This window comes from Sphaerodactylus townsendi, linkage group LG02 (genome assembly GCF_021028975.2).
Source record: "Sphaerodactylus townsendi isolate TG3544 linkage group LG02, MPM_Stown_v2.3, whole genome shotgun sequence".
In the NCBI taxonomy this organism is placed as follows: Eukaryota; Metazoa; Chordata; class Lepidosauria; order Squamata; family Sphaerodactylidae; genus Sphaerodactylus; species Sphaerodactylus townsendi.
In genome coordinates, this window is record NC_059426.1 from 142,069,572 (window position 1) to 142,211,675 (window position 142,104).

The 142,104-nt window shown below is 42.9% G+C and overlaps 6 protein-coding genes, 2 long non-coding RNA genes and 1 other non-coding gene across 14 annotated transcripts in view; 4 read left to right on the forward strand and 5 right to left on the reverse strand.

Moving 5' to 3' along the window:
* The first annotated feature begins 5,526 nt into the window (after positions 1-5,526).
* LOC125427589 lies at positions 5,527-5,690 on the forward strand. The gene has a single exon (XR_007243715.1). It is a non-coding gene; the product is annotated as a U1 spliceosomal RNA (small nuclear RNA).
* A 3,586-nt stretch (positions 5,691-9,276) lies between these two features.
* On the reverse strand, positions 9,277-19,058 carry PROX2 (prospero homeobox 2). The gene is made up of 5 exons (XM_048484621.1): positions 18,928-19,058; positions 14,835-16,272; positions 12,110-12,217; positions 10,635-10,829; positions 9,277-10,460 (listed from the first exon to the last, which is right to left on the reverse strand). The coding sequence occupies exons 1-5, from the start codon at positions 19,056-19,058 to the stop codon at positions 10,275-10,277; spliced, it is 2,058 nt and encodes a 685-aa protein (XP_048340578.1). The 3' UTR covers positions 9,277-10,274.
* A 3,046-nt stretch (positions 19,059-22,104) lies between these two features.
* On the forward strand, positions 22,105-48,790 carry DLST (dihydrolipoamide S-succinyltransferase). Its single transcript, XM_048485151.1, has 15 exons — positions 22,105-22,289; positions 25,692-25,725; positions 29,122-29,170; positions 31,046-31,101; positions 32,606-32,680; positions 32,982-33,037; positions 37,168-37,279; positions 39,390-39,545; positions 39,790-39,869; positions 40,692-40,789; positions 41,998-42,128; positions 42,645-42,718; positions 43,713-43,796; positions 46,338-46,505; positions 47,523-48,790. Exons 1-15 carry the CDS (start codon positions 22,215-22,217, stop codon positions 47,655-47,657), a joined length of 1,383 nt encoding a protein of 460 aa, XP_048341108.1. The 5' UTR covers positions 22,105-22,214; the 3' UTR covers positions 47,658-48,790.
* Positions 48,791-50,957: 2,167 nt separating this feature from the next.
* RPS6KL1 (ribosomal protein S6 kinase like 1) lies at positions 50,958-66,097 on the reverse strand. 4 transcript variants are annotated; one of them, XM_048485688.1, is made up of 12 exons: positions 65,970-66,097; positions 65,367-65,438; positions 64,216-64,531; positions 61,588-61,712; positions 60,304-60,396; positions 59,995-60,042; positions 55,549-55,681; positions 53,522-54,433; positions 52,675-52,764; positions 52,398-52,480; positions 52,069-52,164; positions 50,958-51,926 (listed from the first exon to the last, which is right to left on the reverse strand). In XM_048485688.1, the coding sequence occupies exons 3-12, from the start codon at positions 64,448-64,450 to the stop codon at positions 51,816-51,818; spliced, it is 1,926 nt and encodes a 641-aa protein (XP_048341645.1). In that variant the 5' UTR covers positions 64,451-64,531; positions 65,367-65,438; positions 65,970-66,097; the 3' UTR covers positions 50,958-51,815. The 4 variants fall into 4 exon arrangements, with proteins under 4 accessions (XP_048341645.1, XP_048341646.1, XP_048341647.1 ...); XM_048485689.1 differs by having other exon boundaries at positions 66,014-66,085; XM_048485690.1 differs by lacking the exon at positions 65,367-65,438 and having other exon boundaries at positions 65,970-66,074.
* Positions 66,098-73,282: 7,185 nt separating this feature from the next.
* On the reverse strand, positions 73,283-81,450 carry PGF (placental growth factor). The gene is made up of 6 exons (XM_048483488.1): positions 81,178-81,450; positions 78,121-78,160; positions 76,640-76,836; positions 76,337-76,413; positions 74,561-74,590; positions 73,283-74,473 (listed from the first exon to the last, which is right to left on the reverse strand). Exons 1-6 carry the CDS (start codon positions 81,232-81,234, stop codon positions 74,404-74,406), a joined length of 471 nt encoding a protein of 156 aa, XP_048339445.1. The 5' UTR covers positions 81,235-81,450; the 3' UTR covers positions 73,283-74,403.
* A 13,192-nt stretch (positions 81,451-94,642) lies between these two features.
* LOC125426893 lies at positions 94,643-97,540 on the forward strand. Its single transcript, XR_007243593.1, has 2 exons — positions 94,643-94,863; positions 97,246-97,540. It is a non-coding gene; the product is annotated as an uncharacterized LOC125426893 (long non-coding RNA).
* Positions 97,541-107,235: 9,695 nt separating this feature from the next.
* LOC125426544 lies at positions 107,236-108,058 on the reverse strand. The gene is made up of 2 exons (XR_007243529.1): positions 107,992-108,058; positions 107,236-107,520 (listed from the first exon to the last, which is right to left on the reverse strand). It is a non-coding gene; the product is annotated as an uncharacterized LOC125426544 (long non-coding RNA).
* A 61-nt stretch (positions 108,059-108,119) lies between these two features.
* On the forward strand, positions 108,120-117,898 carry EIF2B2 (eukaryotic translation initiation factor 2B subunit beta). The gene is made up of 8 exons (XM_048484935.1): positions 108,120-108,347; positions 110,340-110,460; positions 111,514-111,662; positions 112,517-112,680; positions 113,402-113,497; positions 114,254-114,391; positions 114,770-114,836; positions 115,794-117,898. The coding sequence occupies exons 1-8, from the start codon at positions 108,176-108,178 to the stop codon at positions 115,949-115,951; spliced, it is 1,065 nt and encodes a 354-aa protein (XP_048340892.1). The 5' UTR covers positions 108,120-108,175; the 3' UTR covers positions 115,952-117,898.
* Positions 116,087-142,104, reverse strand: part of MLH3 (mutL homolog 3) — a 26,617-nt gene continuing 599 nt past the window's right edge. The window contains exons 1-13 of one of the 3 annotated variants that reach the window (XM_048484932.1): positions 141,854-142,104; positions 136,129-139,395; positions 134,336-134,434; positions 132,133-132,203; positions 129,027-129,131; positions 128,135-128,207; positions 125,867-125,938; positions 124,621-124,729; positions 121,969-122,128; positions 121,495-121,518; positions 120,348-120,426; positions 119,668-119,819; positions 116,087-117,029 (exon numbers count right to left, since the gene is read on the reverse strand). The exon at positions 141,854-142,104 is cut by the window's right edge and continues 599 nt beyond it. In XM_048484932.1, coding sequence (XP_048340889.1) covers positions 116,943-117,029; positions 119,668-119,819; positions 120,348-120,426; positions 121,495-121,518; positions 121,969-122,128; positions 124,621-124,729; positions 125,867-125,938; positions 128,135-128,207; positions 129,027-129,131; positions 132,133-132,203; positions 134,336-134,434; positions 136,129-139,327 — 4,230 coding nt within the window. In that variant the 5' untranslated portion in view covers positions 139,328-139,395; positions 141,854-142,104 and the 3' untranslated portion in view covers positions 116,087-116,942. Of the gene's footprint in view, positions 117,030-119,667; positions 119,820-120,347; positions 120,427-121,494; positions 121,519-121,968; positions 122,129-124,620; positions 124,730-125,866; positions 125,939-128,134; positions 128,208-129,026; positions 129,132-132,132; positions 132,204-134,335; positions 134,435-136,128; positions 139,396-140,809; positions 141,039-141,853 lie in introns of those variants that run through there. The other 2 variants (XM_048484931.1, XM_048484933.1) reach the window with 2 other exon arrangements.

Sequence of the window (142,104 nt, forward strand, 5' to 3'; positions counted from 1 at the left end):
TGCTCTTACCTTCTCCCTTGTGTAACCGTGTTTACTTTTAAATAACAAGAGAAATACAGCTGACTGGTCAACTTGATTGTATTGATACATGTCAATAAGTGCATCGATAACTGGCTGCCTGCATTCTGCTGGTTAAAATTGAAAGGGGATGGTGTCATTTGCTTTTTCTGAACCCTGCTGTAAATGATTGGGCCTGGCCAATTCAAGAGGGCACTGCCTCTTATCTTATGCCCTCCAAACAATTACAAGTAGCACATGAGCAGAGCATCTTCTGAAAACTCTGTCCCGCCTCTATGATTGGACTGGCTTGGGAGAAAGGTGTTTACATCTTTCAACTGGATTTTGCAGGTAATATGGAGATAACAGCTCATACTAGAGAATTCTTCAGATACCAGCACCTGTACTGTGAGTTTACAACCTTAAACAAGCCATGTTTGACTTTCCCAATAGATAAGACAGCCCTGATCATCTGTGACTTGATGCCTTGAGGTGCATCTGTCGCATTGCGACAAACAGTTCAGCCAAAGCCACCATTGCGTAGTTGTCTTTTGAAAATTGATAGAATTTTTAAATGTTTCTGTGATGCTGGTGCAAACCTTTTGACAAGAAAGTGGGGGGGGGGGGAGGACAGATTTGGCTGGTGGAACAGAGAAGTTCCTGGGCCACTTGATGTACACTACTGGTAGGATGAGCCTTCCAAGATGATTGGCTTATGTTTCCTTAACATTACCGCTGTTGTTTTAGTGTGGTCCTTACCCAAATGGAAGAATCGGGACACCCATTTGCTTCTTATAACTCTTTCTCTTACCCAGAACAAATTATACTTTTCCATCCCTTCCCCGTTTTTAAAAAAGTGTGCTGAAAACCACTCCCAGGTACCACAGCTATTCCATTAAGAACAAGCAGTTATTCACAAGCCTTTCCTTGTACTTTTCCCTAGTTTACCTCAACAGCAAATGCTCTGGTGATGTATGCATTGTGTGAAAATTAAAGGGTTGAAAACCAGTATTTGGCTTGTTATTTATTCTTCAGGTGTGTTCAAGAACTCCTTTTCTGGTATGGGTTATAATGCCATCTGTTCCACAACAATATGGGGAGTTAAAATCTGCAGCTATTACCATTTGAAACACAGCAATCACACTATGTCATTAACGTATACAAAGAGGGATGGTACAGGGTGAGAGGAATGACTTCAGGCTCATTTATCTATCCCATGAGGCTTGTGCTTAACTGATGGGTCAGCCATGTTGAATCAGGCCACACCATAATGGAGTATTCATTAGGCCCCTGTAATCCAATTGCATAAATATGTGAGTGCTAAAAGATTATTTGTACAACACCACAGGCAACAATTTGATTTTCATGCAAGCATAAAATTTGGCAGGGACCTAAATTCACTAGTTATTCAACCCAGCTCCTGAGTAGAAAATTGGGAAACAAAATCATATCAATCAGGAGTTCATTCGTATTATGGGCTGCTTTTCAGCATTACCGTGAGGTTGTAGAAATCAGCCTCTTGCTACTGCAAATGTTAAAGCCCCAGTTGTGACAGGTGAAAGTGTTAAGGTTCAGCAATCTCAACTCCCTAAGAAATGAACTCCCTGACAATTGCTACACAGGCAGGCCACCTACTACTACACAACTTAATACTGTGTTTCCCCAAAAATAAGCCCTATCATGATTTTTCAGAATTTTTGGAGGATGCTTAAAATATAAGCCCTACTCCAAAAATAACTCCTGCTGGTAGTTACAGATCAGGATGGTGTGATCCAGCTGGGTGGTCCCTGCCAATGAGGCGGCGGCTTGCATCACACATGATGGGGAAGCAACGGGGTTGCCGAGAGACCGCCTTAATGAATTGTGAAGGTACCGTATTTCCCCGAATATAAGACAACCCCTGAAAATAAGCTCTAATGCATCTTTTGGTGCAAAAATTAATATGACGCTGTCTTATTTTTGGGGAAACACCCCCCCCCAAGTTTGATGCAGTTTGGTTTAGGGGGTCCAATGTTATGGACCCTCAAAAGGGTAGCCCCCCATGTCCTTAGCAAAGAATTTGAGGGTCCATAACTTTCGACCCCCTCTGCCAAACTGCACCAAACTTGGGGGGTTCCATCAGGACAGTTTCCAGATGATACCCTGAAATTTTGGTGCCAATACATCCAAAAATGCACCCCCTGCAGGAACATCCCTGAAATTTGCCCAAGAATCTTTGTTCTACATTGAGTTTTCTGTATTGTTGTCAATGGGGGTTGCAGGCTGGGGGGCACATCTCTGCAGGCACAATCTCAAAACTTTCAGGGTCTCATCAGAAGACTGCCCTGATGATCCCCCCCGCCCATGTTTGGTGCAGTTTGGTTCAGGGGGTCCAATGTTATGGACCCTCAAAACTGTAGCCCCCATTGGAAACAATGGGGGATGGGGCACCCCCTTTGGGAGTCCATAAGTTTGGACTCCTTCAACCAAACCTCACCAAACCTGGGGGGTAGCATAAGGACAGTCTCCTGATGATATGCTGAAATTTTGGTGCTGATATGTCTAAAACTGCACCCCCTGCAGGCACCAATGTCCTGGTGCAAAAAAAATTTGGTCATGGTGGAGTGGCTGCCCATGGGGGGGGGGGGGGCATCCAACTCAGGTTTTGCCCAGGGCTACAGTTTGCCTCGTTATGCCCGATTATCATGCCTTTATATAAAGCAGTGATGCGACTGCACTTGGAGTATTGTGTTCAGTTCTGGTTGCCACATCTCAAAAAGGATATCGAAGAGACAGAAAAAGTGCAGAGAAGGGCAATGAGGATGATTGAGCGATTAGAGCACCTTCCTTATGAGAAGAGGCTGCAGCGTTTGGGACTCTTTAGTTTGGAGAGGAGACGTCTGAGGGGGGATATGATTGAAGTCTATAAAATTATGCATGGAATAGAAAATGTTGACAGAGAGAAATTTCTCTTTCTCACAATACTAGAACCAGGGGTCATACATTGAAAATGCTGGGGGGAAGAATTAGGACTAATAAAAGGAAACATTTCTTCATGCAACGTGTGATTTATGTTTGGAATATGCTGCCACAGGAGGTGGTGATGACCTGGATAGCTTTAAAAGGGGCTTAGACAGATTTATGAAGGAGGAGTCAATCTATGGCTACCAATCTCGATCCTCCTTGATCTAGATTGCAAATGCCTTAGCAGACCAGGTGCTCGGTGGCAGCAGCAGCAGGCCATTGCTTTCACATCCTGCACATGAGCTCCCAAAGGCATCTGGTGAGCCACTGCAAGTGGCAGAGTGCTGGACTAGATGGACTCTGGTCTGATCCAGCAGGCTCTTTCTTATGTTCTTACAATAATGGGCATTTTGTTTTCAATCTCTTTTCTAATCATGCCTAGCATGGTGTATGCCTTTTTCTCTGCTGCTGCACACTACATTTACATTTTCATTGAATTTTCCACAGCAGCCCCAAGATCTCTTTCAGTCTCAATCAAAGCCAGTTCAGACCCCATCAGTATATCCTTAAAATTTGGATTTTTGTTCCCGTATACATTTTCTCCCTTCTGGATACACAGAATGTTACACGTAGTTCTCCAGTATCAGCTGCTGCTTGCATTAGCCATGTTTCCTTTCAAATGATTAGCACATGTATTATGTATAACCATTAATTTGCACAAGAGTTCTGCAGTTAAGTCCATACAGGCCAAAATTAAAAGTTGTCCTATTTTGGAAACAACATTTAAACTGCTCTGAGTACTTTTAAAGGGGCATTTTATTGGGCTGATCTTAAATTCTAGTTGTTGGTGCATTTTTTAAAAATTACGTAGTTTAATTAAAGCGGTGGGTTGGATTCAGCAGTCCCTCACTAAAAGGTACTGACAGTTGCAGATCTTTACTGGTTTTCCTCCCCCACTCCATGAAAGATTATTCCAAAGGCTGCAAAGTCTACAGGTCATAACACTGGCCTTTTCACCTCATTCAGGAGTGCAGCACTGCTGATGAAAGGCAAAGAGTAGTTTTGTCCCCTTTACCACTGCAGCTTCCTGACTTAGTCCACAGAAGACCCACAATCCCAGAAATGAATATTCCAGGGTTGGAAAAGATTACTAACAGGAGGAAAATACAGGGAAGATTCACAGTTCTTAAATCTGCAGGCCACAGGTTTTACCCCAGAGATTTTTAATCTTTACACTTTGGCCAAATCCACTCTCATGGGGAAAGGATCACAAAATATTGTAACATCCTAGTTCCAGTAAGCTCAAGGTGTCCTTCCCTGCACTTTCTGCTGGTGAAATTTTACACAGGTGTGTCCCATGCCACCTGAAAAAGCAGCTATTCTATAGTAATACTTTTGCACAAACAAAACTCAGCCCAGCCAAAAGTGTGCAATCATTTTAAACTTTGTTAGCCACTTTTCCAAATAAAGATGCTGCCCAAAGTAGGGTTTAGGTGTAAAGAAGCAATGCAGCAAGATTCAATATAAAGCAAATCCACAATGGAATGAGAGATTCTGTTTCTGACCAATGGTTTCCCAACATTAAGCAGTGTGTGCAGTTCAAAGTGGGCCACAGTATAACAAACCAGATTTTATAACTATTCCCAAAATAAGAAATTACAGGAGTGACGCAGTGTTTCAAACAGTCAATGGTGATTTGAGGTCGTCTTTGTGTTTCTTGAGGCCGAGAGTCGGGGGGGGGGGGGCAGGCTCGTTTCTCCCTTAAAAAGACGGGGGTGGAGGTGCCTGGGGAATGGTAAAAATAAAACAGACCTCAAGGCCCAGCTAGCTTGTTTCTAGCGTCCAAGCAGAAGTTCGGGAAGGTCCACAATCCCAGCACACAGGCCACTCGCATCTCCCCGCCCTCATCCCCAAGCAAAGTGGCTTCCAGCAACATACTGCCCGCCTCTGCATATTTAGCCATCGCTGCTCAACGACGGAAATGTCGTCATCACCCACAGAGGAGTTTCAATCGCTTGTGAAATCCAACTCAGCGAGCGGCCGTCGATACATTTTGTGGCAGGGAGTTCCACAAACAATTCTGCAGCCGCCGCAAAAAAGGTAGTTCCCCGGCGGGGAGGGTATTCCTTCCGTGGCCCCGGCCCGCCTGCCACGTTTTCTTCCGGATCCGCGCAGCTGGTGGACGAAGAGCGAAAAGGCCACAGCCAAAGGAAATGCCCCGGACCTCTAATTGGCTGCCTTTCCCCGCCTATCTCTTGCGTCAGAGGCGACTGCTCAGACTCCTCCCTGCCTCTCGTCTCCTCGCGCTCTGTACCCAGCAGGCGGTGGCAGCGCAGAGAAGCCAAGAGGCGGAGCTTCTGGAAATATGCTGATGAATATGGCAGGGCATTGTGGGGGGATTGAGACTGGGGGAAACATTCCGATTTGGGGGTAGCCTCGCACCCAGATTACTATTTTTTTGCTGCTGACCTTTGCCTCACTATCCTGAGGCGTGGACGATGTGAACAAAAATAGCGGTCCGTGAGCCGCCGTGCCTTGTAAAGTAGTCGTCCGCGGTGGCTAACGGCGTTCGGGACCGAGGAAAGCATACTTACCTGGCAGGGGAGACACCTTGATCACGAAGGAGGTTTTCCCAGGGTGAGGCTCATCCATTGCACTGCGGGTGTGCTGACCCCTGCGATTTCCCCAAATGCGGGAAACTCGACTGCATAATTTGTGGTAGTGGGGGACTGCGTTCGCGCTTTCCCCTGGCATTTGGTAATGAAAAACAGAATGAATCAGTCTTACCCCTTTTTCTTTTTTAATCTTACGATACGTTGGCTTCTTTGCAAATTAAGCCGTCTTGTTTTCTCGTTTTTGCTTTCATTGCTCCTGTTATCCCTGTTACTTTCTGCACTCTACTGGAAGCTTGTTCTGATTTCTATTTATACTCCTAATTTTCCATTGTGTATATGCACCCACATCGTTTTAAACCAGTTCTCATCAATTTAAATAATTTTCACATTCTGACAAAATAAATACACTCATATTGTCATAGGTTACAGGCAGTGCCCTGGCCTAGATAATTTGCTAGCTTGATCTCAAGACAGTAGGCAGGGTTGTTCCTGGTTAGTATTTGGAGGGACGACCTCCAAGGATTACCAGGGTTGCGATGCAGAGGTAGGTATGGCAAACCTCTCTGAACAGCTCTTGCTTTGAAAACCCTACTGGGTCTGCAATAAGTCAGCTGTGACTTAGTGGCATGCACAAACACACAAAAGACAGCACCACAACAATCAAGCATCTGCTGCATCATGGCGCCACCACAGCGCAAAAACACAAACCTACACAGTTCAGTTTACCTAGTGAATAGTGAACACAAAAACTAGTTTATGAAGGAATACCGAGGACTCATGTTGGGTTCATGACATCTTTTATCTCAGGTCAGATACATTGCTCTCCAACATTATAAGGTGGGGAAAATATTTTTGTACATTGGTTAAGTGGTCTTTCTTTTCAACACAAGGGTATTAATTTTATTTTTAAATTTTACTATGGATTAGACTCACTTTTTCCTCATGAGGATGCATGTATGTAAAGATCACTTTCTAGGTGATATGAGAAACGTTGAAGTCTTAGATTACACATTCATTCTCCTGACTTGTCTCTTGGCCCAGATAGATGTCCTGAAGACATAGCTAACCAGTCAAGAGATTAATAGTACGGCTTTAGAAAATCCACATTCACTCTAAACTTCCACTTGGTCAGGTCATTTGCATCATTAAATACCAGGGTGGGCAAATTCCTATGAGAATCCTTTTGCTTAAGAAGCTTCGAATACACATTATATCTAAAGGGTTCAACATAGTGCTAAAAATTCCAACTGGCCATGCTACACTGGCTAAACTTTTCCAACTACTTTTATGATAAGGGATCCCATAAATTGAAATAGGAAAAGATTATTCAAGACTTCTTTCTGTCTAGTATTTTTGTACACCTACTTGTTTAACATGATATCTATACAATTTGAAGATGCAGAACTGAAGTGAATTCTCTCATTCTAGACCCTGACCTGGATGGCCCAGGCTTGTCTGATCCCGTCAGATCTCAGAAGCTAAGCTGGCTCGGTTCTGGCTAGTACTTGAATGGGAAGCCTCTAAGGAGGCCTCTATGCAGATGAAGGCAATGGCAAACCACCTCTATTAGTCTCTTGCCTTGAAAACCCTACTGAGTTGTCATAGGCTGGCTGTGACTGGGCAGCACTTTATACACACTCGTGGCTTCTCACAGGTAGCTCTATACAGGACCATGTCTCTCCTGTGCTGCGCCATCTGCTCTGGCTTCCAGTGGAACACTGGATCATTTTCAAGGTGGTATTAACCTTCAAGGTACTCCGTGGCCTCATACCTTAGGGACAGTCTGTCCCCCTATGTCCCCACTTGGCCCCTGTGTTCTGCAGAGGCCAATTTGCTGGTGGTCCCAGGCCCCTCAATTATATGGCTAGCTTCCACCCAGGCCAGGGCCTTCAGTGCCTTGGCACCTGCCTGGTGCAGTTCCTTGCCATCATCTGTTAGGGCCCTGAGGGACCTTAAACAGTTTTGCAGGGCCTGCAAAACAGAATTATTCCGTCGGGCTTCTTTGGGGGGTGGGGAGTAGCCATTGAAAGAGATGCCATCCCCTGTACTCCAACTTGTGGGCTGATTTATATTAAATCTGACGCTGTTGTGCCACCATGACCACCCTCAAGACATAAACTAGAATGCCATTCTCACCATCTGATTTTGTATAACTATTTATTAACTTTTATTTGGTTTTACGTTATTTGTAATTGGTTTTATTTAGTAAGTTTTAACATGTATTGTACACCTCCCAAAGCCCTTCGGGAGTGGGCGGTATTGAAATCCAATAAATAAAAAAAATAATTCTGGGGGTTCTGACACCATAATATCAGCAGATCTGAACTTTTTTGGTTGTAAGGTAGAATTGGATGCTGCAAGATATTGCCAGTGGGCTTTACGTTAAGATGGACATTAAAAAATTCTCCATGGCCTGCTGGACATACTTGTATGAGCATACAGGAGATCCAGGTTCAAATAGAAACAACCCATTATAAGGCAATAGCCCTTCAAGTATTTACCTGGGAATAAACTTCATTGAATGCAAACAGACTCATTTTTCACTTGTGTGTGTAAGATGAGGCTGCAAGATTTTTGAAAGACAAGGCTTTGTTTTCTGAATCTATTTTACTCGTGGCATCAAAGAGTTTGCTGGAGCTTTTATATGCCACAGAATTTGGGTTGTGTACTTTGACAAAATGCAGAAATTGATCCAAGCAGCAGATTGGGGGAACACAGATGAACTTGCAGGAAATTTAATTCTGCACGTGGGCCAATACAAGTGTTACCGATGGGAAAATAAACAAAATATTTTCCTGAAGTCAGGTTGCCTAGCTACACTGGCTCCATGCCTGGACACGGAGACTTGTGTGGTTCAGAAGCCTTCATAAGGTTCACAAAGAATGTATATGCATGATTGTGCCAATGCTATATGGTTTCCCTCTTGTTTGTGTCATTCTAGGATGGAATAAAAGCCCCTTTTAGCTGAGTTTATGCCTGCAGTTTAGGATTTTAGTTTAAGAAGGTTCTTCAGTTAGGTTAGGGTTCTATTAGTTTGAAGCGAGCCCTGCCAGTAGGTAGATGTACAGTCCTGCCTATAAGTATAAGTATGTGTGTTTATCCCTTAAGGTTTTCCTAATGTTTAAGTTAGAAATGTTATTTTTGAAATTTGTGTCTGAGAATAGAAGCAATAGCCAGTTAAGGTCTGATATTAAGGGACAAGGAAGTTACTCCTGGAATTTAGTTTGGACCAACACCCAGGTAATCCCATCTTCACCAACAAAAGGGCCTTTTGACTAACAAAGGATGTCACCCTGATTTGCTATTGGACGGTTTGAAGTTTTACTCTCAGGATCCAGAAGCTCATTGGACTGTTCACATCCTTACTTTCAGGATCCAAGAATTCATTGGTTGATTTGAACTTGCCTCTGTCTAACACTCCCAAGGAACCACCTCAGGCAAGAAGGTGCTAGCTTTTCTTCTGGGATTTGATCTCATCAGCATGTGCAAAGGGACTGTTTTCTCCCTTTGGCGTTCTAGGATTTTTCTCTGTATTAGATGGAAGGAGACCGCCCCCTTCCTGGGTTTTGCACTGTGGGGGTGGGACTGCCCTACACCCCTTTTCTGGGTTACTGGGAAATGTATAAAGGGGCTGAGGCACAGCCATGTGGAGTTCCTTTCTGCTGAGCTGTGCCAAGAGATCACTTGCAATAAAATCCTTCCTGCTTTGAAGAAACGCCGGCTTCCTGCGCCTCATTAAGTTGCTGAGCTGAAATCACTTATTGTTACCTGGCAAATCGCGGTAACACAAGGTTGACGCTGAATAATCACAGGGATAAAAGAGGTTGCTTTTTCAGTGGTACCAATTAGGAAGCAAGGACACTGGGTACCATCCAGCAAAAGTTGTGTATGCAACCAGTGGGACAAGCAATCCAATGCAGAGCTGCTCTGAAGAAAGGCCACGAAATGAACTTGCCATTACCTGTACCACAAGCTGGGGTGATGCTGCTCCAACCTGTCCTCTTTATAAACATATGTGGTGTCTGGGAACTAATATTCCTTAGTGTGCTGGGACCTAGTTCAGATACGCACCAAGGGAAGAGGGGTTCCATCCTTCCCTCCCGCACCATTTTCCCAAGCCGAAACCACCCCATGTGCACTGAATGACTCATATTACAAGCTCCATGTAGTTTGGCCCTATTATTCAAGCATTGCAGCCGAAACAATTATGTATTATCTCCATGGGATTAGAGTGTATATAGAACGTATGAGCAGCATTTTAGGGGGGAAATATGGGGTTCAGTGGGAAGGTGAAGGTGAGGAAGTTATGCTTCCCTGATGAAAATCCTTCTGTCAGCAGAAACATTCTCTGGGGTCCAACTATGGGTTTCAGTGATATTTAGATATTTCTGTTTTGTGGGTTTGCAACACTGTTTAGCCACACTATAGCTAAATCCAGCAATTCCAAGAAAAAGATGCATGTTAAATGAGACTGTCAATTGGCACTGTAGCCATTTAAGGATACAGGAGGTTCAGCCTCTGGAATGGGGCCTGCTACTTCACTCTATAAAGCACTAGGTCTTTTGATGTGCTTAGGTCTTCCTCCTAGATTAATTCAGGTCTCATTGACACTGCTTGGAGGTCAGGAAACAAAGCATATGGTTGGGACTGGGCCTTGACACTCATCAGGTCTTTCCCTCAAGGGACAGCAGTTATTTCATGGACACAGGCAACGGTACGTTAACCCTGGACTGTCTCTTGGAGGCAACTAGAGGATTTGAATGTATCTGGGATCTTGCTGTCTAGTTTGGAAATTATTTTGTAAATTGGTTTCTTCCAGGAAGGGTCCAAGTCCTTGCCTCCCCTAATAGCACCAAAGAATTCCTGAAGGGTTAAGCTGGCAACATCCAGAAAGCCATCAGGAACCTGCAGAGAAGGAAGATTCAGTTAGAGTCAGTTAACATTTTTAAAAGGAAAACAGAAGAGGATGAGGAAGCCAGGCTGCTAAACCCCCAAGAGTTTAGGATTCCCTGGAGGGAGAGATTTGGGCTAGGGCAAATGTCGTTATGGCCATCTTTGCTTTAGGGAGTACAGGCTCACCTCAAAATCATTCCCTTTGTTGTAGTGTGTATTGAGAATGCGGAAGAGTTCAGAGTCCCTTGAAATGAGGAGGTCATTGGGATCTGTGATTCCATCTAAAAGGGCTTGCCTGGCAAACTTTTCCATCTGGATGTAGTAAAATTCACGGAAATTGCTGAACCATTTGATGAGCTGGGAAGTGATACAGCGGGTGAACTGTGAAAAGACAAGCACTGTGGAGTCATAACTAGACTATTTCTGGCTTATTGTTTGAAAGATCTCTACCCTACCTCTCCACTTGTGGTCTTCAGGATGACCAGCTTGTAAAAATGCTGCATAAAATGCTGCACAAAATAAAACAGCCTATAAAATAGACAATAGGTTTTTTAATATACAAAATAGTTCTGCAGCTAACAGTTAAAAACAAAGCATTAAAAAGTACATTGTGAAACCAATTAATACCAAGCCGAAATTGAAATAGATCAATGCTTGGGTGGTTTCAACGCTACTATGAAGGCAGTGCAGTGGATAGTACACTGACATAAACAGAATTCTTCTAGATAACCAACAGTAAACCCATTTATGTCTTGTTGAAGGCTTTCATGGCCAGATTCAACTGGTTCTGGTGGGTTTTCCGGGCTGTGTGGCCGTGGTCTGGTGGATTTTGTTCCTAACCTTTTGCCTGCATCTGTGGCTGGCATCTTCAGAGGTGTATCATAGAGAAAAGTCTGTTTCACACTGAGTCAAAGTGATACACCTCTGTGATACACCTGTACACCCAGATTCTCCTTTTAAATCCATCTTAAAGGGAGAATCTGGGCTCCCCAGTTAAAACAACATTGAAAGTGATGATGTTTTGGGGTGGATTTCAGCATCACAGCAGCCACCTATGGGGGGGCGCAAACCTCAGGTTTTGCACCAGGCTCCATTTTCCCTAGCTACCCCTCTGCCTGGAGGGGAGGGAGAAGGAACTGCCAGCTACAGCTGGGAGCCCAGCCAGTGGGGGAGGGGGACAGGGCAGGGGAGTCGGCCATCTCTGGCCTCAGAGAGCTGCTTTTATAAGCACTGAGGTCAGGGGCAGGGCTTGTGGAGGTGTGGCCACGCCCCCAGGGGCAGGTGGGGGCATGGCCTTGCTCCCGAACCCCCCCATAAAAAATCTATACCTACTTCACTGCAACTTCACTAATTGGAAACCACCCTTCTTCTCCATATCCTGTCCTAATAGTAACCTCTTGTTTAGAGGTTATGTTTATTGACCCTATGTTTATTGATGTTAAGTTGATTTTGACCCTATGTTATTGATGCATTTATTGATGGTTGTTCTATGATGTTATGTTTATTTATGTTGTTATTATGTTGTTGTGCACTACCCTGAGCCTTTCGAGGGAGGGCAGTATATAAATTAAATATACCATACAATACCATACCAAAGCTCCAGGATTTTCCAACCCAGAGTTGAAATTGAACTTGGAGTACAAGAAGATGAAGAATTTTACCTGAACATCGAGGAAGTAGGCTTTCAGCAGAGAAGATGAGGGGTAGCGAGTGAAGAAGAACATCAGCTTAGCTTTTCTCAGATGGCCAGGGGTCAGAGCTTCCTGAACGTTACTTGGAGTCAAGGAAAAAGTTTGCTTGTCATTCCAACTTCAATTTGGTCACTGGGTTTCCTTGGGTGTGCTGCAATGTCCTGGTCTAATGCAAAGGAGCTCCCAACATTAATAAATTATGTCATTGGATTTAGAGCAAATGGCAAAAAGGGAAATGATAGTGGGATTGTCAGACTTTATGGGGTACTACCCCCTACTGCACTTGTTGACTGGTTTAGCTTCAGTGGATCATGATGCAGAAGTGAGCCAACCTATCTGACTACCAATGGCTGGATATGAGACTCCACTTCACGCCAGAGTCACAGAAGGGGGAGGGACAGTCAAGCTTTTGCTTTCGCAGCATTATATCCCCGGCCATCAGTGTCACCTTAAGCAGAGTTATAGATGCTCCAGTGGACTTAGAAAGATTTGGCTCTGCTTAGGAGGGTGTTGTGTGTTGCTCCTATCAGTCTTTATACTGAATACAAAGTGCAGTCTTTAAGCTGAATACAAAGCTCCACATCAGGTTGGGAGCTGACAAATCTGTACTAGAGTAACGGTTTAAGTTGATTTCATTGGCAGTAATTTATGGGTTGAGAAAATAGTTTTGATTTTTTTTAAATGCTTGCACTACCAACCATTTGTTCTTTTTAAACTAAACACTATATGTGCTTCAGGGGCACTTAAGTTCTATGCAAAACACTGTTCTGAGCCCCTCGGGGGAGGGCAGTATACAAATTAAATAAACAAACAAAAATAAATAAATAAATAAATAAATAAGAGGTTTATTCACTTTGTTAGGAGAAGGCAAGAGAGCTAGATCCTATAAAAAGGACTCTGGTGGCTCAATCCAAAGGAAGGGGTCGAATCAGCTGCTGAGAGCAGTGCAGGGCTGTGTTCCCTGGAGCACTTGCCCCAGTAGAGGGACAGTGGGCAGTTGGAGCACCTGCCCCAGTAGATCTGCCAGTGGGTGGCTGCTGCAGCTCTCCACAGTGGTGGGATACGGCACTGAATGCCACATCAGTGTACTGCCACAGGGGTGATTCAGGGGCATGGCACTAGTCAACTCTTACCCAGTCATTGTCCGTGTTATGCTGGTGGCAGGGGTTTGGGGGCCTTCTGGCAGCAGGGAGGCAATTTTGTGTTTGCAGTCTCCCCATGCTACCAGAAAGCCTTATTGGGACAGGCGGGTCTGCGCAGCTGCAGCTCCATGTCTGAGCACCTGACCTTTTGGATGGGTTAGGAGTGCTAAATATAAAGTTGTATTGCCATTACTGGCAGCAAAGTTATGGTTCAATCACGGTAAAAATAACTGAATTAGAGGTGGCTGGGGTTTTCAATGATGTTCGTATGATGGACAAAAAGAACTGAAATTTATTTTTTGTAATATTTATTGTTAAAAATGAAAATGAAGGAATCCCATATTCAGTGCCATTTGATTCTTGGTACAATATTTAGAGCATGGGTCAAAATTTGAGAGAGATTAAATCTAGGGATCCCTTCCCAACACCACCGACTTATATTAACAATTCTAACAGGTGATTCCACAGTCATCTTGTGCAAACTAGTGGAGAGGAAACCTTCCCGCTTATTTTTATACAATTGAATGAGGCAGCCCTAAATTGTTTTGAGATTTTGAGATGCTATAGCAGAAGCACCCAGCTCTTCCAGTATTTTTTGATCAGATCCTATAGAATGCAGAGGCTGATGAGCCATCTAGACAATTATCAGAGGGTGAAAAGAGCTTTGTTTTATCAGATAACCAGTTTTTGATAAGGTTTGCAAGAGGTGGGAACAATTTGGAAATTTCTCCTCAGCCTTTCCCAATAATCTCTGCCTGTTGTATTCCAGAAGTTGTTCTAGGCTGATTCCCATGTCCCTCTCCCCCTTCACTGACTCTCAACATTTCTAGTCCATATTCAGTCATCAATTTTTATTTTTTTCTTCTGGTTAATTCACAAAAATATTTTTCTATATATCTGGGAATCTGTACAGTACGTAGAGACCTCTGCTTTGTATGTCCGTAGTCTGATCTTACTGCTTTTATGACTGATGCAGGGGCCAACCGCTTTTACTATTGTAGTACTATTGTACTAATGATGATCTAAATCAAAAGATAATTTTGGTATGATGATGTCAGGGAACTGATACCCCTGGAGAAAATGACTGTCTAGGAGAACAGACTCGATGGCATCACACCCCCGCTGAACTCCCTCCCTCCCCACACTCTGCCCTCAGCAGACTCCATCCCCAAGTCTTCAGGAACTTCCCAACCCAATAACCTCCCCCTGAAGAGCTTCTTCAGACCAAAGCAGTTGTTTTGGTATTTTTGTTGCATGTTATGTCTAACTCTGCCGTGAAGCTACACACTTTATCATGTCTAGTCCACCCCTTGTACTCTGCTTTATTCCTTTTATCGCAGGTGTGTCCAACTCTGGCGCTTTAGATGATCATGGACTACAATTCCCATCACCCCCTGCTTGCATGGCCAATTGGAAGGGGCTGATGGGAATTGTGGTCCATGATCATCTGAAGCGCCAGAGTTGGACACCCCTGTTTTATCGCATAGCACTGTGAAGTCAGTTAGTCTTACAAATGGTAGATACATATGATCCAGAAGGCTCCTAAAGGATATATGAGCTGAGGGGAAAGGAATCTCATCCACTGCAGCACACAATTCAGAAAATTCAGCTTTTGAAGCTACAAGAGAGGCCAAATTTTCCATTTCAGTAGATTGTAAGGACACTGGATATCGTTGTCGCATGACAGAGGACTTCAGTTTGACTGGTTGCCAAGGAACATCTATGGATTCTGGAGAAGAGGGTATCCTTGTGGGAGGGCTACCCCAGCGGCCATTTTGACTACACAGTAGCATTTGGCTAAGAACATCATTTCTTTGAACTTCAGAGGTCATGATCAAGGGACAATTCACTTGTGTTGTTCTCTCAACTTTTGAACTGATGGGATAAGCTGGAAATCCTGGAGGCTTTTCTGTGATTCGTGATGTGGAACCTTTATGAGAAGAAAAGTTAGGAAACCATTTTCTGGGGATTTTTTCTCCAGCACCACTAAATTCTCTTCCTGTAGATGACACTGTCAGTAGGGGAGAATTGCACAGCTGGGATGGAAGGCCAGGTGAATTAGGCAAGACTTTTTTCAAAACAGAGTCCACAGCCTGTGTCACTACCTGGATTAATTCATGTTTTAATATCTCTGAAAGTGTGTTGTCTTCTGAAGTTGGGATACTGGAACCCATCATTGCAGCTTCTTTTTCTGACAGTTTGGATCCTTCCTCCTTTGGGATGAGTCTCCATAAAGGATTTTGGTTTTGGTCACTTAAAATGGCTTGATTACCATCATCCAAACATTGCCCTAACTTCTCCTTCAGCAAGTGCACAGTTTTCTCCATACTTCTTTGGTTTTGACAGGCATCACTGCATGGTTGAAGAAACTTCTTTCCAAGTTGTTTCATCTGATGCTGCAGAACATGGAGCTGTTTTTTCCGTTGTAGATGTTCATCTGCTCGGATGTTGCTTTTACCAGGTCTTACTGGAGGAGTTTCATGTGGACTTTGCTGATGAGGAAGTTTCTGTTTTCTCTTATTCTCTCGGTAGTTCTTTTCCTTCTCTGTGTGATGTTCACCTGATTCCCCAAAGGTACCAGGCACAATGGAGCTTGGCATGATGTTCATGCCCCTGATAATATTTTCTACCCTGGCCCTCTTTGCTTGCAAATGTTCATTACCAAACTGGCTAGAGTTACTCATCCCAAAGAATGGCAACTGGCTAAGAGCAGATGCTTCCTTGGAAAATGTATTGTTCCCGCCACTTTGGAACAGCAGTTCATTTTTCTGTGAGGAAGGGAGAAGAAAGGCTGGATCCAGACCACTGCTAGCTTCTGGCTGACTAAGCAGATGTGAGATTACAGAAGCATAGTATGATACAGGAGGAAAGAAATTGTCTCTTTCAGTACAAGCTTCTCCTTTCTGTCCATCCACATGTCCTGAAACAGGATTGTAATTGTAGAGGTCATAGATATTGTTCCTTTGCATGTCGTTTTCTTCTTTGAAAATCCTAGAACCCAACAAAACAGCAAACACTATTTGGGTTATAAGATTACCCAATTCAGGACTGTGGGAAGTGCTTTATTTTTATTCGTTCAAGGACCATAAATCTGGAGCAATAATAAAACAAATTATCCAGCAGTGCACAGAAAAATATTTGAGAAGGGCAACTATTCATATTCCTCCAAGTCTATCTAGGGAAAATAGGAACGTTAGTATTCAAGAATCAACCTCTGGGTTAGAAAGGTGACTGCTATTCCATCCCTAGATAATATGTATTTTTTTCTTTTAAAAGCATTTCCAGTTAAGGAAGTACATCTGAAGCAGATCTGTCAGCTAACACCTTTAGGTTGAACTGCTTTTAGAATTTTTTTACTTCATTTATACCCAAATGTTCTTCCCAACAGGAACCCCAAGTAGCTTACAACATTCTCCCCTCCTTCATTAAATCCTCATAACAATACTATAAGGCATGTTGGGCTGAGTGTGAATGATAAGGAATGTCCCCAACGTTTAACCAAAATCCACTTTCCTGACAAACCATAGCATTTTGCCCTGCTATCAGTAGATGGGGGGGAGGGGAGTCATTCTTTATCTTCTTTCTTGCATCATGTATTGTTAGCATTGCCTTTTTTATTCCAGAGATGGCCCTGATCATGATGCAAGATGAGGTGGCAGATTTTAGATGCCATTTCAAGAGGCTGAGTAGGAGGTAGCAAGATCGGGCTCATGGAGAACCTGGACATTCTGTTGTGGAAGCCTTGTTGTAATGAATGAGAGTGGCAGAGGAGTGCCGAAGTAATCTTTGTGACTGCTGGTCATGTCAACAGGACTTGCACAATGGATCTTGCCCAGAGGTGGGATCCAACCAGTTCTCACCACTTCTCTAGAAGTGGTTACTAATTTTTTCTGAGTGCCGAGAAGGGGTTACTAAAGCAACCTCCCTGCCCAATAGGGACTGGAGGTGTGTGTGTGCGGCGGCGCCACTGTTTGAATCCCACCACCATCGGAACCTGTTATTAAAATGTTTGGATCCCACCACTGATCTTGCCCAAGGTAATTAGATGGGAAGGCGCCATTTGAATTGTTTACCTCAAGACCACAGTGTCAGTTGTGGAGTGAGCAGCCTACTGGAACTTGTCAGTCCATTTCACCCATCATTTTCCCTGCTTTCGTCACACACACATACAACACCTGATTTTATTCTAAAGTTTTGTTTACTGGACCATTTATCAACCACATTGCTATCTTTTTAGTTCTGTCAACGTACAGGCATCCAAACCTGGAATTTGACCTCATTTAACTTAACTCAAATACATGCTGTATCTGTTGAACTAATGAGTCAGATTAAGATTGGGAGAAGCAGATTTGAGTCCAGTAGCACCTTAGAAATGAAAGTTTCCAGGTATTAGCTTTTAAGAGTCAAAACTCCCTTACAGTTCCATTCCTGGGGGGAGGGGGTGAATCTGCTGTTGGCACCAGCGGATTTGCCCTCCCCAGGCACTTGACCTGGAAGAGGGGCAGATCTGCTGGCGGGTGACCGCTGCAACCCTCTACAGCAGTGAGATGCAGTGCTGAATGCTGCGCCAGTGTCCCGCTTCCCATGTCACCCCCGCCAGCATAGCAGGGGCGGTCAAGGGTTGTGGCCGAGGCAGGAGTTGATGCAAGTTGGCTTCCATCTGGCCAGTCCTCCTGTTGTGCTGGGGCTTGGGATTCATGCCACCTTTTCATTAAGCCCAGTGAGGGCTTTCCAGAGGCAGAGAGGGTTTTTTGTGTTTTTATCCTCCCCATGCCACCAGGAAGCCTCCTTGGTGGGCCAGCGTGGCTGCTGTGTCAAATCCTGGTGCCCAGCCTTTTGGATGGGGTTGTTAGTCAAACTAAGCCAATTGGCCATGCTGGCAGGGGCTGATGGGAGTTATAGTCCATGAACATCTGGAGAGCAACAGGTTGCAGACCCCTGGAGTAAGGAGATTTAACTCTCAAAAACATACATCCTGAATTTTTTTGTGTTCTCTAAGATGCTACTGGACTTCAATCTAACTGTTCCACTACAGATGAACATGGGTTCCCTCTGAAACTTTGAGGTGTAGAGGAATTCAATCCCCAAAGCTGAGCTGTTTAATTGTTCCACTGTTTTATACAGAAACAGTGTGAAAAGGAGCTAAAGGGAAGAATAATAGTTCTGAGCCTGGAAAGAGGTATGTTCAAGCATGAGGAAGAATATGTAGAAGAGACAGAGCAAGGGAATGGAAGCCACATAAAAAAGACAAGGACCCAGACAGTATCCCATCATGTCAATTTACTGACCAGTGAAAGCCCTTGGGTTTCTGAGATTTCAGGAGGCATAGCGTAAGCATTTCCAAGGATTTCTCTACAGTCATAAAGTCAGAAAACTTCAGTATTTTCAATCTGATCAGAAATCTTCCAAAAAAAATCTTCAGGAGCCAGCATGGTGTCATGGTTAACAGCAGCAAACTCTAATCTGGAGAACAAGGTTTAATTCCCCATTCTTCTGTATGAAACCTGCTGGGTAGCCTTGGGCAGCCCTTGAGTTTCTCTCAGAACTCTCTCAGCTTCATCTGCCTCACAAGCTGCCTGTTTGGGGTGGGGGGGGGTGGGAATGGTGAAGCAAATGTAAGCCACTTACAATTGTAAGACTACTTACAATTCAGAAAAGTTGCGCATAAACACCAACTCTTCTTCTTCTTCTTCTAAATAGCATTGAACATATTCTATGTCGTTTGTTCCTGCGCATGTTGGATTCAAGAATGCTTTTGTCTGCATTTCACAGGTCATGTCAAATTGCATTATAGGGGTCGGTTGTTGAACAGAGTATGCTCTATGGAGTCAAGCACCAAATCTGTGCCAATGCCAGGCATACTCACAATAATTGTAAATCTCTTGATACGTCATCATATCGCTTTTAATTTTCTGTCTATATCCTTGTCTATATCCTTGCACAAATAATATAAGGGAACAAATGTAATAAACAAAGCTTGTTTGAATGTACTGTGCAGATATCTTGGAAAGACACCAGAGGCTACCATTAAACAGCCAGACTTTTCCTTAATCTTTGGTGCATCCAACCATAAAACGTTCCCCTCCAAAACAACCTCTCTCAAAAAGTCATGCCAAAAAGGGATTTTCAATCGTTTCCAAGTCACACCTAAACATTCTGTGAAGGGCAGAATAGCTGGCTATTTCATCAACCCTTCCAAAGCAATCTGTAGTTTGTCAGATTGATCTGCCCACCATCCTCTCCAGACATGCCAAACTCCAGACATGCCCTACCAGATTCCACCAAAATGAACAAAAATGTTTTAAGTATTTCCGAAGTATATTGAGAAATGTATTAACAAGAGATTGCTAAAAAGACAATAATATATATTAACAGAGAAATGTACAAGCTGAGCACTCCTATATCTTAGCTAAAACTTACAACGTTAAGCATCAATGTTAAGCTTCTACAACATAAAGAGATTGCCCAGTACTAACCTCAGGAAGCTCTGGTATTAGAAGCCTGAACTTCCATCCCTTGCGTTCCAGGCAAATGGCACTTCCCTTAGTTCACAGGTCTGTGGGATGCTGTCCTGTGGTTCCAGAGAGCAGCTGAATGAAAAAGGGACTCTGAAGAATTGGTGCTGTCATTAAAGGATCCCTCTCATTATAGAACTTCAGTCACAGATAGGGATGTGAGGAAGGCTAGTGGCCACCAATCAGCTTCCTGGATCTTCTGAATATGCAGAAGAGAGGTGCAAAGGTCAGGTTGAGAGTGACGAATCTTTGTGTATGCAGGGCAGCTTCTGTGTGTGAGAGGCAGACTTGAGGCAGAAAATAGTTTCTCGTAAAGCTGAAAGTGGTTTGAGAAAGGCATCACTTCTCCTTTCAAAAGGGATCCAGAAAGAATGTGAGACACTGCAGGCCAGTTGGCCTGATGACCATTCTATGTAAATCAGTAAAAATTATTATTAAAGATTGAATTATTAATCTTTTAGATATATGTAACCAAAGAAGATTCAGCATCCTTCTGCAACAGGAAATCCTTCTCACCAACCATTTGCCAGTCTTCAAGGGTATTAATATGCATGTGGATAAAAATGAGAGGGTAGCAGCAGTAAAAGTAATATATCTTTTTCACTGACCTGGAAACTAATACGGGTCCAAAATGCAGCACCCAGACTCCTTACCAGCATCTGGGTGGAGAGCATGTAACACCTGTACTTTGTCAGCTTCTCTGGTTGCTTGTGGAATTCTGAATCAGGTTCAAAGTGTTGGCTTTAACCTTCAAGGCCCTGAGCAGTCTCGGATCCTCATATCTTCGCAACTGCATCACCCCATATTACCCATGGAGGACTCTTTGGTCCTCTGATAAATATCTCCTGGTGGTCCCTGTCCCCAAGGACATGCGATTGAGTTTGACCAGAGCCAGGGCTTTTTCTGTCCTGGCACCAGCCTGGTGGAACTCTCTGTCAGCTGACACCAGGGCCCTGTGGGACATTAAAGAGTTCCACAGGGCCCAAAAGGTGGAGATGTTCCACCAGGCCTTTGGCTGAGGCCACTCGTATGCCCCAATGCCATCTGCCATCCTCCCTATACCACATGCGCCATCTTAATGCTGTTTACCATTACCCCCTCGATTTATTACCCATGCTTGTCTGATTAAATGGGGGATCTGTGTTCAAGCTGGGCTGCATTGTTTATGGGCTGAAGGTTTTTGCCATTTTGGATTTCAATGTGATTTTAAAAACATTTCGTATGTCGTTTTAATAATGCTTGTGTGCCAACCTTAATGAGGGAGAGTCACGCATCGCAGCACTGGGACTCTCCCTGATTGAGACAAACTACACTTATCAAGCAGGCTACCTCCTAGATTTGATCTTCAGGATGGGGTAGAGTAGACGATACCAAGCTGAGCCAGATGGGCTGGAATGGGCTTATTTATTTGCCATCTTGATTTTAGTGCTTTAGTGCGTTTTAATGATGGATAGGTTTTACTTTCTGGTATTAGTGAATTGTTTTAAAATGTTGTGTGTACCACCCTGAGTCCAACCTTGGTCAGGGAGGGCAGGTGACAGATTAAATTCAGCAATGATCTCAAGGTCCCAGACCCCAGGGATGTCCATCCGGCTTCAACATGGCCCAGGACTTTTTTGGCCCTGACCTGATGGTACACTCTTCCTGCTGACATACCAGCCCTGCGGGATCTGTTTCAATTCTGCAGGGCCTGTAAAACAGAGCTGTTCCACGGGCCTTCCCTGCCAGGCAACCCGCTCTTTAAAAAGATCATCCCGGTCCTCCTCTAGATATGGCTATACATTCATTCTTCTTGTACTCCTTTGTATGGTGACGCCATCTATCTACTAAATTACTGTTAACTTATTGTAAACTGATTTTAATTGTATTTATGATGTTTTAAATGATATATTATTTATTGTATTGTATGGATTATACTGTAAGCCGCCTTGAGTCTTCCTGAAAAAGGCGGGGTATAAATGTAATGTAATAAATAATAAAGTAATTAATTAAACGAATGAATGAATTTATGAAGACTGGGAGCAGATCCAGCCACCAGAGCCTGTGTAAGAGACCCTTGGATCTGGGCAGAATACTAGTATTCAAGTTAATTCATTAAAGTCAGGCGCGTGGTGGGAGGCGACCGCCATAAAAAGGCGGAAGTCCCTTGCTGCAGTCCCTCAGCTTTCCCAGTCCCGCCTCGAAATTAATCGTTCCCCCCTTCTGATACATGGTTTAGTCTTGTTCCTCCCCCTCCTGCCCGTAAGATGGTTCAACCCACCCTTCCCTCTTGCCCGATGTTCGGTTCGACGCCCTTGGAACAGTCCACTTGCCCCTCCCCACCAGCTTCGTTTGGCCGATCTCAAACCCGTTTCCGGTCTCCGCCGCCGGGCCTGCTTCCGGTGCGAGCGCCCTGCTGTCGCCGCTCCCAGTGCCGCGATGCTGTGGCTTTCTCTAGCCCGGGCTCGTTGCCTCAACCGAGCGGTCGGTCGCTCCCTCTGCGCCGTTCAGCAGGTACTGCCCAAGGAAAGGAAGGAAAAGCCGGGGAGAGGGCGTCGAGCTACCCGGGCACGAGGGGCTGTGGTGGGCAGGCGCCAAGGGCAACCGGGAGACGTGGGGGTTTGGAGGCCGGGGCCGCTGGGTGTCTGCGGAGGAAGTCGGCACTCATCCCTAGCCGTCGTTTTCTGTCCTACTCGTGGACGACCGAAGGTCCCGAATGGGGGTGTTAGAGGGGGTTATCGCTCGCTCCTGGGGTGTCTTCTCCTCGTGGCATCTCCATTGAAAGAGCAGCGCCCCTTTTCCTAGCTGTGGGATAAGTCGTGAGGGAAGAAAGTCTGGGGCAACGAACTTAGGATATGGTAGGACCAGGAAGGTGCCTGGCCTGAAGGTGGCTCTGAAGGTGGGAGCCCAGCTGACGGCCTTGCACGTCCTGAAGATGTGTTCGTGTGCAAACACGTGTGTGTTCATGCGGTCAAAGGCTAGTCATCAGTAGCTTTTGTCCAGATTTTGACCCTAATTGCCCTTGTTCAGTGGTTGGTTGCCAACAACTAAGGCCTTTCCCATCGCCAACGGAGTGTGACCTGGGGCAGCACAGAAGTAACCACTGATCTCCGTCCTGTCAAGTATGTGTGACTAATTTCTTGTTAATTAACATGGCCAATATAGTGGCCTTGTACGCTATTGTGTTGTTACCGTATGCGCTTGTATAGAATTGTCAGATTGAGGCTCAGCAACAAAGGTAGGATATAAGTGAAGTGGAATTAAGGGAGAAAAATAGGCACCTCTGATTAGCCAACAGACAATCCCTTATTGGGTAATGGTCTCAATACCAGGACTTCCGTTCTCTCCAGGGGGTGTTAAGATGAAGAAATTAACTGTAACTTTTGTATCTTGAAGGGAGGAATCACATTAAAATAAACATTGGGGCATGTTCAGACAAAAATCAGTGAGCAACTAATGAGTGAGTCAAGGAGATGGTATTTGAGTTTGAAGCATGGTTAACCAAGAAGTTACAAGAAGAACTGGAATAAAAGAGGCAGCATGGTCTAGAGAAGGAACTTTGGTCTCAGTCTGTTAAGTATGTCATAAGGAAGACATTTGAAAGATCAAATAGAGAATTGGGGCATGAAAAAGTTTGGAATTGTTCTGTTAAAAAGAAAGTTGGAACATGAGAAATTCAGAATTGTGGACCTGAATTATTAGGGTAGCTGAAAAGTTTCATTTCCAGCATCAGTAAAACAAAGAAGGAATATATGGGAGGCAACATTTGTGAGATCGGCAGTGTCACCCAGGTGAAGAACTGTGTAATTGTTGCTAAAGTTATCAGCCTCTGGGGAGGAGCGACTGCCTGTAGCTGTCAGCTGACTAGGAAAAACTGGTGAAGGGAATAGCTGAGTAGGTAAATGCTCATGGAAAGAGGTGATTGAAAGTTTTGGGCGGGATGAGTTAAAATAAAGTTTTAACAAATTGAGTATGTATCAGATAATCACTTTCAGCAAGATCCCATATGACTTCCATATGGCCTTAACATTTGTGGAGCTGATGGTCTAGTTTAGTGTATTAAATAGAAAGCCAGGCCTAGTGTTTATACTTGTGTCACTGTGAGGGGGAGCTGCAGGGAGGAGCTGCCCAAAGCTTCCTAGTATGTGTGTGGAAGAGTGTGGAAGACAGCACGGGGCTGCTTTTATTTTGCAGGTAGGAAGGTAGGATGGAATTAAATGGGATGAGGAGGGGGTGGGGCTGTAGGCCAGTCATTAAGCATCTGCTTGGCACGCCAAAGGGTCAGACAGTAGTAGGCAATGTGAAAAGTCTCTGCCTGAGACCCTGGAAAGCTGCTGCCGGTCTAAGTAGACAGTACTGACCTTGATGAGCCAATGTTCTGATTTGGTTTAAGGCAGGTTCATGTGAAATGAAGGTTGTGGCTGTGTAGAGATTGGCTGGATGGAAAGAAGGCATGAGCCGTACAGCTATGATGGGATATTCATCATGGCACTGGGCACCTAAGAGGAAGCAGCAGGTGATTAGAACCTGGGGTGGGCACAGGGTTCAGACAAAATGTGCCTTCTTGAGGAGCCACATAATCTTACTATCCTCCTCTTAAACCCTGCCTTTTGCATCTCTAATACCAATGGAGAGAAACATGTATTTTTGAGCTATGAGTATGTCCATCAGTTGTGTTGCAACATTCCCATTTTTCTCCTTGTTTCAGTATTGTTATTATCAGGTGATTGAACTTTGTTCCATTAAGATCGTAAAATAGATTTTCTCTAATCATGGAATTGAAAAGTAATAAAGGAAGTGTGTATATGTAGAGCACACCTATGGAGTTTATATAGTTTTAAGGCAATATGTGTTTCAAACATGTTCTAAAAAGTCGTTGTTGATGCTAGACTATCGCTTCTATAATCTCAAGAAGTTTGGGATTTGGAGTAAATTTAAATTGTGACCTTTCTTTTTTTTAATCATTGTTGCTTTTACTCACAGTGTCTTTATTATGTCTTTTGTAATAGTTTTATTAATATTGTAAGCCTTGAATTCTGCATGGGAGAAAGGTAGCTAATAAATGATTTCAATAATTAAATAAAGACTATGGTGATGCCAAGATCTGAATTAAATATGTCAACCAGGATTTTGCCACTTAATTCTCTTTACAGTATATCTGACAATTAAGCACTTCAGATGTTTTCATTTTGTCAGGTTGGATATATGTCTTGGAAAGCTATGATGCACATCTTTTTGAACTAGAACATACACTGTACTTCAGATTCTCATGAAAAATAATGCAGTGTGAAGCAGCTGCCCTCTAACTGAGACATCATGTGGTGGCCATTAATGTGAAAGTGTGACTGAGCTGGATAAGGGACCAAGTGGCTCTATATTGGAGCAAGGATGCTAATTTCCATCTTGCACCAGGTCAAAATTGTTGCTTTGCTCCTTATCATGAATGAGAAAGTACTATGAGATGTGCCTAGAATCCTAGCATTTCTAAAATCTTTTCATAGGATGATACTGATTAGCTATGCTATATTGTACCGCATGTTTCTCTTGTTATCTAACATGGTCTGTTTTCTCTGTTGTCAGTTGGGTGGTAGCTGTCTGGGTGCAGGATGATTTGATTGATCTTAAATGATCTATTTGGTTCTGCTGAGTATACAACTTTCATGGATGAGCGAAGATGAGAACCCACCTTTTTGACCGCACCATACTTACATTCTAAAAATATATGCTTATATATGGTCAGTATGTAATTCGTAATTTGATTGCATTGTATCAGAATGCCATATTTTATCATGATATACCCTTGATTGGAAGTTTGAATCTTCAGTCTGTCTTTAGCTATCAGCTACCTTCCTCAGAAAAATGCAAGGTTTTAAGAACGTATTCCTCTTTCCTGTTACATGTTTCTCTTTTTCATAGGGAAGCTGTCCACAGGGGAAATGCTTGCTCTCTGGTGAGTTTTATACTTGATATTAATATCTTACATTTTGTAACCATTGTAATAATGAAAACATGAAAATATCAACTGCAATAAAGTATAAATAATTTACTTAAGGTACTAAGCAGACTTTATGATGATCAACACAACTGGAGAAAAAAGGGAAGATAAGGCCATCGGAAACCTACGAAGTATTGGTTGTAGTTTGTCACAAACAGCCCCATCTAGTAAGGTGGGGCAATCCGCCAGTCGGAGTGGAGCGGTGCGTTGCCACACCAGCTTATTTTCCCTCTACAGGGTGACTGCCTCCCTGCTCCAGCAGTGGGGCATGGTGCAGGATGCCGCCAGACATCCCTGTGCCACTGCAGCAGCAGGGGCAGTTTGGGGGCATGACTGGGGGGAAGAGCCAAGTTTCGTTAGCTCCCTCTTGGCCATTTACCCTGTTTTAAGTCTGTTCAGCCCAATATGGGCTTTCTGGCGGCCGGGAGGGTTTCAGCATTTTAAGCCTCCTGACACTGCCAGGAAGCCTCAGGGAGGGGGACTTAATGGCGCCTCAGCCAGACACCTGGCCCCTTGGATGGAGATGTTAGGCAGTAACTTCTTAATGACAGCCAATGTGGTGTAATGATGAAGAACTGTGGTCTCTAATCTGGAGAACCAGGTTTGATTCCCTACTTCTCCACATGGCCAATAGACTCATCTGGTAAACTGGATTTGTTCCCCCACTCCTGTACATGAAGCGTGCTGAGAACTCTCAGAGAACACAAGGTGTCTGTTGTGGGGAGACCGAGGGAGGGAGTTTGTCAGACACTTTGAGACTCCTTACAGGAGAGAAAGGTGGGATATGAATTCAAGCTCTTCTTCTAAAAGATCATGCTAGCAATTACAGCAATTACATGCCGGAATAGAACCAATATTTTCAAGAGCAGTCCCCAAACAATTCTTCTCACAGACTGTCAAAGGAAAAATAATAGAAACATATATTGAACTGAATTTGTTTCTTGCGTGTATGTGCTTCTATGATCACCTTAACAAGTCATTGTAATAGTGGAAGTATTTCATCAGACGCAGCCCTTAGGATCCCTTTCAAAAAGCCTAGAGGTGGTGGTAGTTTTTAAACTGTAGATTAGATCTGTTTCAAGCAGAATTCCTAGGAGACTTGTCCTGCCCAAGCCCTCTTGAAATATGGGAAATATGCCTTGTTTATCTAGATAAATACTGTACTGATTGACAGTGCTATGTTAAACAGAGCTAAATCCTTCTACTGACTTCAGTGGAATTAGGAAGGTGTAACTGATCAGAATTGCAGTATAAAATACTGTACCCCTCTTGCCCGTTCCTAATTTTTGGACAGGGGAAAAAGCTGTTGAACTGATTGTGCTTTTTATTTACCAGTGGGCATAATGAAGCAGGTCAAAAATGTTTATTATATATTGTTATGATAATGTGTGCAAAGACCACGTTCAAATACTTCAACCTGGAAACTAATCTGTTGGGTTGGTTATTTATTCAACACAAATGTTGTACATGTCTTTGGAAACATGCAATTAGTTTTATATGTGATTGAGCCACTTTCACAAAAACGTTGGGGAATGTTGGAATTTCTCCCCAGAGGTATAAATGGAATGATTCGGAGAGCCAGGCTGCTGAACTAGAATTTGGGACAACTGGGTTCAAATCCTGCTGTGACATGGAAACTCACTGGGTTATCTTGGGCCTGTCTCATTCTCTCAGCCTAACCTCCCTTACAGGGTAGCCCTTATGGGGATAAAGTAGAGGAGGGAAGAACTATAAGACAAACTGTTTCGGGTCCTTGGAAAAGAAAAGCAGGATATAAATAATAGTTTTGTGTGGCACATGGTAGTGGATGTCTAAGTGGATCTTCTCTTGTTTTAGTGTTTTCCTGCAACCTACCTTTCTTATGGCTGTTAACTGTGCCAGTCTGACTTGAGACAGGATTGTTATTTATAAAAATGTATGCTGAGATGTAGAGAAAAAAATTCTGCAAAAAGAACATTTTGCAGAATTTTTCCAGCGCTGTTTTGTGTGTGTGAAAAAGCTTTTAAATATTAATGGTTCCATAAAATAAGTGAATGGGATTGCCTCTACAGTATTAAACAAATTTAGCAGTTATAATATTTTTACATGATTATGTCTAGAAAATGTGTGAGGTGGTACAGGTCAGCTTTACTTATGGCTAAGCTATGCAAGGGAGTGGTATAAAACTACAACTATTTGTTTGTTTATTTTTACTCCTTTGCCACCCATCACGTTTGGGGCTCAGGGTGGTTTCCAATAAGCCAAAATACAAGTATTATAATTCTACGTAAAAACAATAACTTCACTCCCTTTATAAAAGAGATAGAGTAAAATCATAACACAATTATTCAATGGCAATAAAAGCCCAGATATATCAAAGACTGTATTGGTGGATCAAAGATAATAACTGTTGCTGTCTCAACCATATGCCTGGTGGAACAGCTCTATCATACAGGCTCTGTGGAACTGCATCAGATCCTGCAAGGCCCTGCTCTAATTCAACATGGAGTCCTACCAGTTCATGGCCAGGGCCGACCACAAGCGGATTTTCAGCTACTGGTCAAAGCGTCATTTGGAGGGTGTAATGGGACAGGCAATCCCATAAGTACATTGGTCAAATTACTAGTTCTTCTAGTTCGTTATGCAAGTTAACTGCAAGCCAACTCTACATTATGTTTCTTCTTGCATGGTAAAAGAAATATTGCAGTTACCTAATACGATGTTAAGAAGTAATGAAAAGTGATGCAACAGAGAATAATAGTGAAGCAGAGGTGTCACAGGGACTTCCGGGGAAGAGAGTTAAATTTTGTTGAAATAGTTGTGTGGACCACTACATCCACAGCGTATCACGCTAAATTTAGTGTGTCAACAATTTTGTGCACATTCAGCATTTCTCTTAAATTAAACAATGCAAGGCAAGTATGTGCTCTGTTTCTATACATTTTTAAAGTATCTTTTTTAAAAATTCCACATAAAGCTTTGGGTTTGTTTATGTAACCTTTGAATGACACTTGGTTTTTTCCCTGATCAAACTCTTCCGTTGAAATATTTATTGCTGTTGGGCCATAAAATTAACATGCGGTTCTCTTTCAATTGTGTTAATTAAACATGTCAAAATAAACATGCTAGATCAGATCGTGCTTTGTTTAGGACACTGGAAAATTTTCCAGTTCAAATGTTTTCTGGAAACCTACATTACTGGAACCAAGAACATTATTGGAGAGTATCTTAATAGTAAGAAGACTTACAGATTCTACATTTGTGCAGTGATTTTCTGCAACTATCTCATGTCTATTTTGGCAAACCTTGTAATTTTTCTCCCTTGTTACCTGGACCTGTCAAATCTTAACTGAAATGGTTTCTGCTTTACAGGTTTTTCTCGATGCCAGGGACCAGTTTATGCCAACAGCAGGAAGCATTTGTAAGTATGCAACTTATGAAGTCAGTTAACCTACTACACTATATTAAAGTGGAAAGGGATTCCTACAATCTCAATCAATAGTTCATCAAGCATGCTCAACAGAATTACAGTTATCTATGCAAAGAGTTGCTGAATCCTTGAATTGTATAAGTTATAGGAGTTAAGTAAATGTATCCACTTATTTTGCTCCATTTACAGTGCAATCCTAAAAAGAGTTGCTCCTTTCTAAGCCCATTGAAATCGGTGTGCTTAGACGGGAGTAACTCTCCCTAGGATTGCACTGTTAGTCCCTCGTGGAAATGGTACTGAGGGTACTGAAGGCTGCAATCAGTCATGCTTAGTCTTCACCTTCATCTTTTGAGGTCTCCCACTTCCAGTTTCCATAGCTATAAGGAGTAGACACTTGCAGTTTTCTAACAAAGTCTCAGATTCTCAATCTGATAAATTCTGTGCCCATTACAAGTTTCAACATGTGGTATGATCACTGAATGACGTGAATGCTCACAGACCTGACCTCGAAATGAGGACTCTGTCGATATTTTAATAATGCTTATTTTTATCATATAGCAACAAAATTTTCAACAGTAATAGTGTAATAGTACAATCAATATACATTATAGTAATCCTATGTTCAGTTAGAAATGCTTGATAAATACAAATCACACAATATTTTCATGGTCATCTACTTCATTGTACCCCTGTCTTCATTTATTCTTTTAAAAGGCACCCATTTTTTGAAAAATTAGTGGAGCAAGACAGATTATTTATTATTTTAAATTGTGCGGGTACTTATCTAAGATAAAGAGATCCCATACCTTTTTGTATCAGCACCCAGTGGGAAACACATTATATTTTTCCCAATATGAGCCAGTCTGACATTTTGCTACCAGTATCAGAAGTTAAATCTGTTCCCTTTTTACAATAGAGGTAGTTTTTATTTATCAGTCTTTTCTAATAAAACAATTGAGGTGTCATAAGGAACATCATAATTTGTAATTGATTCCACATGTCTCCGAAGTTTGCCTCAAAATCAGCTGATTTGCAGACATGACCACCAGTAGCACAAAATGATTCCACAGCTCGAGAGGGCCCTGCAAGTTAAATGTTAGGGACGTCCTCAGAATGCTTGGTCTCATTGTGATTTCTGGCATAAGAAAATACAAGAACGAGGATACTGAAGAGATGAGAAAGGACTGGATTTTTTAATTTCATCCAGTTTGTGCTCACTCTCTCTGTAGCTGTAGCAGTTAATGGGACCTCCCTACAGAAATTCAGTTTCATTTCTGAATGAGCAACATGTGTTATATGAGTTTCCAGAGATGAAGCAGATTAACACTGAGATAGTACATATGGCTGCTTTTTGTGGGGAAACTTGCCACCCTGTAGGGAATTTGGCATTACAGCTCTTTATGGTACAACTAAAACAGAATAATATTTATTGTACATTTGGAATGCTGCAGCTTGCCCCTTCTACATGTGGGTAGATGAGGAGAGTTTATCTGAGCTGTGGGGCTGTTCTTAAAAATAAACATCCATAAATATAATAACCATGAAGTTTTTGGTTTTTAAGCTGGCTCAGTTACATTCTGATTCTGCCAAACCTTTGATCTTTCAGTCACTTGGGTATCTGGCCAGGATAATTTCAGAAATACATTCTCCTTGGCTTGTTGAGTGCCTGAAATTAGGCTCCTGAATTGGGTGGGGTTTTCTGAAGTAGTGCATAAACCCACGTCCTGTGATAAGCAAGTTAAATAAATGGTTGAGGCAGTTCACTGGTCATCCCGCAAACCAAGACAGGCAAGTGCAAAGTCTCCACTACTTAACAATTTTCCTGCAAGTGGTGAATTAAGCATTTTCTTCTTTCACGCTCCCCAGAGTAAACGGCTCTCGTGGCTTCACTGTCCGGTATTTCAGAACCACCGCAGCATGCAGTAAGTATCTGAGAAGCCCACTTCTAGTAGAGGGAGGCTGCAAATTCAGTTCCTGCTTAAATGTATGTTGTGTGTAGTCTTGTATCTCAAGTAAATTTGCCTCCACATTCTTGGTCTAAACAGTTTTGCAGTGGTAAGCAAATAAATGGGTTCTAGACAAATCAAGCCTGAACTGTCCTTAGAAGCTAAAATGACTAAGCTAAGGCTGTCCTACTTTGGTCACGTAATGAGAAAACAAGACTCTCTGGTAAAGGCAGTAATGCTGGGAAAGGTTGAAGGTAACAGGAAAAAAGGAAGAAGCAACATGAGATGGATTGACTCAATCAAGGAAGCCTCAACCCTCAGTTTGCAAGACCTGATCAAGGCTGTTAATGATGGGACGTTTTTGGAGGACATTGATTCATAACGTCATTGTGAGTTGGACTTGATGACACTTAACATGCACACACAATACATGACTGGGGATTGGATGCAACACTTAGGGGAAGGACAAGTCTTTCCCTCCCACTACCGATCCCACATTGAGCCCAGTGTGTCTCCTAGAGAAGCCCTGACCTCTGCACGCAGTTTTTCAGAGGGCACCGCGGGCTACAATGGCAGAATAAGGAAAGTTCTCTTCCACTTACAGGACTTTGGATTGAACACTTAATGTGTGGGGTTTTTAAAAAAAATCATACTATTCCTTGTTTGCCAGAGTGATGTATTGGTTAGTGTTGGAAAACAAAGGAGATTCAGGTTCACATCTCCATTTAGCCTCAGGGCTTCAGCCAGTTGTAGTTTTCCAATTTAGTTGCTCTGAGGATAAAAGCAAGGAGGCCTGAGTTCCTGGGAAAGAGGCAGAGAAAAACAAAGATGTAACTGAAGGATCCTTGTCTTTCTTTGCTGGGCTTTAGCATTTATGACCTGTCCTGTGTTTCAGATTATTATTATTATTATTATTATTATTATTATTATTATTAGTAGTAGTAGTAGTAGTAGTAGTAGTAGTAGTAGTAGTAGTAGTAGTAGTAGTAGTAGTAGTAGTATGGAAGTTAAGTTACTACTACTACTACTACTACTACTACTACTACTACTACTACTACTACTTATATTTCACCATCAACATGAATGGTACATTGTAGAATAAAAAGCACAAATGAGTTATGATGTTATGAACCTTCACTGTGAACCTTGAGAATGCAGGAGGTATTAGAGGAAATAAAGAAACAGTCTGAATGTGCACAAATACTTATGCATATTTATGCTTTGTTTGAGCTGGGATGAGAACTAAGTTGCCAAAATCTCCGTGGAAGAGGTAGTGTTGAGTCTGGGTGCACTAGAAGGGGATTCTAAAGTATGAGAAGCAGCAAGGCTGGAGTCTTTTAAGGAAGCATCTGCCTTTACTTTGTGCTTCTTATCTGGACATCCCTTTCTCATAATTGCACGTTGCACACATAAGTTCCAGAGCCAGAAATGGCAGAACTTGAAATCCTTTTCTACCACAATACATTTGTTTCTTCTGCAGGGGAAGACGTTGTTACAGTGAACACACCAGCATTTGCAGAATCAGTCACAGAGGGAGATGTCAGGTGGGAGAAAGGTAAAAAGCTGCTTTTTCACTTTTTGTTGTGTAGCCGCTGTGGGAACACTCAAGTCCTGGTTGGGAACAGCTCTGGATGCTTTTATTTTATAAGTTAAAAACTGCCACAAGCATGTTAGTTACAACAAGGGCAGTGGTCTGTAAAGGGCTCAGTCCCCAAGGTATGTCTGTACAAACCCATTGTTAGGATCTTACAAGTTTGCATTGTGAGAACTCAGGTCTGCTTTGAAGCACTGCTGAGGGTGTAAGGAAGTGGTAAAATTCTGCTCCTGTACTTACTGCTGTTTTTTTCACTTTTTAGCTGTGGGAGACACAGTAGCAGAGGATGAAGTGGTGTGTGAGATAGAAACAGACAAGGTAAATGGCCTATTTTTCTATTATGTTTTTCTCCTCAGCATGGTATGGAAGTTAATGGGCACAAAACAAAGGCTAAGGTAGTTAGTAACAAGCCTTTATTGGCATAAAATAAACATACAAAATAAGCATACAAAATTTGCCCATTATTGCTCACAATTATAGACACTGGTACTAAAATACTAAATACTAAAATATATACATGGTCCTTCTGTAACTATAGGACATTCCTTCAGCTAAGTTGACTCACTTAAACGTCCTCGGATGCTGACAGAAGCTAGAAAAATTACTGCTGGCTATATGTGGTCATAATACATAGACGTTGATTGGTATTCATCTAGACTTACGTCTATTCTCGTTAGCAGAAATTTTGCTACATTCTCGCACACTGTGGGATCCATGTTGTTCAAAAGCATAGGTATCTTAAGAGCATTGGTTAGATTGTTATACAGAAATGGGATAAGTGCAGATTGCGACATTCTGATTTTTGCAAACCTTACACAATGAAAGAGGGTATGATCGAGTGTCTCCACCTGACCCATATTGCATGGACATAGCCTCCTCTGTTTATCAATTTGTTGATATCTGTCATAGAGCAGCATAGAAGGCATTAGATTGAATCTGACCAGTGTTAAAGCTCTTCTTAATTTAGGGTTGGTGATCCAATGTAAATAATTGGCCATGTGTCCTTGTTCAATTGGAATAAGCAGGGTCAGGGGGGAACACGTTTTCCTCGCAGCTGTTATCATATCCCGATACTCTTGTTCTAATAGCTTAGTTTTCAAGCAGCTATATGCTTCTGATTGGGAAAGAGGGACTAACGACTCTAATGAAAAGCCAAGAGTGTTGATTTTTCCCTCAACTAGTTTCAGCCACCTAGAATTTGCATAGTCGGAAAGCATGAGGTGTAGCAAACTGGAGTGATCCTGCAAATAGTGGATACGTAGCCTTATCTGACAGTTCTCAGCCAGGCCATTGCGGGCATATGATATTTGCCCGAGTTCTAAACATAGGGCTGCACATGAAGCACAATTTGGTAAGCCCATAATTTTATGGAAGAAACGGGACTGGGCTGTGTTTATATTTTTATTTATAGCTCCGATCCAAATTGGTGCTCCATAGAGGAGCTGAGAGCCGCATTTAGCATTGAACACCTTCAATGCGGATGGTATATACTGGTGGCCCACAGTGAAAAAGAAACGCTGAATTGCTAGGGCACTGTTGTTAGCTGCAGCGAGTGCTAATTTCCTATGTACTGCCCAGTTAAGGTTGCTGGTAAGAGTTATGCCCAAATATTTGAACTGGTTGACTTGTTCTATGGGTCTGTTATTGATGGTCCATGTATGACTAGGGGGTCTTCTAGCGAAGACCATTATTTTGGTTTTTTCATAGTTAATTACCAGTTCGTTCCTCTTACAATATTCAGCACAGCAATTTAAGAGACGAGTGAGACCCACTTTAGTGTGGGAAAGAAGAACGGTGTCGTCAGCATAAAGTAACGCTGGCACGGGTTTAGCGCTTAGTTTTAGAACATGCCCATTGGCCTTCTGGAGTGTTGTCACTAGATCACTAAGGAATATATTGAACAAAGTGGGGCCAATGTACAGCCTTGTTTTGACCCCTCTGGTTGTGATGAAATTTTGTGTGAGCGGGCCTTTTGTTGAGGCTGTTATTCTACAGCTAGTACAAGTGTATAGCTGTTTTATAAGAAACAGTAGTCTGGGCCCGATGTGTAACGGCATCAATTTTCTCCACAGTAGAGCTCTAGATATGGAGTCAAATGCCCCTTTTAAATCCAGGAAAGCTGCAAAAGTTTACGGTTATTATGAATTATACTTTTGTTAGCTAAGTGTGCTAAAACTGTTACATGATCCAGTGTTGATTTATTTTTAGTGAATCCAATTTGCTCCGGTCCTATTACTTCTGCTTGCTTGACCCAATCTTCCACTCTCCTAAGGAGTAGTTTTGCATATAGTTTGCCAATTACAGATAATAGGCTTATAGGGCTGATAGTTTGAAGGATTAGTAATATCACCCTTTTTGTAGATTGGGACAACTATAGACGCCAGCCACATCTTTGGGATGCTGCCCGTGTTATTTACATTGGTAAATAAAGGAAGCCAGAGATGTAGCCCCTCACTCGGGTGAGGATTTAAGCATCTCTGGTATTATTGAATCAGGACCTGGGGCCTTACCGCTTTTCAAACCACTGATTAGTTTACTCACTTCTTGAGGATTAACCTCAGGCCAATCTGGTAGCTCCTCTGGTATTGAAGTGGAATCAGGGTATTCAGTTAGGCTAGCATTGAACAGATTAGAAAAATAACTGAACCATCGGTCTAGTGAAATATGGGGCAACTGGATACTGCAAGTTTGGGCCCTTCTATTTATGATCTGCCAGAATTGCTTAATGTTATTTGTTAAAGTGGCTTGATATAGTTGTTCCCACTGCTGTTCGAATTGATTTTTTCGTTTCCATTGTACCATAATTTGAAAATCCTTTTTCAGTTGGGTTATATTGCTGAGTAGCTTTTCCTCACCTGTGCTGCGGTAACTTCTATATAATGATCGTATTAAGTTGTTAAATTCAATACAGTAGCGATCAAACCATTCTCTATGACCGTTTACAGCCTTAGATTTGGTCGAGGAGACGGCTTGAAGTTCCCCTGCTAAATTTAAAACTAGTTGTTCAAAGTGATGTATTCCACGTTCTGGTGTGTCAGCCTGTAATATATTCTCTTTTAATTTATTAAATGTAGAAGAGCTAAGTAGTGTTTCTGTAGCAGCTGCCACCTGGGGTGACCATGTTATTTTCTGATGCCTAAAGTTGGTGGGGTCCTCTGTATTAGTCTTTACCTCAGATGAAAAAGTTACATTGAGTGGAAGATGATCACTTAGCAATAAGTCCCCAATGCTAAAAGATGTGACACACTGGTGTAGATAGGGGGATATTAAGATGTAATCAATCACGCTAGCACCGAGCGAGTTTACCAAGGTAAAGCAATCTGCATTCCTATAGCACTTGAGGCCGTTTAACCATAATTTGTTAAATTTGATGGCAAATTTGATTAACTGGATTCCTGCCGCATTCACGAGAGAGTCCTTTGAGGAGCGAAGAGCTGGGGTTAGAAGAAGCTGTACAAGATCATCCTCCTGATTCAAATGGGCCAAAGTGGTAGAAAGATCCGTACCCACTCTGGCGTTAAAATCTCCTACCAGGATCACCTCCGTAGATGGTTGTTTATTTTCTAAATTTTCTACAAATGATGATATCCTACTCCATGTGTTGATTAAGGAGTCTCGTGTCAATCCAGCAGGTATATACAAGTTCACTATAATCATGTGTAGAGCTTCCCCCTCTACCAAAACAGCCTGTGCAAGAGGGGGACATGAGTCAAGAGGAGTTGCTTTGATGCTGTTGGCTACAAATAGTGAAAGTCCTCCAGATTAACGACCAAACTTAGATACTCTTGTAGCAGGAAGAGAGTATTGTTGGTAGCCATTTAAGGCAAGCTCTGAATTGGACCAAGTTTCTTGTAAGGCTATAAACGTAAATTTTTGTAGATAGGTGAGGAAATCACGGTTATCGCATTTCTTGATCCATCCGGCTATATTCCACGAGATGAGGGAAATCACATCTCTTCTCTGACTTGGATTTGGAGATACTTCCCCCCATGCTGTGTTGGTCCCAGATTGGCTAAGAGATTTTGATAAGGGTTGGTGTCACAGCTAAGGTAGTTAAATGATCCCAAGCGGCTTAATATTCTTTGATAGCAATAAATACTCTTGCGTTCTTTTGAACTTGCTGGGAGCTGGCATATCCTCCATCATTCATAGATTGACAGTAAATCCATTTTTGTACTGGAAAAAGCTGTTACATGTTGTGTCACTGTGTTTCTTCACAGGTTCTGAACCGATGAATAGCTCTTAACTATTTTTGTGCCCCATTCCTTCATGTGATGAATTAAAGTTGGTTGGAAATAGGTCCTTAAAGGTGTGGTACATGCACAGTGCTTTCCTGCCTTGTCTTTGGCTAAACAGGTTAACATGCCGCAAATTCTCGTTTAGTGTCCCATTTTCATACTATGTCCCTCGCTTGATGAATTGGGAATTAATTTGTCTTCTATCTGCAGACATCCGTGCAGGTTCCAGCTCCAACAGCTGGTGTAATTGAAGCACTTCTGGTCCCTGATGGGGGGAAAGTAGAAGGAGGAACGCCTCTGTTCAAACTCAGGAAAAGTGGAGGTAAATCAGAAACATGCAGCTAAGCAGATTATTTTCTGTGCCATCTGCTGGGACTGCCAGAGACTGAGAAAAATCTGTCGTGATTTGGAGTCTACAACTGGGCTAATTCATACAGACTTGATTAAGCTTTTTGTATGGTTGCCATCCTCTGTAAACAGTGTAGAAAAAATAAAATATGTGAGTGTGTTGAGAGGCAAGGGGCAAAGTCGGGGGTGGGGGTAGGGGTGAGTGTTGTATTTATGTAAATGTACCTTGACTTCCAGAGGTTTGCATTGTAAGGCAGCAGTTGATCTCCATAGTCTCCTAATTAGTGCCTGCTGTTTTGTGACCAAAAGTATTTAATAAGTAGCCAAACGTTAAGATAATAGATTTGATTTCCTGTATTTGCAGCGGTTTCCCTAAGGATGAAGATCTGGGTCAAGGATCTCCAATCTTTTAGAGCCTGTAGAATACTGACGCAGGGAGTTGGGTGCAAGCACAAAGCGGTGGCTGCAGGAGGCAGAGCCCACCACAAAATGCCAGGGAGCACCTGTTGCCAACTCTGGCTTAGTACATTTCTGAAGATTTGGGAGCAGTACCTGGGGCAGGAGCTCAGCTGGGATACAATGCCACAGAGTCTGCCTCCTAGAGCAGCAATTTCTTCCACCAGGACTGATCTGGAGATTAGTTGTAATTCTGGGACACGTCCAGACCCCAACTGGAGGTTAAATAAATGCCACGCTGCACCAAAACATGTAAAAGTCTGTAATACCTGTGAGCCTTTAACTCGTGTAGTAAATAACTCTTACTTTTTCTCTATTTTTACTGATAATAACTCAAGATTATCCAGCTTGTCTCCAACACTTTCACAGGCTGCAGTGGTCCTCAAGACCCCAGTACATACGTACATACATACATACATACATACATAAGCCTTTATTGGCATAATCAGAAGCAGATACATAAATAGATAAGACCCCAGTATAGTCACTTTCCTCCACATTGAAGACCTGAATGAAGCAAGAGGAAAGTGGCTGTAATGAGGTCTCAGGGTGCGCTGTAGCCTATGAAAGTGTCAGAGAGGCATTAGCACTGATTTACCTTTATTGAGCTGCATTACGAAATATCCAGTATATTTCTGGGGAAACCTTTGGAGGTGTTGAATATCCATGCACTTGCAGAAAGCAGATTAGAGAATTGAGCTTGAAGAAGGTGATCCAAAATAATAACCAGAGGTTATATCACCCTAATTTGTATTGTATATACATTGAGAAAACATGTGTTTTGTTGGGTATGTTTACAGTAGAAGCCCAGGGGTTGTAAGAGGCTTCTATGGCATGTGATAATGAGGCAAAATCAGAGTATATCTTGTTAATTTTGTTTATTGAGAAATATCAATAGTCTTCTCAGCTGAATTATCTTGAGTTATTATCTATCAAAATAGAGAAAGTAAGAGTTATTTAAGTGACTGTATGAGGTAAGGAGTTACAGGTGTTAATAGATTATGTGTTTTGGTTCAGCCACTCCAATTGGAAGTTGGCAACCAGGGGCTGAGGTTTCTTCAGCGTTTCAAACTGAAACTGTGCTTAATAGGATGAACCTATTGTTTTTGAACTACTTCCTTGCGTATACAGTTTACCTTCCACCACACAGTGCAGATCTTTGTGTTGTGCTGGCAGCTACTGCCAAAGCAACGTTTTTAAAACTCTGCATGGTTAATCAGAAGCCCTGTTGGGCAAAAGTTCCACCTGGCCCTGCCCACTTTCTGAAAGCACTCGCTGGGCACTAGAAAAGGTGCCAGCTGGTGACAGGGAAAAGTATAATGGCCATGAATTCATAAAACTTTCTCTTTATTTAGATTTAGTGAGTAGCTTAAACGCGTAGCCTAGAGACTCAGATCTAATTAGGGTAAAATGAGCCTAACTCAGGATAGCTGATTGGTAGGTCTGCCTGCAGCCTCTGTGCTCACAGTACCATTTTGTGGTACTTGTCAGTAATCCTCTAGTATTATATTAAAATGGATCATTTTGGGTCCAAAAGAGTGTGTTTTTACAGTCTTCTCTGATGATCTGAAAAAATGTGCCCTTAGTTTCTACCTGTGTTTGTAACTGTCTCGTCTTATGTCATCCAGCTGCACCTGCTAAGGCAAAACCAGTGGCAGCTGCAGCAGCTCCTTCTGCCCCTGAGCCTGCGCCTCCTGCTGCTGCCCCTCCCCCTGCAGCACCGATCCCCACTACGATGCCTCCAGTGCCCCCTGTCTCCACGCTGCCTATTGATGCTAAACCAGGTGAGCCTTAACAGTCCAGCCCTCCTCAGTCACTTGCTCCCATCTGTATTACCAGCTAGAAAATCTGAGCAGAAGTAACCATCTGTGCTGGTTCAGCAGTTTCTCTCTTACATTGTGCACTTCAGGCATCCCAAATAGGTCTTCCAGCTCCTTCTTGAATTGACTTTAGTTTTAATCTGTTGCTTGCTGACACAATCAGCCCTCTTCTTTCAAGCCCTTGACACCTTTTCTCATTTACTTCCAGTGTCTGCAGTGAAGCCATCTGCAGCTCCAGTGGCGGCTGCGGATCCTGGGGCCAGCAAAGGTGCCAGATCGGAACAGAGGGTAATTGGAGGCTTTTCCAAGCTCCCAAGAGATGGGTGTGGGGTGTGGGTGGGGCCATCTCTTGAATATGGTGGTAAGCACAGGCTAGATGGCTGGTTCTCCAGCTTGGGAAGAATAAAACAGAAAGTTTCCTTATAAGATGTGGTGGTTAAGTTGTAGGCCACTAGGCAGCGTCTGAATGCAGGAGGGGTCTTGCTTCATGAACTCTACCTTAATGTCTTCTGCAGTAGTAGTAGTCTCATGTTTATGTGACCAGCCTGGCTGCAGCAGTGTTTCTGTCACTATTGGAACGGTGGTATGCTTTGCATCTCCCGCTGCAAGTTTGATCAGTGTCCCCGCTCATGAACCTCTTTTGAAATCTGTCCATTTGATATGGAATTCCTGTAGCATTATTTGCTTTGATATTCATCTCAACTAAGCATTCTTTAGTTTTGCAAGTAAGAGTTACCAGCTCTGGGTTGGGAAATTCTAGAAATGCAGAGTCTGGAGTAGAGAAAGAACTCCAAATTCCATAGAATTCTCTGAAGTTGCCATTTCATTCAGGAAAACTGAACTCTGTTGTTTGGAAACCACTTGTAACCCTGGGTGAGCTGTAGGCACCATCTGGAGGTTGGAATCCTTACCTGACAACCTGTAGCTGGCCTAAATAGTATGGTAGCTTTCTGGGTTCATTACCCAGAAAAAAGGTTGACATCACTTATTTGCTGTGTCACTTTGTGCTGCCACCTGTCCCACTGTGTTAAGGAAAAAGGTGGTCTCCATTTCTTCCTTTTGTGTTGTTCTAGGCATGATACCGTTTCTGTCTTCTTCTCATTCCTTCAGGTAAAAATGAACAGGATGCGTCAGCGTATTGCTCAGCGCCTGAAAGAGGCTCAAAATACATGTGCCATGCTGACCACTTTTAATGAAATTGACATGAGGTAAAGAACCTTCCGTTGATTTCGCTCCCTGTTGCATTAGCAAACAGCAGGTGAGTTAGGCACACAGCAAGCTCATGGGCTTCATCTCTAGAGTTGTGTCAGTATCCAAGGGCAAAATGTACACTTTTGTCTGTAGGTCTGTGTGGAACATGCTATAGTGGAACTTGTTTCCCAAGTAGTCGAGGTAAAAAACCTGGCTACTGGGTGAAAGACTTTGTATAATCCTTTTTTTGGTGTTTAGTGTACTAAGCAGTAGTGCAGCTTACTAGAAAATGTTCTGAAGTTCTCGTCCAGTCCCTTCATGTCCCTTGTGTCTGTGGTTGACAGTAAGGGAGCCACCATTCTTCAAACCAAGTGTTTGTACGACTAAGTCCCTAATGGGTTTGGGGAGGAGGGAGCTTATGTTTCAGTGCATTAAGGGAAATGGTGCCCAAATCAAATTGCCTCATGAAATCCTATCCTCCTTCTTAAGACAAAACATGTAAATATTTTGTGTCTGAAATAATAAGGTTGGCAAAACAGCCATGATTGGAGGGGAAGTGCTGCAACTTATCTCCTTTTGCAGGCTAATGGAGGTGTCGCTTTACTCTGGCCTTAAGCTCTTGCTGTACCCAGTAATTTGTTTTCAATTGATCGCCCCCAGCCCATATGCTGGATAGCCGCCTTGCAAGGACCTAGGCCGAGGCCCTTTGCCTCCCCACAGGGGGAGGGAGGGCGAATTAGTGTCTGCCACGAACGCTGCCCTTGATGGCTTCCTCTTCTCAAACCACAACTTCATTCCGGCAGCTCCTGTGCCTTGGGAGGCAGTAATGTCTTTGGATGGTAATCCTAGCTCTAAACAAGATTAGTCAAAGGAAAACAAACAGTCTCGGTCCCAAGGCTCTAAAAACTGCCTCTGTGACGCCACAGTGTCTGAGCAGTGGGAGCTGAAAGTTATCATTTCTACCTCTGTCCGGAATGTCAGAAGAAAAATGTTCCGTCTATGTGGCTAGTCTCTGTTGCAGTAAGTGAATAGTGGAAACTGCTGTTATTTGCTCTCAAGAATATTTCAAAGAATCCTTCATAGCCCTAAATCTTATGCTGGGTCCTAGGTTTTAAAATATGGTCAAAGAAATGTGGCATATAGGTACTGGAAGCTGGACCCAGCCTCTCCGTCGCGGTACTTGCAGTGTCCTCGATAGTAAATATTCTTACTGTGGCATTTTCAGTAACATCCAGGAAATGAGAGCTCGGCACAAAGAAACCTTCCTGAAGAAGCACAACCTGAAGCTTGGCTTTATGTCTGCCTTTGTGAAAGCTGCAGCCTTTGCCTTGCAAGATCAGCCCAGTGTCAACGCAGGTGAGAGGAACAGCCACGTCTTCCTGAGATGGAGAAGTTAGCAGGAGTTCTATTGGACTTAAGAGTTTCAGACATCTCAGTTAAGTGGGGTGTGCAACTGAGAGTCTCCGTTCTGTTTCTGGTTGTCTTTAAGTCCCTTGTCACAGCATGGTGGCCTTGACCTGGAAAAGCCCTTTCTGACCAGGTGGAGTTTCAAACGTGGGTGGAGGAATGACGCTTCAGATCCACCCAACTCTTTTGTACTGTAAACTAAAGCACGCTTCTCCATATTGATATAAGTTTGTCATAATGAAGCAGCAACGCAGTCCCAGAGATTCAAGCTCAGAAAATAGGCTAAAATGACAATTATTTGCAGCCATTGAAGAGCTTAATCCACTTTCTAACCATTCATGTTTCTTTGTGCTTGGGGAAATTAAACTTGGTCTTCTGATCAAAAGGGCTTGTTTTGGGCCCTCTTGGGTAGCACCTTGACTCCTGGATCTTTTTGATGTAATAGCCTGTTCTTTCTCAATGTAGTGATTGATGATACAACCAAAGAGATCGTGTACAGGGAATACGTGGATATCAGCGTTGCTGTCGCAACTCCTAGGGTACGTTATGTGGAATTGCCTTTTGGCTCGGCCTTTCAGATTAATGGGGGAAAGTGAGAGTTGGCTTTTGAGGGGAGTAAAAAACCAGTTTTCATACTATACCTGCACTTATCTTGCTCTGCAGTTCTAGCTGACCATATAGAGGGTGGACTGTAGAGAGGATCTTTTTCCTGAGTGAGAGGACATGATGCACCTTGCGGGGCTGGGAAAACTTTTATATGCTTTATATATCATTAAACAAAACACAAGGTCTAGCTGTTGAATTTACTGTTGACTATCAGAAAAAGGATATTGTATGAATAAGAGCTGCTAACAGCTGCAAAATGCACTGAGGAACAAACTTCCACCTAGTGTACTAGATTTCCTTAATACTGGACAGTAGAGCAGAAGAGGCTTTAGCCTGTCAAATTGTATATTTCTTTAAGCAATTGATCGGGGTTCAGTTCCATTCTTTTTGCTGCTCAAGGTGAAGTTGGAGGATTTGTGAGAGGATTTCGCTTTCCATTTATTTATTTATTTATTTATTTATTTATTTATTTATTTATTTATCCATTCATTCCATTTGCTATACTGCCCACCCCCAAAGGGCTCTGGGTGGTATACAATAGTATACTAAAACATCAATATAAAATTCCATGAAAATAACACAAAACTGTTACATTTTAAAAAACAGAACAATATACAAAGTCTCGAGGTGGCGATCAACAGTTCATTCCACGGGGTGGTCCAAATAATACAATCCCCAGAGTAAAATAAGGGTAGAATAGAACAGAATTTCTAAATTTCAAAACATTAAGTCATACCACTTGTGGCCCTGAGTTAGTGTTTCAGCCTCCCACAGTCAAATGTCATAGTATTTTATTGATAACACCAATTCTTTGTGCTCTTCTGTTTCCTAAATAAAGCTCTTTTCTATGTGATGCCAACTTATTTTGCTTGGATTTTGTTATACTGTGATATTTTTTGTATTTAAGAGGTTTTTTGTCCCTTGTAGGGTCTTGTGGTGCCAGTCATCAGGAATGTACAAACAATGAACTTTACTGATATTGAACGAAGCATCAATGAGCTGGGCGAGAAGGTAAACTGGAGGTGTGGGAGATAAAGTCCTGTGAGTGATAATGGAAACTCAATTTCCTTAGGGGGAGGGGGGAGAAGGGGAAATAAGGGTGAAATTAAGAAGATAACAGGTAAAGAGCGGCAGTATGAAGATTTGAGTAAGAAGTCCAGTGCCAAGAAGGGTAATAATGCATCTGTGCAGTCGTAGAAGCATAGAGTTGGAAGGAGCCATCTAGTCCAATCCCCTGCTCAATTCAGAATTAGACTAAGGTATCTAAGGTAATTTTCCTTATTGCATGAAACCAAGCCTGATTCACATTTATCAGTTTAAAGATAAACTTCATAAGGAAACAGCAGCATTCAGGGAAATGGCTGTTCATTGTATTTTGTCTGGGAAGCATTTATGTACTGCCTGAACACACTTGCAGCCTGAACTGGGAAGCATTTATGTACTGCCTGAACACACTTGCAGTAGGCTGCCTGAACACACTTGCAGCACCCCTCTGCCTGTTTATTCTGGCTATATAGAATGTAATAGCTCTCTTAACTATGAGGAAAATGTTTGTATATCCTGAAATTATGATGTGACCATGTGTGTAATTAATACCTCTGCCAATCATTGAAGATTGGCAGATCATTGAATCATAAAGTTGGAAGAGACCACAAGGGCCATCAAGTCCAACCCCCTGCCGTGCAGTAATAAACAGTCAAAGCACCCTTGACAGGTGGCCATCTAGCCACTATTTAAAATACCTCCAAAGAAGTAGACTCCACTGTGCTCTGAGGCAATGTATTCCATTGTCAAACACCTCTTACTGTCAAGAAGTTCTTCCTAATGTTTAGGTGAAATCTCTTTTCCTGTACCTTTAACCCACTACTCTTTGTCCTAGTCTCTGGAGCAGCAGAAAACAAGCTTGCTCCCTCTTCAACATGATACCCCTTCAACTATTTAAACATGGCTATCACATTGCCCCTTAAACTTTTCTTCAGATGAAACATATCTAGCTCCCTAAGCTACTCCTCATAGGGCATGGAATCTAGATGTGTTACCATTTTAGTTGCCCCCCTATTGGACTTGTTCCAGACTGTCAATATCCTTGAATTGTGGCACTGGACACAGTATTCCAGGTGAGGTCTGACCAATGCAGAATAGATTGGTACTCTTACATCCCTCAATCTAGACACTGTACTCCTGTGGATGCAGCCCAGAATCACATTGGCTTTCTTGACCGTCGCATCACACTGCTCTCATGTTCAGTTTGTAGTCTACTAAAACTGCCAGATCCCTTTCAAATGTAGTGTTGTCAAGTCAGGTGTCACCCATCCTATATCTGTTAATTTCATTTTTTCTGCCTTAGTATCTTACTTTTATCTCTGTTGAAATTCATTTTGTTAGTTTTGGCCCATCTCTCTAATCTGTCCAGGCCATTTTGAATTCTGCCCCTATCCTCTGTGGCATTAGCTACCTCTCCTACCCCTTGGTGTCATCTGCAGATTTGATTAGCATGCCCTCTATTCCGTCATACAAGTCATTGATAAAAATACTGAGTAACACTGGGCCCAGGACAGTACCCTGTGGCATCCTATTAGTCACTTCTATCCAGGATGAAGATGAGCCATTGGTTATCACTCTATGGGTTTGGTCAGTCAACCGTCTAACAGCAGCCTTGTCTAGCCCACATTTTACTAGCTTGCTTGCAAGAATGTCATGGGGGACCTTGTCAAAAGCCTTACTGAAATCAAGGTATGCTACATCCACAGCACACCCTTCATCTGCCAAGTTTGTCACTCTGTCAAAAAAAGATAAAGATTAGTCTGGCATGACTTGTTTTTGAGAAACCCATGTTGACTGTTAGTGATCACGGCATTCCCTTCTAAGTGCTTACTGACTGACTGTTTAATGATCTTTCCTGGTATTGGTCAGGCTGACTGGGCCGTAGTTGTTTGGGTCTTTTTTTTCCCTTTTGAAAATGGGGATAACCTGCTCCAGTCTGCTTGGACCTCCCCTCTCTCACCTTTTGCTCTCTGTTCATGATGATTGGGTCAATCCACCTGTGATATTGGGTTCGATACTGCATTGTTTGGTCCTAAAAATCAGTGGTAGATGGCCTAGAATGGATAGGAGTGGAAGTGGTTCTGGAGAGTATTAACACTACCTTTCTATTTCCCTAATGAAAAAAATGGTCTGGGGAAATACTTGGATTGGATTTGGGGGAGGGGGTTTGTTTCTTTTATTAGAACTCATGGGGATGGAGATTTTCAGTTAGAGGCAGAGTTAACCCTGCACCATGGCCCCAGTCTGTATGTTTGTAAGACCCACCAACCCATTCTTCCCCGTCCCTGTTTTTTTTAGAGCCAATAACATAGCTGAGGTTACACAACCCACTCAGATGTAATTTAGCCTTGTTCTCAGCCGTTGTGGGGAGAGCTGTCCATGGTATCAGTTGGTTAGGCATATTGGCAGCTGAGAACCAACATTTTGTTTTCTTTTCTGTTCCGTGATCCCTTTCCCATTGCACGTTACTTTCATGTGTTCCAAGTAATTTTTTTTTTCTAATTTCAGGCTCGCAAAAATGAACTTGCCATTGAGGATATGGATGGTGGCACATTCACTATCAGTAACGGTGGTGTATTTGGATCCCTTTTTGGGACACCAATCATTAACCCCCCTCAGTCAGCTATCCTGGGCATGCATGGCATCTTTGATAGACCTGTTGCTGTTGGAGGCAAAGTGAGTACCATGTTGAAGGCCCAAACAACTTTAGGCATTGCTTTAATGTCGTGGGGACTGTTTTTCCATAAGTGGGTTCCTGTCAACTGAAATAACCTTTAAATGAGCCCATTCATATAGGCAGGAGCCAGGCATGCAGAAGACTCCTCCACAGTCAGCCTCTGCCCATGTGGTTGCGTTCACTTAAATGTAACCCTGACCCTTCTTGAAGACACTCACCAAAATTATTCCCATTTGGTAACATTCATAGGAGTCTTATTCTAGACTAAAAAGTCAGGTTCCTTTAATCTTGAGGAAGGACCACCAGCTGCAGACATTGGCTACTGCAAAGCAATTTCCTGGAGAACACAGAGGGGTTATCCTAAAAGGATTTTGAACTCCGTGTGATTGGCTGGTGTGAAGATATGCTACAGGATAACAAATGTTTAGGTTCTTGGCTGGTGTAGAGAAATTGGAATGTGTGAAGCTTGTTTGAAATGTTAGCTAAAAGGCAAGGTTAAATAAATGAGATCTGAAATACTTATTCAGTACCAAGGCTATTGGGGGGGGTGGGGGGATACCCCAACCAATCCTATAGGAACCCTATAGAGGTTCGTGTTATGTGTGGCAGAGAGACAAGACAGGCTCCTAGTTCTCTCCCCTCTTATTTTAGTAAAAAGTCTCAGCCCTTAAATGCAGAAAAAAGCAGGTACATTGTTAGTGAGTTATGCTCTTCATTTCCATAACTAGATTCTCAGCCATTTTTAAGATCTGTAGCTGCAGTGATGAAACTTACTGCAGCTTTTTAAATAAAAACAAAGGTTTTCTAGATTCTTCAGAAGTTGTTAGCAACGACACAGCAAGGGCAGAATATGCCTTTATTCTGGGAATTCCTAACATCTCTTTTATCTGGGGATCAGCAACTGGCTCTGCATTCAAGGTTGCTTTGCTGTCCAGATCTTCTCAGTCTGTTAAGTTTGTGTCTAAAAACCAACTGCAGACAATATGGCTTACACTGGTGGCATTTCTTTCCCTTAGGTTGAGGTGCGACCAATGATGTATGTGGCACTGACATACGATCACCGGTTGATTGACGGCAGAGAGGCAGTGACTTTCCTGCGCAAGATCAAGGCTGTGGTAGAAGATCCTCGTGTGCTGCTGCTTGACCTGTAGAGGGCAGCAGCCGCACCCTGCCCAGCAGAGCAAGGATGCACCAGCAGACAGAGCACAGGACACCCGGGAATCAGCAGGACACCATTCCAACCTCCTCCTCTTCCTCTCCTGTAGTGGCAAGGGTTGCTTTGAAAGGAGCCACAGGGACAGTGTGCCATCCGCCCTTCCTGTCTTTTCAAGTGATGGGTCATTTTCTTCCCAAGGCAAATAAGTAGCTGTTATAGGCTGTTCTGATATAGCCTACTGTTTTCCCTCGAAGTAGATCTGGCCTCACCTTTCTCCTGACTTTCCTGGGGATCGAAGCTGCTTAGTAAGAGCATCCCTCTTAAAGCTGCTCTTGCACAGAATTTTAGCTTTTAATTCATTATCACCAGGACTAGAGGCCAGGAAAGGAAAGGTGGTTTCTGATTCTGTACTCCGCTTAAAGACTGCAGTTCTCACACACAAGGTTCACCTGTGGTCCACTAAGGTGACTCTGTCACAGTGCCTGATCTTACACACTTCCAACAAGGGAGAGTAAATTTCTCCAGCATCCTGGTGGGTTTTTACCTTAGCAGAGGTGAGGCTGCTGCCCATGGGCTACTGCCTTCCCAACTGTTTTCTACTCCCCATAGTACTAGCCGAGAGGCAGTTCTAGGATTGCTTTCAGGGACTTCCTCACCATCTCCTGCTATTGCATACCTTCAGGAGCAAGAAAGTAGAAGAAACAGGTCTTGCTCTCCTACATTTTTCTTTTGTCTTTTAACCTCTGGGAGGGCAGAATTGGCATCCCTTGTAGTTATTGGACTCGGTTCTCAAGTGGTCTGGAAATTTGGGGAAGGTGGTAACCCTCTGCCACTGTCCTGAGCTCATCTGATCCTCAGTGGATGGCTCCATCAACTTCTTGTCTGCAGTGACTAGACCTGATTGTGTGCTGACATGGGTTGAAACGAGACCACTGTTGTGGCATGTTTTCTCAGCCCAGAGCCTGCTGGTTCGTGGGGTTATAGCCTTAGTACACTAGAATGCACGTGTATTGTTGAGTGAGAGGGTTGCTAGTACTTGCAGGGTTTATTACTCTTGTCTGCCGCACAGAACTTGTAATTAAACTATTTAACGCAACAAATTTTAATTGAAATAAAACAAGGAAATTATGTGTGTGAGTGAATGAGAATAAGAGGGGGAAAGGAGCTTGACTAAGTAAGGCCGTTTCCGCACGGCCCATTAACGACCTGTCGCTTAACAATAAAAACCTCAGTCCGCCATTTATACCGCCGCTGCTGCAAAGCAGCAGCGGCGACCTGACTCTTCTTCCCTCCCCCCAGGGCGGCGTCAAGCCGCCCTAAACAACAACCCTTTAAAGGGTTGTTGTTGGGGAGGGAGCGTCTTCCCTGCGGCGCGGTGCGAACCGCGCCGCCGGGAAGACGCTGTCTCCCGTCTCCGCCCCACTCATGGTGTCCTCCTCGTCGCCTGCGGGGCGTCGCAGCCCCGCCCCGCAGGTGACGACACCGTGAGTGGGGCGGGGGAGGGCGCAGAGGCGGCTCCGTGCGGAGCCGCCTGCCGTCTGCCGGCCTCCCCTTCACCTGCTCGCACGCTTGCGTGCGAGCAGGCTCCCGCCCCCTTGCTGGCAGAACTCCTGCCGGCGTGGGGGCGCCTCCTGGCCGTGCAGAAACGGCCTAAGTTACAGATTTTTTGCCCTTTGTGCTCTTATAAAAGGAAGTGAATTCACTAGGGAGCTGCCAGTCGATCCTAATGAGATGCCTTAAATATCAAGACTCCCATGAAGGAATTTGCAGTTCAGAGAGAGCATTTGGACCGAATAGAGGGAAGGAATTCTGCAGCTTGACGATGTGCGTCAGTATGGTGAGCAGTACTTGGCCATAAGGTGGGGCACTGAGCCTGATGCATCTGTTGCCTGCTATCAAGGAAATCAGCACAGAGCCACATAGGCCCTGAAATGATGATGCTGTAGGAGCATCTTCATACAGCTTGATCTGCCACAAAAGTATTGAGTCCAGACATAACTTTTCCGTAGAGCAAATCAGCAGTTCTTGACAGCCGGCTGCCTGCTTTTTTGGGAATCAGAGGCTGTGTCTTTGCATAAGTCGGTATGCTAGTCTGCCAGCATAGCTGTTTCAGTGTTCCTTCATGAAGAAAGGGTGTGCTGCATCAGTACAGCAATGGTGGTTCTTGTGTATTTAAGGGCTCTGGGTTGGTCTGCTTGTTCTCTGTGGACCATCAAACCCTGGGCGTGCATACTTTAAAGGCTTGCAAATTAAAAACTCCACTGCTATATTTGTCTCCTGTGTCCAAGTTCAACAAGGGTTGTAAGGGATAACTATACATGCAGGTGGTTGTTACTTTTATGGTCTTGTTGGCTGATACAGTCTGTAGTTTGAAATGGATTGCTGCTTTAATCTGGGTTAAAAGGGAAGCATTATCAATTCCCTTGTAGCAGAAACTTAAGCATTACTGGGTTTAAGTTGAAGAACTACTCTGTCACAATATTTCCTAGTTTAGATTATTTCTGAGCCATAGGGGATCTTTAGAAGATCACTTGTATGGTTGGCCTAGTAAAATAAAAGCAGCAGGAGCTGCTTTTTTTATAGCTCTCCAGAACTACAGGCACTGACTTCATTATTGAAAATGGATACTGAAATGGCACAGAAAATCCCTTTCATCTTGACTATGAAGTGAAGGGATGCAGCAGGGCATTCAAACAAGTAGTTCTGTGTAGTCCCACTGCTTTCACACATGTTGGATAATGCACTTTCAACGCACTTGAGCATCTGTTTGCAGAAATGCACTAAAAGTGCATTTTCCAACATGTGTGAAAGCAGCCTTAGAGCCAGGTGTGTGCAGAGATAGAGGGGATGGAAGTAAAGGGTCAGCCTGAGAAAAGGGGTAGTTGGTCCCTAAGGAACATGGTGTCACTAAGTGTTTCTTTTATGTGACAGAAAAAAGGTTCTTGGGTTGTGATGTCCAGGAAGATTAACACGGCTTGAAATCCCTCCCTAATGCTACTTTGGTCTCACTTAAGTTTTGCTGCTTTGGGCAAGTTTGTGGTATCGTGGACCAAAGTATACCCAGACCATATGTGAAGACTGGAGAATCCACATACCAGCTATGTGTAAAATAGCACAAGACCCTAAGTAGACATGCCGCTGGTGGCATAGCAGACAACTCCTTGGATTGGTAACCACCTGTTACGCTTGTAGTGGTGTGCTGGCTTTGCTGGTGCAGGACTCATGGTACAATCTCGCATAGAAACCTGAGCTGAGGCATCTGGTACTGTTTCTAAACATCCACACAAGGACTTGGTAAAGCTGTGAATATTTTATTGGTTTATGAACGTTCACAAGCAGTCATGACAGATCCACAGGGAGAGGTCACAAGAAGAGCTTTTTGCTCATCTTCCCTCTAAGTAATAGTCATTCTATACTCAGTAGTCCTGCAGAAGAGAAAGCTGGGTGCAGGAAGTACATATGCAAGCCACCAGCAGTGAGTTTGATGGAATATGACACAAGGCCTCCACCTAGTGGTACTTAACCTAAAATATGACATGAAACTGCGAGGGCTCAAGTTCGTACTGCAGCTAATTGATGCAAGGTGAAATTAAAACAGACCAGTGGAAGAGATCAGGCAAGTGCTGATGAGTGAAAGGTAAAGCACTGCTTGACAGGTGACCCAAACAAGGGAGAAAGGAAGCAAGGGAGGGACCCTCCCCCCTCTAGCCTCATTTAGGACAGCAATATTTAAAGGAACAAATGCTGAGATTCTGCTTGCATCCTTCAGGCAGCATTAAAACCCTCAGGCAGTAGCCTTGCCTGGCCTGTGCCTTTTTGAATTATTGGGGCTTTTATTAAAACTAGGATTCTTGGAAGGTAACTGCAGGAGCATAAATGCCTTTCCAAGGCCTAACTTCTCCTCGCGGCTGCTATTGCTGTCTGGTTAGGAAGCAGAAGTGGAGCAACTCAAGCCTGGACCCCAGCCCAGCTGTGTCCATTTGCTTTTGAGCAACAGCACTGCTAGCACCACCCAAGTCATTAAGCTTGGGGATCTTTGTACTGAAGCACAGCAGCTTCTGGAAGGACGTGGACCATCTCATGCCACAAACTGAACTGCAGTGCCCTGTACTCGGCGATAATGTGCACACACCCTCCCCTTGTTCAGCTTTCACTATGCAACCAGCTTGTTCCATTGGATATTGCTGAAAAAAGGGTGTGCCTTGATCTTTTTCACGCCATCTTTTCCGGAGCCCAAACGTTGCTTGGGATCATACTTCAGCAGCTGGAAGGGAAAGGGAAGGAGGCTCAGATTTCCTGTTTTTCTAATCACCCCTTTTAAACCCCTCTCCCCTCCATCTCCCCTGCCCCACGGCCGCTACCTTAGGCAAGCTGGCTAAGCTTCTCCTTGAGAAGATTATTCTCACCTCTGATAGTAGACATGAAGCAGAATGGCTGAGTCTTTCTGGAAGATGCAGCTGGGTGTGAGGATAAATCCCTGAGGGGTGATTCTGGGACAATGACTGTCAGAGATTAAAATAAATGCCGCTTAGGTAAGCTTATCACATATGAAGTAATGGTTGTAGATTTCCATGACGTGTTACTATATTAATGTTACCTCTTGACAACCAGGATGTGAAAAATCCAGTCCTGCAATGAGGTATATCAGCTTTTGGGAGTTCCCAGACCCAGCATGACCCTTCACCATCAACTTTAAGGCCTTCCTAATAGTTGGCCCAGATTCTCAGCTACTCACCGTTCCACTCAGTAACTCATAGAGCAATGCTCCAAAACTCCACCAATCACACGCGTCTGTCAGCTCAGAAATTCCACCCACCTCTGCAGGGAAAAAAAGGAATAAGTAATAGATGCTGAAAAACAAGAGCATGCCTACCGGCTTTTGATTTTCTTCTGCCTCTACCTGCCTAGGCCAATCCTCTGAGAGAACTGTATTCCCAACAAATGGTGAACTTCTCAATGTTTCATGGTCAGTATACCTAAGAAGGAAAAGGCAAGTGCTCTCTCCCCCTTACCTGGAGCACAGTACAATTCTTCCAGGGCTTGGCTGCAGTACTGTGGCTCAACTTCCGTCCAGCGGCCAAAGTATGTGAGACGGATGTGACCTATGAGATTAAAAGATGTGATGCAAACCTTAGTTGTATGGCAAGTATGAGAAACCCTTTCGCATTTCACCTACAGAGAAAGGAATGATAGAAAAGGAGGAGATGTTTTTGCCTGACAGAGGCAAAAACCTGAAGCACAACATTTTTTCAAGTTCTGGAAACTTTTCCTGCCTTGGCATAGGCCTGCTATTTAAGAGGGAAATTAGAAGGAACAAGAGGAAGAGGGGCTCCTGCGTACACACTGAGGGGCCAGAGGAAGTTATGGGATGCTGGCAGACACAACCACCAACACTCCCAGCTGATAGACCAACTGACTTCAGTTCTACATATTGGGCATTGCTTCATTAAATGCAAGATGTTGATAGGTTGGAGGAAAGATTGTAAAGGGTTGTATTGTAATGGATACTGAAACATGCCCAGTTCACATATGCAAACAATACTACCATGGAAAATAACTACATCACATTGGCTCCTTCAGATGCTGCTAGAATTATCTTGGAAGCAGCTGTGTCTCAATGGCAACTGTCTCAATACACGAGTTTGCAAAATGGAGCAATGTCTGGACAAATGTGCCTTAAGTAATAATCTGAGCAAAGTGGTATATTGGCAATTGCTGTCTTCCCACAATGCTGCAAAGCATTAAGAAGAAGGAAGAGGACAATTCTCAATTAAGCCAACCCTTCAGGAACAGATCGGACACTTTTGCAAACCTCGATGAAGGCCGAAAACTCCTCTTTCATCTCAATAGGAAGCTTACCAGAGGCATCTAGAAGTAGGTTCCGTGGGTTGAGATCCTGGCAAAAAACACCTTGTTGGTGGAGACCCTCCAAAGCCAAAAGAACTTCTGCTGCCCAGTGCTGAATCTGATCCTCATTTATACCCCAGACTCCAGGGTCATTCTTGTTGGAAGCCTGATGTGCTGGTGGGCCATAATGTCCTGGTGATGGCTGTTTGTGCTGTTCCTTATCAGGAACCAATACTTCCTGGGCAAGGCATCCCCTTTCTTTCACTTCTGCTTCACTCCACTGGTTCTCCAGACTGCAGCAATTCTGTATGACAGTTCCAGGGCAGGCGTGCCTTTGCCTTGATAGAGTTGCTGGGGAACGCATAAGCCTAGGTATGCGGCGGCAAGGAGTTGCTGTCAATGACAAGTTGTTTCCTTTTGCTGCCTTTGGGACAGGAACAGAAGCTCTCTCACAAGTTTCCTGTTTTGGGTTTTGCTGAGAAGTCTCTCTCTCAGGTACAGAGCTGTGAAGTGTGTTGTGTGGCAGAAAAGACAGCCTTTGGTTGGCCAAGAGGCAATGTTCTTGGCCCACTGGCTTGATAGTAGATTCTGCAGCACCAGCTAAACTGGGTGTCACACTTAAATTCTTCCCTCCAACAATATTTCCTCCAATGACAGGGCTGGTGTGCCACCTATGATCATTACTGGGTATGACATGTGTGTGATCATGTGACTGTTCAGCATATCTGGATATGTAGTGATTTACAGAAGTTGAGATCTGGCCAGTGCTGTTGCAGCTCTGCCTTAACCTAGAATCAGCTCTTTGGGGGCTTCCTATAAGCTCTTCTTCATGGGCATGCTCCAAAGCGAAGCTGGACTTCAGATTTGTACTGGAACAATTGGACGAATTGTGCTGTGAGTGAAGATGCGACCAGAGAGTACCCCCTGTGTGAAATGGAAGGAAGAAAAGTGATAGGTCTTGCCAACTATCTCTTAGGTTCTACACCCTATGCTCTATCTCATTCCACCTTCCTCCAAAGAAGCTCACAGGGCCATATTTGATTCTCTCATCAGTCCCACCATTTTGTCATCCCATTTATCCCATGAGGTAGGTTTAACTGAGAAAGAATGTATGTCCAAGAATCTACAATATTAGGTTAAAAATGCAGTTGTTGACCCAGAAATAAAAATATACCTAATGAACTGATATTACCACAATCTTACATAAAATGATCGAGGCAGCACTAGATAAGGAAATACCAACTGTGGCGCTGTAACTTGCAGAGGTTTCTTTGGAAAGATCTTCAAGCTCTGTGCTTTGGTTTAGCATCTAATCTTTGAAAGGCTTTTTAATGGTCCTTACTGGTACTGAGTACCAGCACTTTTGGGAGGGGAGAGCCTACAACTTCCTGACCGAACTTTTTAGAAATCACTACAATCTTATATATGAGTACAGGCACTTGTTTAAAAAACAAAGAATGCAGTAGATCATCGTGACCTGGTTATTTCTAGTTCTGTACTTGCTACAGTAAAGTAGTACATAATATTGGAATTGATCTTCAGGAAGCTAAACAGTTTGTTATAAGAGCAGCAACTACTTCGGACACCTATTTGCTCTAACAGCACGCGTAGGAAAGCTATCCTACAACCTGAGTTTTCTGAAATTAATTTTAAGTTCTATTATGCTCTCAGTTGGTTCTTCTTGGTTTAAGGATCTAATTAATACTAGATACTAGATTTGCTCACATAAGTATTTCTGTGTTCCTCTGCATGCAGTTTCCATCTTTCACTGGTTTTCTCTTGCTGTATGAATGGTCTAGTTCACAGGTGTCAAACTCGTGGCCCTCCAGATGTTATGGACTATAGCTGCCATCATCCCCTGCCAGCATAGTTCCAAAGACCACAGGGCTACCTTAGGGCTAGGCTCCCCAACCCCAGTTGGGTGGGCATAGCATTTTAAATTGAATCTTTTGATAGAAAAATCCAGAGGGGTTCTGAATCCCGAAATGATGTACACCAGTTGAGGCTGGAAAAGGGGAATGGATATAAGGCGCTCTCACCTTTCACATGTTCCAAATGAAGGAAGATGGAGTCTTCACTCACATAGTAGCGCAACAGTTCAGTCATGAAAGGGATTCCATGAGGGATGATTGTTTGTCTTCCACAGGTCTCTACATAGGATTTGGTGAGGCTCTGAAACAGAACATAGAACCAGGGACTATATAGTGGCTGCCTAGCTATCATCTATACAGGCATTTCCTAACATGGTGACACCTATGATTCACCTGCATTGTTCATCCAACTATATAACACAATTGGATGGAGGTCCCACAGCTCCAGAGCAATTTAGCTACTTTTCCACTATACCCTTCAACTTTTTCACATTGCTCTAGAACACCAAGTGATTTTTGAGAACTGTCAGCACATTTTTCCCTAGCTGGATTCTTGTCGAGCATTTGCATCAGGGGTAGGTAGACTCTTATGATTTTACAATTAAAAGATGTTTATAGAGGAGAACTAATGCTATGGAATGTCTCCAAAACTTACCTGTGACATCTGGGTAAGTATTACTATAATCGATGTCTGACCTTGTGTACAGGTGAGGGCATATGGCAACCTTTTCATAAGAGACATCCATAAAGCCAGGACCTTTCTTTTGTCTCCTAGCATGCCTTTGTGCTATTTGTGCTACTGCTGCTCAGAAATAGCCAAGGGAGTAATGACAGCCTAATCCTATAAAGAGGCAAGAAAGGCTAAGCAGCAGTAGTAAGAGGGAGCTGGTAAATAATCCAAAGCACCCGGAGGCAAGACATTGATAGGTAAGCGGCAGCCACTGGGAATCACTGAAAAGGAAGGTGAGAATTGGGAATCACATCGGGTTGTATGGTTATGAGGTAATGTAAACTGCCAGGCACTGTACACAGCCAGGTTCTAAGGAAGGAAAGGGGCAGAAGGGGACAGTTTGTATCTGAGGAGCTCTGATTGCTGAGGGATACTCTTAGCCTGTCAGGTATGGGGGAGAGAGATTTTATGTGTGAGAAAGAATAGGTTGCACCATCTCAGGAAGACTGGACCATCACCAAATTTCTGAGTGAACATCTAACAAACAAATTACCTGAATCAACCCAAATAGGGGGAAAGAAACCCAAAATATGAGTTTCTATTCTCCTGCCCCTCCCCCGCCCCCACACCCAGTAGCAGTTTAAGGGAAAGAGGATGATTTTTATCAGGAAAATAGTGAAGTAAGAAAGGGTTAATACTACTGCACTCTCAATTCAAACTGCCTTGTATTCTTATGACTTCTTTTTAGTGGTAAAAGGACACAGAGAGATCCTACAATAGATCCCCCAATGTAACATGTATCTCAACCCTGGGGGGAAAACCCCCAAATCTCTCTTTACCGCATCATTATTCTTTTGCTAATGTAAAAATGTTCAACGTGCTATTAGATCCAACACAATAGCTCAAATAATGTTAGCAGAGAAGTCCCACAGTCTCCTCTTTGCAAGTGGCATCCAGATTTCATATTTTTCCTAGTGGTAAAACTCCCAAGTTCTGATCTTCTAGGGCACTATCCAAAGTGTGTTAGGCGCAGTGGGATTCCAGAACTATGCAATTTATGAATTCTCACTTGTATGTATCATTTGAAGATATTGAACAGTTAATATACATAACCGTTTGCCATTGTGCCTATTTCCTGAAGCTTATACAGTGGAACCTCGGTTTTCGTTGGTAATCCATCCGAAAAGCCTCGATGAAAACCAAAACTGATGAAAACCGAGGCAAACTTTTCCATAGGAACAGTGGCGCCACTCTTCTGGTCACATGGGGGGGCGCAAAATCTTGTCGTTTTGGCGTGCCTTGACCCTGTCCAAGGCACACAAAAATGAGACACCGGGACTGCAGTCTCTTCTGGCCTGCCCGGAGAGGAGGTCAGAAGAGACTGCTGGCTGGGAGCCCAGCCACCAGGGGGAGTCTGGGGGGAGGTACGCACCCCAGACCTTGCCCATGTCCATGGTGACATGGGCAGGGTCGAGGGCAGTGGGGGGTGGAGTCGGGGTGGTGGTGGGGGACAGAGCCTGGGGGGCTCCTGGAGACAATTTGTCTTTGAGCGCCATTTACCTCTGGTTCGCCTCTGCATAGGAATCAATGTAAATCCAATTAATCTGTTCTAGGCACTCCAAAAAACATACCAAAACCACATTTTTGGTGAATAAACATAGTGTTTAATGCTGAAAACAGCACGCACGTAGGTAAGGGGGGGGTTCTCGGGTTTGAACCCCCCCCATTCATGTCCGAAGCTCCGCCCACCCGTTTGTGGGTTTTTAAAGCATTTTAGTGCTTTTTCGGTTTTTGGCCTGCAGGGGGCGCATTGTTTGGACTAGCAGCACCAAACTTTCAGGGATTGTTTGGGGGACTCTCCTGATGATACTGCCCGGGTTTGGTGAGATTTGGTTCAGGGGGTCCAAAGTTCTGGACTCCCAAAGGGGGTGCCCCCATCCTCCATTGTTTCCAATGGGAGCTAATAGAAGATGGGGGCTACACCTTTGAGGGTCCATAACTTTGGACCCCCTAAACCAAACTTCACCAAGCCTGGGATGTATTATCAGGAGAGTCTCTTACTGATACCACCCAGGTTTTGTGAAGTTTGGTCCAGGGGGTCCAAAGCTATGGACTCCCAAACGGAGTGCCCCATCCTCCATTGTTTTCAATGGGAGCTAATAGAAGATGGGGGCTACACCTTTGAGGGTCCATAACTTTGGACCCCCTGAACCAAACTTCACCAAACCTGGGTGGCATCATTAGGAGAGACTCCTAAAGATACCCTGAAAGTTTGGTGCTTCTAGCTTAACAATTGCACCCCTGACAGCAGGCACCCCCCAAATTTCCCCAGATTCTCGTTTTAAATCCACCCTCTTCTGCATGTATTTAAAGGGAGATTCTGAGGTCCTCAGTTTAGAAGAAGAAGAAGAGTTTGGATTTATATCCTCCCTTTCTCTCCTGTAGGAGACTCAAAGGGGCTTACAATCTCCTTTCCCTTGCTCCCTCACAACAAACACCCTGTGAGGTGGGTGGGGCTGAGAGAGCTCCGAAAAGCTGTGACTAGCCCAAGGTCACCCAGCTGGCATGTGTGGGAGTGCACAGGCTAATCTGAATTCCCCAGATAAGTCTTCACAGTTCAAGTGGCAGAGCAGGGAAACCCGGGGAAATCCTCCAGATTAGAATGCACCTGCTCTTAACCACTACGCCACATTGAAAGTGATGCTGTTTCAGGGTGGGGGATAATCCACCCCAAAACAGCATCACTTTCAATGTTCTTTTACTAGGGGCCCCAGATTCTCCCTTTCAGGTGGATTTAAAAGGAGAATTTGGGCTCTCTAGTTTAAACGCCATTGAAAGTGATGGTGTTTGGGGGTGGATTCCAGCATCACAGCAGCTGCCTGGGGGGGCGCAAAACTCAGATTTTGCACCAGGCTCCATTTTCCCTCTATGCCTCTGCCGAGAGGGGAGGGGCAGGGCAGGGCAGGGCAGGGGAGTCTGCTATCCCCGACCTCACCTCGGAGAGCTGCTTTTATAAGCGCTAGGCCAGGGGCGGGGCTTGGGGAGGCGTGGCCATGCCCTATGGGCGGGTGGGGTGTGGCCCCACCCCCGAACCCCCCCATAAAAAATCTATACCTACGTCCCTGGAAAACAGTAACAAACAATAATACTAAGACCAGCGTCAGAGCCAGTGGACCAATATCGCACCAGAAAGCTGTCCAAAGAGGTCTGTTTCTGACGTTTAAGATTTGTCCGAAATGGGGCAAGACATTGTCATTAAACAAGTTGCAGACACAGCCTGCAACAGCTTTGTCCGGGTGATTTTTCTCTACAAACCCCTGCATCTTACTGCAAATCAATGAAAACTGAGGCAAATTTTTCACTGAAAAAATAGATGAAAACCAAAACCGATGAAAACCAAAGGCAATAAAAACTGAGGTTCCACTGTACTAAACTAGACCATGCGTGCAATTCCTTTGTTATGGATAGATTATGTACTTATGCTCCATGAGTATGACAAACATGCACAACGGGTGATTACTGTGTGCCTTAACTGTCCAGCTCACATATACATATTGTGTATCTGTGGCCACAATCTCTGTGCATTCTCTTGACGTGTGCAGGCAAGGCTAAGGACTCTCAGCCCTTCATAATATGAGATTTCACACGCAAGCCTAGATACACAAATGCTTCAATTTTCATTGTGGATGCACAAGAACACTATAAAAGTGGCTAAATTCTGCATTTGTAAAGATAGTAAAGGATATACAAAAGAAAAGGAATGCCTCTGTAGAAACTGATTTTAGGAAGCTTCCCAAATAGAACATTATAGACTCACCTCTGTTGTTGCTTTACCAAAACCAAAGAAAGCATAACTAAGTCAAAAGGAATTTTGAATTTCACTGATCCTGGAAAACTTCTGTGTCTAGCATTGTCAATGGAAGAGAGAAAGAAGGGGCACATACCTTCAGTATAAAGGTCTTCCCAGTTGCTGGGTCCTGCACTATCTGCACCTGCAAACAGTATAAAAGCACGTATAAACAGTACTATCACGAATGAAGAGTCCTTTAGCAATTTCGAAAACAACTTAATTTCTGTTGTAGGAGTTCTTGTATACCAGTGCCAACTTCCTTAGATGCATGCGGTCATCTAAGCAGCAACAGATGTGTTGGTTGTTAGCATGTCTCAAGATTCTTTGCTGCAACAAACTAATGTGGCTCTTCTGAAACACTACCTGCCAACTCAAGCTAGATATTTCAGATGCAAATAGTTACCTTGTCAATTACTCCTACAACTTTACAGTGCCTCAGGTTTTCCACTGGTGTCCTGAGTGTCCTAATTGGCCGAAAGCGAAGGCTGCTGTAACCCTGTTAATCAACAAGAAACACAGCTGAGAAACCATCAAGGGCAAAGAAGACTGGATGGGACTTTATCCATGCAGAGTGAATCGTAATGAAGCATACACATGGAAATCCAGTGTCTCTCAGTTACATGAAAGGAAATCTACTAGGAATCACTACACTATAACAAGAAAATCCAAATTATAGGCTCAGTAATTCAGAAAATGGACAATGTTTGCATTTTCAGTGTCCTTTAATGTTGATTCCCAGATTCCAGATGTTAAAGTACTATGAATTATACATCAAGGAGAGATTAGGAATATGTGAGCAACAGAGACAAGGGGTTTTACCTGTAGAAGTGGCACAGGGATCTTTGCTTAGCACTGAAGGCTTGCCTAGTGCCCATGAGAGCCCGACAGATCAATTTTTAAAAAATTTCCGAGCTTTTACCAGACACAGTTTATTTTATGGTTGAAGGCTTTTATGACTGGAATCACTGGGGTGTTGTGTGGTTTCCGGGCTGTATGGCTGTATTCTAGTAGCATTTTCTCCTGTTTCACCTGCATCTTCAGATCCTCTGAAGATGCCAGCCACAGATGCAGGTGACACGACAGGAGAAAATGCTACCAGAACACAGCCATACAGCCCAGAAATCACACAACACCCTACTGTTCATTTTGCTTAAATTACAGGCCTCTCTCTATGGTAGCATAGTTGTCAACATGAGCAATTAATATTAAAATAATAAAAATAAACACAATGTTAAAGTACAGGTAGTTAAACAGTACATCTGATAAAATGAGCCCTTTGTGGATGGAGCGGTATAAAAAATTAAATAAATAATAATAATAAAATATCTTAAAATCACACATGAAAACAGCAAACAGCATAAAAATTCATAATGAAAAGGTGATGGATAATTTAAAAGCAACAAAAATAAGCCTCTAGGAGAAGTCAGTTGGGCTTCCTCTACCATATGTACTTTATTTTTGTACAATTTTTGGGGTTTTGAACAAGTTGCAGATTGAAGTTAGTCTCCCCCTTACTCAACTGTGCAAAAATGTTATTGGTATGTCCGTATTCAGGTGATGCAGATTCCATCTGTGCATTTCACATTTACTGCACTCCCATTCCCATTTTGTGCACATGAGGTTTGTTACTAGAAAAAAGTACTGGCCTACATTCCTACAAGGCCCCATTTCCTTCCTCTCTTCTCACCATATTAGTGGAATTTCCATTCCCTGAAGTCCGTTGTAGGTGGCAGATGAATATTTCCTCGGCACGTTTCAAGTACTGGGTGATCTTGCGCTTCACAGCTTCACGGCGCTCCTTGTTAGGATCCACTGTACAAGAATTGTAAGCATTAATCATTTTAGCCCTTAATCCCCAGCTTTCCCCCAAAATCATAATATATGTGCCTGCTAATCAGGGCACTACGGAATTGGTATTAATATTTTACATTCTGCACTTGGACATTTTAAAATCTGTGCCACAAAAAGCTGACCTTATCTAATGAAGCACTTTATCTAATGAAACACAATTTCTCCACTGTTAGTAACATAATATATTAAACTAGAAAAACAGAAATAGAAGCCGATAACGGCTGTAAAACTACATAATGACATAATGCAGATTCTATATGCAACCTAAAAAAGTATCTTAACATACCGTCCAGATACGTTAATGTTTCTGTTACTTGCATTTTACATTTTGTGCTTTGTTTTCTGTTGAATGTTTTTAGTTGACGTCATATTACATGCCATAAAAATAGAGCAATAAGCCTATGAAGGTTTATTATAAGGCAAAGCATTATCCAGAGCTTTGCAAGTCATCTCTTAAATGGGCTAAAGGCATCTCTACTTTGTACAGCAATCCTGCATATTATCTTCTGAAGGACTACATAAACTTTGATATGCTATGCTGAAGCCTTTTCATTTTCTGTTCTGAATACTGATTAAGAGCAATTCATAAGAACTTTTAAGATACTTTTCTAGGTTGCATATAGAATCTGCATTGTGTCATTATTTAGTTTTACAGCCAATATCAGCTTCCATTTCTGTTTTTCTAGTAAGTTCAACATATCATGTTGCTAACACTGGAAAATTCATTTGTGTTTCATTAGATAAAGTATTGTGTTTGTTAGATTGCTTGTTAAGCACTGTTGTACCAGATGCCCTTTTCCCCTTGAAATTGAGCATATTTGCATATTTATCATATATTGCACACGGGCTGCAATTCTTGTTCTATTTGCAAAGCTAGTTACGTGAGGGAGGGCATGGACCTGGTACACACATGCAGCAAAATGAGGTGGTAGAGTCTTCAACAGGAACAATGGACTATACCGTCTTCTGACTGCACAGCACATGCCTTACATTAAATTTAAAAAATCTCCCTCGAAAAAGAAGAAAAGCATCAAAGCTACAGTTTATTGTTGTTTTAAAAAAGGGGGGTATTCAAAAATTATTTCCCCAATCCACAGTTTGAGATAACCCAGTTTAACTCTGCCACTTCAGGATTCCATTATATGTTCCTTGAGTAGGTTACACCAAGTAGCTATTCGGGAGGCATTGGATTGGATCCCATGGAAGACTTCCATGTATGCAATAGACTTTCCTTATGAGGAATTACTAAAATTACTCATCATTGTCTGTTTGTACTAAGCCTCACTGTAAGCCTCACCGTATCCTCGCTATCTTTTCTGTGTGTGCAAGGCCTTTTTTCCTGATACAAAGCAAATTAAATTAAAATCATATGGAACATTGGTTGTACACTCCATTGCTCCATATTATTTAATTAACAATTAAATTGAAGAACTGTGTGTTGCTGCACCCCTCATACTTGCTTGTGCAAGCAGAATTGCTCAAAGAACATTTTCCTTTCTGCTCAATGAAGGCTGGATCTAACCTGGAAGCAACATATGAAATCCTACCCCTATGAAGCCATAGCTAGTAGAGTCTACCACCTCAAGATTTCACCATTCAGTGACCAATGCAGGGCGCCAAATCTCATTCTTCCCTGCAGGCATCAGCTATATACGTTCAAGCATTATATCTGTAACCGTATAAGCTAGGAGCTTGCCTTTTATGATATGAAATGTCAGATTCTTTAAAAAGCTGAATTCTCTGGCAAAGGTTTTGTGCATTTTCTGTACTCCTTCAAGTATATCCTGTCCTGAAAAAACACCCAGCATTATACAGCTCACACTTCAAGATCACTGTCTTGCTTCAGACAAGAGAGTCACACCATCTGTTCTCTCCATGTTTTAAATTCTCAACACCCTAGATTGCCATATCTATTGCTTTGCTTTATGTCATATCAGGAAGATGATCACCATCCACTCACATTATTCTATGCTTCCCATGTGTCAGTTTAGCTCTGCATTGATCCCACCGCTGTCACAGCAATCACTATGACCAACCAATCGCCTATTAGCAGCATCACAAACAATCTTTTTCCCAATGCTGTGCTTTTCAGCACACTTCCTGTGAAATCAGTTGCTTTGAAAGCAAGGAGACTACCAAGCAGATGTGTATACAGTCAGCATGACACCAGTCTTTATGGTCTTGATCTCTTAACATACTCTACTACGGGTAGTCTTCCTATTTATAGTTTGACTTAATGGCCATGCACAGACTTATGAATACAGCCATAAAAGTTGTTAGCCCACCAAAAGAATGTACTATTTAGCAGGTTTACACATTTATGTTAGCTTAAAGTAACAAAATAAATTTCCCCCAAGCAACCAGCCTTTTACATGTTTGGCCAAACACACTGCATGGTTCCAAGATCCACTTATCGAAGGACCTCTCACAAATTCCCCTCCCTTTTTTCCCTCTCCCATCATACCCTGAACCCCATTGAGCAGCACATCTACGCCATTCTTGTAGTGGTTGAATGCCTCTTCGTAGTTCTCGTTCACGTCCCGCTCCAAAGCCAAACGGATCTGCTTCGCTGCATCCAACAAGTAATCACGCTTCCCAGTTCCATGTACATCTGCGCTCCCTGGTGTGACTCGACTCCGAATTTGCTCAAGATATACTCGAGCCTGGGAGAATGCTTGTGTGCAGTATTCCGACTCCATGACCAAACAGGTACCCACAAGCCAGTTGGTTTAAAAAACCACCATTCTCAAGAAACTCTTACCAACCTATTTGCTGCAAAACTTGAAATAAAAAGAATTAGAAGCAGGATACAAACAAGAGGAAGCACTTGCAGGCAAGACATGCAGCTCAACCTTATGTATATTTACTTGTAAGTAAGCTCTCCTGTGCTCAGCGTGATAAATGTGGATAGGAGTGCAAGCTGTCACCCAATTAAAGTACATATTGTAACCAATTAATAATTAGTTGATTAAATACACATGAATTTGTTTATAAATAAAGATACCAGTGCTAAAGAACAGGGTCATTTTCTCTATTTTACAGCAACCACCATCTGAGAAGAAGCATTTCTCATTTGCCTCTTCTAAGACAGTATCTGCTACTTGCCATTTTTTGTAAACACTTGCATTAAAAATAAACTTTTAAAAATGCTGTCTTGGTAATTAGGGGCATATTTTGAATCAGTTAATGGGTTGTTTAAAAATATACTTCCAGTGGAAAGAATTGCTATGGTACATAGAGTTATGCTGTATGAAATAATAATAGATCAGTTATTCAAGTTACAGTTGGAACATTAACTTGAATAGGGTTTTTTTCCCTGCCCTCATATTTATTTATTACATTTACCATGCATCTTTCTCACCAAGACTCAGAGCAGATTGCAGAAATATCTTATTTTCCAATTATTTGAATGAATTATTTCAAAGATCAGTTTAACTTCTGTAATTCAAAATTAAAAACTGCTTAATCCAACCAATTAAGGTTTAACCAAAAAGTTCTTAATTGATTAATCTGAGCAGTGAGGGAAGTAGACATTGTAGCCATGTTGGGCAGAAATGCATCTAGGATGTTCAACCGCAAAGAGGAAAGGGAGAGTGAGATTAAGATTCAAATTACCTTACAGAAGCCACCATTTCTCAGATGCAGAAATGAAACACAGAAGTGGGTATTTTTGGTTCTCCTTACGGTCTGTGGGGAGCAGACAGGAAACAACGCAGCTACAAACTGTTTGTAAGGGCTCCCCCTTCCAGGAACTGTTTCAACCCATCATGTTCAATTAACTTGATCTCACATTATAGTGCTATGGAGATACTGCCAGTCATTGATGCAGTTCCCATTTCCTCCCATGCAAAGGCACATCTCAAGCTTGGCAGGGGCACTATCACGACAGTAGCTCACAGCGCCAGCATCCCAGCAGGTTTCTGCAAGGAACTGTTGCCAAGAAGGCCACTGTGAAGATGCATCCGCTGCTGGCTTTGCAAGACAGAGGAGATGGCTGCATCCCCGGTCTGGAGTCTGCACCAAGAACCTTTGCTCCCTCAAAAGAGCGGGGGAAGATGCACGCAGGCAATGCAAGGAAAGCAAATGAGGAAGCCCAGCAGCCCCACCCGCCAGGAAAGACAGCATTGCGATGGACAGAGATCTTGACGCAGGTGGGCGATGGACGCAGGTGGGATCGGGGCAGGAAAAGGGGCAGATCCTTGCAAGGCAAGGCAGTACCTGTTTGAAACGGTCCCCGGGGAAGGCTCCGGAGTCTTCCTCACCTGCTTCCATCTCCGCGCCGTGCCCGCTCCTGCCTGCCTGAGCATCACTTGGAGGCTGCAGCGTGCCGGGAGAGGGGGGGCGAGCGGTGGTCCACGGCTCTCCTGATTGGCTGCAGATGAGCTCACCGGCCGGACTTCATCAGAAAGCACCAATCCCCGGTGTGCCGCCTCACCTCCGGCTTCTTAAAGGGCGGCCGTGACAGCCGCAGGAATGACGCGTTCGAAGGGGGAAGCCTCCGTTTGATCTCATAGAAGGGGGCGGGGTTTTGGAAGGGACTTTCCTGAGTGAGGGCAAAGTGGCTGTATTAAAGAGGGCAGCAATAGCAGCAGTATCATATAATGGTGTGTGTGAGAGAGGGGGGGGATTTGACTCAGACCGGCCGCCGAAGCTGGCCAGATCTGTCCAAACCTGGAGGCAGCTTTCAAGAAACATCATACCTACCTACACCTGCTCCTTCCTCTAGTTAATTTCTAGATAGAGGTTGATAGGAACTAGACCTTTTTATGGAACTGGCACATGACAGTGTTTTAACTATAGCTTTTCGTGTATGTTATGCCTCCCTACTTTCTTCCAAGCATCTCAGGGCTGCGTGTATGGGTTTTTCCTCCTCCCTTTTATTCTCACAACTACCCTATGAGGTAATTTAGGCCAAGAGAGGATGACTTTTGTGACTAGGTGGTTTGGATTTGAACAGGAGTTTCTAGCGCTACCCTATCCACTACATTGTGCTGGTTCTCTTTTTTGAAGAAGGCAATGTCAGAGGTTGAGTTTGTCACAGTTTGACACTGCTTGTCATTCACCATGAAATATAGCTCCCATTTTTACAGATCTTTCATTCTCCCTTTTTCATGCTATGAACAGCTACCATTCCCGTCACAGCATTGGCTTCTGGGGTGGTGACAGAAGTAATGAATTAAATGTTCTGAAGGGTTCCTGGGTCTCCACTGGAGAGCCCTGCCTAGCTTCATCTGTTCCAAAACAGGTTCCAACAATAAACCCTGGGGTAAGCCATGAAAGCATGCTGATATGTCACAGAGGACCAGTGTGATGCCATAGTTAAACTAAGACTGAGAGAAATCCTGGGTTCAAATATCCATTCCTCTTGTGCTTTTCATTAGGAATTAGAAGATAACACTAAATACCTTGCATTGGGGATTTCCAGACAAAAAGTTCCCTGTGAGGGGTGAGCTTTCCTGCCACTCAGCACAGCCAGTTTTAAAGTAGTACAAAGCAGAGGTGATAATTCTCCTCCATAAAAGTATGTTTTTCATTTTAAAAAATGGTTAGTGGCTGATGATAGTGAAAGCTAAGACAAGCCTATGCACAGAAAGAGCACATTAAGAAAAAACAGATTATTAGTGGGTGGTGGTAGAATAGTACATTCTAGGAAGTGGAAATTCAATTCATGCATCTGGAATTGGGCCAAGGTTTAATCCTATGAGACTACTTGCCCCAAGAGAACATACATGAGATAGAGCTGCATAAATTAAGATGCTGATGAAGGCAGGTAAAGGGGTTTTTTTGTATGATACCTGGTTGCAGTGCTGCGGGACACTAAAATATTGTCACACATGGTTGTAATCCTAAACATGCTTATCAATAAATCCTAGTACAATCTTGATAAATCTGAGACAACATGGTTAGGACTGGACTGAATAAGGTGGTGGTATACAGAGAGCCACCTAAGAGGCCAGATAGGTAAAAAAGGGGAAGTTCCGACTGAAGTGTGACATAGCAACAGCCACTATGTCATTATAATAACCATGAATACCCTATATGGTCAGCATGAGTCAATCGCAACTTGATGGCACTTTCTACCACAAATCTTTCTTCAGACTTCAAGTTTCCTAGCAAGTACTTATGTTTCTCTGGGATGCAACTATCCCATGTTTCTCTGGGATGCAACTGGGATGCGCCACTTCCAGAGGACATCAGGGAAGCAGATAAAACAAAACCAAAAAACACCGGGCTGCCTGGAAGCCCTCCACAAGGCTTAACAGAATCCTGGCCACAGCATTCCTGGCCCTATCGTAGGCATTGCTGGCCCTGGGAATGCTCTGACTGCCCGCCCCCTGCACCAGCATCTAAATGGACCCCAGCATTGATCTGTGGCAGCACCCACTTCTGGGTTATGCCACTACAGAGCTGTGGGGCACCTGGCTGCCAGTGCCTTTGCCCTCTTTGCCAGCGAGGGGGGTGCCCGTATGCTGACAGTGGGGGCAAATGCCCAAGCACAGCACAGTGCCATATCCAAGAGGTGATTCCCCTGCCCCCAACACGACAATTAATGTTATAGCAACCAGCTCTGGCCTCTGGGTTATCCTGACTTGAGAAAAAGTGTTATAAAAAAGCAGTCAAGAACTTTTGTCCCTTCCCAATAGGAATTTTCAGCTATTTTTAATATACTTCTCTGGTTTCAATAGCTATGATACAGCAGCATCCTGACAGTTTTTTGTGTAACCCTAAATAGGTTAGAACACTTCTAAGTCTATTAGCTTATTATTTAACTTTAAATGTCTCATATGATCAATGAAAGGCTTATTTTGTCTACTTTGCAGTTTGGGAATAGGGAATATTATATTAATGGTTCAAGATCACTCAGGAAGCGTGAAAGAGAGACAAACTGATTTCTATTATTTCGGAATGGAACCAAGCATTCTATTTTACTTTGGAAGGTGCTGAAATTCTCTAATATGCGGGCCCGGGGGGGGGGGGGAGTTGGTGTTGGGTTTTTTGTGAGACTTTACACAACGATACTAAAGCAGAGCTAGGAAGATTTCAGTGGGTGTTTGTGTGCAGTTTTTTACCACATTTTCCAGAAGTCTTTTCTAACCCCTGGAAAGTTGTTTTGCTGGATCACAGAACACATGTGACAAAACTGTCATAGGTCAGGGGGCTGCAAAGAGGAGGAGGAAGGGACAAGAATAATCTGTCTGCATTCTCCCTCCTCAGTGTACCAACCCCTCCCCCTCACCTGCATGGCTGTTTGTTGATGATTCCCATAATCTCAGAATCAACTTTTCAGGGATCAGAACAGACCACTCAGGTGAGAAACATGGCAAAAACCTGCATCCACCAGTGTCTCCCGTGGCTTCTTTGTTGGACAGTGGGAGCTGAGATTATACTGACCATTTTGCAAAAAATCAGTACTGAGTTTCAGCTATTACTATATGGAACACTTGGAGTTACTTCTTGTTACATCTTCCCATAATTCTCTTCTTGTTAACCTCACAACAACACTGTGAGCTAGATCACTCGGACAAGTGTGCTTGTGCAATAAAACAGGCGAGTACTAATTAATTGGTCAAAGCCACCCTTGTCAAATGTGACATAATGGGGTACCCACTGAAACAGGTTGGGAGATGAAAATTAGAGGAGAGAACTTTGTTCACACTGCATAATATCAGTTCTGGAAATCAAGCCAACAGTTCTTTCTTCATTAGACTTCCATTATGATCCCCATTCTGCTGATGTCAGGTTGCAATACTGGCAAGGGATATCTATCTATCTATCTATCTATCTATCTATCTATCTATCTATCTATCTATCTATCTATCTATCTATCTATCTATCTATCTATCTATCTATCTACCTACCTACCTACCTACCTACCTACCTACCTACCTACCTACCTACCTACCTACCTACCTACCTACCTACCTACCTCCCTCCCTCCCTACCTCCCTACCTACCTACCTCCCTCCCTCCCTCCCTCCCTCCCTCCCTCCCTACCTACCTTTCTTTCTTTCTTATTGGACTTATATCCCACCCTACCCCCAGAGGGCTCAGTATGGGTTACAACCCAACTTAAAACCATTCAATAAACTTTAAAATATAAATCCCAATTTAAATAATTAAAACCAATTAAACAGATCAAAACAAATCAGAGATGGAGCTGGACTAACAAGGGACTCCTCTTCAACTGCTGCAGAGACCTGGCTGTGCATCAGCTCTGTTATAAAAAAACTAAACAAGGGTCTCCTTCATGTTTGTCCCATATATTCCTGCTATGATGCTGTCTTCACTCATTCCTGTATGCTCGGGAGCAGTAAATTTTTCAGCTGCTAAGAATTTCCACCTAATTTGTCAACAATGCAACTGGCTCATGTGTAAGGGGGGGGGAGGTATTGAGGTGTTGCCTTCTGCTGACAAAGCTGCTAACTTTCTTCAAAAGCCTTCAACAATACGTTTCTTCAAACGGCACTCCTGGCAAGTGAACAGACTAAACACAACAATTTTCACACCTAAAGCAAATGGATAAGGTGTGGCCCTGTCTCAGATGCAGAGCACCTGCTTTGCATACAAAGGTCCGAGCTTCAATCCCTAGCATCTCCAGCTAAAAGAATCGGGTACCAGAAGACATGAAAGATCTGTTCTGAAAACCCTGGATAGTCTTTGCCAGTGGCAATACTGACCAAGAAAGTTCAATGGCAAGAAAGACCATTGGTACACAGTAGCATCTGCAACTGGACTTCTTATGCTGTTACTTGCTTTTTGATTCAGTGCAACGCATCTGGAATAAAGACGACAAGTGAGCTTGTATTTTACAATGTTTCTAAAGTGTTGCAATCTATCCTAAACATAGGATTGGCACAAATGAAAAAATTACATATCACTCTGTACGTTTGAAAGTTTTGTAAATATTGGATGTTGGCTGATCCCTCTTTCCCAGACTATGAGCACTGGCTGACAGTTCCAGTGTTAAAGTGTGGAGATTAACTATATATTCCTCAATAAAAATGTTTAGCCCATTCCAAAAGACAAGTCTGTCAGCTTTAGCATGCAATCAGTTTCAGCTCTCTGAGAACTTAAACTATGTAGTGTCAAAAATGTATTTATTAAAGTTATATGCCCGTTCTTAACAACAATCCAATATGGTTAACAATTGAAGCAATAAATATCAATAACATAAATACAAAAATCACATTATAAAACATTCAGCAAATACAACACTAACACCTGGAGAAAAAAAAATGAAAATCGCACTCCTCATAAACCATCTCCTGGGCACACAATTTGGTTTGCATATCAAAGGGCTTTGGACACTCTGCCAAGTTTTTTCAAAGGATGTGGGACACTTTTCACAGATGGCCTTGCAGCCAAATCCTATGCATGTTTACACAGAAGTAAGTCCAATGAAATTCAAGTAAGTGTACACAGAATTACGGCTTTTGATTGACTAACAAACTATAAATATAACTAGGGCTGGGAAAGGCACTCAGCATTACATGGTAAATAAACCACAGAGCTTCTAAAGATAGATGAATAGTTTGCAGAAAAGGATTTTAAGGTTATCAACCACAAAGGGCAGGAGTTGCTGTTTTGCATTTAATTGGTGCAGTTTGCTTCCACATTAGCTACTGGACATTGTCCATTCACTTAAATTTTATGGAAAATTTAGATAATATGCCAGCCTCTTGCATTTCAATGTCTTCTATGTTGACTTTTTCAGATTTGTTTTGTGACCATTTTTAAAAACTTACAGTGCAGTTGTAGAACTTAGTTCAGGCTAGACTGGCAAATTGTTATTGAGGCTTCCCAGGGCTACTGTCTCTTTAAATGTTTTCCCTCCCCTCTTATCTTACTGTAGCTTTTGTTTTCATGCTTATTTTCTGTTTATTTGCAATGACCAAGGTATTCCTACATCTATTATTAATCAGTTTTTGTTCTCTGTCTCTTTGTAGCCCAAGCAATTGCTCATTAAGTTCTTATGATCATGCATTTATAATATTCCAATTATTTTTTAAAAACCCAGAAAAATTAATGAGCAATCATTGTAGCTGCACAAAAATGAAGTAATTATAAAAACGCACATACAAACTAGTTATGGACTGATTTATAAATGAATCAGCCACTGTGAATGAACAGAAAGTACCTATTTAAACAGAGAAGCAGAAGTAACTATACAATGCAGAGAGAATTGAAATTTGCAGGGAGAAGAACTTTTGCTGAATGGGAGATTTACAAATAAACATATAGAACGCTTGACACAATATGACACTATATTAACAAATATTGGGTCACAGTTTTAATTTCTCTTGCAGCTCACTGCAAGAAAGGAATAACTGAACTTTGCAGATGTGTCTCAGTATGGAAAGAGATTTGAATCTTCATCGGGGAGCGGGGCTTAAGGCTTGGCTGTCATACCCAAGTCCCTTTTGAAACCATAATTTTTCAAAAAGTAGTGTGTAATATGGTTTGAGAGTCTGCTGATAGAAGGTAAAAAGCTAAAAATTCCACTGGCAAATCCAACCTGCGTGCACCTAAAGTAGCCCTTTGTACCTTGACCCTTATGCCAGCCTCTGCTCTTTAGCAAAAAATCATATTACCACAGAATTTACATCAATGTTTCTATCCAGACAGTCTATGGATATCTGGTCTTTCTACCCACAGCAAAACCAGAAAGTTTTGTGGGCCTTTAAAAACATGTATTTGTGGCATGCAGCTTCTAGTCCAGGAAAACTTCTATCACAATAAATCTTCCAGGCTTTATCAGTGCCAGAGGATTATTTCTTGTTTGTCCTCTTATTTAAGAACTTCTCAGTCCATATGATTTAAACAAACAATAATTTTGATTTTTCCTCTTGTAAGATTAAAGTGTACTTTCTGGACAGCAAAAGCAAACAAATCATTCAGCCCTTTGCTATTGATTCTTTTTAAATCTCAAGGCCTTCAATGCTTTATTAAATGGAAATATTTTATGGCAAGCTTTAAAGATAGCAAACAAAATGCATTTTAATCTGAGGCACAACCTTTCAACTGATTAGCCAGTGCAAACTGTCCACAGAAGGCTTAGTTGCAGATTAAAGTTTCACCCTTGCCCTAATTAATTGGTGAGGCCAGAAGCAAGCAAGCAAAATCTCTTGGGTCAAGGGAATCTTGAGGGGCCACAGAAGTGCATCATCATTGCCCTCGTTGCTGCAGATTTAATGAAAAAGAGACCTCAAGATGGCTTTCTTTTCTATACTGCACATACAAAGCTAGCAGATAGCTTGGAATGGTAAATTACTTCTCCCATAATTGAAAGTGCCCTAATCCCCCAGGTTTATGCAAAAGACACCTTCTCATTGAGATTTTGCAATTTAGTTAAACATAATTGATTCATTTCTTTAAAATCCTATAATCAAACCAATAAAAATTATTTCAGCCAGTCAAAAGCAGTGGTGTAGCGCCAAGGGGACAGGGTGTGTGTGCGACACACTGAGCGCGCGCTGGTGTGGGGGCATGGCAGGGGCATTCCTGGGCATGCGGGCAGTGGTGGGATTCAGCAGGTTCGCACCACTTCAGCAGAATCAGTTGTTAAAATGGTGCTGGTAAACAACCAGTTGTTAAATTATTTGAATCTCACCACTGCATGCGAGCCTTGGCAAGGGCGCAGGATGCACGCATGCCCCAGATGCAGTTTTCCCTCGCTCCAGTCCTGGTCAAAAGCCTCTGTTTTTTTTATATGTGAGTAAACATACCTGATAGTTTGCATCTTGATTCTAAGGTCTGTTATATAAAAATGAAAATTGTTGCACACTGAGGCTAGCAAAACTTGTTAGGAAGACAAGCTTCAAAGGGACTATTCCAGCAGTACTTAGAAAAAATCTACAATGCAAAATATCGTTGAGCATTTGGAGACCCAAAGAATTCTATCAGAAGACTGAGATTACTTTCCTTCTTCCAGATATCTGAAGGAGCCTCTGGGGATGTAAACACATTGGATGTTCAAGAACATGTGGTATGGAAGATTCCTCTTTGCAACATTGGCCATAATCCAGCTAGTTAGTCATGCTCAAATCCTATTGAAATAAACGGGATAAAACAGCCACAATTGACTTAAGCCCCATTGATTTCAATGGAATTTAGATGTGACTATCTTTAGCTGGATGAGGACCATTCCTTTTGTGTATCATTTGCTTAGTGCCAGTCAAGAGCTCGTATATCTCAAGCTTGCTTCTGCCACTGAGCTAATAGCTTTTCCACTCCAGGATTGTATTTTATGGTATTAGCCAACTTACTGGAAATTAAAATGAAGAAAAAGTGCACTTTAGAAATTATTCTAGCGACAGAAGTCATATAAATCATGTTTATCTGGTCTGAGAAACTGCTGGTGTACAACCAAACCAAAGCCATAATTCAGAGCTATGAGGATGGTAATGTCTATGCACAGAAGTCATATGGATGCATTATTAATATTTTTTGCAAAAAAAGTTTTCAGCTAGGTAACAGGGTTCTCTTTTTTTCAGTTCTGTGCAATGGAATCCACCAGCTGCCCATAATCCATACAAAGCTTTGCTGGCAACCTGGAATCAGCCATTGCTAGAAGAAGCCATCTTTCTCTACCCACGACTCAGAGTATTACTCCTTCCTCTCACGCTGGTGTCGATATTCACTCACATAGAGTTCAGTCTTTCAGTCTGTGTCTTGCTCGCTTCATCTTGCTTCCTCTTCCTCTTCCCTTGGGCCTCTTCCTCCTTTACAGTGAAAGGGGAAAAAAAGAGTGAGCCAAAGGTCAAACTGCAAGAGTGCTACAGTTCAGAATCTCTATGAATTCTACTTACCTTCCTGGCTTTGGAGCCTCTGGGCGAAGCCTATGGGGAGGAAGGTTATATGGTCACATTACAGGAACACAAAGTTCATGAGTATTAAGGGAACAGGTATTACAGACATAAATAACACAAGAGTTTGCATTTTTACATGTCAGGATCTCATCCTTACGAGGAACACAGTCATTCAAGGCCCTTTTCTCTCTTACACTAGTCCTATCTTTTGTCACTTTTCATTGCTCACAGTTCTCAAGGATCCTCCACCACTTTCAGCAATTGAACCATATTTCTGCTTACAATCATTTCTATCTGGGCCTCAAAATCCAAGTGAGGTCTCGCTTATAGCCTTTGGGCAACATTTATTTATTTGTTTGCTTAATTCATACCACACTTTCTCCCCCAAAACATCTTTTATCATTCTCTCTTCCATTTTATCCAACATGAATCAATCGTTCACATGTCTCAGGAAAACATAGTGATCAGAGTTAAAATGAGTGCCAAGTGACCTTCACACTCTGTGCAAATTAATGGATTTGTTTATTTGGAAGATGTACATTACACCATCCCATAGAAGGTCTCAAGGAAGCTCACAGAAAAAAATACATAACGGCTCTAGAGCCAGATAAGATTAACACTAAAGCCAAATAGCAGTTAAAAGCACACCAATAGACTGACACACAAAACATCAGAACATCTGAAAAAATCATGGACATTAATGAAAAGCCACCCAGAATTAAAACAACTTTGCATCTCTATTGAAAAATCCAAAGAAAAGGGGCCTTCTGGTTGGCCATTCCATGAGGATGACTGAACAACTCAAGGAGGAGGCATTGCCAGCAGTAGTTGATTTGTAGAGCACAGCTGGGATGTAAGCTTATGTAGGAAAAAATGGTCCTTCAGAAACAGAGAACCATCAGGACTACAAGAAAGCACATTTTGAAAAAGAGCGGCTTCCTAATCGATCAAAGCAAAGGTGTACCTTCAACTACAAAGGGTTGCACACTCACATGAATAGATGAGAAAAAATGGAGAGTGCTTTCCAGTGATCACATCACATGACCACAGGAAACCGCCTTATGCTGAATCAGACCATCAAGGTCAGTATTCTCTATTCAGACTGGCGGAGATTCTCCAGGGTCTTAGGCAGAGGTCCTTCCATCACCTACTACCTGATTCTTAGCTGGAGATTCCAGGGATTGAACCTGGGACTCTGTGTATGCCAAGCAGATGCTTTATCACTAAGCCAGGGGTGTTGGGGAAGAAAATGGCACCCACACGCCAACCCCCCTGTGGCCCCACCCCCCACTAACCTTTTTATACTGGCTGGAAACCGTTTTCTGCCAGCTGAAAATGGGCCAGGCTGGTGGGGTGGGGCCAGGCCTGGCAAGGCGGGGCAAGGGCGATTTTCTGCCCCCACCGGCGCACCCCCTGGCCCCCTTATAGCTACACCTCTGCATTGAGCCATGCCCCCTCCCCAGCATTTTTAAACACCAGTCTCCAAATTTTACAAAGCCTCACTTCATTTTTAGAATTGTGGACAGCTGAAATTCTTCTACAGCCAAGATACTGGATAACTCGGAAGCATAGTTGTCACGGAAAGGCGCTGTCTCTGCATGTGACAGTAAGGTTACTAGGTGGAAGGGAAGAATTATAAGATGTCTCTGTGTGTGTCTTGAACAGGCTTATTGTGATACAAGGTTAAGGTCACTTAATCCAACAAGAATTCAAACTCTTAGTAGAAGGATGCCCAAAGTACAGGGCACTCAAGTCTGCCACAGTAAAGATTCATACCTGCACACACATTTCTTGTGTTCAGCAAATGACATCTCCACGTAGGATGCCTGCTCTCCTGATGCCATCCTTAGAAGCTGAAAGGGTAAAACCTGTGTCACTCTAATGAGTTTCTGTTATCTCTTTCTCTGCTGCTATTGTCTTTTCTTCTGTTCCTGCTACAGCCCCAGGCAAAGACATTCTGTTGCATGCCAAATTCCAAGCGGCAGCCACCCTTTCTATCCTATTGCAAGGTGAGACAGGTAACCAAATCTTTTAGATGTCACTTCATGACAACCTACAACATATAGAACAATCTCTTACTTGCATGGTGACATTGGTCATCTCTGTTGGGACACAATGAAGGTTCTCATCTCCACAGCATCCACTGCAGCGAATTAGGGAGACGCAGGAAGGACTGAACATGTGCTCCACCTCACCGGGGTACTCAGATACAATATTAACCAGTCTTTCCATGGGCTGGCAGGAGCTACGATTCCAAACATCATAAAATGACAGAACTGGAAAATATGCCAAAAAGAGACCATGATTTTCAGCAGGGATACTCTAGGCTAGCTGGATCTTAGTAGATCTCGTAAGCTAAGCAGAGTTGGCCCAGGTTAATATTACGATGGGAGACCAACAAGGAATACCAAGGTTACAATGCAGGGAGACCAACAAGGAATACCAAGGTTGCAAAACCACTTTTGAGTGTCTCTTGCCTTGAAAACCCTATGGGGCTACCATAAATTAGCTGTAATGGTGGCAAAAAGAGAGCAATAAGGAATAGCAATTGGCAGAGGTGAGTCATTTGCCACTATACTGCAAAAATGTCTCAAAGGCCAGACGTGCATACCATTATTATTATTATTATTATTATTATTATTATTATTATTATTATTATTATTATTATTATTATTATTATTATTATTATTATTAGATTTAATATACCGCCCTATCCCAGCAGGGCTCATTAAAAGCAGTGGTGGTTCTAATTGATCCAGATTGCATCCATGGTGGGATGCAAGTCTTTTACACAAGAAAGCTCAGGTGAGGGCATAGTTTCATGCATGAGGGAGTCATTTTGCAACATATTTCCAAGGTACACTCCTCCATCTTCAGTTCCGTGTGCATAACTCTTAAAGCCTCAATAAATTTTGCACAATCCTTGTATTGTGTCAGGGTCACAAGACCTTTCTATCAGATATATGTGCATTCCCCATCAAGACTTCTCTTCTTGGGCACACGGGGTCCAACTGGATCAGGGCTGCTGAGAGGGTATTTAAGCCTTCCCCCTTGCACCATTTACCTAACCAGCAACAGCCCCAAAGGGGGCTTTTTGCTACCTTTGGGTCTTAATATGTTACCTTTGCCCAGTGGGGCAAACAAGTCTTTCAAGGCAGGAAAACAGAACATGGTAATCCTCATCCAAATGGAACCTTTCACACACCTTAGAATTGACATGCATCTTAGAACTGAGCTTTCCATCTCAGCAGACATCTGATAGTATGTCCTGATGGAGGATGTGACAGGAGGACTGTGTAATGTGTAGTTAGGCCTTTAGAAATCACAATAACAATGTATAAAAAGGTTCCCTACCTGTCTGAAACAACTAACGCTAAAAGAGACATATGTTAAAAGAAATAAATATGCAGCACTTGGTTTATACAGCATAATTCATTGCAATCAGTAGGATGAAATAGCTAATAAGCAATGCAATAGGACTAGGACTGCAGAAACCTGAAAAAGGAATGGCATCATACAAATAGAAAACATTGCATGAGAGGGATGAGGTTCACACTCACCTCCCGCTTCACGGGTGCTATTTTGGAAAAACAAGTCTTCCTGTTCAAAAGAAAAGAGGAGGGGGGAAAAGAAACCCAAAAATGTAAGAAGTAACCCTGCACATTAATTCATTTTGCTAAAAATTCATATTCTGCCTTTCTACATATCAGGACTATTAAGATGTTTCACAATACACATATAAAATGAATATTATATTAAAACCAGTTCTACAGTGGGGTAAAAAACATCTTTATATTCTCAGATATGGAATATGTGAAGAAAATCCCTTTGAGCATGCCCCAAGTGTTTTTGCTCCACCAATGACTAAATATAAGATATCGGCATATATCAGGGGGGTTCCAAGTAAAAGGATGTTATTTCCAGGCAAGCTTTACTTGCAGAACCTCTTGTTCACTCTTCCAGTCCCATTAACTTAGTCTCATGCCTTCCTACAGGCCCAATGGAAGAGTATACAGTTGAGTGAATTATGGAGAGAAGCTGCAGTTCAGCTTCTGACCATCAGGTGTCACTCCAGCGCACAGATCCCCGTGCCTTCAAATTCCAGTAAAGGTTTGCCCAAGGAAGGATGAAACTAGTACAAATTTGAGGTGGTCGGACAGTGGTGTCCTCTGAACTGAGAAACAGAAAGAAAAAGGGCAGGGCAGGGCAGGAGTGAATAAGGTACTCCAAATGGAAGAGGTCCTTGTACATTTAACAATCAGTATAAATCAGAATTTGAAAAAAAATGTTGAAAAATTTTTGTCAGTAGTTTTGGGAGGAGACTTGAAGTAAAACAAAAAGGAAAATTAAAAAATAATGTTTGCTGCATCCATGGTCACTAGTGCATTTGACTACAAACTGGAAGCTCAAAAGTTTTTTTCCCCAGAAGATGAATTTGATTATGAAAGCTTTTTTTAATTAGCAAAATTAAGTATCAATGCAATGTCTGAGAATCAGCATTCATAACCAAGCTAAACTAGTTCAGCAGGTAGTTGGATGCATTAAAAAATCTGGCTTGAATCATACACTCTGCTCCTGATTGCACAGCCCTGTCCTTTTTGATGTGCTGAAAGACATATTTTATGTTTTCAACTATACTTATATATCAGAAACACTAATTTATAGAGATATTGGGTAAACCTTTGGAGGAGGTATCTTTTACTGAAGGAAAGAGGTAAACATAAAAGGAAAGAGAAGGAAAGAGGTAAACATAAAAGAGGGTAAGATGAAAGCACAAGGATAGCCCATTCCGAACCATGTTTGAGACCCCCACACCTCTTTCATCCGTCAGCACTACTGGTGAAGAGAGAGAAAATAGAGCAGTGCAATGTAGTGATAGAAGTGTCAATGAATCAGCATCAAGGATTTTGGACAGGAGACCTTTGATATCTTCTCTAAGGCCCCTTTTGCACACGCAGAATAATGCACTTTCAACCCACTTTCAATGCACTTTGCAGCTGGATTTTACTTGCGGAATAGCAAAGTCCACTTGCAAACAATTGAAAAAGTGTATTGAAAGTGTATCATTCTGCATGTGCGGAAGGGGCCGAACATGTTTCACCAAACCGGACACCTGAACTGAAATGCCTGCCAGGCATCTCCCTTCCCCAAACACATCACCTTTAATAGCAAAGTGCCTCACCCCCATGCAAATAATGACAGCCACTTGCCTACCCGGTTCCTTTTACCTTCCCAAGAGAGGAAAACCTCTCAAAATCAGGAACAAGGCATGTATGAGTCCCTCCTGATTCCATGGAATAAGCAGCATGATGAGGAGAAGAGGGCAGGCACAAGCTGTTGTTCTGCCCTGAAACTTGCTATTTGATTCTCTTCAGCCAAAGGAAATGTAGGAGAGAAACACTTCTCCAGAACCACTGCATTGATCCCCAAGGAAGCCTGTGGAACAAGGATTGGTGTCCTGCTTTACAAGCTCCTGTCAGACTGGGGACAGGAGATGGGAGAAATTACTCTGAACCTCTCCTATCATAGGATACTTTCCTTCTTCTTTCTGCCAGGAGAAACCTGCAAAACAGGGAAACACTTCCCCAACTTCACTGGGCTGAGCAGAGACCAGGAGAATACCTCCTGTACCTCTCTTGTGCAAGACTCCCCCCTGCGTCTTGTGAGACATTTGCACAGCAGGAAGAGGAATCTTTGTGACAGGAATGAGGTGTAGCTTGGAAGCAAACAAAACTGTCAGCAACACCGTATGACGGGCAACTTGCTAGACCTGCACATTGCAGGATATTGTGCTATTGTAATCACCCACCTTCTGGACTTCCTTGTCCAAACAGGCACAAATTAATATCCACAAGAAGCTGCATTTATCCCAAGTCAAGCCAATTCTTCTACAGCATCTCAGACAGAATTGTTTTACGTTGCCTACTGCCTCACACTATTTACCTGGACACAACAGGGCTTGAACCTGGGATCCTTTGACAGCCAAGCAGTTGCTCTTCCATTGAACCACAGTGCACTCCCCTGTAGATCCTACTTAGTCCCTCAAGTCTACTCAATAGACCTGGGCTTGAAGCCCTGGAAGTAGTTTATCCCGTGGCCAGGCTCTGCTTTGGAACATGGGAATTGATAACAGAGGCTTTGGACATTGGGAGATGGAGATCCCACATAACAAGCCCTTGTATTTACAGGGGCTTGAGCTTTAGTTTTAATACAGAATGCCATGAAGGCAGCAGGGCTTTCTGCTCAAGCAAGGACCCATCAGGGTTTAGCCCCGGACCTCTTTTTTGCAGCGCTTTAAAACGTCTGGCTGAGTTTGAGTATATTCTTATGCGCCACCCCCCACCCCACCCCCCGATCGCGCCAAGGCTTCGGGAGCTGAAGAGAGGGCGCCCCTTCAAGGCTGCTATTCCGGGTCTTCTTGTTTGTAAGCGGGACAGCTCGCACTGCTCTGTTGAGCTGGGAGCCAGAAGCACCCGGTCGCCCTCCCTCCCACCACGCCCAGAGCGGCGCGGTCTTCGAGGGTCTTTCGGGGGCCAGAGGGGGAACCCCACCCAGGGCTTGCCCCAGTCCAGATCCCACCTGCCACGGGTCGGGGAAAGACCGAAAGCATCCCGCACCTTCGCGCGCACCAGCTGCAGGGCAAGAGTCACCAGGAGGCCGCCGAGAGTTGGCATCGCGGACGCTGCACTTTTGGACGCCCAGTCTAAAGTCCCGTCGCAGAGCGGAGGAGACCACCAGACGGGACGGGGGCGGCCAGCCCCAGGATCTGCCGGGCGTCGCGTCTCCGGGGCCCGGCGGGGCACACGTGGTTCCCAGAAGCAGCAGCTGCCCGGCGCCAGGAGAGCCTCCTGTGCCCCCGACGCAGGCACTGTGCCAAGGTGCCACCAAGTGAGCAAGAGAGAGGCAGGCTGTGCTCCAGCAGGGGCTGATCTGAGCCGGGCTCCAGGCTGCCCCCCCCCAAGCTGCCCCAGGGCCACGTGCCCGCCTTCCAGCTCCTCCCACGTCCCACTCGGCTTCCCGCCTTTGCTTCACGGGCCCCAGGCCCCGCGGGACGCCCCGGGTTCCCGTGAGCCTCACGTGTTGGTAGCTGAACTCTTCTGATCTCAGGCCGAAAGGGTGGGGGTCATCGAGGCCATTCTGTCTGCCCCTCCGCATGTCCCGCTAGAGTTCTGCCAGGGTTCCCTGCAGGAAGAGCGTGCGCTGCACGGCTTGCAGGGTTGTTGTGCGTATTCATACACCCGCGCACATTGTGAGCCTATCCTGGCTTGTAATCCTCTTTGCCCAGGTGTGCGTGAGAGTGACAGGGTGGATGTGAAAGAGCACGGTCTGTGGGTGTGTAAATGTAGGTGTATCTATGCTTCCATCAGTTACGTGGAATGCGGGATGTCTGGGGCACAGTGCCAGCTTTGTGTGCGTGCAGATTTGTGTCCCTGTGCAACCTGATGCTGGGGCCTCTTAGCTCTTTTCGACACACTGGCCGGAAGGTAAATCTGTGTAACGCGAAACCCCTTCTGGGTTGGAAGCAGGGAGGTAAATCTTGTGTACACATGGTGTGCTCAGACGCTGTGGCCAAATACAGCTTCCCAGGGCTTGGACAAGCAGCTAGAGTCTATTTGCACAGACAGATTGGCTCCGAGGATCCTGAGGGCTGCTTGTGCGCTTGAGCAATATTAGATCAAGTATGTGGCCACAGCCATACCTTGGTGCATCCGTTGGTGTCAATATTCCGGAAATGATTCCTTTCTCCCCTAACAATGACATGAGTGAGCCCCATTGCTTCAACTGATTTCACTTGGGCAGCCACCATCCCTATAATGAAGGGCACATTCTGAACCGCAGACTTTGGACTCGTCCTTCAAAGTCTGCGGTTCAGAATGTGCCCTTCATTCAGGGTTTCTTGATCCTGTGAAGTCAAGGAACTCAAGAATACTAAATATATTAATAGTTCAGGACCACACAAGGAAATTTAGATTGAGAAATCCAAACTATAGCAAGTAATGAAGGAGGAAGAGTGGCACAGCTGTCTCAAGTTGAGATCCAGAGGAGTATTATGGTTAGCGTTGTACACTAGGATCTAGGAGCCTGAGGTTTGAATCTCTGCTGTAACATGGAAACTTGCTGGATGACTGAGCCAGTCACACATTCGCAGCCTAACCTATCTCATAGGGTTGTTATGATAAAATGGAGAAGGGGAGAATGTTATGAGCCACTTTGGGCCACCATTGGGGGGAAGTGTGGTATAAAGAAGTAAATAAATAATGTAAGAAGTCAGCAAAAGGCCTATACTGAAAATAAAACACAACATCTATTTCAGATTCCATTTTAACCTACACGGCTGCTGTGGGGCACAAGTGAAGAGGTCATTATGACAAAGGCTTAGACTAGCTGGAGGACTCCTGCAGTTTATTTCATCAGTGGATAAATATTTTCTCTGTGGTTTTTCTCAATTACACGGTTAACCTCTGTTTTTCACTATATCACATGACACACTGGTGTACTAAAAACCAAACTTGGAGAAGAGCCATGCAGTTGTAGAGCACAATATATAAAGTCCCTGGTTCAGTCTTTTATTTTCCAAGTTAGGATCTTGCCGAGAACTTAGAAGTCTGCTGCCTGTCAGAGTAGATCAGTGGTTTGCAAATTTCCTGTCTATTCACATCAGTGTACATATAAGGAAGTGCACGTCTACAATGAACTCCCTGCAGAGGATTCTTTGTGCCAGGCATCCACTCTGAGTGCTGGCCAGACCTCAGTTAACTTGTGGGTACTGTGAGTGTGCTCTACAGCTCAATCTGTGGGCACCTTTAGAATTCTGATACAGAGTAGAAGGGGCCACTACAAAATGGTTGCCTTAGAAGGTGGCACTAACCACAAAATGTCAGGGAATTGGCTTATGTGTAACTCTAATAAGCACATCAACATTTCACTGAGAAATGTTTACCAAGCTCTGTTTACCAAGATCCCTTTTCAAATGGACACACATAGTAAAACAGTGACGATACTTGTGTTGTGGTGGCAGCAGTACTTGAAGTAGCTTTTAAAAAATCTACTCAGCCAATCAGATTTCCAATGGCAAAGAGAAGCCTTTCTGGACAGTAGCCCCGTCTGGCCCCACTCAGCTTGCCAGCTTCAGGTTGGGAAATACTTGGAGATTTGGGGTGTGTAGCCCGAGGAAGGTGGAATTTAGTGAGGATGGGACTTCAGTGAGGTATAATGCCATCGAGTCCAGCTTCCAAGGCAGCCGTTTTATCTATGAACTGATCTCTATCACCCACCTGGAGTTCAGTTGCAATAGTGGGGGAGCTCCTGCCATCACCTAGAAGCCACCCTAAGCCACATCCACCTTCTTAAAACTCTTGGGGATGGTAGGGAAAGTATTAGTTGTGCCACGGGAATCACATGGTGGACCCTTGCTCTAGGGCCTAAAGTACACCCATTACTCCTCTTGGGCAGTATCTTATAATGAGATATCAATGGTGCTATCAAGCTGTCTTTTAGGGAAATATCCCTGGAACATTTTGAAAACTGGTGTAAGTAACAACTGCACAAAGCAGTTCCTGTTTCACAAAATATATGATCTGTAGTTCAATATAATCCATGCCTGCCATCAGCATTCTGTATTCTGAAGTTTGTAATGGTGTGTTACTGAGGGAAATCCTCTGAAGATTCCAACCTCAGAAGCAGATGAAACATCAGGAGAAAATGCTACTGGAATACGGTCATACAGCCCAGAAACCCCACAACACCCTGAGGGAGACCTTTTCCTCACCTGAGGTCACTGCCTTGTATCATAGCAATGGCTGCCTTCATCGGCTTGGAACCTCGCAACATTTTGTGGAACCTCCCAATTTTAAAAGATTATTCACAGCCATGGGGCAGCCATTTGGTGATCAGTTTTGATTCTATGGCAGCCATTTTGTGTTTGGCACCCTCTACACTTTCCCAAAATTCCAAACGCACTCACAGGTTCAACAATACTTGGTACCACTAGATTAAACTAATACATGTGTTACAGCCCCATCCAGAGGGCTTCCAGATGGCACAGGAAGGCTGCAAAACCCAGATAATTCCCAGCTGCCTGAACAGCCCCCATTGGGGAAAAAGGATAGAGGCCTGTGCTAGGAACGTTCCCAGCCTGAAAGTCCAGAGGAAACTGACTAAGGTTGGCTCCACCACCAGGGAATGCCCCTAGCTTGCTCCCAGCTGCACTGGCGTCGGCAGTGTGGCTCTGGAGCAGGCAGCCTTTGACAGCCATCCTGTTTGCCCTCCCCGCTGGTGTAGGTGCCACCTACACTGGCAGGGTGGGCAAACTTATTGGTGCAAGTCTGCACTGCTTCCCAATCGCACTTTGGTCTCCCTTCTCTGGATTAGGTTGTAAGACATTTGCTTAGTCGGGGTGAATGGGAACAGGAAATACAAAATGAATGGCATCCAAATAGTAGTAGATTTTTTGTTAAATGATCTGTTTAGATTCACATTGTGCTTCTGATGTGGTGACCATGAACATGTCTCATATAGTTGTAAGGTCCAGCGTAGTTGTTCAGTTATTTATTTTCCTTATTACATTTGTGTGCTACCTAGGGTTGCCAGCTCGGGCTTGGGAAATTTCTGGATATTTGAGGTCGTGAGAAGACAGAGTTGGGGGAGTGAGCTCTGATGCCATAGAGTCCTCCATCAAAGCTACTATTTCCTCCAGATGAACTGATCTAGATCATCTCCGTATCAGTTGGAATTCCAGAAGAAATCCTAGTCCCAGTTTGAAGGATCCTAAACCTACCCTTGCACTAAGAAACTCACAGCAGCGTACTTGTCTCCACTTTCAACCCCACAACATTCCAGGAAGGTAGTTCAGTTAAGGACTATGCTAACTCTTGAGTAAAGATGCAGCATGTGGCGGTTCAATTCAGGATTTAATGTTTCATCCATAGCTCAGAGTGCTATTTGGCTGGTTGTATTCTCTGGTTGTGGCTATTCAGGACATTTAAAATACCCCAAAGTTTAAGATTAAATATTGGAAATAAACAACCTAGCCTTATACCTAATGATTGACTGCAGGAGACCATATAAAGGGTTTCTGTTTGTAATGTTTACAGCTCTTTTTCAATTTCTCTTTAATCTTTGTAATTATTTTCTTCTTCTTGGTATCTCTCTTTTGCTACACATTATTAAGATTAAGAAATCAAGCTCTCAGAGGTCAGCTTGAACGTCCGCTTTGCTGCCCTTGGACATGTGCCTTCAAATAATTTGTTTTGCATATATTGCTACTAATCATCTTTAAACAGCAGTTGTACATGGGCCAGATCTGGATTAGTGTTTTATTATTACGGAGAGGGTTGTCTTGGCCCCAAATATATTCAGAAATGTTCTTTGCTACTTTTCACATGATGTAACTCAGTTGTGGTTTGCAATTTCACAAGCCTGTGGCCGTAGCATTGAATTCCACACATTTAATGCACATGCTTGCCTTTAGCATTGTACAGATTTGACCAATGAGTAGGTAAGATGCATGGCAGCAAATTTGTAAACTCTTCTCAACAGCTACAAAATTAAGCTGGGGCTTTTAAAGGAAATTCAGTTCAAAGGTGCTGTTTCTAATCCCCGTTAACGTAACTGCATAATCTCAGGCTGTGTATGGAATGTTTATCCTTACCTTCTCTCTGATGTGTTGTTAGTCTTACATGCACAGGGAAATCTTGGTTTGACATTTTTTTCAGACAAGTATGAACATTCTGCAGTGGCACAGTTCTGCAAGAAGGCTAAGCCTTGTGGCCTCCTGATCACTTGAAGGAGCTCTTGAATCTGAGCCTGGACATTTCTAACATTAACTGTTTCAGGGCCCAAAAACTTGGATATTACAAATGGCATGTCAGAGCTTACTCTGAAATCTAGTTGGATGGGCACATCATGCGTATCATATCCTTGGGAAACATAACACCATCCGGGAGCAGCTGTGAATGGCATAGAGTGGGGTGGAGATGACAAGAACAGGAAGACAAAAGGGGATGATTTAGGACACAAATGAGGCCAACCCAGCAGAGAAACTCATGGCAGTCAGCAAAATTTTAAGGAAGAGAGCTCTCATCTGTACGCATAGAATCACACGTAATGTGCACAAAAGTCATTGCTGACTGGCAAACGCCAATGAATGACCAACGGAGTCTAGTTTAAAGTTAAATTCAGTTCAAAATCATCAGGACAACAGCTGAATTTTGCAGATGTCTGCATGGGGAAAAACGCCTAATGGATGTCAGGAACTACATTCCCTGCCTACCCCCCTGCCAACCCCCTCTTTCATAACAGCCTAGTAGGGAAATGCAAGAACTGATTGTGAACTATGTAAATAATAAGTAACAAAGTTTATAATGTGTTCTCGGAGGCTGGTTGTGGTGGGTTTTCCGGGCTGTGTGGCAGTGGTCTGGTGCATCTTGTCGGCATCTTCAGAGGTGTAACACAGAGGGAAGTCTGTTACACACTGTGTCCAGTGAGAAGGGAATGTTTTAGTGGGGTATAAATTGTCATGTCCCCAGGTGGGGGACCAATCAGTAAGTGTTTGGGTGGAACTTGCTATGCAAAGGTTTGGTTGATAGTACAGTATTGCAGGTGGGGGGTTTTCAGTCCAGGAAGTGATTCACATTTGCATTCCCTGCAGCAGCAGCAGTAGTATTGGTGAATGCAAATCCTGTGTTTGGTTGGAGTCCATTGTCCATGAACTTAGCATGCTCTTGGCCTTTGCTTCTGGCTACCAGAAGTACTGGTAGCCAAGCTTTGTTAATTCTCAGAGTCTCTTCTCTCTTGTTGAAGTTGTCTTGGTGTTTGTGAATTTCAATGGCCTCCCTGTGCAGCCTGACATAGTAACCTTCTGACATGGTAACTTTCTGGACAATTCAGACTGAAAAAAAAAATGAAAGACTCCACCCACAATGAAAGGATTAATGAGAGCTGAGTGTCTTCCAGGAGACATGTAATGCAGAGAGCCCCTTAAAAAGAAAACCACATTGTATAAGCATTGAGAGCATACAGAATCCTAGATAGTCTGGGGTACAGGGAAGAAATTTCCAAATAGTTTATCCCTCCTCCCTCACAATTCCTTTACTCTGTTTATTAAAACTATCACTGACTGATTGGCTGAATACTTTAAAAAGCCCTATTTTAAAACTCCAGTTCCAAAAGTAGCTATCATAGGTGAAACTGCAGGACGGGAAAAATACAAAAACTTGAGAATCACAACAAAGAGGAAACCACCAATACTTCAAATGTAGGGTTGTTCTTTTACAAATGTCATGAAGAAGAGCCTTCAATCCCATGGAATCTTATCTGTCGATCTGGTGATGTGTGTGTGTAGGTATGTGTGATAAGGATATAACCCTCTTCTTTACTGGGTATCATTTCTGTCTTCTTTCAGTGGTGAAATTGAGCATGTTAATCCCTTCTGAATAACTTCCATTCCATTAACATTCTTTAGAAGAATTTGGAAAGAGAAAGGAACTCAAAGCCCACTGGAGATTCAGTAGCAGTTTAAGAACATATGAGTGCATATTCCTTGGAGCGTAAAGAGCAGAAATGCTTATTCTTAAAGGTCTTTTTGAAATTATATGTCAGTTCATATTTCTGAGGGAAGGTGCACATGAGCACTTCCGTCTTCTCATATCCCACAGCAAAAAGATGAACTGATACAAGACGATGGTTCTTGTTGAAAGCCAGCGTAGAATAGCAGTTACAGCAATGGATTTGGATCTGGGAGACGCTGGATGAATCCTTGCTCTGCCATGCAAGCCCTGGACCAGTCATACAGTCAGCATAACCTGCTTCACAATGGTCTGATCTCTGTTACCTGGAGATCAGTTGTAGTCCCAGGAGATCTCCAGTCACCACCTGAAAGTTGGCAACCTTACTTCCGCTGATTATAGGGATGACATTACTCAATTCTTGGCCCAACTACACTGCCTCCATTTCTGTTTCCAGGCACAATTCAACTTAAGGTGCTGTGTGCTGCTGGTGTTGTCCTTTAAAACTTGGGACCAACATACCTACTCCCAGATTAACCTATCTGACCATTTTGATCGTCTTTTGAAACTTTGCCGTCAGTTGCCCTCTCCAGAATCTCAGCTCACTCAAAAAGCTCTGAGCAAGCCGTTGTTTCTCAGTCCCACCACCATTGTAACATCATATTTAGCATTTCCAGTGTTCAAACCTTTATTTACATGCATTAATTTATCACTGTTACAGCTGTCCTATGAAGTAGGCCTGCATAGTGTAGCTATGGGCTGAAACAGCCATGGCTTGCCTACTCAAGTGACTCCTTGTGAAAGATAGGAGTTGATCCAGACTTTCTAAATCACAGCTTCATTGTACACACGTAAATAGTAACACTAGTTTACCTTACAAACGTGATTATCTCAGTTTAAATTATCTCTGAGGTGATATACATGAAAATGCTTAAGCATTTTAGAATAACCTAGCTTACTTATGTTTGGTGTTCAGCCTGTATTCAGGGCCAGATTCCAACAGATCTGAATTGCATCTTTGCTTTTATTATCTATAAACAAAGTAGTCTTGATCACTTATTTTCGATATTCCTCTCTTGTGTCCTTATTGTGTCTCTTAAGTATTTAATCAAACTTATTGTGCTGTGTTGTCGGATTTTTCAGAAAGAAAATGAAGCACAGTCATCCTTGCAGGCTTTAACTGGGAACGGTTGTTAAGAGGCAGCAGATTCTCTGAAAAGGGAAGCTTCACCCTGGAACAAACACACATTCCTATGATTTTAAGTTCACATCTGGTTGAACAGACCTTGCAGGTGTCCGAAACAGCACAAAAGCTTGCAACACTTGTTTACAAGATAAAAAATTGAATGAATGACTAACAATTCCACTCTCAAATAATTTTCAGCTTTCAAGGTAGGGGGGAAATCCAGGCTTCCTTCCACGTGCCTATCTAATTCAGAGATCTGAATGACGGATGTCTACCAACTCAGCCACTGATGTCAGAACATTCTTGTGCTATAAAGTGCAAATTCCTGCACCGTGGAAGGTTCCTCCAGGCCAGGTGGACTGTGGTCCTGTTTGTTGAGGAGGCTGACAATTGCGGGAAGTGAGCTGATGTTGTTCATCTCCATTGACACAGACACTGCTGTTTGTTGCTCTCAGCAATAGCAGGAAGATCCAGGCAGTTAGTCACCTCCAGCTGCTGCACATGGCCAGGACATTGCTGTTTATTTTTGTTGCTTAGAGCTATAAGGTATATGCTTTAGCCTCCACACAGAAGCAGCGTCAGCTTTGCCCCAGGGTCACACAGCATCTCAGGCATTTTTTGCTTTTGTTCAGCTTCATGGCAGTCAGTTCTTGGCTACTCCGCGCAGTCTATTTATGTGCCCCACCTCTTCCTGGAATACCAAGGCACATTCTAATAGGGATGCAATCTTTTTTTAAACCCTCCCTATCTCCTGTGCTTATAACAATTGTATTTAAATGTGTGAAATTTTTCCCAGCGTGGAATTCAGCACAAAAAATACTTCACCTAATCATGGTCCACTGATATGTGAACTAAGGGTCAGGAGATGGGTCATAGGTGGGCTGGAACATCTGTATGTTTGAATGGTGTACCCTTCAGACTTGGAAAAGATGACACCCAGACGGAGGAAGAGGTGATTTGGTTCAACCTAAAACACTTTGCAGTGCAGGATCTGACTCTTTCCTGAGGTATCTGATGTGGAGTAGTGGATCTGCTGCTCTGTGCACTACTTATAAATAAAACTTATGCTACAAAGATGCCATAATCCAAACACAAAAGCCACAAAGTCCTGAATATGCAACTCGGAGGGGCTGGCCGTGGAGAAATGATACTAATGTGGGCAGGACCTTTGCACAGCATCAAAATGTACACAATTTCTTACATGTCTGCATTGTGCTGTTTCCAAAAAGATCAGAGTAAAGCAAGTTGCAGAAAGACCATGTGGAGGACAGAAATCCTGGGAACAAGACTGTTACAGCATGATGCGGTGTAGAAAGCTCCAAAAAACACTCCAAACTGGAAGCTACCACATACAAGTTCTCTAGAAAGGAGGCATAGCAACATGAAAAATAAATAAACAAGGAGGGGGCCGCGAGAGGAACTTCAGGAGGAAGAAGCCCATGAATAGAGTTTATGTAGTTCTTGAATGGTTTCAGATTTCCTATGCTATAGGTTCAATTTTTTAAAAAAATCATTGGGTCCAATACAAAAAGATTTGAGGTCTTCCTAGGGTTTCCTTATTGTTTCTCCAAGTTTTCAAAAATCAGATCCCAGGTGGTTTAAGAAACAGAACAAATGATCAACAATGTAATGAGGAATTTCAGAGAAAAACTGCTGGAACTCAGCACCCATATTAGGGGAAAATCTATGTATGTAAAGACCTGATATTATTCCAGCATAGGTTTATGCAAGGCTAGTCTAGAGCCCACTTCTTCAGATGCAATGAGTGGATCCTCATTGTGTGCTGTCAAGTCACTTCCAATTTATGGCTACTCTATGAATTAATATCCTCCCAAACATGCTATTAGTAACAACCTTGCTCAGATCTTGCACACTAAGGGTCATAGCTAACTGTATGGACCCCTCACTAGGGCTGATTTTGCATGCTGAAATTGCCCCTCTGTTGACATGGGGAATGCCTCAATGCAATCGGGAGTTTTGCACAGCCCCTGGTGCTGCAGCGTGGCTGCCACGTTTCTGCTCTGGAGCCGCCCTGCGACAATGGCTTTGCTCCACGAATTTCCTGAACTGCAAAGGTTGAGGTCCTTGTGAGATGCCCCTTTGTTGCTCTGGAGGCTTCCACTGGTGTGCAAAACTCCTCCGTAGCAGAAATGGGGCCAGTTTTTAGAAGGGAGGGAGCAACCTTGGGCAGAAAAGCAGCGCGTGCAGGTGCTGTGAACAGGAGGGTGGCAATTCTCTCGCACACACAAGGATTTTAGATTTATATTTTAGACGACAAAGGGTGTGGGGGGGGGGTAGAGGACTGCGATCCCATTGCACATGCAAGGATTTTAGACCGGGGGGAGGGCGCTGATTCTCAGTGCCTGTTTTGTGTTCAGAGTCACGTAAAACTAAAATAGTAAAAGTGAGTGGGGGGAATGGGTCAAGATTCAGCCAATCCGAATGCATTTTAGACAGGGAGTGTGAAGGATGGCAATCCTGTTGCACACACAAGGATTTTAGACCAGGGGGAGGGCGCCGATTCTCAGTGCCTGTTTTGTGTTCAGAGGCACGTGTTAGACAGGGAGTGTGAAGGATGGCAATCCTGTTGCACACACAAGGATTTTAGACCAGGGGGAGGGCGCCGATTCTCAGTGCCTGTTTTGTGTTCAGAGGCACGTAAAACTAAAATAGTAAAAGTGAGTGGGGGGAATGGGTCAAGATTCAGCCAATCCGAATGCAGGAAACAGGCTGCCCATGCATGGATGGAAGAGACTACACTGCAGTGCTTATGGGAAAGCCCCAGGCTTGTGGGGAACCATTTGGGGCTTCCCACACTGGCCCTGACTTGAGTGAAGGAAAGAGCCGGGCAGCAGTGGGGAACCAAGCAGGGTGAGAAATCTTGCAGCAAGTATGCTCCCCAGCTCAGCTACGGAGCTTTTAGAAAGTGCAAAATCAGCCTAGGTAGACCTTTTATGTAGCAGCTATACAAACAAATAAATAGAGTCAACGAGCTAGAAATGCAGGAAGTACAAGGTAAAATGTATTTATGTAAAATTCAAATGTATTCAAGAAAAATAGACCATTTATTTGTTTTACGAAGCAAGGTTTTGGTAGAATACCTAACAACATAACTTTAGGGTCCATTTGAAATTTGATCTTTAATATTTTTTGCATTTCTGTGTCAATCAATGTTAAAAAAATTATTGATGCAAGTCCACCATATATAGAAGAACGATCCAAGTTTTTCTTGACATTTCCAGTATGAACTCTTATATTTTTTATTTACTTGATATCTTCTGGGTTTAAACACCATATGTAAAATATACCAATTTTCTTTCAGCAGTTGGCTAGCAGTAAAAAAATTTTTTGTCCATAGTGTTTTCCACTGCTGAAAATTGTTCTTCTTGAAATGTCTGCATCCCTTTTATCACACAGTTCTTAACTTGTTCTGTTTCTGAATCATATTTAAGTAACATCTTATAGATACTTCCCATTAAGTGTTGTTTCTGCTGATCAATTTCTTTTTAAAATTCTGACATTTCTCTCAGGACACCGCCTGTTGTTTTTAAATTTCTCCTTAGACTTGAAGCGATTTGGAAATATATAATGTTCAATACATTTTCCCCTTCTTAATTTCTTGCCAAGATTTAATTTTTCCTTGAATATTAATCATCTCAGTTTTACAAAGCAAGTTGTCACCTGTATTTGTAGTTATACTAGTTGGTAATATTTATTAGAGTCCAATGTTGTGTGTTTGCTATAATTACCCATTGCTCAGTCTCCCTGCGCTTCTTGCCCTGTCTGCAATGAGGCAGGCATTACCTTTTACCCTGGGGTTCAGCGTTCCTTGTGGCGCTGAACAGCATCATGTTCATTGGATTGACAGCTCCACCCTGTTCAGCTCAGTCCAGCTCCACGCGTGTTCCCATTGGATGTGACTGGACATCCGCTCCCTCCCTCCCTCCCTTCTGGAAAAAAACCCCTCATCTTACTAGTCCAATGACTATAATAATTCAAATATCTTATGCAGCACATATCACAATTTAAATCACTTGGAGATTTCAGGGATAAGTGCTGTTTTTAATGTGTATATGTGAAGGCGGTGTGTGTGCTGCTGCAATGCCAGTGCTTAACTGACCATGGCTTGCAATCATGTTGGTGCTTTTTAGGTGGGAGGAAGGGTGAGACAAAAATTTGGTGTGAAAATGCTCAAAAAGCATTGTTTTTACAATGATTATCTTATTACCATATAATAAATTACAAACACTGAAACATTTGCCCCTGCCACGCAGCAGACACCTTGTGCATAACGGGCCAAAAACACCAATGATTTTATTACTATTATTATTATTCAGTACAACTAATTATTCAGTGTATTATCTTGCTCTTCCCCCCAAAGCAGGCTCAGAGCAGCTATCAATATATAAGCAGAGCTAGACCTTTCTGATTTAAGTCAATGAACTCAAAATGATGTCGCTCTGCTTAGGATGGCATTGCAAATATAAGTATAATATTGCTTTCAATTGGTGCTGCTTATTCAAGGATTCAATATTAAACACACATCTTTTTATCTCTGTGAAATATGATTAGGAAGGTTTTGCAAGTGAAATGGGAACTGCACATTACAGTAATGCTCTGGCCTTGTCAAATTATTAGTATTTTTTTACAGATCGCAGATGCTAGGATGGCTATTTCTAGAGGAAAGAGATGCTTTTTAATCCTTCCCCCGTGCTATTTTCCTTCTGAAAATTTCCATTTCTAAGCTGCTTTTGGAGGGAAGCCAGTACAATATAGCGGAGCTGTAACAAGGGCAAGTGAACACAAAGCTGAGAGGTGCAGAAAAAGTATATAACTAAAATAAAAAGTGTTATTATTATTCTTATTTATGTGTTTACTTTTGGGGCCAAATAAGTGTGTGTAATTGAAACACTGTGTGCGTGTTTTGTGTAATTCTATATTTTCATCTTGGGCACAAAATTAGCCAGTTACAGCTCTGCCTGTACAGCCTTCTTCAGAAGCTAAGCAAAGTAGGTACTTGATAGGAGACTACCAAAGAAGGCTCTGCAGAGGAAGGTGATGGGAATCCACCTTTACTTTCCACTTTGAAACCCCCCTTCTCAGGTTGCTATAAGTCAGTTGCAACTTGATAGCATTTATGTACATATATAAGCTGCTTTTATCTCCACTAAGGAAAATATATGGGGTACCAAGAAAAGTTAAAAAGTTGCTCCCTCTGGCCTTTCCTTGGAAAGTGGCTATCTCTAAAAGAAAGAAGTTTCTCAATAGCTTGGTTATCGCTTAAGACAATGGGTGTCTTATATTAATTTTATAGATTTTCCAGTAATATATCAACGTAAGATCGTTAATTTCTTCCTTAGGCTTGTTAATTTTTTTACGTCTTGTCTTAAATTGTTGTGTAAAACAACATGAGCTACGTAATGAATATGAAGCACTGCTGACCTGTTTTCCATTTGATTACATAATTCAAATAATATTACAAAATACTAGGCTTACAGTAAGCCTCCTTTGTGTGCTACTTTTTTATTCCGCTAACACAGTAGACTACAGGATGGCAATTCATTTTTCACCACCAGGTTAAAAGATGGAAACTCCAGGAGAGGACGGGAAAGGTATGGTAACAGATGCTTTTAAAAAAATCCTTGATGGCTGGTTGGTAAAAGACCTCTGTAGTGTCCCAAGGCCTAAGCAAAATGACCGGATCCAGACTTTGAGAGACTTCCTGAACTGTCAGGAGTTGCACAAAAGGGTAAATACCATCTGATGTAGTTTTCACCTCAGCACTGTTTTGCGCACAAGTGAAAAGCCACAGCTGGTTGACATTCTGTGTTTGATTGAAGAAGGTCTCTCAGCATGTGGGGCTGGCAACCTTAAAACTTGTACCTTCTGTAGTTGCGCCATAAATAACAACTTAATGGACAGTCATTAGCCTAGTGATTTGCATCCTTGCTGTAAAAATGTCATCTGCTATGTTCTGAAGATAACCTGCAGGAGAGGCCTATATTTGTTTTTGGGGATTTTTTGAAATTTTTTGGTTAGTTGGCAACCCTAGTTCATGCTTACCAGTTTGGGGGTGCCAAAAAAGAGACATGGAAGGCAGTGTCGCAAGGAGAGTCACTTTCCTCTGTTTAGCATGAGTGAAAACTGTAGCAGACAAAGGTCTGGCCAGGATTGCAGACCCCATGAATGGAGCTTGGCAGCCTGAGAAATCCTGGTTCCCATGGCGATTTTACTTAATCGGCTGCAGAGTCTTGATCCTGGACAAAAACAAACAGCAGGCTCCAGATGCCAGCTAACAGAGCAGGACTGTTTCCATAGTGAGGGCAGGCTTAGGGTGTCTGGCAGGGATGTGTTTGTGCTGCCATCAAACATTGTTTATATTGCATGTGCATGCAGGCACACACACACCCTGCAGCATGCGCAGGAGGGCAGCTGTCACAATGACACACACAGGAGCAATTGAAAAAGCAGCTGGGTGAAGAAGGGAGACAGGGAAGGACCAAGGAGGGATTCCACTCAGCTGAGGAACAAAGGGAAACCCTTCGCCCTAAACGGTGCTGGCTTGTAAAGTTGGGACAAGCACTGTGTGTACTCTGCACTTAAAAATACAAGAGAATTCTGAACCCGCACACTGTGCACCGTACACTAAGAAGATATATTTGGCAGCCTGCAGATATTCTGCACAAATCTGTGCACTTTCTTTTGCATCAGCTATTCTGATTTTTTTTTTGCTACATGCATAATGGGGAGGGGGGTTAGTTATGAGGAAGATTAAGGAGCAATGCAGGATTCCTCCCCCCAAATACACTTTATGACATTTCTGTAAGTATTGTCCATATTTTTACAAGGCTAGAAACATTTTTCGTTTGAAAAGCTGAGATTCTCAGGAAATTGAATTCTGCACCCTGTACCCTTGCCAAGTTTTTCCTAAGTTTGTGTAGAATTACAGCTCTGAGAATATTCAAGCTACTAGCTGCAAAGCCAAATTCTAGTAGGACAACTGTTATAAAAAATTCTAGTAGGACAACCGTTACAAAAAAAAACAACAACAAGAAATTCTTTGGCACCCTAAAACAAATTTATTATGGTATAAACATCTGTGGACAGTGTCCACTTTATCAGAGCAGCAGAGAAATTCTTAAAGGCGAAGAATTTTCTCATCTAACCAGCAGCTTTATCTATTTGGGGGAGATTTGGCTGTAGAAAGGCCAAAGAAATGTCTGCAGTTCAAACTTTCATCCTACAAGGGGAGGGCAACCAAGAATTACTCGCTATTTGGACTTAGTGGGTAGGAACCGCTGGGACGGGAGATCTCCTGCTATTACAACTGATTCTCCAGATAACAAAGATCACTTTCTCTAGAGCAGGAGTGTCCAACTCTGGTGCTTCAGATGTTCATGGACTACAATTCCCATCAGCCGCTGCCGGCATAGCCAATTAGCCATGCCAGCAGGGGCAGATGGGAATTGTAGTCCATGAACATCTGAAGCACCAGTTGGACACCTTTGCTCTAGAGAAAATGGCTGCTTTGTGGCGACCAGGGATGATTTGTGGGAGACTGACCTTATGAGATCCTGTCCTGTCTCAACCTCTACCCTCCCCAGGTTCAACCCCCAAATCTCCAGGAATTTCTCAGCCTAGAGATGGCAACCCCAATCTGTCCTTTCCCTCCAGAAAACCATAGCCAGGCACCTGTAATTCCCAGCCCACAGTGCAGAAACTCCAGTGGCCACCGTTCCCAGCTCAGCATCTCTGCTTATCATATGAGTACAGCTCTCTTTAGCAATCATCATAATATTGACCTAAAATGAGATAATTTCAAGGTATGCAAGAAGGAAGCAGAAGGGAAGTGTATGGGAGGGCATCTAATTGAGTTAAAACAGGTGTCTTGGTGGTGCAACCAAACAAGTATTCAATTTGGCTTTTGGAGGCCTGCTATAATATTGACTTGGGTGACCTTGGGCAAGTCATTCTCAGTGTAACTTGCTTTGCAGGACTGCTGTGAGTATAAACGAGATAAGAATTGTATGTGAATTTCTGCTGTCAAACTCTGCGCTCCTGTCCAGAGGCCTGATGTCAACATATCATTTACCAATGTTTCAAAGACAGATGAGGCCTGAATAAATGTTTGGAAAACATCTGCAGGAAAACAGACATGGTTGGCTTGTGCACAGATTCTTTTTGGAAAGATTTTTGGGATTTGGTATTATGATTCCCCCTTCCTTATTTCTCTGAACCCACTCCCGTTAATTAAAACATAAGGAAAATAAAGTTGGAGAGTATCTGGTATTCTGACTTCAGTTGCATTTTTCAGATTCTTTTCCCCAGGGATAAATGATGCCACATCAATGTGTCAGGAACAAACTTGGACTGCACCAACAGTTGTAACTATAGTAGAAATAGTTTACTGGCAGCATACTAGCCGTTGCCACAGTGCACTAGAGATCATACTTGAGGGTTGCCAAACTCCAGGTGTGGCCTGAAGATCCCCCAGAATCAGGGCTGAATCTATGGGAAACAGCAACTAAGGCAAACAAACCTGCACATGATGTTGGTATGCTTCTCATCCCCAGTGCGCTCTTGCGCCTCTCCAGGATGGTCAGGAGTGACCCTGGCCTCTTTGCCCTTTTCTAGGAGCAGCAGTGGCGTAGTGGTTAAGAGCAGGTGCACTCTAATCTGGAGAACCGGGTTTGATTCCCCGTTCTGCCACTTGAGCTGTGGAGGCTTATCTGGGGAACTAGATTAGCCTGTGCACTCCCACACACGCCAGCTGGGTGACCTTGGGTGAGTCACAGCTCTTTGGAGCTCTCTCAGCCCCAGGGTGTTTGTTGTGGGGTGGGGGGGAGGGGAAGGGAAAGGAGATTGTCAGCCCCTTTGAGTCTCCAGTAGAGAGAAAGGGGGGAGGTATAAATCCAAACTCTTCTCTTCTGTTTCCTCTCCCTCCCTGGAACCCAAGGACGTGTCCACAGAAAATGATGCCTGGATTAAGCTCACAAACTGTGCTCCCTCCAGCTACGGAGATGGCACCCAGCTTCAAGTAGGGATGGCACCCAGCTTCAAGTAGTACTCAGGGTACATGCCATACCTTAGATACACCACTACACAAAACTGCAACTTATCTCCACATGGTAGATAATTTCCCCTGTAATGAATAAGGTTATATATATGACAAAAATTATTTAGGTAGGGGGATTCCGAAATGCAAGAATATTATGAAGCATTCCAGATTAAGAGTCTGATGAGTATAAAGGAAGATAATGTTGAAGGAGGGTTAAGTTCGAAAATGAAATAAACGAAGGAGTTGGTGTTTATGGTATTTTTAATAAAGAGTTGAAGAAAGGAAATCAAACTGCAATAGGGCCAAGAAAGGTGCTACTAGATATGTGGGGAAAATGAAGAGGTAAATGGATGCCTGACACTCTGGATGTGGCACCTTTGGGAAGTGTGACTGGAAAAGAAGGGAAAAAAGTGATAAAAGTATTGAAAAGAAAAGGAATCCAAACTGTGGCAAATTTGATTAGAGAAGGAGGAGAAATTATGACATTACAAAAATTTATAGAGTTAGGAGGAAATGAGAACTGGTTGGTTTTGAGAGGTATTTGGGAAAGGATAAAGATTTCACGAATAAAAGGAGAATGTATAATGTTGAAGTGTCTTGAACTATATGAAAAATTTAAAGGTAAAATTCTAGGGCATATATAAAATATATGGTAGATGATAAGGAATTCATGATAAGAACATTGAATCAAAAATGAGAGAAGGAAGGATTTTTAGACACTGGAAATATTGAAAAATTAATAGACAGTTGGAAAAATATAAAGATTGAAAAATATATGGAGTTAGAAAGAAAAGTGATATTAAAATGGTACAGAACACCAAAACAACTAGCATATATGATAAAAGGACCTAGTTCCAAATGCTGGCACTGTGGAGACCAAGAGGCATATTATAGTCATATGTGGATAGAATGTGCAGAAGTGAAAAAATTTTGGGCAATTGTACTGTTATATATTGAGAAACTGGTGAAGATTAATATTGTTTTAAATGATGATTTAATGTTCATGGGTATAATGGAGGATAGAAGGGTGGATAAAAAATATAGTTACATGTATAAAATAATGATTAAAGCAGCCCATGCAACAATAGCTTTGGGCTGGAAAGAAAAGAAAAAATGGACAATTCAGAAATGGTTGGAATATATCTGGGAACAAGTGACACTAGATATTTTCGATATAATAACAAAAAATAAATTGTGGCAAGATAAACAGAGCGAAATTTTGAAGATATGGACAATATATGCGAACTGGATGAAAGAAGCTGGAGTCAATGAAGAAATATTGGAGAAGAGGCTACAGAGAATGAACTTACTGCTGTTTGTGTGATAAAATTATGAAGAAGATGTAACGGGGAGGGGGAAAAAGAGGGGAAATGTATTGTTTGAAAATGTATGATGAAGGATACTTATATAAAATGTAAAATTCAAATGATACAATAATTTTTTTAAAAAAGTTAATTTCCCCTGGATAAAATGGCTGCTTTTCTGGGTGGACTGTATGACATCATACATTGCTGATGTCCCCATAGGCTCCACCCCCAAATCTCCAGGAATTTCCCCACCTGATGTAGTATAGTGCCATTATGGAAGAACCCTCCGGGAGGATGAGGGATTTTATCCTGCCTTCCAGTATGTATAGGCTTGCCAACCTCCAGGTGGTAGTTAGAGATCTCCTGCTATTATGGCTGATTTCTAGGCAACAGAGATCAATTCACCTGGCAAAAATGGCTACTTTGGAAAGTAGACACTATGATTTTATACGAAATAGAAGTTCCTTCCCCTCCCAAATACCATGCTCCTCAGGCTTTGCCTCCAAAATCAACAGGCGTTTTCCAACCTGAAGCTCATAGTCCTAGGTTTATTAGCAACTAGGTTCCATGAGCAAAGTAGGCTACAGGATTACTTCCTCTTATTTATTCAGCCTTGCTGAAGTGAGTTTTAGGTGTACACATTAACCACAAGTTGCCTGATTTCCAGCAGTTGCTAGTCCTGGGAGGCTAAAAAGGAAGAGAAAGAAGCAGAGGGTGGGCTTCATCAAAGTTGCTAGGAACAGCTGTTGCTGTAGGAAGCCCCCAGAGGCTAAAGGGGAAAATGAAACAGTTTTGCTCATATTGTGGCTTTCTTTCTTTTGTGTAATTAAAGTACATTTTATGTTGCCAAGATACCTTACCTCATTGAGCTTCTTTGACCACCCAACTCCACTAAAGAATCTCTGCCTCAGGCAAAATGGCCTCTGGTAAAACACCTGTAGCTGGCAACCCTAACATGCACGAAGAGCCTGAGCCAGACATGCCCAGAACAGCACGGAAGTGAACCAGTGCTGCCAAGATCATATTATTAAACTGGAAGTGTCTCTGCTGGACATTTTCCAGACCATGCCAGCATAGCCGACTCTCCAGCCTGGGAAAAGGGTGGAACCCACTTTTAAGCTGACTCTTGCTGCTATTGGTAATGTAGCCAATTACAGGGTCTCTCCAGGGACACACAGGCTCCAGCTGTGTGAAGGCAATTCTTTGGGCAGTGGCTGAAAAGGGATAGTGGTGCCGTGATTTCTGCACAGAAAAACAACATTTAGGAGCCCAAACATTCCTCCATTCCCTTATTTGTAGCTATTATTTATCTGCAGACCATGGCCTCCTGTTTGACGCAAGAACTCGACTCCTCTGTTAAAAACTAGGATTTAGCCAGAGGAAGCAAGTTTGATCGGGGCACCCATGGGGAAGGTTAAAGAGGAAGGCTGTGGGTCAGAGATTCTCTCTGATGAGAGCCGTTTGGCTTGTGCTGCAGCCTGAGCAACATCCTCTGTCTTCCAGCAACTGCATACAAAGGAAGGGACTGCCTTGGCTTTTGCTTTGCCTGCCCAGCACATCAAGCTGCCAGGAATGGCTGCTGTCCCACCTCGTTTGCTTTGGCCCTGCATTTGCATTGCACTCTCCAAAATAAATCCAGTGTTTTCTCCAATAAGCCTCCGCCTGAAGCTTGATCCTGGCATCACTCACTGCAGCTTCCATGTCCTCGTCATGCAGACGCCTCCTGCTTCTTTATACGATCCCCTTCCCAGACTGCCTCTGCTTCTGCTGCTTGGGGCACAGAGCCCTTGTCCCAATTTCAGACTTGCAGACAACGGAGGGTGGCTGATTGTTTTCCATTAATGTGGGAAATTCAGACCTCCTCTGTCTTGATCATAATTCACAACCGGCAGTTGACATGAATGATAAATGATTTAAAATACAGTACTTTAGAATTAGTTAGCCGATTATGCCACAGGTTTTCATAAACAACGGCAGACTTAATTGAATCCTCCGGATAATCTGGGAAAGTGGTGGGAGGCACATGGGCTGAAGTGGGAGGGACAGTAAACCAAGTTGAAAGAAGCACAATTATTGGAGCATGGTGCATCATCTAATACTTTTCTATATTTTATTTATACAGTGGTGGTTCAACGGGGATGGGGTGGAGATCACCACAGAATACACATCTCTGACTCCACTCTACCTTCGTTTCTCACCCAAGGAGTTAACAGCAGAGTCCTAAGCAGAGTTGCAGCTTTCTAGTTTATTAAGTCAATGGGTTTAAAGCTGTAATTCTCCTTAGCAGTGCATGGTCAAGCTCCTTTCTACCCCATTCACCTGGTGTCCTGAAACAGAGCACATCAAGCCTTGTGGGGCTTCTCAAATTCTCACAGCTTGTTGAGAGCTTTATGGGCAGGGCTTGATGGGAATGCACAGCTTACTACACTATATTTCAAAAGCAAGTTCACCTCTCTTCTCATCCCCAATTGAAACAGAAGTGAAACATTTGCTCTTGTTTGTCCCTCGTTATCACTGCTTCTGCTTTTCCTCCCTCTCTCTGGAGCGTGGCCTTGGTTGTTGAGATTTAGATTGCAAATGTCTTGGATACAAACCTCCTTCTGTGTTCATCTTAACATGTAGAGTTCAGTTTTTATGTTGAGTATAAAATTAATAACAGGAATAGTATCAATAAAGTGACAAGACCAAATATCAAGACCAGGACGCTGGCAAAAAAAAAATACATCAGTTACTGAATTCCATTTATAATGTGCCATTTATAATGTCTCTTTGGTCCCTCTAGGCAGAAAAAGGAGACAGCACAGAACTGGTGTGTCAGGACAGAAGCCTCGTACTTCCCTTTGCCCCATCACCTCTCTCCTCTCCTTCTTCTTGAGGGCATTTGATGCCAAGGTTGCAGCAACCGACCCTGGGAATGCACCAGATGGGTTTTCTCAGACAGTTTATGCTGGAGCCGGCCTCCCCCAGCTGAAATAACAACAGCCTTAACCCAAAAATCTGATATTGCAGCCCATCGGAAAGACGCTAGACTCAGGGCAAACGAAAGACGCAGGGACCAGACCTGGAGACAACTGCAAGAAGAATCTCTTCTTAAAAGGTTGAGGGAAAGTGACAGGCCAGACAGAGACCAGGCTGGCTTGGAAGCGGCCCAGCCAATCTGAACCAAGCTGGAGGCGCCCAGGCGCTGAGAAGGCAGCTCTCCACGGATGTATCTAGGAAGGAGCGTGACCTCAGGAACGTCTCCTTCAGATGAGAAATCGTGGGACTGTTACTATTTGAATCAAGGAACAACAAAGGGGCTTCTGGGTAAAAAAAAATACAAAAAGATCCTGAGAACTGCCCAGATGAAGTTGTGGGTGGGAGATGCAATTCAAAGCTCACCCCACCCTTTTTCTGCAGTAGGATTGCCAAATCCAACTTGTCAGATTTCTGTAGATTTGAGAGAAGTGCCAGTGCATTTTGGGGAGGGAGCTCAGCAGGGTGTGATGACATAAAGGCCACCTTCCAAAGCTGCCATTCTCTCCAGGGTAAACGGTCTCTGTACTCTGAAGAGCCACTGTAATTCCAAGAGAACTCAAACTTTCCCTTGCTGGAAACCATGGCTCCGGTGTGCCTATGACAAATTCAGTGTGAGATTTGGGATTTATCATACATATAAGAAAACTGGGGGAAATGCTAGAATATATTGTTGAAGGCTTTCACAGCCGGAATCACTGGGGTGCTGTGTGGTTTCTGGGCTGTATGGCTGTGTTCTAGCAGCATTCTCTCCTGACGTTTCACCTGCATCTGTGGCTGGCATCTGAAGATCTCCTTTGAAGATGCCAACCACAGATGCAGGCGAAACGTCAGGAGAGAATACTGCTAGAACATGGCCATACAGCCCAGAAACCACACAGCACCCCACTGATACAATATAGTTTAAAAATTAGAATGATAGGGCTGGTGGAAAGATAAGAATTGGCTTGTCCAAGGCATTTTAAAAAACAGAATCCCTGCTATTGTCAAGGGCTTTCACGGCCAGATTCAACTGGTTGTGGTGGGTTTTCCGGGCTGTGTGGCCACGGTCTGTAGATCTTGTTCCTAACATTTCGCCTGCATCTGTGGCTGGCATCTGAAGATTGCCAAGAACAATAGATGCAAGCCGAAGCGTTAAAGGAACAAGAATCTACCAGATGCAACCACACAGCCCTGAAAACTCACTACAACTCAGATGCATCCATGCAACTTTTAAGAATTTTCTTTATTATTTATTAATTGCCAGCAATCCTCCAAGAAACCGACCTCTGTCACACCCTTTTGTCCCCTCACGACAACCCTGTGAGGTAGCTTAGACTAAGACAGAGAGAGTGACTAGCTCAGGTTCATCCAGTGAGCTTGATGGATCAGTGAGAACATGATCCTGTCCCCACCCCCCCAACCCCTTATGTCTGCATGACAAGGCCCACTTGACAATTTTTTGCTTTCTGCAGTTTTTAGGCTGCAATTCTATGCACAATTACTTGGGAGCAAAGCCTCACTGAAAGTAGGGGGGACTTACTACCAAGTAAAGATTAAACTGATCTGGCTGAACATGTGGCACAATCCTTTTGCACTTGGTCATCGGATCTGAGCATTGGCTTGCGCCTGCTGCTGTTTCTTGATCCCTTAAAGCAGGGATAATCACACAGTGGCTAAGGACCCATATGTGGCTTTTTGACATGCCACTTGCAGCCTTTCTGAGCACTGTTCTGCAGTGTGGCATCTGCCTCATGATTCAGGAAAGTGGACAAAGCCAATGGATAGTGGGACGTGGTAGGCACATGGTTCCCACCTTGAAATAGCTTCTGCCTGAGAAATGGGTAAGCTGAGAGCCTGCCTGAAGTACACACCTCATGCCAGGGATGTGGCTGATTTGCTTTGTGGTAACTGCAAGTGTGGCTTTCCGTTAACTGCTGCATGAATACCACAGCCTTAGAGGAAAGCAGCTGCCAGCAGGAGGGATGAGCTGCTACCACTGTAGGTGCATAAAACATAAATCTGGAAGATATCTCAAGGGTCATCTAGTCCAACTGTCTGCACAAGGCAGGAAATTCACAATGACTCCCTCCATTCCCCCAGTGACTAGGGGAAGGGAAAAACCTTCAGGATCCCGGGCCAATCTGGCCTGGAGGAAATTCCTTTCTTACCCCAAAGTGGAAATCAGCATTAACCTGGGCGTGCAAGAAAGGGCCAAGAGAGCTGAGTACTGGTTTATCCCTTCCTGCCCTCCCTCTCATAATCTGCCTAAGTCCACCTTATGCCTAAATTCACACAGTAATTGATATCTTATGTGACACATTCAGGAACCACTTTTACTCAGTTGCTTTTAGGAGCAAAGAACACAATTGAGGTGGGCAGTTGTGTCTGATGGAAGGTGCTTTATAGAATTATATTAGGTGAAATGAGAGAAGTGTAGGAGTCTTCTTGGCCACATCAGGCCAGCCATTCCACCAGGCAGAGATACAGCATGGTCTACTGGTTAAGAGCAGTGGACTCTGGAATCTGGAGAACAGGATTTGATTCCACATTCCTCCATATGAGCAGCAGTTTTTTATCTGGTGAACTGGATTTGTTTCCCTGCTTCTACACATGGAGTCTGCTGGGTGACCTTGCGCTAGTCACAGTTCTTCAGAACATTTTCAGCCCCACCTTGGGCTGTGGATGGGGCTGCCTGGCTCTTTATCATTTTACAGCCAAGACTTTTGTACAGGTAGAATCAGTATTGTGATTTTATACACTGCTGGTTTTCCCACTAACATTCTGCAGGCCACATTTATAGTGCAAATGCATAATGGGTGGCACAGCACTGGCAGGCATACCCTGCACAATATAAGTGGGCAGTAACACAACATCTTTTTCTAATCCCTAAAGACACATGCAAAAGAATCACTGAACAATGTAGCTTTGTTCAAGTAAAATAAATAGAAATTTGTATGGTAGTATCACAGTAACCCAATTATATATAATTATATAATTATAAAATGTAACCCAATTATAACACAAAGCCCTCAGCAACTTCATGAGGTGCGGAGTTGGGACCAGTCCCAGGTTTCTTTGAGTTCTGGGCAACTGAGTGTAACTTGGCCCCTTTCCCCCTCTGTTAGAGTCCCTTTTTCCTCTAACAACACTCCTTCCATTTGGCCCATCCCCTTTGGCCCTGCCCTTTTTTCTTTAACTGCTCCCTCTTCCATTTCAATGTGTTACTTTGGTAAAGAGAAATCATCTAACATTTTGCTTCCTCTGTTACCTTTAATTGTGGGTATATGTGTTAATTGTGATCCTAGGAATTACTGACATCCAAAAACATCCTATTGTTGCTTAGGTCTTGAAAAATGAGGGCGATGGCTTCCTAGATTGAGTCAATCCATCTCATGTTGGGTCCTCCTCTTTTCTCTGCTGCCTTCAACTTTTTCTAGCATTAATGTCTTTTCCAGTGACTTTTATCTTCTTATTATGGAAACAACGTACAATAGCCTAAATTTAGTCATTTTAGTTAACAGAGTTCAGACTTGTTTTGATCTAGAACTCATTTACAGACCAATCTGAGGAGGGGGGCAGTTAGGCAGCACCTGGGGACTGCACCACTGCAGCGCAGCCATGCCCCCTCCAATGGAGTTCCAGATGGCATGGCAAGCATTGGGAAAAAAGATAACCCACTGCTGCCTGGAAAACTCCACAGAAAATAATGACTTAAGCCATATACTTTCATGGCATGTCAGAAGGCTGAGTCACAGGCAATCCCAAGCCGACAGGCCTTTGGAAGTTTGAGTACAGTCAGCTTCTCCCCCAAGAATCCCCCCATCCTCAGATGTGCAAGTGTCCCCTTTTATGCTGGTATAACTGGGGTGTCAGCCTCTTCCAGGTTGGGCACAGCAAAGCTGTGGAATGCCTGCCTGCTGGCTTGTTTGTTCTCTCCACCAGCATATTTGCTTCTTTGCCTGCAGGGTGGGCAAACACACTGGCATGGACTTGAAACAGTTCCATTACTCCTTTTGCCCCCACCCCAGATTGGGCTGCCCTTCGTCTTTTTCGCTGTTCACAGTATACATAAAACTCTCCTCTAACACCACATTTCAAATGAATTTACTTTCTTCCTGTCAGCTTTCTTCAATGTCCAAATTTCATACTCACATATAGTAATGGGGAATACTGTGGTATGAATTATTTTGATCTCCAGTGACACATCCTTACACTTAAGAATCTTTTCTAGCTTCTTTATGGCTGTATTTCCCAGTCAATCTCCTTCTGGTTTCTTGGTTGCAGTCTCCCTTGTGGTTGATGATGGAGCCAAGGAATAGAAAAATCTTTAACAATTTCAATTTCTTCATTGTCGTAATTGCCCTACAGTAATTTTATTAATTTGTATAAAACTACAGAGAAGAAAATATGCTTGCCTTGATTTTATTTTGAGTCCTATTTGGTAAAATTGGAATCCTTTGTGTGAAAGTATAAATGTTCTGAAGGAACCTTGGTCTCAATTATAAAGAAATTTCTCCACTCTGTTCATGGGAGGTGAGAGGACCAACATTTCATCACTCAGTACTGGATTAAAGTAACCATAACTTAGCTAATATAAAAAAAGACTCTTACAACACAAGACGACATATCTATCTATTTTTATTCTGCCTGTTCTCCAAGAAGTTCAGAGCAGTGCACTTAATTCTACCTTGTCCAATTTATCCTCTGTGAGACTGGTTAGACTGAAAGAAAATTAATGTAATTCAAAACAGAGCAATCCCCCATTGGAATTACTTAGCATTGTACTGAATGACTGCCCCAAGGTAATCCAGCAAAGTTCCTTGTCAACACACATGGACCATAATTTGGAAACGGTGGGCATCCCTGTAGCAGCCAGAAATAAAAACAAAATGTAGCTTCCTTGGCTCCTGCAAGGAAAAAAAGTGGAGGGCGTGTGTGTGAAAGGGGTTTTTTTTTAAAATGGTATTAAAGTACAGATTTGTCGTGGCATACGCTTGTGGATTCGGGGGCCCTTCTGCACATACAAAACAATGCACTTTGAAATTGGATTTTACTGTGCGGAATAGCAAAATCCACTTTCAAACAATTGTGGAAGTGGATTGAATGTGCATTATTCTGCATGTGCGGAAGGGATCTCGGATACAAAGGATTATCCCGTAATAAAGGTCTTTCAGGAGTCGCAAATTGGATCACCTGCTGCGTGATCCAATTTATGTCAGTTCAATCCCAAACTGAGACCGGCATCACCTCTTCCCTTCCTCAACTCCCCATCAAACAAACAAACAAACAAACAAACAAACAAACAAACAAACAAACAAACAAACAAACAAACAAACAAACAAACAAACAAACAAACACCCTGCGCAGAAAGATCTCACCTCCTCATACGACTAGCCACACCGCTTGTAATCCGCCTGGGCCCATGTGTGCCCTCGACCAATAGAAACAATTCTAAACCGGAAATACGTCCGTCCTCGGAGTCATTCCGGCCGGCTGTGGATCCCTCGCTTTCCAGTTCCGCCGCTGAGTAGTCTCCCCCTCCCCCTCTTCGGAGTCGCCGAAATGTCGGGAATGGCGGCGGCGACGAAGAAGGAGTCGGAGCTGTCCGGCCAGATCGAGGACTTCGTGGCGCTACTGAAGCGGGGCGGGGAGCGGCCGCGCTCAGAGGAGGCTGCCCGGCAAACCGTAGGGCTGCTGCGGAGGATCGTGGCTCACGGACGCTGGGACAATGCGGGTGAGAGCGGCCGTGCGAGGTCTGAGCTCCCCCGACTGCCTTGCTGAAAGATGCTCTTCGCATTCTTGATCCTTCAGGGACCATTGTCATTTCTTCGCTGAGGATCTTATTTCAGTGGGATCAGCTTCCCTGAGCATGTATTATTGGCCGAATATATCTTTAAGTCTGTAACACACACACTCGAATCTATTAAACAATAGTTTGGTTTTCGCCTTGCTATGGCCAGCAGCAATTGAAGTATATAAGGCGTCCATACTTTTCAGCAGGAGTGCAATGCAATCCTCTGCAGTTACTCCTGTCTAAGCTCACCATGGGGTTAGAGTGGAGTAACTCTGGGTAGGCTTGTACTGTAGATGTGCAGCGTGTGTGGCTTCTGTTCTTATTTTTTCCCACAGAATAAAGTCGACCGGATTTTGTAGAAAGGCAGACTGTAGGACTTTGTTTTGATACCTTGTTTCACACATCTGATTAAGTCAGGTCTGACTGGTGTTAGTCTTTAAGGTACCATTGGATTCGAGTTTTACTTCAACACACTAACACATTCTTGAAAAATCATCATGGAAGGCTGTGGCTTTAAAGCACTAATAGGGCAAGCTATTCATTTTGGCACCTACAGAAGAGGGAATTTTGGCAGGGTGCAGCTTGTCATGTAGGGTGCAAAAACCTAAACTCTGTAAGGTGCAATTGTGGAGAAGGAGACAACGCACAAGTGAAAGGAGTACTTTGACCTCCGAATCGCTGGTGAGGTGCATCAACTTGGACATTTATAGTGCCATCCTAAGCAGAGGTACACCACTTTCTTCAGTGGATTTAGAACTCTGCATAAGATTGCACGGTTTGTCGTGTGAGGAGGGGGGGACTCAGATAGAAGGAGGGGTCAAGGGTCAAATGCAGAGGAAAATTAATCATCATTAACAAGCTCATCTTGTCAAGCTGTATGAAATGTTTCAGAAACTGCAAGTAACATCAGAAGAGCAAACCTTTGCATTGCATAAAAATTGATTTCCTCTACCTTTTAACACAACCTCTAAGATAAGGTTGGTTGGCTGTGGTATACTTGGAGTTAGAAAGTCATTGCAGTCCAGATTTATCTACTATGTTGGCATAAATTACTGTTGGAGCCATGGTCAAAAACTTCACAGTCTTCATTTTCTGCAAGGAAACTCTCCTTCCTTTACCACAGACAAAACAAAACTGTCCCATCATCCTTTACTAGCATTTTGTGTTACTGGAAACTTTTATGTGTTTGGCCCCATTTCTATCTTGTAATCCACTTTCTGTATTGTTTATTGTATACCTTGCCTTAGATAGCTTGTTTGCATTGTTCTTTAATTCTGTAATCCTACTTCTATTGCATCATTCACAAGTTGCCTTATACTATCTGATTGCACTGTCCTGTAGTGCTCCTTGAATCTCAATGAGAAAAACGGATTATAAATAAATAGAACAAATACTATTTTCCACTGAATAAAGTCAATTCTGACTTTGCAGAAAGACTGAGTGTAGGATTTTTTTAAAAAAAGTTTATATATGATCAATTCTTTGTAGTTTCAGTAGTAAAGATTTTGCTTGCAAGATTACATAGGTATAAGGAGTATCCTCCACTTTAAAAGTGACATATTTCATTAGAAAATAAAGAAGAGACAAAGTTGATAGTTGTCTCCTTGTTTCACAGCAGATGATCTGGAACATAGAATTGCTTCTATAATGCCAACTTCCTGTTCTTTTAGGTCAGTACTATATCATACAACTTGGAGCTCAGGAAATGTATCCCTGATAAAGGCAGATACATTTGCTTCATGACTGACTTGTGTGAAAAGTGGTGAGGTGAAGGAGCATGCCACATAGCCATGTAGTTCCCTGCTAATTGTATTGACAGGCAGAGAAATAGAATATGTGGAAATCTCTTCTGAATGTGCACTGTTGGAAGTAAGTGGGCAAATCCTGCAGTTTGAAAGTGAGTTACTAGATCTTCATCCTTACTTTCTTTAGGAGAGCTTATGGATTTGATTCGTAAGGAAGGTAAGAGAATGACTGCAGCGCAGCCATCTGAGACCACTGTGGGCAACATGGTGAGGCGGGTGCTGAAGATAATTCGTGAGGAGTATGGCAGGTAAAGCGGCTTCTGTTGTCTACCATGTCCTTGTTCTCTGAGATTAATGTGTTCATTGGTGGTCTTTCGTGATCAGAATCCAACCACGTCTTCTAATAAAGGCGGTCTCGCCAATGACGTAAAATATAGACAACCAGAGACTTTTGTAGGAAGGTCTTTTGCAGGAGACCCCCTTAAAGTTTCTTGCTGAGTTTTATTCCCATGTATATGCGCTGTTTCTTTGCCCGATAAAGTATTTCCTTTAGTTAAGACTGCTTTGCACGTGCTGTTTTTTGCCCAACACTCTTCCTTAATAGCAAATGTGGATAAGGTTGCTCATAACATTTGGATTTGAAGTGAAGACACAAAGCTCAGTTTCTAGTGCGCATAATATTTTGATAATGGTTGGGGATTTTAAAACATCTGAATATACTTAAGATTTACTTCACTGGCTTCCTGGTCTCTTGAAACAAATTATAAGTATAACCATATGGTCTCTCTTCAGTTGGTTAACAATGGCAGAAAGCTTCTTCTGAGCTTTGCCTCTGTCTCTCTCTGGCTATCATTTTTATCCCGGCTTTTTCAAGGATCTTGAGCAATATAGTATATATGTGGTTTCCCTCACCCTTCCTTACACAACCTCTCACAACAAATGGATAGTTGGCCCAAAATTACTCAGTGAGATTTATAACAACGGGATCTAATCTCAGGCTTTAGCCCAACACTGTAACCACTAGACCACGTTAGCTCTCAAAAGCAGTCCCAAAACCTTCAAAGCAGTATATTTTATTCTTGGTACAGTCATTGTCTTTCCCCCACTTTGTTCAGAGGTGCAGATTAAAAAACAACCTGTTTAAAAAGCTAGATTTTTTTAAGACCTGAAGGGAGGGGCTCTTTTTAAACACATTTCTTGCTTTCTTTTTATTTTGACACACTAAGGATATTTCTCAGCTTTGCTCCTCAGGGTAGGGAAAAGATATGACTTCTTAACTGCCTTGGTGGGAAGCCACATGCTCCTCCTAATCTCCCCTACTCTTCCAGGAAGGTAATATTTTCTTGGTTTTGGTTCCTCAGGCTCCGAGGACGCAGTGAGGAGAGTGACCAGCAGGAGTCGCTACACAAACTTCTGACCTCAGGAGGTCTCAATGAGGACTTCAATACCCATTACAGCCCACTCAGGGCCAATGTAATTGAAGCTATTAGTGAGCTGTTAATTGAATTAGGTAAGAGATGCAAGCAGAAGTAATGGGAAGACTGTACTGTTAAGGTAGAACATAGCTGTTGGGAGTCAAAGACCCTAGGTTTAATCACTAGCATCTGTCATTAAAAGATTTTAGGTATTAAGTATCGGATATCCCAGAGCCACTGATAGTTTGAACAGGCAGTAATAAACTAGATGGGCCATGTCTTAGTAGGCTATTCAATGGGTTCTAGTAGTGAGTCTTCCTGAAATTTTGTATCCCAGAGCCCTACGAGGGCTTCCCACCTGTCTGATCGGCAGTGAAAGGAGACAAGTAGAATGATCAGAAGACACAGGTGCTCATTAATTGTGAGTGGCACAGTTGCAACCCAGCTAGGACAGCATAACAAGGCAAGGCTTGACAAATCCTAGATGCCTGCTTGCCGTGGTGCCTAGAAATTTCATTGTGGCACCTAGGACTAGAGAACAGAATCATGAAAAAACAAAACCATGAAGACTGAAAAATAAGCCTGGCTCTTACATTTTTGGGCTGACTTCTGGAGGCAAAGAACTTTTGTCAAGACTTGTCATAGGGAAGTATGATTTTCTTGGAAGAAACAATAACTGTGTGTTGCAAGGTTCATTAAAACTAGAATGGACATAATGTGATTGCAGACCTTAGATGTTTGCTTAGCTGATACTCTGAATTCAATGCATGTGCTTTGCCGCCTTAATACCAGAAGACCCGATCAGTATAATTAGGTTAAAGACTCAGATGTGGTAGGAAAAGGTGAAAGTTTGCAAGCTATTTTAACTGTGGTCCTAGTTTCTAGTTGATTCAGTGAAGATGCGTTGGACCTGGCTCTCCTCTCATAGATGAATTACTCTTTCTTGTAGAGGGTACAACTGACAATATTGCCATGCAGGCACTGGAGCACATCCACTCCAATGAGGTGATCATGACCATTGGCTATTCACACACTGTGGAGGCATTCCTGAAGGAGGCAGCACGCAAGAGGAAGTTCCATGTCATTGTGGCTGAATGTGCACCCTTTTGCCAGGTGAAGACTGTTTTGCTGTTTGCTGCTGATTACCAAGGACTGCCTCAGCTATATTTTTATCTGCCCTAAGAGGGAATTAATAGGCTGTGTATACAAAAACTGGGCTAGGGAGGACTGGCCACCTTTTCCAGCAGGGGATACTGCTTCAAGTGGTATTCCCAGAGGAAGTGTTGTGTTTTGCTGGATTAAGCTTCTAACTTGGACAGGCAAGACAATGTCAGACAGCTTGATGTAGGAAGAAAAATTACTAAGGTATAATATTAAACTTGTATAATTTTGAGCCATATAAAAAAATTAAATATGAGAAAATACAGTCTGAAAAACAAATTCAAAGAAGATAAACAGCACTTTCCAGACGCAAGGAAACATTTCCTCATATAAAACCCAATGAATCTATGGAATTCATTGCCATGTGGCTTTATAATAGTAACTAGCATTAATTTTTGTAAGCAATGGGGAATGCTTGGAAGGATAGATGTCGCAGATCAGCAAAAGCAGCTGAAAGTGTGCCTCCCTGTTCAGACTTTGGTTACCTGATGCTTGGGTTAAGGGGAGCTGGCTGTTACCTTTGCGCTAAGGCTACCTGTTGATAGAAGGAATGCTGAGTTTGGAGGGACCATTGGTGTGACTTTGCATGGTGTGACTTTGCATGGTGTGACTTTACTTGCCCGGCCTCTCCCCTCCACAGTCTTCAGTTTTCTTCCTCTCTTTTTTTGGGCAGGGCCATGAAATGGCTGTTCGTTTGGCCAAAGAGGATATAGAAACCACAGTCATGAGTGATGCAGCCATCTTTGCTGTTATGTCTCGAGTCAACAAGGTAGGTATGAGCAGGCTGCTTGCTCCTGTGCTTCTCTTTCCTCCAGATAAAACCTAGAGAGTCCGTTTGCTTATGCCTTGATGGCAGTGTGAAAAGAGGGAGTGCAAGTAGAAGGGGCTCTGGTCCAACGTATATCTTAATATCCTTTGAATATTACAAATCCATCACAAGGGAAAGATCTGTTTCACACATCTTGAAATGGCCAAACACACTCAAGATTATTCTTTTCAGAACATATGATCTAAAAGAAATTCCATCCCCTCAAACTGGTTTAAGGAACATGTTGGAACAAGAATGCTGATCCAAGCCACTGAATGAAGAGAAAGTCTGTTTTGAAAAAAAAGTAGCTATTGTTGGAGAAGTTATTGTTTTTCTTAACAGGAATATGTATATTTGGGTGACAGCATTTCCAATAATTGGGCAACCTCCTAACAGACAGCTTTTCCTACTTTTGGAGATATTAAAATAAGAGAACAGGGTGGGCTGCTAGCCTACATGATGTCCGACCTGTGACATAATCAAGGGGAAAGTTTGTTGATTCAAATGACTGGAAACCAGCCTCAGTCTTACAACTGTAACAAAGTGGGGTGGTTTTTTTGCCATAGTAGATTATTCCACCATCTAGGAATGCTAGATAAGGATATGACTATCGTTATCATCACCACATGTCATGCTACAGAATTCGAAACTCACTTTTTCTTTCACCCCAATTCATTTTTGCGCACTCTTTCCTAACATTCGTTTTTTATTTTGTAGGTTATTATTGGGACAAAGACTATCTTGGCCAATGGTGCACTGATAGCTGTCAGTGGGACTCATACCTTGGCATTAGCAAGCAAACACCACTCTACTCCTCTCATTGTCTGTGCACCCATGTTCAAGCTCACACCACAGGTAGGTGCCTTGACCTATGAAAAGGTATTTCTCTGATCCAGTGTCGCACTCAAGCTCAAAACAAGTAAGAGGTGCAGGAGGAGGAGAAATATGACAGTAGACTAAACGAAGCCTTTTTTGGTGCAAGCAACACAATTTTTGAGTAAGAACTGAAAAGAGGAGGCACCCCAAGATAGAACTGCAGAGCATTGGCACAACTATCGTGCTTGAGGCTGCCAGGGTTATTCATATGTATAAGCAGAGACTGGTATTGGGTAACAGATTTGGAATCCTGACACCTGCAATTGTTGTGCTCTTAAAACTGTGGAGGCAGCAGGCTCTGTGGGAGGGTTGTCAAACACAAGATAATGATGTTGCCTTTGATGTTTTGTCTTTCAGTTCCTTAATGAAGAAGATTCATTCCATAAGTTTGTCTCTCCACAGGAAGTACTGCCTTTCATAGAAGGTAAACATCCTTTGTTTATTAAGTCTTTCTTAGAGGATGTACCCATGATGTTATCTTTTAGAGATTCTGAAATTCCTGAGAAAGTAGTTTTTTTTACAGGATAACTTAGTAAATACTTTGTGCCTTACTTCTGCAGCTACTTGGCCTATCAAGTGCTCTGTTATTTAACTGATTGAAAAATATCATAGCTTGGCCTCCTCTGGCACATTTACTTGCATACTATATAGGGACTTGGTGGAACATGAGCATACTAATGTACAATTAAATTATGCTAAGTCTCTAACATGCACTGGTGCATGATTGTAATGAAACGTTATATACCTTGTCGAAAACGGTTAGCGTGTTTAGTGGGTTTTCTATTTTGAAGTCTTTAAGGAGAGTGTGAACTTCCCTACAAGGATCTGACTGGGCAATGATATACCACTTGCTGAGGCTGGCCCAGTCTCATCAGATTTAAGAAGCTGAGGAGAATTGGTCCTGGCTAATACTTGGATAGAAGAACACACACACACACACCCTCCTCGGAAATCCAGGTTGCTCTGCAGAGGCAGGCAATGGCAAGTCATCTCTGTTTATCTCTTGCTTTGAAAATCCTTCGGACCACTAGTTTGCTGCACCTTGATGGCATTTTCTGCCACAGCCACTTGGAAGGTTTAGTTTGATCACTTAAATGGACAGAATTCATAACTGCAATCATAAACACTCTTACAATGTTGCAAATCTGTTCTTGAGTTGGTGAGAATTTCTTCTAGGTAAACACATGCAGGATTCTGCTCCTCCACGACCAAATAATAAGGCACAGCTGGCAGGATGTTTGTCTTGCCACCTTGCCACTGCATACAGGGCAGGCTGTTTCTTCGCATATCATATGAAGGAGCGGTGCCAGTTAAAAGGTGAGGTCGCTTTTTGTTCTCTTCTGCTCACTTTTCAACATAGTTTCCATTGTTTTTCTTCCAGGAGAGATTTTATCTAAGGTCAATGTTCATTGTCCAGTCTTTGACTACGTTCCTCCTGAACTCATCACTCTCTTCATCTCGAACATTGGAGGCAATGCTCCTTCCTACATTTATCGACTCATGAGTGAGCTCTATCACCCAGATGATCGGGAACTCTGAACTACTCACAAAATACATTTATACATTGATTTCCGTGAAGAAATAAGTAAATAAACATTATGCACCAAAACCAGACATTGCTGTCTTCAAAACAGGCTGTCCCCTGGCCGTGCTTTTCACCATCAGCAAAAGTGCTTCTCTGTTTGTTCAACTTTATTAAATGATATACAACAATTATTTCCCTGAAAATATTCTCTCTGAGAATCATTGCATAACATTCAGTGTTGGATTCAGCTCAATAACTGTCTTAACTGTAAAAGGAATTACTGACGATAGAAGCTGCCCTCAGTCTGTTAAATGCCCTCATGAGGGGTCCCTTTTTGCAGCAGCATCTGGGTGGCAGGAAGAGGCTTTTCAATTCCACCAGGACCTGTAAACAAAAAGTCAGGCTTCTTGACCCATTTTTGTTTTATGCAAGGAGGATGTTTTACACCTTTCAGAAAGGGCAACTCAGACTGCCTTAACTTGCAGATAGCGATGTATCGCTGTGATTATTCATTGCATAAAAAGCCCTTTTTAGTTCTGATGCCTGTATTGATTCACTGTGACTAATTAGCATTTGAATGCAATTCAAGCAACAGATGACATTAAAACAAAACTAGAACAGATTGTAGTGTTGTTTGGCCTAAGCAAAAGTTGTAATCAAAACTGTGGCCGAGTATGTGGTCCCCTTTTATGATAGCTGCTGCTTCCTCAGAATAAAGGGTGTCATATTGATTAAAACAGTTGTTCTACAGTCTTTACTTACACATTTTAAATGCAAGATAGAGGCTTGCCATGTTCCCCAGGAAAACAGGGCTTAGTTTTTGCCTCCGGCTGGTGGGATCTTTGAAGTACCACATTTTGGGCTCCTCCTGCATTCAGAATGCTGAATTGCTTTCTGTTGCTGTGCTTTCAAGGCCACTCTCTGGGCCTCGCCGCTTTCAGTTTCAGAGGAGGAGCTGCTGGAGATGGGTTGCTTGAAACCTAGGAAGCACTGAGGCGGCAGGGCTCACGTTTTCCTAGTGAGATCTGTTTCTTTCCTAAAGCGCTGCCAGGCTTTAGCCATTTTTCTGAGTTTAACCAGATTGGGCTTGGGCTGAAGGAAAAAAAGAGCAGTTAATGTTATGACACTGCATGCTTCAACAGATAGTACAGAATCCTATTTATGATTATTTTCTAAACAAATGGATAAGAACATAAGAACAAGCCAGCTGGATCAGACCAAAGTCCATCTAGTCCAGCTCTCTGCTACTCGCAGTGGCCCACCAGGCCATTTATGCTAAGAACGTGATTGGACGGTTTATGTACAATAAATGACAATCTGTGTGTCATGCTCCCCAGACACCCTCACTATTTTCTTTATTTAAGCCTCAGTTGACTCTTAGAATGGGTTTAGTTATCTTTGTATAGTTTTTTGTGGGAGGGAACCTTCGTTAGACTCTGTCCCTTTAAGAAGCCCTCTAGACGCAAGAGCCTTACAGTCTTCTTTATTACCCAGTAGTCCTCCAGTTAGTTGTAGTCTAAGGTGCCAGTACAGCTGGAAGGCTGTAATATATCTTATGTATAAGGTGTTACAGAAAGCGGGGTCCAGATAGAGGAAACTGAAGAAACTAAGAGGAAGCACAGACAAAGTGGACTTTCTTGGAAGCAGTCAAGGCAGAATCAGGGTCTCAAGCTTCAAGCTGTTCCAATCAAACAAGTACTTCATTTTAGTCAGACCCTGGGAGGAGTTAGGGTCTTAATTCTTCAATGCAATTAAACCTTCTTCTTCTTTTTTTTGAACTGTTACAACTTTATCTGTGAGTCTCCCACTCTGTTCAGGGCACCTAATATAGTTTACTTGGGGAACAGAACACTGTGTGACTTATAAAGATCTTCTCTCCTAAAAAGTAATTTGTAAAGGTGAAAATTATGTACCTTTTTGTACATTCAAAAAATAAAGCAAAACAAGCAAAGGACCCACAAGGGCTTGTGAGAGGTGTCTCCTTTCCCCTTTCCCCATTTTTTTATTTTTTCCCATAGGCCAAAGCCCACGTAGCCTCTTTTCCTACTTTCTTTTCTCCTTCCAGCCAACCTTTTATCTGTTCCCAGTGTTCAGCCTTCCCTCCCCCAGTAGCATCCATCTGGGAAAACCATGTTCCAGTTCCACAGTGTTGGCTGCCAGGATGGGCCCAGTTGTATAGTGCAGAACCTTCAGGGTTCTGCTTCCCCAGATGGCTCCTTCTTTCCTTCTTCTGGGCAACCTGCATATCCTCACCTTTCCCTGGCTCCTCTCCTGTCCATCCACCAAACAACATACCTTTTATTTGCTCCCCCATCCTCAGCTATATTTATCATTCATTTACTTCATATATACTTCCTATTTTTTCCCAGTGATGACCCAAAGCAGCTTACATCGTTCTCCTCCATTTTATCCTTAACAGCAACATTGTGAGGTATGTTTGGCTGAGTGTGCATGGCTGGCTTAAACTCACCAAATAAGCTTCCACAACAGAGTGATTCAACCCTGAATCTCCCAAATCCTAATCTGTAACTAATCATTACACCACACTGCCTTTAGTAGGGTGGCTGCTGAGGAACAGTAGCAAGCAACCAGTACTGGCTAAGTCATGCAATTTGGGAGTTATAAAGGCGTCTGCTGGTAGTTGCTAGGGTTGGCACAAGTCGTCCTTCAAAGTCTACAAGGGCCCTGCCCTTGCCTTTTTGCTGACAAAACCCAAGGCTTGAAAGCTAGAAATACAGTTGTGGTTGCCTAGCAATAGTTACTTTGGGCATTAAAGTTACAGGTGCCACTTATATTATTTGGCCAGAGAGTTAACCCCCAACTTAAATTTTTAAGATTTCAGATTTTTCTGCAATGCTGGGGCTTTTTTCAGGTTTATAGAAAGGCCTGTCTTGTCAATTCACAGGTCCAGTTTCTAGATTTAAGTATCCACAGATTGGAACATGCTGAGCATTAGATATATTGATGGCACACACCTAGATGAGAGAGGGAGAAGTAGTATTTAGTAAAATGTTATGAAAACTATTTTTTCTGTCCTGTGCTCATGAAAAGTTATTTTGCAGGCACTATCTGATCCAAAAGTGCAGAAAATGAGCAAAAAGTTGCTCAGATCCCCCTTGACGTTCTTGCTCTGGATGAGTGGGGGAGGGGATGGTGCAGTGCCAAGCTAGGTTTGGAGCAGATTCAGCACAGACAGCGCCTACAGCTGCTGTTTGTTCTTCTGGTGCAGGGAAGGACGATAGTTGCTTCTAGCACTGGGGTCCCCAACCTTTTTGAGTCAGCATTTTAATTCTGAAGTCCTAGGTGCAAAATCCAGCACTTCAGACGTATTGTCTGCCGTGGCATTCCGAGTCTGGTATTTTACTTAATGGTCCGTTATCCTGCAAGAAATAAGGTTTTATACCACATAAGCACAGCCTTATGTTTCAGTTGGGGTCTTGCCAGAATGATATCCCCACCGAGATGGTCCACTTGGAAAGGAGATATTTTGGGAAACATCATGCTTCATTATCCTTTCTACTTAATGAAACATTTTCAGGAAGCAAAAATAAACCTGTTCTTCCTTTTTCTGCATTTCTACACGTTTAAACATATGGAAAGGTCCCTCAGTTAACAATTATCACTGAACGAGAAGAACCGGCTCCTGGTATTGGTTCATGTGAGATCTGTACAGGACAAGCACACTCAGTTAAAGCATCCTGTGCATTTTTATCAGTTTCATAACACATACCTGACTGTCCTGCTGCAGGTGATCTATATCTGCAAGAGGCAGCATGGAAGGCCTCCCATGAGCACACTGGAAGGGCAACTGACAACAGGACAGAGATCCCATTAGCTGACAGCATTCTTCAAAAGTCAAAGTGTCATTAAACTTAATAGCACCTGCAAGAGAAGGGAGAAATATGGAAACTGAAATTCTGCACGCAGGGGCAGTTCCCTCCAACTCTGAAGCTGAAAAAAGGAGAAAAGAGCCCAGCCTTTTCTTGGCTGAAAAACATAAGAATTGCTTTGCCAGATCAGATTTACAAGTCAGACTTAAAGATATCTCCTTTCCCCAGTGTCTGGTATTCATAGATACCTTCCAAAAACAATGGAAGATTCACATAACTAAAACACACAAAAAATCATAATATTATTCCCCCAGATTCTTCTGTAAGAGGTATCAGAGATGCCTGTGGTGGAATCATCACCACAGGCAGTTTGTTTTATTTACCTCAGGGAACATGGAATTTACTGAACTGGCCCAGGTTCAAAACTGCTAGACCCTAATGGTAGAATGATGTTTACAGTATCCATTTTGTCACAATTTCTATGAGTCTGCTTTTAACAAAGTTATCCTTGAGGTATCTGAGTGGACTAGAAAGTGAGCTGTGAAAAAAAGTTACGTGGCACAGAGAGTAGTTTCCTTACCATGGCAAGCCTGAGAAGCCAAAACCTTCAGGATTGTTAGTGGTAGTGTTCCTCGTGCTCCTCCTGTGGTCTGTAGTAGCTGAAAGCAGAAAGACCACTCATGATCTCACTCATAGAAGAAGACTGATAAAACCTCTGCCCAATTAGAGATGGTTCCTCCTGTGCCACCTGCTGCCACCACTGAGGCAGGGCAGATGTTGGCACCCCCTTTGCTGAAGCAGTTGAGCTGCCGTTCTTTGACCTCATTCCTAACAGTGGGGTGAAGGGCTCATAACTGCCATCTTGCCTACAATCCCCCAAATGTCCTGGAGCCAACTCCGTTTGGTCCCTATCACTAGTGATTCTGATATGCAGACTAAGGAAGGTTTACACGTTATCCTGCAAATGAGGCAACATAAATCTAAGTTATCCTCTTTCCCACCCACCTGATTTAGAATCTGAACAATCCATGTAGTATATTGCATACTTTTTAAAACTCTCTCTATCCAGCTTACAGATATATACAACTTATGAAAAATTATTTTATTTATTAATTATATATAAATATATAATAAAATATTTATTATATTTCTACTCCCTTCTATGGATTGTTCTTTATTGTACTTGTTTTGGAAGTTTCTATCTTGCCAGCCTACATTTTATCACACCAAAGAAAAGAGTGAACTCCTTCCTATCAGTGAGCCAGAGTAAATATCAACTTTGAAACAGCTAGATCCCCCTGATCCAACAGTAACAATATTAAGCATTTATCCTTTCAACGTTCAAAATACTTCACTAGGTAGGACAGCTGCTATTTGTCCTGACTGAGAAAGGCTATAGGTTGCCTGTAGGATGCTGGAATTGATTCCCCAACAACGCAAACATCAGCTCTAAGGAAGTATCATTTGCAATCTGGAAAGCAACGTGGTAGGGGGAGTTACTGCACCACCTTGCCCGCTTCTCTCAAACTGTTGTCCAAATCTGGACTGGGGACTCTTGTGCCTGCTATTCACGGGGGAGGGGGGGGGGAATGCTGGAGATCAAATTCTGTCTGACCTGGCAGTGGCTGGAAAGAGTCTAAATCAAGAACTAAAACATATATCCCTGCATTAGGAAGGTAATGTGGACATCTACCCAATTCTGAACTCTTCTTTAAAAGATAACATACCTCAACTTCCTCTCGAATGAACTCCTAAAATAAAACAGTAAAAAGGTGCAAATCAGTCCAATGTAGTTGTTTTCATTTACACCATCCATCACTGTGGTTATCATTACAATTAATCTACACATGCCACTTAGAGGATATAAATATAACACACTAGAAGCCTCAAGGGAAAGTATTTGGATTAGACCAAGAAGTGCTCTATATAATGAATTCACAAATACAATATTAAAGTTTTCATCCCGTCCAAGTCAGCATGACCAGTATTTCTTAAAGGAAATTTGTGCACATTATTTATTAAAACATTTATACTCTGTCTTTCCTTGTGGTTCACGGTAGCTGCCCTCAGCTTGTTTAAATGCAAAGGAAAGTATCATGTGCTGCTGCTGCGTTACTGTTTGCACAAGTGGAACTGCAGTGTCTTTCCCATTCAAGCAACACTGGATCCTATTCAATACATTTCTGGCATCTCCCTCTCACCTGTACAATGCTCTTAGCCACTGTTTGTCTTCCACGGCGCAATTCATTGGCCTCTCTCTCTACAAAACACAATGGCACTTTCCCCACAAGAATCTGCAAGGGATTGTTCTCTGGAAAGGATAACTCAAGGCCTAAATCTTCTAGACTTTTGTGGTAGCACCTGCAAATTAAAATTTAAGCACAAGCCTCAGAAATGGAAGATCAGCCCCAAATGTTCCCCTTCCTCTAGGTGTTTAAAATCCCAAGTCATGGTTACTACAGTTTCTCAAAAACAAAACGTGATAAAGTAAAGGATCTCCCACATTATCGGCTGAACTGTTTGTCCACAAGGAAGTGAGAGATAAATACCCTGAGTATCTTTTACAGAGAACAGGTTCTTGCCGATTTGAATACTGGCTTGGATCCTAATGAATGAGTTCTATTTGTGCAGGATAGTCTCTGCAGTGAAGCATGATTCCTCTTCGGTTAAAACTCCTGTTTGTGCAAGGGTCCGTTGAAAACCAGTGATCGTGCACAATCAGAAGTTTTAGCAGAAGAGGAAGCATATCCATGACAGAGACTATTTAGGGTGCACTCGTTCACAGCTCAATTCCTTTTTCCATCAAAAGGTGATATCTGCTTTGAACTAATGTAGTAGATCCTTTAAATAACAAATTAATATGCGCTTATCATTTTAATTGCAATTTTGTTTTGATATAGGCTGATTATACACTGGTGTTCTGCCCCGCACTGAAGGGAGATTCTTTTCGGGGCACAATGTCTGTTACGGACACCTTTTCCATCCTCTCACACTCACAGCACGGCAGATCCCATAATCTCCACTGTTTGTGAGAGCAGGCAAAGAGCAACCTTTCCCCCGGCTTTGCAGGGAAGATAAAAGAAACAGTCCTGCATTATTCTTTGCTTTGGGCTTTTTGGCTCCACCCCACCTCCCTTGCTCTACTTCTGCCCTCCCTAATGATCAGGAGGGCTTTGTAAAACTTTATTTCAACTTCAAGCATTTGTACCATTTTAGATGTATCAAAATAATGGCAGATCTAATTCAGGAATATTGAAATACCAAGGAATATCAAAATAACAAGCCTCTCTCTCTTCCCATGGGAGCACCAGCAGCAGGATGTGTGTGTGAGGGGGAGGGAGAGAATATCATTTCTAGGATATGGTCCCCTTCTTGAGCAGAATTGCTTTGCCTCTTTCATTGGGGGGGGGGTATTTTTTGAAAGGAGCTACAATATCAATATAAAAGTAATTTAAAGGGCTTTAACAAAGCCAGCAATCTTGAGACTACTGACCATTGGGTGTGATGAGGTATGTGCCTTTAAGAGTGAGCAGATGGGTGGAGTTAAGAGAACCAGGAAAAGCAGAGGCCCAGGAGAGTTAAGAAGACAAGCTGTGCACCATGCAGTGGGGTGCCTCCTCATATGTAAATAGAGAAATGCGAGGAGACCCCACTACAACTCCACTGCACAGGGAAGAGCTCTGAGGTAAGTGTTCCATGCATCATAGGTCATAGTCTAATCAAATTTAGAGTAAGAAACAAACAAAATTAATTGATTTGGAGCAGATGTGCAGTTTTACTGAAAATTTAAGAATACAAGGATCTTACTGGTAAACCTGAAACTTGGCTGAGAAATATTGCTCAGGGTCTCCACAATTACTTTATGAGGAAGAGAATGATTACATATATTCATATGTGCCATCAAGTTGCAACTGATTTATGGCAACCCCAGCAAAAGGCTTTCAAGGCAAGTGAGAAGCAGAAGTGGTTAGCCGTTACCTTCCTCTGCACAGTCTTCCTTGGTGGTCCCCCATCCAAGGACCAACACTACATAGCTTCCAGGATCTGACAAGGCTGGGCTATACCCTCCCAGTAAGAAAGTTATCAAATATCAATTACCACATATTCCCAAAGTATAATGAAGGATCCTCCCTTTTTTTGCTTGCAGAAAATTAAAAAACATACATCTCTATGCAAACTTTTTTTTGGCAAATATCTGAATAACAGGATTCAACATTTTACCTAAGCTGTTCACTACACTAGGGAATTTCACATGAAGGTTTTCCCATGGGTTGAGGGCTGAACAAAAGGGTTTTTCCCTCCATGCTTCTTTAGAACATTATTTTCCATTTGTTGCCCCTTCTCTGGTTTCCTTTTTGTTTTTCCATATATTGTCTAACCATTTTTGAACCAATTGGAGAAACACAGAGGAGCGACAAAGAAACTACAGAAGGGTAGCAAATGGAAAATCATATTGTGAAGTAACTCAGAAAAAGCACTGCATTTCGGCACACAAACCACAGAAAAACCTAGGAGCTCTTATTTAAGGCCTTTTCTCTAGGGCTCTGCTATATATTCCTGAGCCTCATTCTTTTCGTACTATCTTCAGCAGAAAGAATGAACAATTAATTCCCCTCTTTTTTCCTGACATCTTCTTAAACTTTAGAAAGGCGGCAACATGCCTCCTCACCCCAACCTTCTGCTCAGTAGGCTAAATACAAGTTATTGTCCAGCAATTGACTCCCTTAGCTTTGTCTTTCTCTTTCACCCTGCAACTGGTGAACTGCATAATTTTTCCAGCACAGAAGGGGGAAAGCTCCAGTGTTGGCTCTGAAAATACAGCCAATATATTTGACACTGTGGCTAGTACTAACCATAAGAGTCTTCTCTGCTCCTCTGTTACCTCAATTTCCAGTGGTGGACACACAGTGGAGACCAACAACTTCTTCTTACCTGATGCTTCAGACTGATTCTCATAGGAATCTGAGGGCAGAACAAATTCATTGTTTTTTAAACTGGCATACAGGAACCATCCTTGCTGTCTGTCCCCCACATTCCTCAAGTTGGGAACAAAGCACATGTATTGCAATAAGAAATGGCCACACTCTCTAAAAATTGACAGGATGCCTGTACTAGTAAGAAACAGAAATTTTCTCTGTGCTAGTCTCAGTCTTCAGCAACAGGCTTCTTAACACACTCAGATTCCCAGCCAGTATCAGTTTCAGTCACCCTAATAAGCAACATTTATTACAACACTGAGAGCCAGCGTGGTGTAGTGGTTAAGAGCAGGTGCACTCTAATCTGGAGAACCGGGTTTGATTCCCTGCTCTGCCACTTAAGCTGTAGAGGCTTATCTGGTGAACTAGATTAGCTTGTGCACTCCAACACATGCCAACTGGGTAACCTTGGGGTAGTCACAGTTCTTTGGAGCTCTCTCAGCCCCACCCACCTCACAGGGTGTTTGTTGTGAGGGGGAAGGGAAAGGAGTTTGTAAATTCCTTTGAGTTTCCTTACAGAAGAAAAAGAGGGGAATATAAATCCAACTCTTCTTCTCTTCTTCAACAAATTACTATATATTGTGATGACCGTCTCACAATGTAGCAGAGCAAACTGTTAGAAGTGTGTGATTCTATTACTAAACCCTGCTACAAACATTTCCCTCAGTCCCAGAGGGCATTTCACATTCTTTAGCAGCTTTTGCTGCCAAGTCACAACCAGAGAAGTTTCTCTTGGACTCTCCTCTGTAGAAAATTCACAGCTCTTGTTGACAAAGAGGTCAGTGAACTGTTAATTGCACAATGTACTTCTGCTAGGTTTTATGAAGTTTTGGCCAGAATCTCCTGAGGCTGGAAACAGTTGCATCCCTTGTAGGCAGTTTAAGCAATCTGCATTCTGCTAAAAATATGATGTGTAAAAAGAGAACAAAAGAAACCAGCAGACGCTTTGCAATCACTGGGAGAAGGGGACGTTGGTCATCCCTAAGCAAGTACCAAATCAAATTAATACAATATTCCTGCTCTCTGCAATTAATTACATGGTTAGCACAACTGATCAGATACAGTTTGTACTTCCTCCACATTATTTTGTCAGTAATGAAACCCTCACCCACTGAATCTGTACCTGTGATAAGTTGCTCAAGGCGGATACGTTCATGGGCAGCATGTTGATCCACCAGCACAAGAAGGTTCCCATCTGGAAATGTAAAAAATAAGATCATTATTTTTATTTCTACAATTCTTTTCAGTATAAATGTGTTACAGTTTTCATTTTATTTTATTCCCACCTTGTGAGGTTAGGCTAGGCTAGACTGAGAGAGTTTCCCAAACCCATCCACCAGCCACAACTATAATGTGCAAAGGCATCCCCTTGCTATACCTTTTTCAACATAAAGATGGACATTTGAGAATTCATCCACCATTTCCTGGCCCATTTTTGTTCTAGAATGCTCCATTTGGGTTCTAGTACCTTGGGGACAGAACTAGGTACCCAAACAAGGCATTTTAGAACAAAGATGGTTCAGGAAATGGCGAATGAATTCTCAAATCTCCTGTCATCTTTATGTTGAAAAACGTACGGCAAGGGAAAAATGCATGTATTTTGATACTTTAATATACTTGAGATCTTAAACCTGTGCATACCAAGGTCCGGATTCAGATCAACACTCAGAAAAACGATGGGGAAAAGACTATTAAGACAATTCAGCAGAAAGGGTTTTTATTTATAAACAGCAAAAGAACCAAATTAATCTATGTAAATAGAAAAATGGAAATGAAAATTACAGAAAGGAAAGAGCAATGGCAGTAAATGACAGACAATAACCTTTCTCTAGAACAACTGCCTACCTATTGGGGAATAAAACTTAAAGGGGGAAAACAAGAAATATGAGCCTGCTCCAGAAGCGTATCAAGAGGAAATGGCACCTGGGAGCAACACCTCCTCTGAGTGCCCCCTGTGCCCCCCCCCACCACTCAGGGGCGGGGGCGAGGCTCACACCGAGCCCCTCCCACCCCTCTGCAGGCTGACTCCTGCCATCCCCAGGGCCTGGGGAGGACAAAAGCCAGCCTGCACAGAGGCTGGAGGGCAAGGCTCGGGGGTGGTGGGTAGCCCAGGCAGGTGCCGCAGTCATCCACCACCAAGTTTCCTGCAGGGGGGTGAGGCGTGGTGGCATGTGGCTGGGCCGCATGCCATTTTGTCACGTGACCGAAAGGCATGCACCCAGGGACATGGGTGATCCTATGTACGCCTCTGGCCTGCTCTTGGATAGAAAGCTGGGCATGGGGGCTGTTCTCAACTGTGATAAACCAACATAGGGTGATGATGAAACTGACTGGATTAGTTAGTTAGAATCACATTATCAGGGAGGAAGCTCTGAGGTCCTCGGGGGAAATGGCCCTCAGCTGACTCCCTCTTAGAGTGTGTATTTGCACGATACACAGAGGAGCTGCCTTTCATTCCTTTCCTGGCATGACTCATTGTTTTTTTTATATAAGTTTAATTCAGGCTTGTCTATAAATCATAGGTCCACACTGAGGTGTACACATGTACAAAATGGGAGAATAAGTCATGGTAAAAATGGGGATCCCTGGGGATGAAAGATTTCCTAGTCCAGCATTCTATCCACAACACTACATAGGCTCTCTTCATATGAGGCAGACTGTCCTCATCTCAATCAACACATTAGGCAACATTTCACTTATTGATATGGCAAAATGACTCATAATTTGAATATGCGTGTAAATTTAAGCTAATTTGCATGAACTTGTTCTAGTTATCCTGCTCTGAACTGACACCATCAGTGCATTTGCTGAATGGCATTGCTTATTTTTTAATAACATTTTTAGAGTTTTGAAAGCAATATATTTTGCAATTTGTACAGCATAGTTGACATTGTTGGAATGTTAGTTAAGTGCTCTTCCTTTTTTTCTTTTCTTTTTTTGGTGCCAATCTACTCACATAGTAGTGTCAGGGAAAGCCTTGCTTACATGTCTGTCATCAGCTTCAGTCTGAACTTAGTCAGTTGTATGCAAGTGCTGTCTAGCACAGGATTTGGCTTTTGGCTCACCCCTTCCTACAAATACTGTTTTGTTAAAATATTTGCAGAGAAAGATCACACATTTCAATTCAGATCTTGTGCATGTCAGTACATCTGTAAGAACTGGCATGAACTAATGTGGCAGGGAAACAACAGGAATATTTATTTATTTATTTGTTTGTTTATTATATAAACTCCAGCATATATTATATTATATTAATTATATTGTATTATACTGTATTATATTGTATTATATTGTATTATATTAAGGAAGGTGGACTACTCGACCTATTTAATATACATTTTCTGTTCCCATTCCTTGGCCAGTAAAAAATCAGAGGGGATAAAAGTCTTACCCGTCTCTTTGTTTTCATCTGGCCTAGTGTTGATTAAACAAGCAATAAATTTGTTGTCCACTTGATTGAGGATCTGTAACACATTAAAATGATAATTGTTTGTCAAAAATTCCAAACAGTAACTACCCTGTTTCCCCGAAAATAAGACATCCCTGGAGAATAAGACGTAGTAGAGGTTTTGCTGAAGTGCTAAATATAAACCATCCCCCGAAAGTAAGACGTAGCAAAGTTTTTGTTTGGAAGCATGCCCGTCGAACAGAACACCAGAGCATGCAGCTGTGGAGCGGAAAAATAAGACATCCCCTGAAAATAAGACATAGCGCATCGTTGGGAGCAAACATTAATATAAGACACTGTCTTATTTTCGGGGAAATACAGTATGTAATCGTTCAGCAAGAAGACTTTAGAGTTGTCTAAATGTCTAACCATTCATTGTGGAAAGTTAGCTGTGCTAACCTGTTGCAGCCAAAATAGCAAAGCGTTTTGTGGCACCTTAAGTACAAATATTATGGTATAAACTATCAGGAGCAAGAACCCACTTTATCAGATACATGAAGAGTTACACTTGGTTGGAAGAAATATATACAGGGGTACAAACAGAAGAAGGTGAGGGGGCAAAGGAAAGAGTTATTAAATAGCAAAGCCAGAAGACTCAACAACAAGCATGTTGCCTCATTTTGCAGAACAAAGAACAAGAACCAGACAAAAGTATAAACAGTCCAGTCCAGTTTTGACAGAGTAAGTCGCAGAATGGCTGGCACATGACAGCATTTGTTATGGAGAATGTGCAGGTGAATGAGAAGACCTGGGATTGTACCAATCTACATCTCAACAACAATGAAGACAATGTTCTTTGTCTAGTGACAGCTGCAGTTCTCCCATTTAGGCTTACCTGCACTGACTCAATCATGTTCTTGGTGAACCGGTAAGGATATAGGATATTATGAATTTTCACAGCAAGGTTGTCAGCCTGTTCGCTACTCACATTAAGAGCAACCTGCAAAACAAAGAATATCAAATAACATCTTAGGATTCCCAAAAGAAATCACCCCCCCACCCACCCACACACACACACACCCACACACACCCACCCCCACACACACACCCACACACACACACACACACAGGAGGAAGAATCAAGTCTTCCCATTGGTGGAAGACCATGATAGAAGGAGACAGATTAATCTGCCTAGAGAGGGAATTCAATAATCTTGGTGCCATGATCCTTTCTTGGGTGGTCATCTGTTTAGCCTCAGATGGTAAGAGTACCTAAAGCAGGTCTTCCAAAGGTAATCATAGTGATTGGGCAGTTTGATATGGGAGTATGCAGCCCATATGGTATCAAGCTTTAAAGGTCAGCACCATCATCTTGAATTGGGACTGGCAGCAAATTGAGATCTACTGTGGGTGGAACAAGACTGGAGTGATATGGTTCCTTCAACCCACTCCAGCCAGAATCTGGCCACAGCATTCTGCACTAATTGTAGCTTCTGGTCACTCTTCAAGGCCAGTCCCACAGAGAGCCCACTGCAGTAGTCTTAACCTAAGTTACTAGGGCATGCATCACAACAGGATCTTGTACTGTTGTACTGTTACTCGACATCATCACTTAATGAGGCCATGCATGTTAAAGGTAACTCACCTATTCAAGAGTGAAGTTCCTTGTATACTGAGACTTTGTTTCAAAGTTTGAAAAAAGGCAATGCAGTCAAAGAAAAAAAATGCATGTGTGCCTCAGCACAAATTTTGTACATTTACAAATACATCTCTGTTAAAGTGATTTGGAAATAGATTCCATAAAGTGATTTGGAAATAGATTCCATAATGGAAATAGATTCCATTAGATTCAGCTGCAAGCACTGAAAATACAAGCACTGCAAATAACAATAATATTTCTCATGAGGAAAAGAAACATAATTTAGAATTACAGTATGTACAGACATTAGTTACTTGGATTCCTGTAGAGAAAGGAAATTTTTCATCAACGCAAGAGGCTTTTTGACAGCAGAGGAGGATCTAATGTTGGTTGAATGTTTTGTAAACCAGAAGAACACACAAGTGTCTGCAGTATGGACTCACAGAACCCACATGTAAGGGTTCAGTTAGCTTTACAGCAGCAACCACATTGCCATGTAACATCACAGGTAGCAAGTTGGGATTCAAATAATTTAGCAACCGGTTCCGGTGCAGGGATTTAAATAATTTAACAACTATTTGTTTACAAGCATTATTTTAACAACCGGTTCTGCTGAAGTGGTGCGAACCTGCTGAATCCCACCACTGGAAGCAACATAATACACTGCTATGTTTAATAGCACCAACTACCAAAATGCAGTGATCATACAAAAAAAAACTCATCGACCAGGAAAAAAATCTATGGGCCAATATAGAATAACTGTTTATCATGGACGTAGGTAAGGGGGTGGGGGGGTTCCCTCGGGTTTGAAAAAAAACCCCATTCATGTCCGAAGCTCCGCCCACCCGTTTGTGGGTTTTTAAAACATTTTAGTGATTTTACGGTTTTTGGCCTGCAGGGGGCGCATTGTTTGTGCTAGCAGCACCAAACTTTCAGGGATTGTTTGGGGGACTCATCTGATACTAAATCCCAGATTTGGTGAGGTTTGGTTCAGGGGGTCCAAAGTTATGGACTCCCAAAGGGGGTGCCTAATAGGAGCTAATAGAAGATGGGGGCTACACCTTTGAGGGTCCATAACTTTGGACCCCCTGAACCAAACTTCACCAAACCTGGGATGTATTATCAGAAGAGTCTCTTATTGATCCCACCCAAGTTTTGTGACGTTTCGTCCAGGGGGTCCAAAGCTATGGACTCCCAAAGGGAGTGCCCCATCCTCCATTGTTTTCAATGGAAGCTAATAGAAGATGAAGGCTACATCTTTGAGGGTCCATAACTTTGGACATCCTGAACCAAACTTTACCAAACCTGGGATGTACTATCAGGAGAGTCTCTTATTGATACCACCCAGGTTTTGTGAAGTTTGGCCCAGGGAGCCCAAAGCTATGGACTCACAAAGGGGGTGCCCCCATTCCCCATTGTTTCCAATGGGAGATAATAGGAAATGGGGCTACACCTTTGAGGGTCCATAACTTTGGACCCCCTGGACCAAACTTCACAAAACCTGGGTGGCATCATTAGGAGAGACTCCTAAAGATACCCTGAAAGTTTGGTGCTTCTAGCTTAACCATTGCACCCCTGACAGCAGGCACCACCCAAATTTCCCCAGATTCTCCTTTTAAATCCACCTCCTTCTGCATGGATTTAAAGGGAGAATCTGAGGTCCTCAGTTTAGAAGAAGAAGAAGAGTTTGGATTTATATCCCCCCTTTCTCTCCTGTAGGAGACTCAAAGGGGCTTACAATCTCCTTTCTCTTGCTCTCTCACAACAAACACCCTGTGAGGTGGGTGGGACTGAGAGAGCTCCGAAAAGCTGTGACTAGCCCAAGGTCACCCAGCTGGCGTGTGTGGGAATGCACAGGCTAATCTGAATTCCCCAGATAAGCCTCCACAGCTCAAGTGGCAGAGCAGGGAATCAAACCTGGTTCCTCCAGATTAGAATGCACCTGCTCTTAACCACTACGCCACATTGCAAGTGATGCTGTTTGGGGGTGGATTCCAGCATCACAGTGACTGCCCGGGTGGTGTGTGTGTGCAAAACTCAGATTTTGCACCAGGCTCCATTTTCCCTCTATGCCTCTGCCCAGAGGGGAGGGGCAGGGGAGGGCAGGGCAGGGGAGTCTGCAATCCCCGACCTCAAAGAGCTGCTTTTATAAGCGCTAGGCCAGGGGTGGGGCTTGGGAAGGCGTGGCCATGCACTAGGGGCGGGTGGGGGTGTGGCCCCACCCCTGAACCCCCCCATAAAAAATCTATACCTACGTCCCTGCTGTTTATATAATAATAGCAATTTTTCCATCAAAAAAATCACAACAGAATACAACCATGGAATAATTCCCCCAAAATCATTGCTAATGAATAGCACCCACCTCTGGGCAGCGAGCAAACACAGGATTGTCCCACTCTGAAAATACAGACTGGAGAGATTCTCCTTGTGCATCTAGAACAGAACACAAATGCAATCTTGAACTTTCAAGGTTGCTTCATATTTCATATGTTTCTCCAGTATAAATGAAAACTGAATATCCTATCAGGTTTCAAGAACATCAACAAAGTTCTTTCATTGCAAATACACAAACTAGGCAGTTATTGCACTTCAGAGAAGGAAAAAATAAGTGTTGGATTAGATTTCCCATCATCTCCCAAGCTGATACTTAAGTAACTCAGAAGATCACTAGTAATATAGCTAACAAATAAAACTTATCAGGTGCAAAATCTGGTATTTATATCTGCAAGATGGAATTCCCTTTCACAGGCCTTGGGAGTATGCTGATCCTAGCATACTCAAGTCTGACCCCCTCACCCACTCTAAAGCAATTACTCCCCAGCAACAATGGATCACCCAGTGGAAATACAAATTCAGGGACTAGTTCCTGCAAAAACTCTGTGTTCATATTCACTGAAGTAACATACTAGTAAACAGTTTTTTCCAGCTTTTTTCAGATATCCAAAAAATTTGGCTCCATTAAAGTCTATGAGGAATTGGGGGGGGGGGGGAGCTCTCAGCGGCTGTTTTTCAAGGTAGAGGCACCAAATTTGCAGCATAGATGCAGGTGACTCTTTTTAGAAGAACCCTTAACTTTGGTCAAGTTTGGGTCAGGGGGGATCCATTTTATGGGCCTCTGAAGGGGGTGCCCCATCTACCCAATTGAGATTTTAATTGTTTCCAATGAAAGACTGCAGGACTGCAGCAGCCTAACAAAAATACAATACAAAATGCATTGCAGCCATTGGGCAAATAGGAAAGCTGCAGCAAGCTCTTGTATTTGGCCCTCCAAGACTCTCCCCCTCCTTCCTGGAAACCAACCAAATGGCAAGAAAGGGGCAACAGAAGATTGCTCCTTCCAGAGCAATCCAGACCTTTGCCAGCACAGAAGAACACTATTAGAAGCCCAACAGAGACCACCAAGGTAAGTTTAAAGGAGGGTAAAAATTTAAAGCCAAACTGCAAGCCTCACAAATGGGCTGTAATTTTTTATTAATAATTTTTTTTAAAAAATTCCCATACCCATGCCCTTACATGGCCTGTGAAAAAGCTGAAAAGTTGGCATATCTGAATGCACATCCCTAATGTCTATGCAAGATAGACAAACTGACAAATCGGATACTTTAAAAAGCAGTGGGGGACCATTTGAGTCTCTCTGGAGATTCAATAATAGATAAAAATAGAAAAGAGACTACTGAAATGTGGCCAAGCTGGAATTCATAAGCAAATCTGATACTATCAGAGTTGGATTCAACTTGGGATGGTTGACTCATTAGAAATAATAGTTGTTCTTCTTTACAGGTTATATGTATATTATTCAGAGTTATTCTACTTATCATATAGTTTATCAAGAGGTAAGAGAGGACTACTACGGGCATTTTGAATAAATAATTTGCATTATCCATGGGTCTCATTTTTATCTGAGCTCTGCAATGCAACACACCATACTTTTTCTTGGGCCACTGGGGCCTTCTGGGCTTTCTTCATAATAACTCTCCTTGTCAACTGAATGTGACACTTCATGCATCTAATGAAGTGGGCTCTAGCTCACAAAATCTTTGTCAAATTTGCCGTAAAAGGAGTCTCTATTATTTTACCCACTGAAAGGCAACATCACTACCCATTTGGAATCGTGAAACTTTGGAAAGGATTGTTAAAATGGCATCTGGTTCCTTCTCCAGCCTGCATCATGCCCTAAGAGAACACCAAGTTAGCAGCTCATTTTGTTCCCACTGGAAAAAGATGCATACCTGAACAATGACTCAACATTGCTTGGATTTTTAAAAATTACATCTGATGTCATTTCCAACTCAGAATGAAAGCATACTCAAAAGAGGAGATTAAGCAATTTCTCCTCAAGCCACAGATAGAGACTGGCATGGAACTGGGCATCCCACACTATCCATGTTCACTCAATAATTGACTTTGACCTAATAGAGTTATTTCCAATTTCACACATTGAGTTATACAAGTCCCATTGTTAACAGAGTTTGAGTAATTCCAAGTTCCTGTTGGAACAGCTGGCAGACTTCTTTGATTTGTTTTTATTTCACATAGCACTCTATGTCCTGGTAAACTGGCCCTACCTCTGAAATCTTGGCTTGCCAAATGCCTCTCTTTGTGCCGTCTTGGAAGGAAGGGAACAATAAACTCACTTCTAAAAGGATGACATCTGCTCTGGAACCCTAAATGAAAGAATGCTTCTGTAGATACTCTTACAGACACAAGTCTGCAAATTCATCCTGTTATTTTAACTATTAAAAGGTCAAACTGTGATAAGTTCTGCAAAAAAATCCAGAACAGAATCACACCTTTTGCAATGGAGAAAGAAAGTTAGAGGCACTGTATTACGAGAAGTTCCTATGGAAGAGCACACATGAGCTGTTCAGGTGCAACAGGACAGCAGCTTCCCAGATTGTGGTCTGAAACTGGCACCCAGATTTACTTTCCTCCTAACGGCAGAGGTTTAGCACTGTAGGCATCCAGCCTTTCTTAGCCACAGCAGATGCAGAAAGGCAGAGAACGTGTGGGGATTCTTGGTCACGGCAGCTCCTCCCTGCTCCTTTCCTGGCTGGCCGCCAGTTTCATTGGGCAGAGATACCATGGTCTCTACTAACACTAGAGCTGCCAGCTCTGGCCTGGGAAATTCCTGGAGATTTGGGGGCAGTGCCTGTGGAGGGTGGGAATTTGGGGAAAGGAAGGACCTCACTGGAGTGTAATGTTATGGATTCCACCCTCCAAAGCTGCAGTTTTCTCCAGGGGAAGAGGCCTCTGTAGCCTGGAGATTAGCTCTAATTCTTGGAGGCCCCACCTGGAGTTTGGCACCCCCTCTAGTGCCAATTAATGCCTCGCAACTTCATAAGCAGACATGTGCCAGTAAGATGCTTACTGAAGAGGTAGGGGGAAAATATAGGGGAAGATTTTAAAGCAACTTGGGAAGTTTGAAAAATGCCACAATTAGAACTCCAATAAACCCAATTCTTGTACGTTGAAACTGACTCTGGAATCTCCCAAGTGGCCCAAAGAATTCTAGAAACAAGAGGGCAGAATGAAATTAGAACCACACTTCTACAAATAGAAACTGACAGCACGAAGCCTATAGAACACAGAGCCAGTGTGGGGTAGGGGCTAGGGCAGGGGCCACTAACTTTTTTTTTGAGTCTGCAGCCACATTTGGAATTCTGACACAGAATGGTGGGAAGAGGTGGGCTGCCGCAGGAGGTGGAGCTAGTCACAAAATGATTGACACAGCTTAATCTCAGTAATACGGTGCAGACCCTTGTTTTGTGATGGCAGCTGTTGCCAAAGCAACATTTTTTAAAAATCTGCCCAGCCAACCAAATCTCCAGTAATCAGTCAGAATCCTTGTTGGGCAAAAGCCTTACCTGGCCCTGCCCGCTACCTGAAAAGAGTTGGCAGACACGAGAAAAGGTGTCGGCGGACACGATGGTGCCCACACTGGGGGACCCATGATCTAGAGTGCTGGATTAGGATCTGGGAGACCAAGGTACAAATTGCCTCTGCCTTGGAGGCTCATTAGGTGACCTTCAGCCTGTCACTGTCTTTCTCAGCATAATCTACATTGTAGGGTTGTGGGAAGGTAGCATGAAGGAGGGGGGGAAATTATGTACACTGCCCTCAGCTGCTTGGAAGAAGGGTAAGATATCAATATACTAAACAAGCCTACAGGATATCCAGATTATGCTGTTGCCCTTGATCACTTGATACCTGCAAGTACATTTGACATGTGATAAATGAGACACAAAGATGGGAGTCCTAAGAACACTTTCTCAGGTGTAAACTGCACTGATTAAGATGAAACTTAGTTCTGAGTAGGTCTGCTTAGAATTGCTCCCACAGTTACACACTGTGAACTTACCATTCTCCATGACAACATTTACAGCCATTGTACTTATATCTTGAGTACAGACAGCCTTAGGCTGCTCACTGGGAGGAGCACTGTAGGTGCTCAGTCCAGTCATTCTATTGATGTATACCGTCCTACCCAAGGATGCATCAAACTGATCAAACCACTCAGAAGGATGACACTGTGATTCCTCATTCTGAGCTGGATTTGCATAATCTGAAGCACCTTCACTGATACTTGACAGGACCACCATAGGTTCATGTGTGTTCACGTTTTGCTTTGAAGATCCATCCATAGCACATATGTCTTCACAGGTGTCTTCAGGACATACCTCTTTATTGGGCAATGCCAATTTTCTCTTTTGGGAGATAACATATTCTCCATCAGTATCAATGAAAGAAAGGCTGGCAGTATCTTCCATAGCTATTGTTCTTGCATTAGAGGTTTCCATAGGGTTACTTTGCACAGGACAGTGTGAAGCAAAACTGTAGCTCTTTGTCCCTGTTTCTCTTGTGAACAACTGAGATACAGAACAGTTATTTTGCAAAAGATTATTTTGAGATGAGAGACACCTGTCTTCAGTTTTTGGACTCAAATTTAATTGGGATTGTCCAGAAAGCTGCCCTTTGCGTTCTGAATGTATAGCTTCTTTAAGGCGTCCCTTCATTTTAGATACTTTAGCAGCAAGTGTTCCTGTAAATCCAGAAGTTCTTGGATCTTTTGTTCTGCTTTGGGAGTAATCTCTCAGGGTCAGAGGGCTCTCTCTTACATATGTTTTCTTGCTTTCTTCAAAGGAGAACTGAGACTTTTCCAAGGGAAAAAGGCAATCACAGCTATTATTATTACAACTAACTTGCTCTTTATCTGGAAGGTCACAAATGCTTGAGTGTTCATGATCTTTATTCTTATCAGGAACTGCAAACTCATCCCTATTTTTTTCAGTTATGGATTGTGTATTCTTTATGGACCCATAATGTCGCCTGAATCTATCTAATGACCCCAGTTTTGGATGCAAACTCAGTTTTGTAAAAGTACAGCGCCCAAATCTAGTTAACTTCTCAGGCATTTGCTTTCTTGAGGTTGCATTATCTACACTACAAACAGAACTGGATGGAGCAATGGAAATCAGTTCCTTGGTATATTGTCTCACGCCCTCACTTCTGCCAACTGCTGGAAGTGAATCCATCTCATCCTTCTGGCTGGATATATGCCCAATTTCCATGCGCTCGTAGCCCTTTCCTGTGCATATACCGCCTTCGGTCATCCTCAAACATTCTTGAGTATTTGAAGTCGGTCTTGAAAAAGTGAGCTTTTTGTCAAATACATCCCTGGCACTTACTGGACCTAGTACATGTGGCATGTTTGATGAATGGTTTATGTCTGCTGTTTTATCTGGTGACTGACTTTGCATAAGATGAACTAAAAGGCCTGTAGAACACAACTTTAAAGATTCTTGTCCCACTGTTGCTTCTCTGTGGGAATTTAACTCTGTAGCAAGTCCTCTGCCCTCTTCTGCCATCCTGCATTTTCTCGACAAAGCACCTTTTAAGAGAAATTGATGTTTACATAAATCAACATCTCTCACATTTACAACATGTCCAAAAGTGGAAGAGTTGGAACTACTTTCCTGAAATGCTGGATCATGCAGGCTGCTTGTGTTTTTGTCAGGCGTCTCAAAACAAAGTGATGTGCCACTATCACTGCCTGTTTTTAAAGCGTCTGACAAGTCCTGTCCACAGCCTTCTTGTGGACTCTTGGAATTTAAGACCTCAGTCTGTGGATCATCATATATATTTGGCTCTTTGTGCATGTTACTCAATTTTGGGAGATCAAGAGTGGGGCTATCTTTGTTGGGCAAAGAATTTTCCACTTTACTACTTTTTCCATGAACAGGCTCAGTGATAGTCAAATCTGTTTCCATATTGTTAGTGGGTCCTGTGAGATCTGATGTAATTTTGTCAAGAGTTATTTTCCTTCTGACAGACTTTGATTGCAGATTAAACATTTCATAAGAATCCACAATATTATCACAAGCTCGCTTAAAATTCTCCTGCATGTGTTTCTCCTCAAGAAGAGAAGGATGTAAAGTCATAGCAGAATTCAAACAAAATTCATTGTATTCATTAAATTCTTTAACATCTTCACCACACAGCTCAATAAACAGATGTTCTTGCTTTAAGAAGGCTTTCACTCCTTCTTCAATGCAAAGCAGGAGAGCATCCCAACTGCGAAACTCGATTAGAGTTTTTGCAGGTTCCAAACACACATCATATTCATCATGCTGACACTTGACATTCATAACAAAGACTCCATAGAGCTCTGGGCCAGAACGATGGCGAACAGGACTCGAAGTGACAGGTCCGCTTTTTGTTTTACATATAACACTTTGTTTTCTTAATAAAAAATCAATTAGCTTATGTATTCTTGTTTTTAATACCAGTCTATTGTTCACATACAAAAACTGAATATTTTTATTGTAATGCCCTTCAGAACTGATATGGCCACTTATCTCAAATCCTCCAGACTTATGATATATTCCTCGCAATTTCTGTGATTTACTGAGGCCATAAATTTGAGAAAACCGAGAGCACACATCTTTTGTCTTGGATAGCTGAAGCACCATAGAGCAGGAAGCATCATTTCTTAACGAAAAAGAGACTGAGGGATGCATAAGTGAAACAGCCTCTACCTTATGCCTCACTCTCTCAAATTCCAGTATGGAATCCATGCATCTTCTCCGCACAGGCAACTGATGAAATAAGCTGTACACAGTCACTGTTGTTCCTGCAGTTGGTCTATTCAATTCTGCTTCAGAAACTTCTAGTCCTTTCCCATTGTGAAATAATTTCAAAAAGGTTTTTGCAGTCTTATTTGTCTTGGATGCTATTTCTACTATGCTGGCCATGCTTGCAATGCTTGCCAAAGCCTCTCCACGGAAGCCATAACATGTTAAATTTTCTAGGTCTTCCACCGAGTAGCATTTACTGGTAAAATATCTGTTCCCGACATTGCTGAGGTCTTCTCTTCTCATCCCAGAGCCATTATCTACCACCTGGATTTTAAATGTTTCCAGATCCACTCTAATGGCCACACATGTTGCTTTGGCATCTATGCTGTTGAAAACTAACTCTTCAGCACACTGCCCCAGAGAAGTGATGGCCACTCCAGAACGCAAACTGGTTTGCACTTCTTCAGTCAATCGTTTGATCATGACAAAAACAGATGGATGACAACTCAGGAGACTGAATATGCATTGAACTTTTTCATTCTATGAATTTCCTGTTAAAATAAAACAGACAAAAAAGAAACACATGTATATTATTTTTACCAGAGTTCCATAAACCCCTTAACATTTTTCTTACAGTGCCACAATGGTCATTGTTGTTGTCTTGGCCAGCAAAATTAGATTACCATTTTAAAACATTAAACAGCTGCAGATTAATACTCCTCATTCCTAAAATGATTAATTATTCCTATATGTTATCCAACCTGAACATCTACAATAAATGAATAAACCCGAAATGACCAACATCATAAGGTTAACTGTGATAAACATTGATAGGTGTGAATTGTAACACTCATGAGCTGCCAAAATAAATCAGTTCATGAATCTCACTACTATCTACAACATAATTTATTTTTGCCTAAATATATTCAGAAGGATGTTCTCCCTGACTTTTTCTACCCAGCACTGGGGTACATAATTGTGGTATGCAGAATGCCATAGCAAGAACTGAGCTGGCACATGGATGGTACTGGGAAATACATGACATTATTTCACTAATATTCATTACGCTCCTCAGATCCATTCATTATTGCTGTCTAAAGTTTCTGGAGTTTGTGTTAAAGTTAAAATAGCCACTTCTTGTCTCCTGATTAGCACCCTGAAACCTCATTGTGATTTTAATATATTTCAACTACACCTGCCCATACAGTCGGTGCCTGCCTCTCCTAATTTCACAGATGATAACAGTGACTTACTTGCAATATACTCATATCAAGAACCTCAACCTGAGCCATCCAGTTTCCACAATTACAAGCTGCTGAAGGCTCTGCTTTACATCTTGCCTGCTATAATCTTTCACTTTGAAACAACAACGACCAGTGATTGGGCCAGGGACCAGTAAGAGATATGCTGCTGTGGAATGGTGTTCAGCTACAGCTACTGAGGTTCAAATTGCTATTCAACCAGAAAAAACTTCCTAGGTGATCCTTCCTTGGCACCCTCTTTGGCCCCTTCCACACATGCAGAATAATGCATTTTCAATCCATTTTCACAATTATTTGCAAGTGGATTTTGCTATTCCGCACAGTAAAATCCAGCTCCAAAGTGCACTGAAAATTGATTGAAAGTGCATTATTCTGCACGTGCGGAAGGGGCCTCTGTCAGGTAAACGACCTCACAGAAAAGGAACTACTGAGTAGACTGCTTCCCAAAAAGGTACTCTTAGGGCCTCTATTTGGCATGGTGATGAATCGTTCTTAAGGAAAAACAGACATGTTGGTGTCCCAGTCGGTCCCACGCTTTGTGTAGCACGGCAACTAGCATTCATATGCACGTATTTAAGCACAGGACAGGAGCACTATATATAAGAAACTGTTGGTGTCCCAGCCCGGTCTCAGGAAAGTCTGACTGGCTTCCAAGTCGCAGGTCACCTTGCGACGGCTAGAAAGTGAATCATCAGCCGCTCACCCCGCACCACGACAGCAGCAATGACGGTCTCTGTCTCCTCCTTCCTTCCATCCCAAGCTCTGACAGCAACTTCCGTTTTGCTTTTTCGCTCCGCTTTCAAGCCCCCCCCTCAAAAAAAAGGGGGGAGTCCCGTTAACCGTAACGAAGCCGACTGCTCTTCCACACAGACGTGCACGAGCTTGCGCTGTTAACTGTGCAATTCACCGAACAGTAGTGAAAGGACGAAGGCCTGCAGAATGAGCATAGGTGCATCTGATCTATGGACTTCAATTCCCATCGTACACTGAGATTACTTGCAATGCACCATGGGAACTGTTGATTTTGTCGAATCCCTGGTTGTACCGTTTGCGGGACTTTACAAATGTGCTTTTTGATACGTTTTAGCTGAATCTTGCTGCTGCCATAAGCGCAATGCCAGCTAATGATAATACCGTGTTTCCCCGAATATAAGGCATACCCATGAAATAAGACATAGTAGAGGTTTTGCTGAAGTGATCAATATAAGGCACCCCCCAAAAATAAGGCGTAGCAAAGTTTTTGTTTGCCCGCCACGGAACAGAACACCAGAGCAGGAAGCTGTGGAGCGGCCCCTGGAGGAAGTGCACCAGCAACAGCAACGTTTGGCTTTTTACCCCGCCTTTCTTTCCCATAGAAAGAAACCTCGGGCCACCGAGGAAAGAGCAGCTTCTTTGTGCACGTTGGGAAAGGTCGTAGTGCCTCTTTTCTCCCTCTCACCTTCTACTTGAAAGCCACCTTGAGTCTCCTTACAGGAGAGAAAGGTGGTTTATTAATCCAAACTCCTCCTCTTCTTCTAGTAAGTTAAAAAAAACCCTTCTAATATTTTGAGACGTTGCTGCCCGCCCCCAGAGCTAGCTGGCCGAGCAGCAAGTGGGCATTTAAACCTGCGCCCGAGGGCCAGTCCAGCCTCTGTTTCTGGCTGGTGGGGCTCGCCGGCAGCAGCGATGGCAGCGCCCAGGCACAGGAGCAAGTGGGCTGCTGCTGCCTTCCTCTCCCCCTCCCCACGCCTGCAAGGCTCGGGCTCACCTTGGGGCCTCGGCCGCTGCCCCCTCCGGCACCCTTGCTGCCTCTCCCGTCGCTGCTCCTGCCCCTATCTCCCCAGGAGGGATGATGACAGGGACGCCTGTTGTGCTGAGGGAGGTCGTCGAGGCGGTGGTCAGGAGCTTCACCAAGCACACGCAGGGCTCCTTCTTCCTCCTCTTGTTTACCAGCCCGCTTCTCCACCACCTCCTCCTCCTTCCCCCACACCCTGCAAGTTTGCAAGCTTCAGCTTGCAA

Excerpts from the sequence above, each read along its gene's own strand:
- DLST (XM_048485151.1), top strand. The coding sequence starts at position 22,215 with ATGCTGTGGCTTTCTCTAGCCCGGGCTCGTTGCCTCAACCGAGCGGTC. Across the intron at positions 25,726-29,121 it reads GGGGAAATGCTTGCTCTCTG|GTTTTTCTCGATGCCAGGGA; the intron begins GTGAGTTTTATA and ends TCTGCTTTACAG. Across the intron at positions 29,171-31,045 it reads GCCAACAGCAGGAAGCATTT|AGTAAACGGCTCTCGTGGCT; the intron begins GTAAGTATGCAA and ends CACGCTCCCCAG.
- PROX2 (XM_048484621.1), bottom strand. The coding sequence starts at position 19,058 with ATGACCTGTGAAATGCAGACAAAAGCATTCTTGAATCCAACATGCGCA. Across the intron at positions 12,218-14,834 it reads TTCCTTTCCCCTCAGCTCAT|GTTCAGGAAGCTCTGACCCC; the intron begins ATATCCTTTAGG and ends ACTCCAAGTAAC. Across the intron at positions 10,461-10,634 it reads ACAAAGGGAATGATTTTGAG|GTTCCTGATGGCTTTCTGGA; the intron begins GTGAGCCTGTAC and ends CCTTCTCTGCAG.
- RPS6KL1 (XM_048485688.1), bottom strand. The coding sequence starts at position 64,450 with ATGGAGTCGGAATACTGCACACAAGCATTCTCCCAGGCTCGAGTATAT. Across the intron at positions 61,713-64,215 it reads GCTGCTCAATGGGGTTCAGG|TGGATCCTAACAAGGAGCGC; the intron begins GTATGATGGGAG and ends ATTCTTGTACAG. Across the intron at positions 52,765-53,521 it reads CCTACTTCTAGATGCCTCTG|GTCACATCCGTCTCACATAC; the intron begins GTAAGCTTCCTA and ends TTAATCTCATAG.
- EIF2B2 (XM_048484935.1), top strand. The coding sequence starts at position 108,176 with ATGTCGGGAATGGCGGCGGCGACGAAGAAGGAGTCGGAGCTGTCCGGC. Across the intron at positions 112,681-113,401 it reads AATGTGCACCCTTTTGCCAG|GGCCATGAAATGGCTGTTCG; the intron begins GTGAAGACTGTT and ends TTTTTTGGGCAG. Across the intron at positions 113,498-114,253 it reads TTATGTCTCGAGTCAACAAG|GTTATTATTGGGACAAAGAC; the intron begins GTAGGTATGAGC and ends TTTATTTTGTAG.
- PGF (XM_048483488.1), bottom strand. The coding sequence starts at position 81,234 with ATGCCAACTCTCGGCGGCCTCCTGGTGACTCTTGCCCTGCAGCTGGTG. Across the intron at positions 78,161-81,177 it reads TGCAGCTGGTGCGCGCGAAG|GAAGACTTGTTTTTCCAAAA; the intron begins GTGCGGGATGCT and ends TCTTTTGAACAG. Across the intron at positions 74,591-76,336 it reads CACAAGAAATGTGTGTGCAG|GCTTCGCCCAGAGGCTCCAA; the intron begins GTATGAATCTTT and ends TCCTCCCCATAG.